We start from the raw sequence: 112,487 nt of genomic DNA on the forward strand, positions 1-112,487 counted from the left end.
GCTATTTCAGAAACAGATCCAGAACACAGACCTGGAGCAGTTCAGGTCTTTGTGGTTTAGCTCACTGGTTTAGCAGACACTCATATGTGTTATGGCTGGAATGCAATGTCCCGGGTTCAAGCAGTCCTGTTTGTCCTTGCTTTGTGTCCTCCCCTGTTTACTCTTTACTGCTAGACTGTCAACAAAGGCAGAAAGCCCAAAATTAGATTAAAAGCAGTTTTTACTTCAGAATATATTTTCTTTCAGCAAGGAGGTTGGGGTTTTTTGTAGTGTCTACATGTCATGCTGTCTGTAAATATAAAAGCTGGAAAAGTTTTGAATGCTTTCTGATAAAACTTTGTAGGGGTGTAGAGTGAAGTCATGCTAATAATCCATTAAAATGTACATCCACCAAGTTCTTGAAGGTCAGTTTTATTGAAAATGGTTGAACATGGACCAAAAGGCTCATAGGTTAGAGACTATTATTCTTACAGGTGTGGTGTGTATTGTCAACATATAGAAATGACCGTATAAAATTGAAAACATCATGCTATGTTTGACCTCTGACCTCTCCATCAAGCTCTGTAGATTGATCTAAAGGTTAAAGCAGTGGTTCCCAAACTTTTTTCGCTGGACCCCCCTTTGTTTTACAGAAAAAAATGTCCCCCCCCCCCCTCGCGCGCACACACGCACGCACGCACTAACACATCCTCCAACCACACACACCCATATTTTGCTCAATTGCGGTTTATTTCACACCTCAAACATTTAGTAAACAATTAAGCAAATACAAGTAATCTGCAATAAATTACAGGTAGTAAGAAAATAAACTATTAACTCTTTTACGCTACGTCCGCACCTACACGGGTATTTTTGAAAACGCAGCTGTTTTGTCCACGTAAACGGCGTTTGGAATCACCGAAAACGGAGATTTTTTAAAACTCATTTTTTGCGTTTACGTGTGGACGAGGAATACAGAGTTCGTCATGCAATGTCAAAGGTATGCGCCTTTTTTCACGTCAGCTGTGCGCCACGTTATTGTTTACATGAAAGGAATTGCAGAATGGCAGATAGTCAGATTAACAGTATTTTGTCTCTATCTTCAGGTTTTACACGCTTACATATAAACACGTATAAACACATGTGATTATTTTACATGTAATTGTTTTTTCCTGTGTAATAATATTCAACATTGCTATCAATACATTTTTCCAAAAAAATGCCTCTCTGTGCAAAATGGGTTCAAAAACATAAACAGCTGTAGGATACTGTTTGTCCGGGATTTAGACAGGGGGAACAAATCGTGGCAGGATCAGCCTGATGTTATTTGTATCCCGCTGTAACTTGACTGTATGAAGAGCTAACATCTCCAAAATGTCAGGAGTAGTTAGTCATTACAACAAGTGTTTGTGAACTAAAAATCAATTATGTGGGATGCTGTTTGTCCGTGATGTGGAGAGCCCAGCGGTGCTCCCCACGAAGGGAAAACCAATTTTGCAGTGGAGACCTACCTTGGTACTTGTGCAGGTGAAACCAAAGGGCAGATATGCTTCACCATATTTTCTAGTCTTTGGCTTAGAATGAAGTTGGTTTGGAAACATATTCAGCTATGCTTCACCTCCTGCTTTGCGTTTGTGTGGGCGCCCCATGCTAGCAGCTTCTAAGCTTTGTTTTGTTTTGTTTTTTTCCCTTTTCATGCCCGCCCCCCCTGCAATGGCTCTGCGCCCCCCCCTAGGGGGCGGGCCCCACACTTTGGGAAGGTCTGGGTTAAAGTGATAATAATGGTATATATGTCCAGATTTTTGCTGCAATTATTTGTATTGACAACACATAGGCATATATAAAGATTGATAAATGGAAATTCTAAATATCGTGTTAGTTTGGACCCTTTCTTCATTAAGGTCAAAGTTTCATTATGTCAGACTTTCATAAAACACATTTTATCTTTAAAACTATGCTAAAAAGTCTGCTGCCTTTGTTTGCATTGGGACCATTTAGGAAATGATACACTGTTATATGGGAATTCTAAATATGACTGTAGTTTGCATCTAAATATCCTATCAATTTTCCCCTCTGATCTCACTTTTACATTTCACATTTGTTGTTATTTAAAGTTGGCCCCAGTTGTACTCTACATTTAAAGAATGTTTTACAAAGAGGAAGAAAATGAGCTGCCTGTTGAGTTAGAAACATACTGCAGTATTTCATATCCAGTTACTTGTAAATCAATTCATATTATGCATTACATATTCATACATATGTTTATATACAAATTACACCACTATTCCCTTAAAAGTGAATACTCTCCAGCAAGTGAGCTGCCTTGGCAGAGGTTTGTAGTTTGCAGTTTTGAGGTTTGTGCTTTTTGTTAATATTAAAATAAAAATTGTTCAAAAACCCTTGGCTGCCGTTCTTGAATCAGTTACGTTTGTGTCAAGTGATACTATAGCAGACAGATGTGTACAATCAGTGATACAATTACACTCAGCAGAATCACCATGTTTGCAAAAATAATTCAGTGTATTTGTATGAATGTATCCCATAGTTGTTATTGTTTCAAGGTGGAGTTCAAACATGTTGACTGGCTTGCCCTCTTGCTTCCTTTAGTTTCCTTTTTCAGTTCTCTTTGAACAGCTTCCATTAATTACATTATTGCTCCAGGAGTCCTGTTCTTTTCATCTGATGCAATCTTTAATTTTAAATGTGATCTAGACTTTGATGTTTGATGTATGTTATATCATACTGGTTTCTTTTTCGAACCGCAGTATTGTCACTAAAATTAATTACCCTGTGATCCCTTCTGCAGTAATGTCAGTATTATTATATAGCTGAAAAACATGCCCATTCATCATTTGCTTATGCTTATCCTGCCACACACTGATAGTCTCTGAGACAGGTTTGCTTCTTTTAATGCCAGACCCGTAGGTGGGAATTAGCTGGATGGATTTAAAATGGAAGGTCTGGTCTTCCTCTCCTTGCTATTCTTTCTAGACATGCATGTTTGAGAAGCCTTTTACTGGAACCGGTGGGTCTCTGTAATTTCAACATAAATTCATGAAGAAAAAAAAATATATTTATGTTACGACCCGGCTCAAAAGCCGCAACATAAAAAAGGAGATGAATATATATACATACTCCTCTTTGCCTCCTTCTTGAATATTTCAGCCAGCTGTCTCCAAATTTTGCAAAAACAGCTCTAAAACATCCAGCAGTGCCAGTTCTCGTGCACTATTTTGCATGGAGCCTATATTTTGCAGATTCTAGACATAATTAGCATCAACAGCAAGTATTTTTATTGCAATAGAGAGGTACAGCAAACCAACCAAAAATGCAAACTTAGGGAATAGTATTTCAGGATTAGTAGTATTTTGTGCCCAAGCAGCAAGATCTCCACACTACAGGAAGATGGTTCACAATTCCTCTTAACCTGGTGGTGGTACAGTATAGACATAGACACCTTTTGACATTGAGACTGAAAATAAAATCTTCTTTGGGCACAAATACTTGTTAGAAGTTGGGAAAGTATGCAATTATAACACATACTTGAGATTATCTGTGTGCCAAGTCCCACCCCCGATGCATCTGCTTCTAATGTTATCAGGCCACTAAATGGCTGAACAGAAGCAGTAATGGATCGTGTGTTTCCAGATTAAAACATTAACAAAACACCACGCTTGCAGGCTGGATGAGCACTGGAGGCTTAATGTATTCGACTCTGTGTTTAAATTTTTTGTGACACACAATCTTGACTTGTAGGGTTTGATCGTGTTTTTGTTTCTTTCATTTTCTAAAGTTCTTTAGCCATTAAAAGAACTTAATCCGAGAAATAAAACCAATATGTGGCATACATTTTTGCATTTCAGAACACCAAAACAGAATAATAAACAGACAGAAACAAGTTGTTTTCTATCAATAAACAGCTGTTTCCATACGGTGTTGTCTTTGTTTTATTTGTATTTGCAGGAAACTGAAGACAAATGAATTTGCTGGAGGCATCAAGGACTTTTTAAAATAAAAGAGCAAGCAAACTACATCATTGGTGACAAACCTACAGTCATTACAACAGTGCTTATTTGCAGAGACTGCAAACCCCGATCTAAATTATATAATCATAAATGAAGAAACAAAAACTCCATAATAATTATTATGATCACCACAAAGTACTGGACATACACATTTTCTTTATAGCACGCTGTGGCAAAGATTAGATAAGACATATGTGATATTTCTGCTTTAAAAATAAATAAATAAGAATATGAGGAGATCGGAGACAGTGAATGGTTAATGACTCTGTGCAGGCAGGCAATTTAGGAATGCTAGCTTGCATATTTGGAACCCTTCATCTATAATTTAAGAGAACAGTGTCTTAATAAAAGGCCAGCATTGATTAAAAGTCTTAATCAGTGAAATTTAATAAAAAAAATGTCTCATTTCTCATCATAAAGCTACAGGTAAAAATTATACCTGCATATTATTACTAGAACGGAAGAGCATCCAGTTAGAAAAACGTCAGGTCTTCACTTGTAGTTAAAACCAAACGTAATCTGAAGTTTCATCATCATGGTTTATTCATTTTGACAGAGAGATTCATTTGGGTTCAGTTCAGTTTAACAGTTAAAACTGAAGTGCTCCTTATAATGTATCATTCTTTGTTTCACAATGCCTTTCCCCTCTAGAGATGTCTGTACCTGTACAAAATTACTGTAGTTTGAGGCCTATAGTGGATTTTGCTCTGCTGATTATGAAACCATTTAAACACAACTCACATAAACACTCTGCTGCTTCAGTCAACTTACTCCATCATTTTAAATGAGACAGCCAAACAAAACAAACCAAATTTCATAATAGGATTTTATAAACCTTTAGTCATTATATTTATATCCAAAGAAATTTTAATCTTCACAAAGAGATTATTTCTCCATTTTTTTCTTTTGTTTTCCACTTGACTTTTCCATAAACATCTTTACATACATTTAACAATGTACATTAAAAATTGCATATTTGCTATTCTGTGTTACATTGTTAAAATCAATCTGAAGTGCAATAAATACCAATTTAAATCAAAATTACAATCAATATCTATAGTTTCTTATGCAAAATGATAGGGTATAGGGAGTTATGGCTACAGTGTGTGTGCAAGTCTGAGAGATGACTCTATAAGACATGGTGTAAACTGACAAGTAGTAGGCTTCTTGGTTTGTTTAGATCAGGTATGAGGTTTGGTCTGTACTAAGTAAAAAGCTACACAATACAATGTTCTCAACTAGCTTCAGAAAATCTGAAGGCATGGTGGTTCAAAGGTAAAGATTGCTTCCATTAAGCTATTGCTCGCATTAAGGGTAACTTATGACTCTGTAATTGGAACTAAACCAGTACCAGGGACCAAACTCTGGTTCCTGTGAATTTGGCCATTTATTGAAAAAAAGAAGAAAAAACCCTGTCTCTTGTGAGTTAATACATTCAATGGATAAGCAATGCTAAAATACTAAGTACTCCCTTAATGATTAATGGAAACAATACAGAAAACACAGCCTTTGATTTAACTTCATGTAGATTCATGTAGTCAGAGGTTGGGAACTGTTTTCTAACCTTCTATTAAGACAGTGTTCAGTCAGAGTGGCTGAGTGACGTGTGACAAAACTGCTTTTCATTTGTCAGTCTGGCTTTTCACTGCTGTTCAATACTTGAATGTGTGCCTGCTGGCAAAAGAATCATGCAGGATGTTTACTGTACAAACTAGAATCCCTTTCACCATCAATATACATCAAATTAATATATTATTGACACCAACATTATCAAGTTAGACTATTAGTGAGCTTTAATAATACACCACAGGTTCATCAAATGTCATTGAGTAGCACAACCAGATGGCTTGTCAGCATCATCTTTTGCCATTCAAACATTTGACGCAATCCTGTGAGAACAAAGCACAGACCTCTAGTGAGGCGATGCTGAAACTTCCCAAAGACCCCAGAAATCAGTGTCCAGTGATCTTTCAGCACAATTTGAATACACACACCCATTCATACATACACACATTGTCTATAGGAGATAACACTTTGGCCACTCACAAGCAAGTATGTTGTGGTTCAGGTCTGTATTTTCTAGTTGACTCAAATAATTTTGAAGACACACGTGCATTGTGGAAAAGAAGTAGAAAATGAGACACTTTGCGTTGGCCACAGTGGAAGAAATCCCCTCAGATCTCAAGCCATTCTTACACCTACACGAAAAATGCCAGAATCAAGGTTTGACCTTTTTCAGAACTGGAATGTGTGTCGCTTAAATTTACAGACTTACTATCAGAAGTGATGGTGACTTTTTCCAGTTAAAATGAGAGGCTACTGTGTCACAGCACACATTAAATACAATTATGTAGAATCTAAAGGCATCTCCTTTTCTCACTTCTGACAGTTATCTTCTTAGGACACAACAAGATAGGAGAGGGTTCGCTCTCAGTACACAGACACACATAAAGATAAGACAACAAAAAGCAGTTACTCCTTGCCCTGATGCTTCGACTGGCAGCAGACACAGTGACAGTTAAAAGAATAGATGGAGAGCAAACAGTGAGACAGACACAACAGCAATTAAAAGGAGAAAAGAACAAAAATATGGCCACCGTTTAACGCTGTGTGTAGAGACAATGTACTGCAACTTGAACTAGGCTTGAAATTAGCATGTGTTTTACATTGTCCAGTTGGTGTTGCTCAAAACCACCAGAAATACCAGTTTTTCCTAATGGTGGTATGTGACGGGGGATCCCATGGAGGAGGGGCAGTCCATAGTGGCGGAAACTGCCACAGAGCAGAAGATTATATGTGATAAATTTGATAAAATGAGGGGGGAACAAAAGAGTCATATGCAGAGTGAAATCCAGGAGAAGAGGTGGGGTTATTACACAGTTTACGGGGCAGATGATGTGTGTAATATAGGGCTGCCACTGCATCTCGCATAGCCGAGGGATCAGGGAAGGATCGCGATTCATTTGGCTTTGATTTCTGTGTAGTTGCTGCCGTCATCCCTCCTCCCTGAGGCCCCCTCCCTGGACCTTGCCCCGATAAACTCCAGGGAAGCATAATTCAGCTCTTGCCTCTCCAGTCCTGCCATAGTGCCCACAGATTGATAATCCCCGTCTTCTCCCTGCAGACAGAAACACTGTTTAGCGGCAAAAATCAGCGGCAAGGTGCCAGTGACACCTCAGATTGCAGAAGAGCGCGACAGACACTAAAGAAAAGATGTTAGTGATTACTGGTCGACATACTGAGAGGGAGTCTGAGATGTTTCCTGTTAGACTGGCAGTTTGTGTTAGCAATGAGGCAGCCATGCAGAAGGCAGTATTGGAAACAAACGGCAGTGTACAGAACACAGAAGCTGATATGCGAGGAGATGCATCTGTCACTGAGGCTTGTGTTTTTTGGTTTTTTGTTTTAATGGGGATTTGTAGGGGAACCTTACCGTAGTCTCCTCTAGAATGGAGTTAAACTTTGAGCCCAACAGCTCTGTCTTAAGCTGTGCAAGAGTTAGGGGAGAGAAAAACACACAGAAAAATGCAGAGAAGCGATGAAAGCAAGAGAAAAACAGTGTTTGGAAAGGTCATGGTTGGAGCTACTAGACTGCTAGTGGGACAGATTCTTTCTGGTACCTCATTTCAGAGGTTAACACGGGGTCTTATTATGACTGTACGACTTTTTCATTACACAAAACGTTAACCCCAAACAATCTGAGAATGGTAATCCAACCCATCCTCAATCATAATCATAATCATTGACATCAACATGTCTCACCACTTTCTTCCTCAGATTTTGTTTGTCCTTCTTGACTGCGCTGTAGTACAAAGCTGGGTTCTCCAGGACCACGTCCTGCCTAGGGTTGCCATTCTCTCTGGGGGACGGAGTCACATAATCAGACTCGGTCTCGACTGCCACTAACGCAGGGCGACACGCCAAGCCTGGGCATCCATTTTAAAACAACAAGCTCTGTAAGGTTATGCTGGAGGCCAACCGTGGCTGTGAGTGACGTGGTTATTTTATGGGTTTAGTCGCTGAGATCACACCCACTTCAGGGCCAGAGAAAGCTTGCAAATTTGGAGGTCCAAATATGCCTTGAGGCTAAAATAAAGCACTTTGGTTAAGAGGGCTACTCGAGTTGTATTTAGCATAGCGGGTCAAGGATACAGAAGCAGTGTCAGAGCAGGGAATCGTGCCTGCAAAATATAAGGTTAGTCCAGCTTGCTAACCAACTCCACAAGGCAGCCAGTGTAGATCTCCAAGGATTTCAACAAGGACTTGTCACTGCAAATGAACTGAAATTGCTCAGGAGAAATAATTCTCACGTCCACATCAGTCCCACATTCACTCGTATACAGTGTGCAACGATGTGTTTTAGAATGGATGACTAGGCTTAAGTGTTTCCTTGGATTTCAGAAAATGCTTAGTAAGGAAGTTGACTACTCTTGCCTTGCAACGGTTTCTCCATTAGTTTGTCATTTATACTCACTTCTTGTTGTTGTGACCAACATATCTAACTGCTGCAATGATGAAGGCTATGACTGCCACTCCTCCAATGGTGCCGACTATAACTGCCATCATGTACTTTTCTGAAAACAGAGGTGGTAAAAACAAAAATGAAGGGGAGTGAATTACTGTAAACTTCATTGAGTAACACATGGAGAAACTGCCCACCGAGCTAACAAGCCATATACACTCACTGGCAGCTCTTTTAGGTACACCTGTTCAACTGCTCATTACACAGATGTCTAAACAGCCAATCACATGACAGCTATTCAGTGAATTTAAGACCATGTAGACATGTTCGAGTCAGCTTGCTCAAGTTCAAACCAAGCATCAGAATGGGGAAGAAAGGTGATTTTGTATTTCAGTGACTCAGAGTATTTCAGAAAGTCCTGACCTATGGGGATTTTCCCACATAACCATGTTTAAGGTTTACAGAGAAAGGTCAGAAAAGAAAAGAAATTATCCAGTGAGTAGCAATTCTCTGAAAATTCTCTGTTGTTCATGCTAGATGTCAGAGTGTGATAGTCAGGCTGCTTTGTGCTGATAGGAAGCCAACAGTAACTAAAAAAACACTCATTACAACCAAGGTAGAAGAGCACCTTTGAACATACTATCTTGAAGACGATAGACTACAGCAGCACAAGAACACACAATCAGCTATAAACACGACTGAGGCTACAATACACAAAGAAATTGGAAAAAATGTCTGGTCTGATGAGTCTCAATTTCTGCTAAGGAATTTGGATGTTATGATCAGAATCTGCCCTGTGTCAGCAGTTCAGGCTGTGGCGGTGGTGCGATGGTGTGGGGGATATATTCTTGGCACACTCTGAGTTCCTGAACATTGTTTAAATGCCACAGCCTACCTGAGTATTGTTGCTGACCATGTTCATTCCTATGTGAGAACAGTGTACTCATCTTCTGATGGCTGCTTCTAGCAGGATAATGTCACAAAGCTCAAATCATCTAAAACAGGTTTCATGAGAGATGCTATCGTGTCAGTATGGAGCAAAACGTAGGAATATTTCCAGCAACTCCTGGGAATTAATGCTGGTCTGAAGACAAAAGGTGGTCCAACCTTGTATTATTTATACCTAATAAAGTAAGCAGTGGATGTCGTAAGTATTTATAGCATAGTCTAGAGCAGACCTTCCCAAAGTGTGGGGCCGCAGAGCCATTGCGGGGGGGGGAATGAAAAGGGGGAAAAAAAAACAAAATGCTTGGACACTGCTAGCACAGGGTGCCCACAGAAACGCAAAGCAGGAGATGAAGCATCGCTGAATATGTTTCCAAACCAACTTCATTCTAAGCCAAAGACTAGAAAATATGGTGAAGCATATCTGCCCTTTGGTTTCACCTGCACAAGTGCCAAGGTAGGTCTCCCCTGCAGAATTGGTTTTCCCTGCATCGAGAGCAGCACTGGGCTGTTCAAATCACGGACAAACAGTGTCCTACAGTTGTTTATGTTTTTAAACCCATTTTGCACAGAGAGGCATTTTTTGAAAAATGTATTGATAGCAATGTTGAATATTATTACACATGAAAAACTACATGTAAAATAATTACACCGTGACGCCTCTGCCTTTCTAAATGGAGGGACAGTAACTGCGTGTAAAACCTGCAGATAGTCAGATTAACAGTATTTTGTCTCTATCTGTCTTTCTGCAATTCATCTCATGCAAACAATAACATGGCGCACAGCGTGACGTGAAAAAATGCACATCCCTTTGACATTGCATGACCAACTCTGTATTCCTCGTCCACATAAACGCAAAAAAGGAGTTTTAAAATATCTCAGTTTTCGGTGATTTGAAATGCCGTTTACGTGGACAAAACAGCTGCGTTTTCAAAAATACCCGTGTAGGTGTGGACATAGCGTAAAAGAGTTAGTAGTTTATTTTATTTCTACCTGTAATTTATTGCAGATTACTTGTATTTGCTTAATTGTTTACTAAATGTTTGAGGTGTGAAATAAACCGCAATGGAGCAAAATATGGGTGTGTGTGGTTGGAGGATGTGTTTGTGCGTGTGCGTGCGCGCGTGCACGTGTGAGAAGGGGGGGGGGGGGGGGGCGCGAACATTTTTCTTGTAAAACAAGGGGGGCCCAGCAAAAAAAGTTTGGGAAGCACTGGTCTAGAGGATTTAGGTATAAAAGAAAATATAAAAAAAAGAAAAGAGACTTAATTTTTTAAACTGCTGACCATTGTGGAATTTTTAACTGCTAATCAAATAGGAGAAAACTGTGCTTTTTTTGTTCGGATCCATTTTCTGTAGCAAATCAATAAACATTTAATTTATGGAAATGGGTCAATGTAAGTGGAATTGATTGAAAATTGACTATGGTGTTTAAGTTTATTGTAATTAGTAGAAAAGCACAAAAATTTCCATTGCCTTAAGCTTCATGACACATAACAGGAAATAGTCATAACCAGGCATTGCTTACGCGTAAAGTACAGATAAATGTCAGAAAATAACATCTGACATGTATTAAAATCTTTATTATAGTGTCATATCAATTTAAATAGGATGTGATAATAGTGACACAATCCCACAATACTTAGTGTCAAAACTAAATACTAAGTAAAGTTGTCTACTCACTCTCTTGCTGCAGCTCCAGAAGTATGCTCTCTCTTCCATATGCATTGGAGATGCTGCAGTGGACGTTGACAGCAGGGCTGCCGTTGTCGACCCGTTCACCTTTCTCCCGTAGCTTGATCATTCCTGTGGACGTGTGCCCGTCTGTGTGCGTGTAGAAGTTGTACCGGCCGTCTGTTTCGTTGATGGTGATGTTCAGGTCAGGCAGGTAGAACTCGATAGTGGGTTCAGGGTTCCCTGTGGCCATGCAGACACACTGGACACCTTCCCTCACCACTGTGCACTTTGACTCCTCCAGAAGCACAGGGGCATCTAATGAGGGAGGGCAAGAGATGATTACATCAGATAGCTGTTGACTAGTAACAAATTATACTCCTTTGGTCAAGATTTCCTTTAACCTCCTTAGACCCGAACTCTTCCACGGCATGCATTTTTAATTTCTCTTTGATATCTGGTCACATTGGGGCCCAATGAATGTAAAAACAAAGAATTACTAGATTTTTTTTTTACCTTATTTTTGTTTTTAAGAAAAATAAGAGCCACATATGAGGATATTCGTTTAAAATTTTGATAGAACAGTAGCAGTATAGTGTCCTCGTAAGTGGATATCAGGCCCTTGTAGAGCAAAATTGAGTATTTTGGTCTAAATAACCCAAAATGTGATATCCACATATGTGGACGCCAGGTCCTAGGAGGTTAAAGTACGTTTTTACTCAAAGGAAATAAGAAGTTTTGTGGAATTCTACAAAGTGCAATTCACCATACAGATAGCACATTACCATACATTGGAGGATTACACAAACGTATCTCTTGCTGCCATCATGCTTTATTCTTTGACCTAGTTTTAGACTCCCTTTAAAAATATAATACAGAAAAGTGACGCACTCACACTCGACAGTGATGTTGAGGGAGCTGCTGGCTCTCCCATGCTCATTCTCTGCCAGGCAGCGGTACTGTCCATCTCCCTGTGGTGTGATTTCCACAATCGTCAGCACTGACAGCTCATCCGCAGTGATGGTGCCCACCAGTTGCCCATCCTTCAGCCAGGTGAGGGTGGGTGCTGGGCTTCCCTGTGTGCTGCAGTGCAGGGCCAGAGTGGTACCCTCTACTACTGTAATGGAGTCATTTACCATAGGCTCATGGGGAGGATCTGCAACAAAGAAGAGAAAATGAATTTGTTATGTTTACTATTCATATAAGAAAACCTCTATCTTATAATTCTTACATAAGATCCTTCTTCATTTCAAAGGCACAGAATTGAATAAAACCCACAATATCGTTTTTTTTTTTTTTCTTTTGGACACACAGTGACCTAAATAAATAAACAGTGACTTTGATATATCTAAAAATATGCAATACAGATTCTGAGTTTTTGTAAGTACATTCATTTACTGCAGTATTGCAGTGCAAGTTGAACTGGCTGAAACATTGTGATATCAAAATTTTTGCCTTGTCTCACCCAATGTTTGTACCAAAACAAAAAGAACATTTAAGCTCTATGGACCAGATACATTGATTTCCCAGGACATTTTATTGTGGTTTTAATGGTGGTTATTAAATGAAATCTTATTAGTAAAGTGGCAATGGTTTGGAAATCATTGAGCATCTATAACTTCTTGTTGTGAGTCCCTATTTAGATCAACTGTATTATGAATCCACACGGGGGTTGACATTCAAAAGATTTTCACTTATGCTTACAAATGCTGGGGTTGGGAGTCATTTGCTATCTCAAAAACTTACACTTTACAGCCAGGTAGAGTGAGGTGTTCATGATGCCATAGCCATTGTCCCCAACACAGGTGTAAATTCCCTCATTTGCAGGTGTCACATCATCTAGCATGAGCGAAACATTGGATGCTGTGTCCCACAGCAGCTCTTGGTCTCCAAACATCCAGGCGATCCTGGCAGGAGGGTTACTGTCTACCTCACAGTGCAGTGTCACAGAGCTGCCTTCCATCACCTCTGAAGAGGCATTCACCCACACAGAGCGTGGAGCATCTGCCATGAAAAATATAACAGGGAATTTATTTTCCAAGAACTCGAATGATGTCTGCAATTCACAGAATAACTGTCTCCTAAAAAATGATTTAATCTTTTCAATAAAAGAAATCGACAAATCGACAAATTTACACCCTCAAATAAAGGTTGAAAGGTAGCTCTTTAACTTGAGGGGACTTCAAAGCAAATTATATCTAAATAAAAGTGAAACATGCAGATTGATGTTTTGTACTAAATACTGTACAAGCACCAGATATTGTTTTCAACCATGCTAGTGACAATTTTAGTCAGCAGTTAGCTGAAATGGTTCAGCAACTTTTAGATCGGTTTTCGCGAAACGAAAGTGAAGTGAACAATAGTTTATAATAAGAGTTCACACTTTGGTAATTTGAACTGGAATATTTTGTACTGTTTCATAATAGTGGGATTACTGCTACTTCAGATTTGTCAGTGTTAAGAAGGTTTATTCATCTATCACGATAGGAACAGAACAGAAATTGCAAAGATGCTGTCTTGATCTGAGGTCATTCCATACATGAGATTTAGATGGAAAAAAAGTCGTAGGCTTTGTTTTCTTGTCATCCTCAGTGACTACTTAAATACTGTCATAGCACCTTTGAAATCAGCTGTACTATGTCTCCGTGTTAACTAACAATTCATTTTAGGCTCTTCGGTTATTTTTTTCTAAACCATACAGATATATCTTAATGCATGTTCAATCATCCAGGTAAGGGAATCCCAGAAAACTGAATCCAGAATCAACTTTCTGACATAAAGATATGCTTGAGTTTTGTGATCTCTGAGAAAAAGATCCACTTCAACTCACTTCACTGCAAACTGTCAGGCTCAACATCCCGTTTGAAGCCATACTAACATAGTGGAATGCTTTTCAGTCTTTCAGTTTGATGTTTTTATTTTTTTACTTACACTTGATGTCTAGAGAAATGAGCCTCTCATATGCTAGTGTTGTGTTGGGGTAATAGACCCTGCAACCTAGAAGCTGCCCATTGTGCATGGGCCTGGGTGTGAAGGTGAGGGTGTTGGAGAGGACTGCTGTGTTGCTTTCTTCCACGAGGTCAGTGCTGAATTCTGGGTCGGGCAGGTAGTCCGTGTACATCCACTGGATTTCTGGAGTCATGTCTGGGCAGTTATCAGGAGCATAGCATGTAAGCTCCAAGCTCTCGTCACTAACAATCTCCTCTGGTACATCGATGTTGGGCTGATCTGGAGACAGAAATATAAAGGGAAAATATGATTGTTATGGCTTTTTTTAATAGCTATAAATTTTCAGCTATAAAACGACTTCCGATCGTCCTGTCATCAGTCACTTACCCAGAACCTTGAGCTCAGTGAAATCGGGGTATGTATAGATGTTGGCTCCACCGAGATCTGCGCGAAAGTAGTATCTCCCCGAGTGCTCGGTGCCAATGTTGTTGATGAGCAGAGTGCAATTCCTCTGGTGCAGATCTCCCAGCAGCTTGGTTCGGCCCTTGTAGCTCTCATGCACAACGTCTGTACGTGATTTAAAGACTACAGGAGGGAAGAGTTGTGGGTAGGGCTGCCCAAAATACCAGATACCATGAATGCCACGGCTCGGCCTTATTCCAGACGGATACATAAAGGTGCAGGGGATGACCACACAGGAGTTTGTCATGGCTGAGATATCCCGAGGTAACCAAACATTCCACTGGCAACTGGCATCTGGGGGAAGAGACAGAGGCTCAGTGGACTCTTCAACATACAGGATACACATAGGAATACTACCTGTCTATCATCATAAAAATATAGAAGTAAAGGAATTTATTACCACTGATGAACAACAGCAGTGGTAGGAGCAGCTCTAAACACCACATGGTCTCTGCTCAATACTGGACCATAGACCTCTGAAACAGACACCATGCTGTCAGTCATCAACAGAAAAACATACACATACACACAAATATCACGTTTCCACCACTGATGCTGCTGCATGACTCACACGCCGCACAGGCCTCTAAAAAACAAATTCAAGATGCTCTCAATGTTTCACAGTTTCTTGGTTTTATAGTATATCATAGCAATCCTCTATCAAAAACCCCAATGTGGAACTTTTCAGTAAAACAAAGAAAAACAAAGATCAGAGTATCAGTTGTATCAAAGTCCCACAGGTTTTACTTTTTTGTCCGGCACAAAACATGACATGACATTTCTGCAATATTTAGTGTGCAACATGAACCACACGTTACAGTATACGGACTGAAAAGTGTCATTAACATCCAAAAAGATAATACACTCCTTCTTGCTATACTGTGAATACTATAGAAAAATATAATAATATCAACGTCCTTTCTGTCATGTCCTACATTTAAAAGAGGTAGAGCTAACACTAACTTGAGCTATGTCTATGAATATGTATATTAAGTGCAGTTAGTGCTGCTTGCAAAGGCTCAGTCACAGGTTGAAAACTGCTCATATGGAGAGTTTAGGCTTTTTATCAGATTGGGTTGTGGTGTGAACATTCTTAGAAAGAAAAAGCACCTCGTATACAAGAAGTAAAAATAGGTCTTACTGATTTGAACTACTGTGGTTTTACCTTGAAATACGGATGGTTAAAACGAATGGAACGTCTGAGAACAAATCTTCAGCAGTTCCACTAGAGGGTGTTCACTCACACCCAGACAGCTTGACAGCCTCCTTCTCTGTGGAAAGAAAGAAAGAGAGAAAGAAAGAAAATACCAGTGACATCAGCATTGCCAGGCGATTACAGCACTCGCAGCCCCCTCGCGTGCACAGACCAATAGTAAGTCACACAAACACAGCATCAGTCAGCACCTGTTTGCTCCCCCTCAGTAGAGTCACTCTCATTATGGTTGCCATACGTAAGCCGATTCAGTGAATGGCTCTCACTGTTTCCTGAGCCTTGACACAAAGCCAAACTCCAGTCACCACACATCATGTCATTAGTGGATTACTGGTACTTTCTGTGCTGTACTACAAATCAATCCGAGTAGACAATATTCACTTATCAAAGCGTATGAAAACAAGTGAGATAATGAAAAAGTGAGAAACGAAAGCACATTACCACAGAAGAATCAAGCTGTTTGTGTTGTTTATTTCCTTTGCTCACTATATAGTCTGGAATATCAACCCTCAGGTTGAAATAAATCAGTCCATATAAATTTTCATCACATCTATTATGAGCTCTAATGAATAATATTAAAGTACCACTGAACAGCTACCCTGAGCAAGGTACCGTCCCTACACACTGCTCCCACTGCTTCACTGAGTGAATGGGTCAAATGCAGAGAGAGTAATTTCCCCATGGGGATCAATAAAGTATACATCATTATTATTATTATTATTATTATTATTATTATTATATTTCTATATAAATTCAATCTGTCATTTTATTTTATTGGCAATACCTGCACTGTAAATGCAAAAATAGCTGAGGTTTGATATCCTAATAAAATCATGGCCATTTCAAGAGTACTGGGGTCAGAATTCAAATATACATCCCATTACTGTGGTGCTCAGAAGGCAAAAAAAAAGCTTTATCCTTAAATTCACCACCAAACACCAATCAAACTAAAAAAAAAAGGAAACAGACTGCAAGAAAAAGCTCATATTACTAAATCTTACCCTTTCTAATTCAACTGAAATAGTCATGTTGACATGTAATAACACATGTTAATAAAGGCTTGTTGGACTATTTCTCTGTTATTTTTGGATATGTTTGCCTTTATTTTCCAGTACGCTGTTGAGATGCACAGTAGAGTGGGAAGGAAGATGCCATGCAGTAAAAGTGGCATGTGCTCTGACCCCCATATTGAGGCTTTTACATTAAATTATGCACCATAATGTCTACATATTGCTCCTCTCTGAGATGATAAATAACCAGTTTCTCATAAGCCTGGAGTTTTCATATGCTTGCAATGTACTCTGAAATTATCATAATTCACTCATTTACAATCCAAAGTGCAATATAATGCCATTATATTTGTATTATTTACTTTGAGTTCACAGTTGTTTTCTTATTCCTAAAGAAATCTATTTGTCTAAATGTGGCATACAAATGAGATGTACACCAGTATGATGACTGTTAGTTTGGACGTAGAATAAATGCCTGTAGAAGGAGAAGCAGCGGATTTCAGCCTCACGATGCAGCAGCCGGTGTGTGCAGATGGCGGGTCTGAGAGTGGATTGTGTTTTAGAGCTTCGTGATTAACACATCCCAACATCCCCCAGAGAATCCTTGACCAATATTAGCCTTGTTGTTAGAGAGAAGGGAAAATTCAGTTGATTTTACACTGAAAGAAGCACTGGATGTGCCACTTATCATGCAGTCCAATAACTAGTCAGTCACAAATTCCTAGGAGCATGAGGATGTAATTTTATTTTTACACTTTATATTTAAATTTGCCTGTGATCTTTAAACCTACCGTATCTGGTTATTTTTGGGAACCTGGAAGCAGTGGACCCAGGTTGGGAACACAGTATTATCATGAAGTTGTTACCAAATATTTAATCATTTTCATTTCTGGTAAACTAGCATAATCATTTGAATTTGATTTTCTGGCCACCTGGTAAATGTAATCCCAATGGTGTCTCTTGTTTAGCTATGTTTTTGATTCTAGTCCTGAGGGAAATTACTCTTCAGTTTCTAAACACTCTGCTGTCCACTATGCTAACCAACTTGATGCAAATTGTGTGTGGTGTAAAGCTGAGGGATTTTTAAACCTTTTTTTTAGCAAAAAAACAAAAACAAAAAAACAACAGCTGCCTGCTGCAACTGAAAACTGTGCTATTGAGAGTGATGAAAGTCAACCTAAACAGTCTCAGAACTGCACAAGCAAATTATAAACTCTAAGTGAGAGGACCTTTTTTTTTTATATATTTCAGCTACCAAAAAACCCAAATATCTATATTGTAGAAAGGGTCAGACTGAATTCTTGGCCAATAATGTCACACTGTTGGCTAGGACAATTCAAACTTTTCTCCAAAGTTGCGTCAACCTCAGACATCTGCACTGCAACAAAAAGCCAAGAGCTAAGTAAGTGTGTCCAGGGTGAGAGGCCATGCATCAGCAACATAGGAGAGAATAGAGCGCAGCAGCTGGGCAGGGCCACTGACACCACCACCAACCTTACCAACAAAGGCTTTATTGATGGGATAGACAAATGGCTGGCACAGAGCACAGCATACGTGTGCACACTTTTATATACACGACTCACGCAATGCACACAGAAAACACTTGCCTCATAACAGCCTCAGCACCAGGCTCCTGCTGCCTCCCAGCCTTGACTTTTTCTTCGTCTTTCTTTTGTTTTTGCTCTCCCCGAGTTGGTTTTCTTGCCCTGCTTCCCAGATGCCACTGTCTGTGGGAAAGGATAGAAAATGGAGATAAAAAGATATGTTGAAGCAGACAAGGGGAAGGGGAAGAGAGGAGTCTGTGTGAGCTCTGGTTTACATGTGTTGTGGGCAGATCTGAATATGTGTACTGCAGGCCCACTCAGCATTCCTTTATTTTCCACCACTTCCATGCACTGTCCTATGTGCCTTGATGCCCTGAACTTTGAGCCTACATTATGCTTCAACCTCTGAGACTTCTTGACATTTCTTGAACTTTGTTCACACAGACTTGTTGTTGTGACTGAGACACAAGGGCCAAAGCTGCATGGTGAAGGAAAGATGACTCATTATTGGTTTTACATTTAACATTTAAACTTTAGGGAGAACATGAAACATGAAACTTGATGTTAGTTTCGCTGTGATGTTAGGGTTCATTTCTGTTCACCATGACTGCATAATCAATGCAACCGTTTTCCAGATGTGTGTGGGAAAGCATAGAGTAATAGTCTAAAGCGCACAATTAGATTTGTGAAAACCATGTCTAAATTAATTTAAATTTCTGAAATTAAGAGTCCTCGGGGCATGATCAATGATCTTTCCAGCCTTATGCAAATCTGCAGTAATATTTTCCCTACTGAGGAATGTTAGTAGGCAGTAGTACAAGCATGGATCCACTCAGAGGTCTACTTAGCTGACGTATAAATATAACAAAGGCAAGTTGTCTCTCCAGTAAGGAAGTTTTTTTTCTCACCCTTATTGTTATATGTAGAGTGAGTCACTGTGTTCAAGAGCCATTAGGCCACAGGCCAAGTCATGGCATTGAAGGAGTTGTGGATAACCTCAAGGGAATCCCTCTAGAAACAGACTGGAGAGAGTCTGAAGAAGACAGTGTTGCATTGATGCTATGGAGCTATGTACAAATGAATGCACAGCATGCCATAACCCCTACACACACATGCAGCATAAGGCATGCCAGCACACTCCACAGTGTGGGGTGTGGAGCTATGCGACCTTCCTCTGCTTCCCTTGGTGCTGGTTGTAAGCTGAGCATGCTCCATTGTCCTGCTGGGACTCTAATCATTGCCTATACAGTGCATGCACATTAAAGACTCAAAGGGTAACTTATTAAAATGTATCACATTTCTTCTCTGGTCCTTTATCTCAAAAAAGAATCAGAGGGAACTTTACAGAGAAGCAATTAAAAATAGTTTAAATGTAAAAGATAACTCTCAGTAATCAAACATGTTTAGCATCATCTAATCTGTGTGATGCCTTGTGCAAAAGGTCCTTTTCTAATATCTGAGGCAATCAAACTTCAACGTAATCATTTATTCCCCATCACACTTCGGGGATACAGATGCTATCTAAACAATCAGTTCTGCTAAATCAGGCCACGACACCTTTGATGAGTCATTTTATATTACTGAAATTGCTCACACAAACCAAAAGGTTTACACGAACACCCTGCTTTGCCAAGAAGAACATTTTCATTGTGAATATCATCTGCACCACATCTATACGAGCATCACCAGAGCTCTTGGACAGAGAGAAAAAGAATGGGAACCTTGTATGCAGAACACTGCTCATTGTCCAAGTGAGAAACTGAAGGAATTTTTCCGGAACAGGCCCGCTCACAGCTTGTGCTTTGCTGCTTGCCTGTGACGCGCGTTGATCCACCACAAGCTAAGGCTCCCACTAAAATACTCAGAGGAGCAGATGGTCTTAAAACATGGCTGCTCCCCCTCCCACACATGGCGCGCTGAGCTGCGATGAGCCCAGCGCACCACACACACACACACACTCATGTGCACAAGATACAAACATAAACACTGAGATATGCCAACATCCAGTCACACATTCTGTCCAAGGTACTGCAGAGTGTTGGCATAAGTAAAAGACTGGACTTATGTATGGCTCATACATAAGGCTCATCATGTATGTACTTATTTTAGTGTTTAGGTACATTTTAGCTATGCTTTACTCTTATCTGAAGTCTTTTGCAGGAAACTTCTGCTGGCAGTATCATATACCCAAAAGTGAGAAACCACAGAAAGATGGCCTGTGTTTTTCCCGGTATTTGCATGAGTTTGTGGGTGTGTACCATCACTTTCATCTCAAACAACACACAGAGATAGATTACAATTATAAATGGAGGCTTTTACCAAGAGCAAAACACACCCACAGGATATTAAAGCAAGCTTTATTTGGCAGACCACCAACATACTAAGAGACCAGGAGCACCAATAGCTTATCTTTCTCTGCTGCATGGCAAAACCAACTACTGGCAATCCCCATCCCTGTGTGCAGATGGTAAGCCACAGGCCTTCTCTCTTTACAGCGTTCTCCCTTCCGCTCTGAACAAAAGGGGGCGACAAACAGTGCCATCACCTGTTCAGCCACACAGACAATGTATATGTGGATCCATCTTAATGCTTCCTAAAACCTTCCATTTGACTTGATGTCCTGAAACAGTGTGTATAAAATGCCAGGTGTGGATTTAGTAAAAATCTAAAAACAGGAGGTATTCCCATTGTTGAAATGTGAGGCTAGTTTAGATTAATCAGAATAATTTAATTGGAAGGACAAAATTTTCTTCACATACCCATTAAACCTAGAAGTGTCACAAAGTTTAAGGTGAAAAATTCAAATGTTTCTTGACAGCCGGTGTGATTTAGCATAAATTAATATCTCTTTGTGGCTTTGCAATCTTCTTTAAAAATCACTAATTGGTATATAATTAACCAACATTATGCTCTCCTCAACTCCTGAAGCAGCACTCTGAATTATATGAGAAACACATTTGGTTAAACATGATTGTTTCCACTTTTCTCTTAAAAAAACAAAACATCCTCTTTGAGATTCAAGGAATCACTCCAGCTCCTCGCAGTCTCATTACAGAAACCATATACATCCAAACTACTGTTAAATGACTTGTAAAAATGTTTTGCTTGGTGTGTAATCGAAGAATCTTCTACCTGGCATCACATGTCTGATTAGACACGGTAATATGTTGTGGCATTTGCAGGAACAGCTCAGTGCTAATGGCACAGGCAGTAAAATCTGTCCAGTAATAATTGGCTGGGCTTTTAGCATCCCCCGCTAATGTTCAAAACACACACACTCACTCATCCATGCACGCTTACACATCATCACAAACACGTTCAATCACGCAAGCGCTCAAGGAGGTGTACACATGCATAGACACACACTTACTCATTACCTAACTTGGTCTAACTTGTGATTCATACAGCACATCTCACTTTTTTCACACCCTCGGTCACTCATCACATCATTTATGAACGCTCACGCAAGCAAGCGCTCATTCACCGTGTCCGTAAGTGTTTGACCTTAAAAAGCAAAATTGTTAAAATCAGATTGATGGACTGATTAAATAAAATTCAATCCCCATGTGAAGAAATCTGTATCCTGTTGCTTTTTCTCTCAGGAAAAGATAAAAACCTCAAAAGAGGATAAAAATCACAAATAAAAACTGCTCCTCACCTGTGTAGGTGACCACAGTCGACCTCCAAACGTTCAATAGCTCCTGTATGAGCAGCTTCAGCAGCCACACTCACATGCAAAGCATCGCACCACCAAGACCTCTCGCCACCCTCTGTACCAAGCCCCAACAGTGGGGAATAAAGTGCTCTGCCCACCACCATCACAACCATCATCACCAACAACACCCCCCACCCCCCGCCCATCTCAAAATGAGTCCTTCAGTGTAGCAGCATTGTTCCCAAGCTTTGCCCCAAGGCTCAGCCATTCATAAATACACATGGGGCCACAAAGGGCCACTCTGTTCCACCTCACCCCGACAAATACGGGTGAGACTTTGAGCTCCAAGGCCTTTCTGTCCAACATGATGACTTGGTTTAGGTTGGATGGAACTGAGCATATTTGATCATTTTGGATTGATGGAGAGGCGATCCACTTCTTTCTGGATGTCAGTGTAGCACAAGGCAGGAAATGAGACTGGGAGGGAGGCTGAATAAGAGGGGTATGAGTGAAAAGAGAAAGGAATCCTATGAGGCTCATTCAAAGCCTGTCATTGATGGAGACTAAAAACCTCAAATAACGCTAGCAGTCAGAGGCTAGAAAAAATAAAGAATGCTTTACCCCATGAATAAATAACTATACACTTAGAATCGTGTATGTTCCTTTTTAACAGAGCCAAAGCTTCAAACACTAATATCAATGGATGTACAAGAAATCCCTACGAGGTAAAAGCTATGAATTCAGGCTCTGTTTTAGACAGTGTTTTTTCCTACCATTGCATTTGTATGATGTCAGCAAGCACCGATACCCTAATATGGTCTTCACACACAGCTGGCTATAAGTACAGAAGCCCCACCCACTCAATGTTCAAACCTTTTGCTTGAGTGGCTGGTTGGCGGCCAGTCAGAAAAAAATGAGCTAGAAATGAGCTAAGGGCTGTGACCTACGGGGCTGTGCTTAGGGGGGTATAAGAAACACAAGGATTATTTTGAACTAAGTCCAAAAATGAATATATGGAGTCAAAGATAAGGACAATTTAGATGTTAAAGGGTCTGCTACTGTTTTGTTAAGCAATAGCTTAACAAAAGAGTGGGGATAGCTCAGTGGTGGCCCCATGATCAGAAGGTCAGGGGTTCGAATCCACTGAACGGCTACCCTGAAGTACCCCTGAGCAAGGTACTGTCCCTACACACTGCTCCCTGGGCGCTAGATTGGTGGCTCCTGACTGCTTCACTGAGTGAATGGGTTCAATTTCCCCATGGGGATCAATAAAATATACATTATTATTAATAAAAAAAGAGACTTAACAAATTGGAAACTGGGAATTACAATGCTCCTGATATGGCATGAAATTAGCACTAGGGCCAATTAAACAGTAATTATGACATCATAACTTGTCTACGTTGTTTAAAGTATGGTTGATTTTCCCTAGAATTATTGGGCTTGGATTTTTTCCCCTACATCTTACCATAGAGCTGACGCTGATGATTTGTGTGTGAGAACCATCTCCTCTGCCTTGGTGAGTAAGGACACAGCAGACTCCTCCTCTATATCCTTTAGAAGGGCCACACAGTGATCTGAGGTCACTGTGCAGTGGTTTTTGAACACATTCATTTTCCTTTCTACCTGTGCAGTCTGTGTAATAGTTCTGCTTTGCAACTTTTCAGCCACCCTCACACATAACAAGCAACAGCAATATAAAGACAGTCTGGGTAACTAAATTGTGACATTAGCATTTTATTGCTGCTTAAGTTTTGTCCAAAGTCAGTTCACCACATTTCTGTTAATGTCTTTAAGTTGCTTCAAGTTAGAAAGCACACCTGCATGGTGATGCTAGCTGACCTATAAAACTGCCAACTGCTCCTTCCCTGCTGTTACTATTAAAGAAAATGCATTATTAAGCCTATGTGGAATTACGAGTGTTTAGACAGTTGCATGGTGCTGTAACCGTGTCATGAAGCCCCAAGACTTGCAAACAAACCTCCTCCCTCCCCCTAACACAGTAGCCATTGTCTCCCAAAGCCTTCTGGGACAGAACAAGCTCAGCTCGAGCCTGACACCGCACAACACTGGGAAGTCGATGTGCACAGATAATTGTCTTTTAATCACAACAATCCCCTTTTCTCTGCCCTCGCTCATTTGTCTCTGTCTCTTGTTCGACTGTTCTCTCTTGGTTGTAATTCTTGTGCCTTTCAGCGAGTTTGACTGGCCACAAGCTGGGCTAAAAATGGACAAAAACTGATGGTTTCAAATTTAAAGTGTCAAAAGCTGCGTTCTAATCTTAATATCATTTTATTCATTCCTTAACAGTTTTTTTCAAAAATGATGAAAAAAATAAAAATGATGAAATTTAGGTTTTCTGGACAAGTATTATCTCGAGGCATTGAAAATAATGATTGTCCCCATCTCAGGAACAAAAGCTTGTTGTCGAGGTGTGAGCACTTCAAATGAGGTCAGACATCCACACATGGTGCATGCAGCACTTGGCCATGTGTGGAGGCAGAAATTGAACTTTCCTGAAACCTTTTTATGAAATGATTCTGATTACTTTTTGCATGAACAAATGCAAACCAAGAGTGGCTTTGCAGAAAGGCTGTCTGAAAGTATGAAAGCTCATCTCCATTTGAAAGATTACCGTCTCTTGTCTCAAGGACATCTGCCATTTCACCTTCCATTCAGCTGTGACTGCTCAGCTATGAGCACTTTTACATTTCAGACATGGCGAGACTACGTGTCATGGGAACTAGTTTATTTCAAGCAAACTCTGACTTTTGTAATCCTGGAGCCTGTTTCACAAAAGCCACCCAACAAATGGTGAAGAATTCTTTTTTCCTTTAACAAGTTAACTTGTAAATGGTTGATGATGGTTATAATCTCCCTCCAACAACTGGTTTGTTCTCTTTGATTTCCCATCTTGTTTAATGAACTAATAAAAAAGCCCTGTACACCCATGTTTAAACCACACGGGCAATTATGATTGGTTTGGTTAATTGGACTTCTTATCTGGGCTTTGTAAGTGTGCACAGATGCACTTCACTCACTCTACTGTTACATTTCTTGAATCTGGACATATCAAACATTTATTATTCTTATTAGAATCGAAAGGCTCTGCCACCTTCAGCTTGAGCCATAGAAACTAAACACCTGCATGTTAAAGGTTTTAAAATGTTATTCTTAGCTAGAGATTTCATAGAGAAGCAGCTCAAGATTGGACTGGTTTGTTTAGTTTGGGATTAAAAGTAGGTGTGCAACCAAAAATTGAGTCACTTTTTGTGGACAGTGTTACTGCCAAAACTTCTAATCCACACATGCTCTAACTCTTTAGCAATGTTAAGAGTAAAAAACACCAGAATCTACATAATGCAAACACACAAAGACATACTTTTACAGCATTCTAGTGTAACTATTGAGGGTGTCATGGTAAGAGAGCGATATAGAGGGGGGGTGTGGGCTGGGATTGTACTGGACAGAGACTAGTAACCGAATAAGCCTCTGAGAATGGACCCATTGTGTCTCTCTTTGCTTCACTGGACAGAAGCAGATAGCTACCATTTGCAAATAGATGAAGAGTTGGTGAAACACGATGATTTCACGTTTCTGTTATTACACTTAGAAGATGTTCACCTAAGTTGTTTTATATCTGGTATTAATGCATTTAACTTTAAAACCGGCATTGCTTAAACAAAGTGTACCAGCTGCTCAGGTATTTAAGCACTGAGTTTCCTCTCATTTGTATAAACAGAAAGAATTTTAATCTCAAAGTTAATGTCCCAAGAGAAAAAAGTCTTGCTCAGAAGGATGGTGAAAATCACAAATTTAACTTGTCATTTATTTCCCAGTAGAAGTAAATGGTTTGGTATTAATGCCAATTTTGCCAATATCAGTGAGAATGAAAATGAGCAATTCTTAAAGGGATGTTGACCCTATTTAGGAGGTTGGATACAGAGCTGCAACATATCGCATTTTGTGTTGCAAGGGATTTTTATTCCCAAAGGTCCACCTAATCTCAAATTTGTCCTAAGTTCCCATTTTGTGCTCCAACTGTCATGGAGGGGCTTTGGATTTGTAATGTGCTTGATGTTCGGTTTGTGTCTATGCAGGCCCTCGTTAGGTAATCCGTCTATTTAAAATTTTAACTTTTTCAAACTGAACATATTATTGACAGCTACTTTGATTTAAAAAAGAGAAATAGTAACCTGTGACCTGTCACTGTTTGTTTGAAGTTTGTTTTTGGGTCTGTGTTCTGTTGAAATCGCCTAAACGGGATTTGTCTATCGACTTGACGCTACAGATAGTTAAAACTGTGTTTAAAATGACTGAAAGGCAAAAGGACAGCATGGCTCCAACGTGAAAAAAAAAACATTGAATATTAAATGATAATTAGCTGATAATTTGTTAAGAACATATGGAAGCTCAGCGGTTTATTTTTTTCTTTTAGTCAAAATGTTTGAAATACACAATGCAAGGATATCAAACAGAACATATCACCAATTTTCCCTGTGTATCATGCTTAGATGTAAATAGATAACCTGCTAAAATGTGACAGGGTCACCTTTAATTATAATGCAATACTTATAACATGCAATAAAATACACAGCACTGCTGTAATGTACACGTATCCTTTCAGAGTTGCCACAGTAGTTCACTGTCTGGTATTCTGTTGCAAAGCCAAGTCTTTTAAGTGAGAATTTCAAATCCATATAAGACAAAAAGAGTAATCACATAGTTGAAAAACCTAATCTGACTGCTCACAATTGTAGATCAGAGAACAGCAGAGCTCTTACCTTATCAGCTGATCAGACGCCACTGAGGAGACTCGTCTCTCTCCAACATTTGCTTTCTCCACTGCTCTCTCTCCTCCCTCCTCTCTTTCGCTCTCTCTGTCAGCAGATTGGATCTTTGGCACAGAAAAACTGTGATTGGGAGGCCAGCTGAGGATTATTTTATTTAATATAAGATTGTTTCTGTTTTTTCAGTTTTAATTTTTTACAATTTGGCTGCCATTTCTATCGTTATGACAACACTGTAGCCAGTGAAATAGATTTCTTAACCCTCTACTGCATGACTTTTTAATTTTGGAGGAAAAAATATTTTTCTCTATTTTGGGGGAGCTTTAGGGTCCCTAATAATATATCAATCATATTATTATGATTGATGCCCCCCCCCCCAAACAGATATTGGTTTGTTGCTTCAAGGCAACACTGTGCGACAAGGGTAGTAAAATGCCAAGTTATTCTATAATAAGTTGTATTAGTACAACAAGGATGAACAAATAAATACACAACAAATAAACAATGTAAACATTTCACAGAACAATAAAACACCAAAATATCCAACATTTGACCCTAACCCCATGCACGCGCGCGCACGCACACACACACACACACACACACACACACACACACACACACACACACACAAACACAAACATTGTGTTTCCATCACTTTTGGGGACATTACATTAACTTACATTCATTTCCTGGAAACTTATCCTGACTCTACCCATCACAAGTCCCTGCCTGAACCTTACCCTAACCCTGACTCAAGCCTTCACCCTAAAATTGAATGATTTACCTTGCAATTTGTCCTCATAAAGTAGGCGAGACCTCACAATGTGATCGTGTAAACAAATTTGTGTCCCTACAACAATAAGTAATACACAACCACACACCCACACAGCAAAATTGGTATGGCCTGGATCAGGCCCACACAATGTGCTTACACATGGCCCACATACCGCAAAGAATGACGGCCCTTTGGTGGCCCAGACCTGGTTTGCAAGAGGTGGCCCACACATGGGCCAGCACAAGGCCAGTTTCAGACACACTAGTGGTCCTGTCCTGGCCCATGTGTGGATTACCTCTGGCAAACCAGGTCTGGGCCACCAAAGGGCCGGCATTCTTTGCGGTATGTGGGCCATCTGTAGGTGGTGTGCAGCCACGGGCCAGTTGTAGACACACTGCTGGCCCTGTGCTGGCCCAGAACAGTTTCATCCTAATGTGTACCTTAATCAAGCCATGTAATAACAACATGTGCCAGAACATGCAAAACAGTGCAAAAGTAACATGCCGAAACTCTGTTCAGACAGTGAATGGACTGATTTTTATATAGCGCTTTTCTACTCACCCAGATTACTCAAAGTGCTCTATACAACATGCCATATTCACCCACTTCCGCTTAACTGAGTGCTTCCTAACTACATTCATACACGTTCACACTCTTGACATGCAGACTGGAGGAGCCAGGGATCGAACCACTAACCTTCCGATCAGTTTGTAACCTGCTCTACCACCTGAGATATGCATAAACAGTGGCGTCATTGCCAGACCTGGCACACATCTGGTTGACATACACTCTGCCAAAACACCAGTCAGTCAGAAGTGCCAGCTTGATGCCATATCTGGGCTAGACCTGTTTTCTATAGGCCTGGGCCACATAAACCAAGCCACAATCAAGCCAGATATGGCATGTCATCGCATAGACAGTGCCATCTATGCCAGGCCTGTCCCATATCTGGATGACATACGTCTTATCATGCCAGAAGTCAGCCAGCAGTGCCAACTTGATACCAGATCCTGGCCAGACCTGCTTGCTATGTGGGCACTAACACACACACAGACACAGTTACTTTACCAACTGACCCCTGAGCTCCTAAGTGTCCCGCAAACCTCATTCAGGGATCCACTCCTCTACTTCAATGTCACTCCCTGAAAGCTCACTGTTCTTACTTTCTGAGGACAGGAAGTGCACATTCCCTTGGTTTCCTTCCCTAAAAGGTATTACATAATTATGAGTAGATTGTAAAGTACAAAAACATTGACTATGATCATATAAATGCACACAAACACATCTCTACACACATATGCAAATGCATTATATTGCCTGAAAAAAATGGGCTAACTGCGCAGTGTTGCCTTGAGGCAACGAATGAAAATTAACAGTTTTACTCTATAAATAAATTTTAAAAAGTAGAACAAACAATCAAATATGCTTCTTAACATATTCATGCACTTATTTCACTATAAACATGTAAAATAGTGATCTTTATCTTGCCTCCTAATGGAGATGTCTCTCGTGTAGTGCAGCTTGCAGAAAGGGGTCCTCCCCCCAAAAAATGAAAGTCACACCACCTTCAACTCATCATTTTATTGGAAAGAGATGTGTCTGGTAGCATTATTTGAAAGAAGAAAAAAAAACAGTGTTTTTTTTTTTTTGAAGGGCCAGTGTAAGGCATGAAAATGTGGTTAGTTGCCTCAGGGCAACGCTATGCTGTAGAGGGTTAAGATATGGTAATATAGCAAAATCGCCAACATTACGATCACCAGAGCATAAAACAGGATAGGTCAACCTATCAGACAGGTCGCGAACAGGCCAACCACTGAGTCAAGTTGACTAAGCCACTGTAATAGGAGTGTCCTTGACATCCAAAGCGTCAGTGATAATCCCTCACAGCACAAGAAAGCATAGTCGAAACAGTAAGTGAACAAAAAGTTGCTCTACAAACTGTGTTGTCCTATCAACAGTGGGACCCCTGCTTCCCTTCCAGTTATGATGCTGCAAAAGACTGTGGCAAGTAAAGTAAAATGTAGTTATTACCACAGGAACAACAAAAAACAAAAACTTACAAAGCAACTTAAATGACTTAAATGATTGTAACTGTACTGCAACTGTATTCACATATATTCACAAACCAGCCAGCCTTATTTTATTTAGAGGAGTTGTGTCAGATGTGTAGCACGGATGATTGCTACTGTCTTTAGCTTTGATCATCTATCAGGACTCATAAAGACCAGATATTTACTGAATGATGTGTCCGAAGTGTCTAGTGTAACAAATATTACTAAACTGGTAGTGAAGTGGTATAAATGGAAATTAAAATTCAGAGTTTTCTCCACCGGAGCATTTTGTACATATAACAAACAATGCACATTAGCATCATTTGTTACTGCCATGTCAAGTGTGCCTGATGTGGGTGTAATATGAATATTCTGCTTATTGGATTTAGACAAAAATGCCAGCCAACTGCCTCTGGAAGACCTCTGGAGATACAGAACATAGGCAGAGCATGAAAAACATTTAAAACAGGCTACAAAACACTCACTTTTTCATAGATATGAGAAAGAATATCAAGATAATTTAAAACATGTAAAGTTACACATGTTAAAATGCACTAAGACCTAAAAAGAAAGCGGAAAAGTCAAAGTAAGTTGTGCACTTTCTGCATAGGAATTACATTTTGACCAATAAATTAGCCCACATGTTGTTTCTTGTGGGTTGTAATATATATACACGTTTTGTTTTCCTGGTTAGCAAATGTATGTTTTGTTCTTTTCTTACCTCCATTGTACCCATCTTTGTCACAGTACTTAAATAAACAAGCTATAACACATTTATATTGCGTGCTTTTACTAATATGCAGCGGCTCCATCTGATGAACTTGAACTGCTTCTCTTGAGATTACTGTGCATGTAACTGGTTTTCTCAAAGCTGGATCTCAGTATTGAAAAGAAACCATGAGTAGCATCACAACTGTAATATGGTTTGCAGTTTAAGTAGTTCTGTTTTGTGTATCCCAATTAAAGCAATGGTGGCAGATGTTTGAATATGGTTAAAAGTCTGCAGATAATTAAAAGTCTGAAAAGTGAGGATGTTTATTATATTGAATGAAAAACTTTACAATTTTACATATACATATGTATATATCTGTAAATTACTTCGTATTGCTCAATTAGCTGCTTGAGGCAAGCAGTCTCCATTGCGTCAGAAGAGTTTACTGATCTTACCTTAAAACTGTAATTCATGATTTTCTCTGGATTTAAGATTCCCTCACAGAGTTAAAAACAACAACAAAAAAACACCTTCACATTAGAATGTGCACTTCATCTTTCAGCTGTGTGGGGGTCCCCACAGCAGATTATCCATCTTATTCTATCCCTACCACCTGCTTTCTTAACTATCTCTCAAAAACACTCCACCTGAGCTGTCCCTCTGATATACTCATTTCTCACCCTGCCTATTGAGGTCACGTCCACTGAAAATCTTTGCATCCTTAACTCTGACACTGCCCTCAACCCCCTCAATCTTACCTGCACTCACTTCTTCACCTCTATTCACTGTGCGTTGGCTTTACTAACTGGCATCTTCACCATTCCCCCTGCCTCCCTCTCAGTCACATGTTAGGTATTCTCACTGTTTTAAAATACTTTTAAATTACCAAATCTGTAGAAAATGCAGCAGCTGAGTCACTGATAATGCAGTCACAGAGAGCTAATAATTGGGGGGAAAAAAGACAAGCAAAAAGCAAAAGCACCACAAACCCTACACAGAGGCTTTGGATCTTGTCTAACTTTAGCACCAAGTTGGAAGGCCTGGCAAAACTTGCATCAAAACACCACTTCTCATTCAGAGTGACAAATTGTTTACTTGTCAGAATTACATTTTCTCATTAAGTGATAAGAGACCAAATATGGCAACAAAGATTTCAACATGACTTCTTGCCGCAAGCACGTAACCACTCTGACATCTGACACTGTGATCAAAGGAGGATCATTTGCACAAACCTTGGCCACTGTAAACACCCTTAAGGAACCTCAGTGTGTTGCTGAACAGCTAGGAGGACGTAGTGTGAGGAGGATACATCACCCATGAAGTAGGGACAAACACAAAGTGGCAGAAATCCAGAAACCTGTAGAACAGGGAGATTATTTTATAGAATCTATTCAGGTGATCTGACATAAAAGTTGGTTCGGTCTTCTTACCTTTTACTCGTAGTGAAATCTTTTTTTAGGTGAAGGAGGCAAAGACTGCAGACCCCCAGCTTGCGTCACTTTAAGATCGGACAACTGAAACTTGACACTTTTCTTATGTTAAACCTATGGTATGCCCCTACAAGTCAGACATTCTAACTTATATTTAGCAACCGTCAGAGGAGCCACTGGCAACTGAAATAATACCATATCTGAAAGATGACGCAACACCTCTGAAATAAATCCTATCTTTATTAAGTCTACATTTCAATTATGTTGAGACAGCCAAGGAGGCAATGACTAAAGTCTGGATTATTATTCAACACTGTGATTTGTGATGTTTGAATAGGTCCCTCACACACACACTGGTATGATCTTAAATCATGTTTCTATATCTTTTTTTCTTTAAAAAAAAAAAAAAAGAAAATGATGGTTTTGTTTACACTGTACCTTTGCTTCTGTTTGTAGCAATATATCATAACAAATACAATGACAAAGAAGATAGTTTTTAACATTTCTTCTTTTAAAAGAGGGAGAAACCAAAATACTTATCCAGTACTAAATTCCCAATGGTACAAATAAATAATAATCTCGATTTGATCATCTCTTACTGAACAACAAGCAAGGTTGATCAAAGTCTTAACATTTCTAAATCTAATAGGAATTAATAATTGTTGGACAGAGAAAATGCTGCACTAAAACAGCATCACTGCTTCAGCATACTAACAAGATGGTGGCATCTAGTGGTGAAACACTTTTAGCTCAAACAATGTGGCCTGGCAAAAAGATCTTTATTTTAAAATTAGATTTCAACACATCAAAATGAATATTTGCAGTTTTAAGATGTTTTTCCAGATGCCTATGTACAACATACTGAAGGTTAAAATTGCAATTTAGTGTTAGAAAGTCTCTGGAGTATTTTGTTCAACGAGGAATCTAAAACGAGTGAACACAATAATACGACAAATAACAAAAAAGCTAGACAAATTCCTTTAAATGCACACAGATTCATATAAAAAAGTCACTTTACTTTTCACAAATGCAAAAACAACAGACATCCATAAAACTGCATTAATACCTGCATCAGCTAAATGAAACTATATAAAACTTCTGAATATGTTTAATTGTTGAGATGAGATATTTTTAACTATCTAAAAATAAAATTATGTACACTGTAAGGCACTTGTGGCAGCCAAAATATTGTGTACATGAAAAGGCAAACCTCTTCCATGTTAGAAAAGCATACAATCACATTTACTAATTATGACATTTTTAAATCAACATAACAAATTAGCAGTGCAATAAATATTTACAGTCGCTCTCTTGTTTTTTTAAAGATCAATGCTGCATCCTTGTTGTACTTTGTTCTCTTTAGGTTTTTATTTCACACAACCAGGCTCTCCCGACTCACAGCTCCATTCTGCAAAACAAGAAAACTCATTAACTCACCCAATAAACTAAAACAGACTCTCTTGATCAAAAACAAGCAATGTGTCATTGGCCCTGAAGATGTATTAATAGAGTAATTTCAGTATTGACTTTTGCCTTTTCATAAGAAGTAAGAACATAGATTATCATCAAACCAATACACTTACAGCAATCTCAACTTCTGTGACTCACCTTGCGGAGGTTGCTTTTCTTTTCATCTTCACTGTAAGGCGGTGGTGGTGGAGGCGGGTAGTCATTGTGCCGGCCAGGGTTTCCAGAGGGTGGGTTCACAGGTAGTGGAGGTGGCCCACGTGCCCCCCTCCCCCGATCTGAGCGGTCGCTCTCGCTGTCCAATCGCTCCTGGCTCCGCGCCCTCTGCTGCTCACCCATCCTCTTCCTCTCCATGGCTTCTCGTAGAAAACTGTCATCGTAATCCTCGCGCCCGCCCCTTGCACCACCACCATACCGGCGATCCCTCTCCAGATCCATTAGATCGTCACGACTGTGGCTGCGCCGTCCTGGGAGATCCCCGTAGGCTCCACCCTCTCCTCTCCGGCGATCGGGGGAGTAGTCACGACGTCTGCGGTCATCATAGTCACGATCATAGCCATTCCGTGCGCTGCTGCTCCACCCATCATCAGAGCTAAAGAAACACAAAACAGCACATTGAATTTGCTGAACTGTTTTCAGCTACTGTCGTGTTCCAAGTCTCACTTTAAAGTTCAGGTGATGTTTACAACCAAACATTGCATCTGTAATTGGTAACAGGTTAACTACTCATGATACTGAGACTCCACATGGCATGGAGGTTATGGTTCCCAAATGTCCGTAGGTCTTATCAACATTACATATAAATATCTTCTTTGCTCAAAAAAAAAAAAAAAAACTAAAGGAAAACTTTAGATCTGTATACAGAACTGGGTATACATACTAGACTGGATAATGTGCTAGGAGTGAAACAATACCAACCACATCGCTTGATGGAAATGACGATTATCAACCTACAGAGGGTTGAATTCAAACACACCCCAAAAAAGTTTTGTTTGTCCATTTTGTTGAAATTTCATTGTAGCAACACAAAATGGTACTCAGTAGTTTGTATGGTCCCCATGTGCTTGCATGTATGCCTGAGAATTTCAGGGCATGCTTCTAATGAGACTGATGGTGTCCTGGGGGATCTCGTCCCAGATCTGGACCAGGCCATCACTGAGCTCCTGGACAGTCTGGCGTGCAAAATGGTGGCGTCAAATGGATTGAAACATAATGTCACTGAGATGTTGAGGACGATGATCTTTGATTTTAGTCAGGCAAGTGTGGAGCCAGGCAATGGTATCAATTACTTAATTGTCCAGGAACTGTCTACATACGTTCGCCACATGAGGCCAGTATTTTTATACAGCAGGAGGAACCCTGACCAACTGCAAAAGTGTAGGGTCTGCCAGTGGGTCCAAGGATTTCATCCCGATACCTAATGGGAGTTGCCTTGCCTGTAGAGCTTGTGCATTCCTCCATGAATATGCCTCCCCTGACCATCATTGAGCCACCACCATCATGCCAAATCATGTTACAGACACCATAATGTCCTCCATGCCTTCTCCAGACCCCTTCACATCTCTCATATATGAAAAGAATTTAGGTGTTTATTTAAATATCAGCTTCCATATGAAATATATACATTACATCTCAAAGAACAAAGGAGCATGAAGGTACAAGGGTGCAGACCACAGAGCTGTCGGAATGCTACTACACAATCCCAGCAGAAGAGGTTACATGAAGAAGATGTGGGAATTATGGAATCTTCTATACCCGACATCTAGACTAACTGTGAAACAACTAGTAGTTCAGTGCAACATCTGGACGAGGCAACTGATATCACAACTAGAGATCAATGAGGTACAACACAAATGCTATGGACAGGGGTGGGGGGGAAGGACATCAAGTTTGAGATTGGGTACCAAGGCCCAACAACAATTAGTGCGCTGAAGGTGTTGAGTGCTGAGAACACGACAAAGAAATAAATTTTGAGCTTATGACTAACAGTGATGTCTGAAATCTCTGTGAAACTTTACTAAATGACTTGCTGCACACATCTTCGAACATCAAGCCGATGACGAAAGGTAAATGGTGTAATATGCTAATATGGATCCTTTCTTTAGTGAGCTTGCGTGGAAAGTACATGCATCACCGAAGATGTAAACCACAAAAAAAAAAAAAAAAAAACTAGGGCAAATTTGTCAGCTGCACTTTGTCATCGGGCTAAATTAGTTTACAATTCCCTTCACTCTGATGAAACACATTTGGAAATTACCTTGAGCCAAGGCTTAACTAGGCAGACATAGTTGATTGTTTGAACAAAAATGACACAAGACCTGCTAGAATTTCTGTGCCAAGATATCTAATTTATTCTTATATATTTAAGTTTGATAAAGTGATAACATTGTGATACTGAAAGGTTGCTGTTGAACTGACACTATGTGTGGGTGACTGAACATTTCAGTTAAACAATTTGCACATGTCTCTCCATGTATGTACATGGTTCATCTTTATACTAAGACAATTACTGTGAAACTTCAATGATGCTGCACATGGTACAGATTATGCTGAAAAAAACTCTGCTAAATGATGTGATGATGGCAACAAGGAGGTTACTCGAGAAACTAACACTCACCCTCTTCCTCCTCTGGAGTCTGGGCGGCGTTGTGGTGGGTAGTCGTCTCTGGGGTATCGCCGTCCAATATCGTCAAGATTGTCCATCGAGCGGGAACGTACGCGGTTCTCCATGTAACCTCCTCTTTGCTGCGGGTAATCATCACGGCGGCGGCCTTGCTGGGAAACGCTGCTGATGGTGCTCATAGCTTCATCATGGTCATACACTGTGGGGAGATGCGGCGGCTGGGAACGACCTCCGCGGTTTCGAGGCTCAGATCCACTACTGTCGTGCAAGGAACTGACTTCAGTCATGTTGTCCACTGAGACAGGAAAATTGAAAAAGAAATGCAGGTCAGAGGAAATAAAATTGAGTTTAGTAGAAGGATCAGAAAAGTAACAACATGAAAGCTCTGCAGCTATCAATGGGCCACAATCAGTAACAATTGTTGTAATTTATGTACTGTAATTGTCGGGCTATAAGCCGCTACTTTTTGCACAAGCTTTGAACCCTGCGGCTTTTAGTCAGGTGCGGCTTTTCTATGGATTGTCCATGATTTTTGTGATATTGTAAGAGGATTTGTTTTGTTTGTTCCGCTGTTGTACGGCACTACGTTGTAGTGTCCGTCCGCCAGGCAACGTAGTGCCGTACGAAGTAGCGCGAAAAACAAACTTCAAAGTAGCGCTACGCGTTCAGTGGGAGGCGTGGATGATGAGCGGCGATAAACTTGCGAAAAGCAAGTTATGCCCAACACCACCAGTGGATTCTGACAGCGTGGAAAAGTGTGAAAACATCCACGATCACCAACGGATTTCGAAGGGCTGGACTGCTGCATGATGGAGAGGAGGACACCGCCACGACCCTTCTGAGGGTGTTCAACTCTGACACTGACAACGAGGATTTGTTTGGTTTTGAAAGTGACAACGAAGGAGAGAAGCGGGGAGTGGATGACGAAGCCATCCTGAGCCTGTTCGTTTCCGACACTGGAGAAGAGGACTTTGGTGGTTTTAGTGCGCAGGAAGAAGAGAAAGATGGTGGTGAATGACTGACTTTTCTTCTTGTTAAAGCCGTGTCACTGCACCTGAGCCTAAAAGGTAGGCCGAATCTATTTTTCTGGTGTGCTGTAGGTTATTGTTATGTACTACATTTGTTACTCGTTTATGCAGCACAGTACATGTTTCGTACTTGTAATTACTGGTACTTGTACATATACCTAAAAAGTTATGCAAATATGTAACCATAACTTGTTTTTCAAAATATTAATAAAAGTGATGTGTCTCCAAACAGCCATCTCTTTCCTGACAATTCGCTTTGTGCATATTCTCTTACATATGATAAGTCAACATTGAAACACCTGCGGCTTTTAGTCAGGTGCGGCTAATGTATGTACAAAACAGGATTTTCCCCTGATTTTAGCTTGTGCGGCTAATATTCGGGTGCGCTTTGTAATCCGGAAAATACGGTAATTTTATTTTGTATTACTAAATGCAGTCAGTTTTCACGTTCATGACTGCAGAATGTTAAAATTTGTTCCTGTGACATATTGTTTTCTGGGTAACATTTAACAGCTACAAACCACAAGTGCGGAAAGTGGTAATGACAAATGAAACGTGAAACACATGACATCACATACTGGTTTTTCCCCATCACAACCACAATTCCAGAGTAAGACAAGCAGTCTCTCTCTGTCTGAGAGATATATATATATCTCTCTCTCTCTCTCTCTCTCTCTCTCTCTCTCTCATATATATATATATATATATATATATATATATATATATATATATACACATACATCTATCTCAGGAAGAGAGAAAATGGTCTTCTTAAATTATATGACCATTATATATTATCAGTCCACAAAAACTATTAGATAGGCAGCTATGTCAGTTTAGAGCAGAACTATTAGTATTTTAATTAATTAAAAAAACAAAGAATATTTACCATTTGGCTTAATTGTGTCAGACTCATGTCAGACAGAAAATCTTGGAGTTAATTTAGCATTTACATTTATCTGACTTTCAGTTGAATCTTGTTATCGATTACTGGCTTCAACAATCATAATCTACTGTATTATTTAACCAAATTGTGAGGACAAAAACCGAAGTTAAGATTTTTATCTGCAGTTATTTTTATGATTCATGTATTAATATATATTATCCCTGTTTAATAAAGATTACTGCACTTAAACCAAAATTCAACCAATCAATGTATATAGGACTTCCAGCTACAGAATCTAATATAGTCTGCCACACAGGAATAATAGGAAGCAATCAGTTACAGCGCTGATAGTTGCCAGGCCTGGATGGATCCATATTGGCAAGCTCCCTCTCCATATAGTAAATGGCACGCGTTGCGTTCCCGTCAGGGTCCACCTGGATTCGAAAACCACTGCGAGCTGAAGTGAGGAAAATAAGTTCAAATATAGTGAATGATTTCAGCTTCTTTCAATATTTGCATACTCTTATCAAAACCATCAAAAAATGCTTTCATATTTGTGACAAGTTGAAATCCCTTTATTGCACAGGCTTGTCATACATTGTTTTTTTTTTCTTTCATGTGCGCTGCTTTGTTTATGAGAAGCTGTAAATTATTGAGATTTGATTAAGAGTATAATCAACAAAGATGTTTTGTTTACAAAACTTTTTTACCAAAAGTGATATTTTTTTTCTGGGTGAAGAAACACCAGAGTCAGCATGATGCTATTAGAGGAACTAAGAGAACTATAAAATCTTTAGAATTTTGTCAGTATTGCAACATTAGAGTAAATATAAGCTTTGACAGCACAATTCTGCTCTCAGCGCATGGAAAACAAAATTATTTGCATTAGATACAATTCACTGCTAATCTTTATTTTACATATAACTTTATGTATAAAGACAGTCATGCAACAGTGAGACCTGAACGAAGTAGATGAAGCATACTGGCCTAGCAACATGCTAAGCTAATATGCATCAAAAGGTGTTCTACAGATTTAAAGTGGTGTTAAGATATTTGAGCTCTTCCAAAAGTACATGCATAAAATCCTAAAATATAATAAAATGTTTAATAAATGTATATAACAAAATCAAATTATCAATTTTACATTTAAAAGAGAACTTCAAACACAAATATCCACGTATATAAAAAAAATGTGAACAGACTAAGCAGCTGTGTCACACAAATACAGTTTTTTTTTTAAATGCACACATACATTGTGGGTGGAATCCGACTAGTTATGTGAACATAACCACATCAAAGTAAGATGAGAGTAAGAATGCAAAGAATCAGTTTTAGGTGAGGTGAGGTTTTAAATGTATCTTCTCACTTTAAATTTGGTTTATATTCATAATTTACCACGTCAAGTGAGGGAATTCCTCAAATCTGAGAGATAATACTGATAAGAAAGAAATACCCCACCCACATAAACAAAAAAAAACATTCACACCGCAGTGTACTGTACACCTGTTTGGGTGTGGGTGGGTTAATTCCTCCCCCCAACACACACACACTCTACTCACTGTTGTCCCCTCGGTCTTGCTCACGTAGCAAAGGTACCTGGGAGCCGTGTCCCACTACATAGAGAACAAAAACAAAGCAAATTTGAACAAGCACTCCACAAAGCTAATCTCTGCACAAAGTAAAAACCTCTGCGTTGTTATTATGAAACTCATATTCAACAGTTAACTGAATTTTCCTACTCATGGCTGCAGAAGTACAACACATTATGAAAACTGCAACAGAAAGTAATCATTGTGAACTTTCAGGTTTGTAATTTGTATCACCTACCTGAGCTAGCACCATCATATTCATGACCGTAACCACTCTGAGGCAGCTGGGCTCCAACCCCATTAGGTACAGGAAGTAGAGGCATACCAGGCTGCATGTATGGTGGCTGACCATACATACTCTGAGCATAGAGGGTGGAAGCATATTGATTCCCCATACCTTTCTTTACTGCTTTTCCTGCCTCATACACTGCAAGACAATGGAACAGAGTTGGTTTTAAGCATGTTGGTGAAAGATGACATCAACTGCTGGAGACTGTAAAATTATTAGCAGTTTAAAATTTGTGATTTTTCGGTTGAGAGTTAAAACAGAACAGATAACAGTTTACTGTCTTTCCATTAAATAAATAGAGGTATTCTGTTAACCCTTTTAGGAAATACCCCAACTTCCCATTGAGTCAGTGTACTTTAAAAACCATGCCCACTGGAGGGGAAAACAGTCTGGCTGACAAACATGCAAATGAGGGCTGAAACAGTAATGCATTACCTTAAACTTGTTTTAAAAAAAAAAATCTAAAAGAAAATGACTTTTCCAGTTGAGTATTTCAGTACCTGAAGTCCAGTTAGCTTTTAAAATATGTTAACAAGATGATGCTGTTGGCTGAGCATTACACGCACTCTACTAAAAGAGAAGTCAAAATGTTTCCTCTGTTTGATTTATTAGTATAGGCTCCCACCACAAAATAAGCTCACAGTCATTTTCTTTTCTCTCTTTTTTAATTTTTTTTTCTTTTGCTAACAGGCAAAATTGACTAGGAGGCACCCCCAAAACCTTTCCCCTCCAGTTTGTTCAGGGTTGTCTCGATAGGAAACCAAACTAAAGTTAACCGTTTCCTGGCTTTAGGATCATATTTACATTTTAAACATAGTTATGGAAATTTAATTAATAAAGCCTCTGGGGGTCAGGCTTCCTGCAATAAATTTAAAGCTGAATGCTCATCCACTTCCCACCATCTAACTGTGTGTAATGTGTGTGAAACAGACATAGTGAAAACAAGTGACATAAAATCACTGTTACTAAAACAATGTGACCAATACATCAATGAAAAAAATTCAACCCCCCCCCCCCCCCCCCCCTCAAAAAAAAAAGACCCACACACAAATTTGTGCAAGCTGGCGTACAAGAACTCTCCCTATAGTGAATGGTACGCTGTACTATTAAAATTATGATCTCAAAATGCACTGATACTCAATGGAACAGACGCATTTGAGTCTAAAATGGGATTAAACAGTAATAATAAATGTGGTTAAAGTTAGTTATGCACAATTTTATTGGCTTTTCCGTTTGATACTTACATGCTCGTGGACAGCAGCAGCGATCCGGGCAGCAGGGGCAACTGACATAACAGCAGCAGGTGTGTGGACAACACTGGCACCAGCAAATCCCAATCAAGAGGACCAGCAGAAAGAAGCCAAGGACCACCAAAACAACCAGGAGCCAGTCTGCAAAAGACCAACAATTAAATGCATTTATTTAAAGATTTAAGATTTGACATTTCTTCTTCAATTGCTGACATAGTCCAGGAGAAAAAAAAAACACATGAAATTCATGTGAACCTGAACTACAGCTACAGTGGTCCACATTTCCTTTATTTGTGTATTACATCAACAACAGAAAACACTTATACTGTATATGTAAATGCATCTTAACAATAACAGTCATAACAGACGTGACAGTTCCACAAGATAAGACTTACATGCCATTTTTGTCATTTACATAAACAACACATGTTGGCAACCATGGTGACTTTTAAAAGGTTTAAACCGATAAAGCCGGTTCACAAGTCTATGCATGCAGCTAATAAAAAAAACAACAGAGAAGAAAGACACTGTATATTGAAATGAATCAACTAAAATGCAAACTGTTAGCAGTGTGAAAAACATAGGGCTGTGTACACAGAAAAGGGAATGAGGGCTGAATGTACTTTGGTAACAGGCTGCCTGTACCCACACTGAAAGTTAGATATGCAAACATGTGAATTGAGTCACACTAAAGAAAGAAACAAAGGCAGATAACAGCATAATGGGATATTAAGGATGCCAGTAAACAGCAAGTAAAGCAGAGCAGTGCATAAACCTATATTTCTACCCACAACATGATGTCTGACCCTTAAATATAGCAGCCTGTTTTCAAATTGAGTCACAGTTTCTATCTATATGTAAAGGCACTTCTGGAGTGTGACCTTAAAAGGAATTTATCATGTGTCAGATAATTTTTTCTAGCAAAATGAGTCAAGAGTGGTTATGTTTTTAAAAAAAGCACACAAGCCAATTGTACTCCTGCAAGAAATTACTCATTACTCCAACCTCATTGTTACGCTCCTGTTCTTTAAGGTTAAACCTGATAGTTCATACGCCTCTACTGTGGGACTGAAACGTGACTGAGCTATATCAAGAGGCTTGTACTACCTTCCATTACCAGTAAGTCAATGCCAGGCAGGAGGTCAGTAGAATTTGACTTTCTCTCTGTGAAAGAAAGACAAAGCCACAATTATTTTTATGTGGTCTGCTTTTGTTACCTGCAACCTGTGACTCTAAAAACCCTTTAAGAACTCAACCTGTGATAAATACCCTCCTATACTTTCAGCCACTTGAAAAATCTGTCACGTCAATGGTTTTGTGCATTTGTTCTCAAATATTCTAATGTGTAAGCACAAGATTGTGGGTGGGGGGAAAGAAATTGAAAGCAAAACGAAGAAGTGTCTGCATAGAGTACACCTGTACCTGAATGCAGTGGCTATAAATGGAATTAACTTACCCAGTACAAGGAGCTCTGTGTAGTCTTCACTATTTCCTGTAACATCTTGAGAAGAGATGACAGAACAGAAGTAGACACCACTGTCTCCCCATGCAGTCTGTGCGATATTCAGGTCTGCATCTATGGGTAACAATTAATATTAGTACATTTTTTTGTCATTGTTTTTCGATAGTTGTTATTCAAAAACTGTGGGTCTACCAGATGACCCTCAAATACATGAACTACTACCAAATTCACTACCAAACACTACCAAATTCAAGCTGACCCTCAAGAGGTATGTGGTTTAATTGACTCAGTCAAATCAATTAAAACATTAGAATTTTTTTTTTTACTTTTTTTAAACCACTGAATATTTTTTAAGACTCCATTGCTCATTTTGAAGGCCCCAGCAAGTCAGGTATCCAGCTATGACTAAGCACTCAACTGGTCGTGGCACAGGGCACGTGCAGGGCAGCTGGGTTGGTTCTGCTCGTGGGTTCTTTCTTTTAAAAGGAAGTTTTTCACTTGTTATCAGGTAGTTGCCCAAAGAGGATTGTCTGTTTCTTAGGGTTTTCTTCTGAATAGTGTGGGGTCTTTATCTTGGAGTTAACAGTACCTTGAGTTGCCTTGTGATTTATTGCAATATAAATAAACCTGAACTGAAATGAATTCATATCCATCACCTTACTGTGATTTTTTTCTAGAATTATATCTACTCAGTGCCCATCATACTTCAGCACACTCTAACGTACAGCAAATAAACAGTACAGCTACAGACTATTGTTATTAGCAATTCATTACCCTGAGATTTATCAAAAAAAAGAGCAGCAACCTAGCAGCACTGTTCAACTTATGAGAAAATGAGTGAGCCCATCAAAAATACCCATGTTTCAAATCAGTTTGAAAACAAACAAACAAACAAACAAACAAACAAACAATTGGACTGAAATATGCCATCCCTTTTGTATTGAAAATAAGAGTGAAATAGATCTTTGACAAAGACACCGATTCTGTTCATAATTTTTATGGACAGTATTTCTAGGCAAAGCCAAGTGGTGCAAGGCTTTCAGTTGGGTGGTCTCAGGATCTCATCTCTGCTTTTTGCGGATGATGTGGGTTTGTTGGCCTCCAGCTCGCCTTGGAATGGTTCACAGCATCAGCATCTCCAAATCTGAGGCCATGGTCCTCAGCCAGAAAATTGGTGGAGTACCCACTCCGGGTCAGGGACGAGTTCCTGCCCCAAGTGGATGAGTTTAAGTATCTCGGGGTCTTGTTCACAAGTGACGAAAGAAGGGAGTGGGAGCTCGACAAACAGATTGGTGCGGCAGCTGCAGTGATGCGGACACTGTACCAGTCTGTTGTGGTGAAGCGAGAGCTGAGTGTAAAAGTGAAGCTCTCAATTTACCGGTCGATCTATGTCCCTACCCTCACCTATGGTCACGAGCTGTGGGTAGTGACCGAAAGAACAAAATCGCGGCAGAAATGGGCTTCCTCCAAAGGGTGACTGGCCTCTCCCTTAGAGATAGAGTGAGATGTTCAGCCATCCGGGAGAGGCTCAGGGTAGAGACGCTCCTCCTCCATTGAAAGGAGCCAGTTGAGGTGGTTCGGGCATCTGACAAGGATGCCTCCTGGGTGAGGTGTTCCAGGCATGTCCCACCGGGAGGAGACCCTGGGGCAGACCCAGGACACGCTGGAAAGATTATATCTCTCTGCTGGCCTCGGATTGCCTGGGTGTTCCCCTGGAAAAAAAATGGAGGAGGTGGCTGGGGAGAGGGAGGTCTGGGCTTCTCTGCTTGGGCTGCTGCCCCCGCGACCCGGCCCCGGATAAGCGGAAGAAAATGGATGGAGGGATGGATAGACAGATAGATCTTTGAATAGTAAGACTTAAGACTACAGAACAGTAAGATTCTTTACATTAGTATTCTTTCTTTTCTCATACAAATTCAGTACATCTGAACAGAACATATAATAGAAAAAAGTGATATATAGCTCTCATGTAATGTGAAACTAGGGCTGTTCGATATAACGATATATATCGGATGACGATATAAAAACATCTATGTTTCATTTTACGCTATATTTTGCAACACCACGAAACAAATGAAACGTTTATGTTTCATCGTTTTGATGGTCACTGTAGTGGCTATATTGATTTCTTATAGTTCTCTCTTTCTCTTATATTTAATTTAAACACACTACGGATGGACAAGCGCCTGTTTTTATGCTTTGTCATTAGCAACAACGATGGTAAAACCATTGCGTGTCCGCTTGTTTATTTTCCACATACACCTTTCACAATAAAGCTCAAGATCCTGTTGAGACTTTTCAAAATAAACTGAATCACGTGAAAGAGTATGCAGAGTATTTACGGATGAGAAGGAAAAAAGAGCCGCCAGATGCTAAAAAATAAACCTTAGACTCAAACGTTAGAACAGGCTTTTCCCTGCAGCACGCCGTGTAATAAATACTCAAAGAAAACGGCGGCCGTTACAACTTATGTCTAAAAATATATCGTTTCATGCATCGGTTCAAACACTCGACTCCAGGTACATGACACCCAGCTGGAAACACTTCACGAGTCGAGCTGCCCGCGATTCACAGAATTTACAGAAAATGTTAATTTTTTTGTGCTTTATATCGTTATCGGGACGATAGATGTCTTATATTGGGATATGAGATTTTGGTCATATCGCACAGCCCTATGTGAAACTACTGCAGAGACAGGCAATTTATTTTCTCAGGTGGCTAAATGAGAACCTGGCACTGTTGTGAAGGGTCCCCACCATTAAACTGAACTCAATTCTGCTCAATATTAATTCAATCTTTTTAAATGTTATTGGTATGGCCTTCCACAACAGACCCAATTTCTCTTGTGGCCCCTTAGGAAAATTAAATGTACACCCTCGCAGTGTTTACGCATTTTCCAGATTAATTACAACAGAAGAAGGAATTACTGACAGACATCTTGATTCATGCTCAAGCATCCGGGTAAGGAAATCCCAAAATGTTGAGCTGTTTATCTGCATGTAGCGTTTTAAGTGGAAGAAATATTTCATCACTCATCCAAGTTTTCAAAATGCTATGTCCAGATGAACAGCATCAACATTTTGGTACTGCTTACAGACTAACATGTCGTGCCAAGGCTGTTACATATCTTAATAGGATTTCAGTGTATTAATTAACCAACTTACTGCCGATTATGCTGATCTTGCGCTCCTGGTACTCAGGGCCAAGGGTAACTGCAGTGCCTTGCTTGGAGGCCACTATTCGCACTGTCCTCTGGTTGTCTGCACACTCAATGGTGGGGTTATAGTTGGGGTTGTTTTGAGACAGAATGTTGTCTGCACTGCTGGGATTGAGTGCAGCCTGAACCGGGTCCCGACAGTAAGACTTATACTTCCACGTTACAATAGGGAGCTGAGTGGCCGTTGTCTGATACTGACAGGTAAGGGTGACAGGCTGGAAGAGAATGACGACATACCTCTTGGTAGGACATTGAACTGATACACCCATAGTGGATTCTAGAAAGAAAACAAAAATATAAGTTAACAATGAAGATTGACACAAATTATGTATTATTGCTGTGATTATCATGATCATGTTTCTGACATTTAAAAAAAGGCATCCTACATCCTCTAGTATTCCCCAAAGGCATGGCAGGAGCCAAACACCATTTCTTCACTTCTAGTATCACCGAGAGTACATGTAATGAGTCACCTCATCTGTAATGAGTCTGGCTGCATGAGCTCCAACCACTACAGCTTTAGATTATGATGGCACAGAACTACAATTAAAGGAAGTTTTGAACTCTATGTCATGTCTTTACAGTTAGTCAAAAAAAAACAAATACTTTTTTATCCAAGTATGTGATACTTGAAGATGTTGACTAGTTAGTGATAGTGACATTATAATTCAACACACAATCTGCAGGTTTACTATATACAGCCCTAAGTAAGGCCCGTATGCAGCCCTCAACAAGCCTTAAATCTATAACTCACCACACATGAGTTATAGTGGAAGTTTTTGTTTATAAGTATGCAACATCATACAAAAACTACTCAGCTCCCTCCGCTTTCATCTGCATTTCTACTGCACTTAATTATGAGTTATATTATTTTATCCAAAGGCTATGCGTTGGATACCAATTCGGCTTCCTCTCAATCAAATTCAGTTCCCCAATATTTAAAGTTTACAAATAAAACCAACACCAACCCACAAGGCTTCAAAAAGGTGTATTTAGCAAAAAAAACAAAAAAAAAAACCAAAACTTTTCTACCCGTTTTTTCAACTAAAAGTTTGTTTTTTGTAAATATGTCGAATAATAACAATATCAGTAATAATAATAATAACAAAATAATTACTTTGAAAATAGGATTCATAAATTGTTTTATTCATATTAATCTATTTTTTATTTTATTTTTGTTTGTCTGCGAGTGCATTATATTAAAAACTACTGAGAAGAAAGAGCCATTTTAATTTTATGTCCCAACAGGTTGTCTCAAAATCCTTGTTGTCAATTTTTAAAAAACGTTTTTCCCCAAAACACAAACGTTAAAAGACCTCAAGCCATCAGTACAAGAAAAATACCCACAAAAAGTTATAATTTTGGAAAAGCTAGAGTATTTAGAAAGGCGGTTTGTATATCAAAGTTTTCCCGGCCCCCACCCTGTTTGACAAATACAGGCCAACTTACCTGTCGCCATTAGAGCGGCGAAGATTATCGTCCAGAACATGTTTAATCTTGCTTCCTCGCGGTCTCGGTAGACTTAAGTATTTTTAATTCGTAAAATATACAAACAAAAACGTATTCAGGTACATGTAATTTTCCTCAGACAGATAGTAACACCTCCATTTTGCGTCTTTGTGTGTTGTAGACTTGGGAGGACCCGAACGCCCCGCAGGTGTATGCCGAGAGACAGGTTGCGAAAAACGGGGACGTGTGTAAGTCGTTGTTTTACAGGTGGTTGCTGAATTTTTCGGTTGACGGCGCATTAATTTCGCTACAGAAACCTAGTCGTGAGAAATGGCCAAGTTTTTATTTTTTAAAAAAGGCGTTTTCTTTACGTCTTTGCCCATTTTGCGTTCGCTAAAGTGACATTTTAACCAGGAAGTACGCTACGTGTTTTACCCACCGTCTAGATGGTACAGTCTAGAAACTGATAAACGACATGAAAGCGCTGTTTGTTAATTTTAAATCCAAGTTGTGGGAGAGAGAGAGCGTGACCTATTTCGTGGGGGCGGGCGCTTTTTATGTGATTTAGAACATTAAAATTAGCTTAATAGTATGAAAAGAAAAACAAACAAACAAAAGTCTAGTTTCTACACTACCATTGTACAGAACTTTAACTTTACTGCTTGGGAATAGACCTATAAATGTCAGAAGTGACTGCTTACAAGTGACTTCATTTTGAAGGCTCAGCTCTTATCTTGACTTCATTGTTCCCTGTTTTTCAACACTTTGCTTTCACAGTCCAGGTTTTGCTTGTGGATCAGAGAGCTTCTATACATATAATAAGACTAAAGTCTTATCAGACCGTGGGAATCTTGAAATTTGATTTACCAGGTTTAACTGAAAGAGACCATAAATTGAAGATGTTTGTCTTTATGGCGTTCTGACAAAAAAATAACATTTCATATAACTGTCCATTAAAAGTTTTTTAAGCAAAAATATAGGTATGGGAACAAAATACACTACATCTGCCACAGTGAAATGGCAGCACTGATCCTGCAAGCCCTAGCAGCTGAGGGATTTCCCATGATGTACACTCTTCTGATTATTAACTGAGCACATTATATTCTGTTCCAGTGTCTGTTATGAAAAAGAACATGAACCATATGCAGCTTGATATGCAGATGTGTTTATAATTAAGGCCAGATATGTAGATGCGTTTCAAACATAATTATTTGCTGTCAAGTAAAGCTGAAGTCTGATAAGCCAAATAAGCATGAAGGTGATTTACAGAAAAATAACCAGTTATTATGGAAATTGTTTTTCTAAAAAAAAGTTGACTTCTTTGGGCTTAAGCATATGCAATAAAACACATCCTATTTAGCCATTTTGCTGTTAAAAAGTTAAAAACATTTTAAGACAGAAAGTAAGTATCTATGAGTAAAAAAAATGATGTTTCAGCACGATGTTTCATGCTGAGGGATAAATGTTGAAGATCCAAAGTCCTGTTTGAAAAAAGAGAGAAGTGTGTTAAGTGAAAATGCATTTAGCCAAAAAAAAAAAAGAACCACAAAACAGTCTGCTTGTAGCCCCTTTCCATTTTTTCAATATTTGAACTAAAAATATTCTCCAATTCAAGATTTACTGGGACTGAGAATTTGTGTTGTTTTTTTTTTCAAATATATCACAAAGCTTTTCTTACAGCACTAAAGGGAAAGAATAAAATCATCTATTTTAAGATAGGGGAACTGTATTAAAATGTATAATGGATTAAATGGTGTGAAATATTTTTGGGGGGTTGGTCTATAGCTTTAGTCATTCATGAACTTATTCAAGGGACCTGATATAAGGAAGTTGTGTTTCTAAGATGAAAGTTTTGTTAAAATAAAATCACACTTACTCAGAAGATCACAGTGATCCAATCGCAATCAGGAAGAGAACTATGAAATAAAAGAAGAAAAAAAAACCTACAGACTGCTGTTGTTCAGTCAAGGTCAGCAAAACCCGGCTCTTGGCAATTTAACTTCATTGTTAAGTGACTATTGTATATGTCATAGGTTAGTATCATAATTTATACAAACCAGCCATTAAAATCAATCCAGTAGGTCCACGGCCAGGATCTGAAAAGACAAATTAAGATTGAATCAGGAATTTAAGTGTCTTATCTTCTTTTCTTTTTTTTTAAAAATGTACCTTCATCTTTAATGTATTAATACATTTACATCAATACAGAAATTTACTATTACACATATGTACAGTACTCAAGTAATTTATTGGATCATCACCCAGTGTAAGGTTTATGCTGCAGCTGCAGTAACTTAACAGTATTGATTATTATTAAATAAATTACATAAATATATTTAATGCTAAAATATAATTATTGTTGTTATCCATTATGTCAAAGAAGTATAACAGGAATGACTATTTGGCCATCGGGTCCCCAGCTGTTCGTGTCCGCATTAGAGTGTAAAGTAGCTTTTTTTACCCAGTGCATGGCACTGTGCGACAAATATGTCGTCACATCTGCTGGCATGCACCTCTTGATTTTTGTAACCTGACATGAGCTACTATCGTGTTTGCTTTTAACACCACTTTAATGATATACACCATACTCCCCAAAGTATCCACTCACCGATCCAAATCATTGAATTCAGGTGTTCCAATCACTTCTGTGGGCACCAGTGTAAAAAAGCCACCTAGTCATGTAGACTGAATGACAGGATCCCACCTGTGCAACAAGTCCAGCCATGAAATTTCCTTGCTACTAAATATTACACAGTCATCTAGTGGTGGTATTATAACAAAGTGGAAGTGAAGGCAGATGAGTGAAAACTTTTGGTGATATAGTCTATTAGTACAGAAGTTTAGAGATTCACAAATTATACAGAGGGAGAGCTTACGACAGTTTGAAAACGTGAGACTCTGTGGGTTGAAAAATACTTAAAAAAGAAAACACCCTGCAATGTCTTTGCCTCCAGAAAGGCTGATCTATTCAAACTGTTGTAGCATCTAATTCTGTATAATCTTGGAATTAAGTTTCTGTATTGATATATAATTGAAATTGAAAAATGACACAATAATAGATTCACGTTATCTGCCAAGTTGCAGCAAGGTTAGAAAACTGAGAGGTGAAGGACCAGCAGAAAGGACACCAAAGCGTGACTCGGGTCAGCAGATATAACTTCACTTTGAGAGTGTGTCACTGTATGTGAGGGTATATCGAGCCCTTTATACCCAGAGCGCAGGATTGCTACAAACTGTTTCACCATATAAACATGAAACATATCATCATATAACTAAGCCTCTGTCATAATTAAGATACTCTTAGTTTGCCAAGTGTATAAAAGCGCGCATTGGTGTATTTTTTTTTCTTCCCCAGCTGTAATATATTGTTACATTCATAATCTCACCCACTAAAGCAGTTTAATTATTAGCTGTATTTTGACAAACATTTAACTTCGGCTTTTATTACAGATTCAACAAATAGAGGTTGCTCGTTTGTGCTCAATGTGTGCACATTTCCGGGGGAAACTCCGTTCGGACCATTTCTGCTGTTTATTCAAAATACCAGTTTTGCAAGAAATAAGTGGGGCTCGGCTATAACATGGGTTAACCGCGACTGCGCTCACAAGCTTTCCAGTTCGTCAGTGACGCGTTCCTTTCTGATCATCTGCCCTCTGTTTCTGAATAAAAAGTCACTCCTAGAAGCATCTAACACAACTACAAACTACTCCAAACTTTGGAAATCACGGCAGCGTAAATATTTCCCCCTTGAAAGGGAAAGTCCTATAAGTGCGTGCTTTTTGGACTACTCAAACGCCCCCTTTCAAAACAAAACTTCGCTGTTCCTTTACTTCCGGTTATGACTTCTTCTACGAATCGTGTTGATGTGGAGGTTTTGTCCAGCGACATCTATCATTCTATTAAAGAAATACTGCAACGACCGCACTCGCTGTGCCAAAAAGGGATTTCTGATATTTGCCCAAATGATTGCCGGTATTTAAATAGTTGTATGCATGTATGTATGGCTTATGTAGCGACTAACAAAGGGTGGCAGGACGGATTACAAGTTTTACAGCCTCACTATTATTTATGTGCACTGCTGCCCTCTTACATTCACTGTCTGGATCGGTAGCGCTGCTGCTCTCCAACTTGATGGGACGTGGGGCCCGGGCTCTCAGGGAGGAACAGCTGGGATGTCAGACGGTGGGTTTATGTGGTTGGCTCAAAGTTCGAGGATCCAAGCGGTGGGATAATGGCAACCTAATAAAAATCTGTTAATCGGGCTGACAGGCTTGTAAACGCGCGCACCGGGTGGCCACTTCCTGAAATGCGAGTGAGTGCGCGCCTTTTCTTTTTGAAGTTTGCGATTATGGGATTGGGGCGATCTCGGGGTACGTAACGTGGGCGTAATTCTTCTCTCGCCCTCTCTCTCACTTTTAAATATATTTGTATAACAAAAATATTAATCATCACAGAAAGGCGGATCGCCAAAAAACGGCGTTACATTTTTCAGTAGCAAAACTGACCTTTAAGTACCCGCTGCAAAACTGCGCAGTTATGAATTTGTCGGATGTTGTTGACTCGCAAATCTACGATTTGAGACCAGGAGGAGACAAACCCAGTCTCAGTGAACTACGAGTGCGGCACGGAAAAATCGGAGGGTTGCGTCACCAAGAATGTTAAATCTGCAGTTCAATAATCAAATATGAGGATCCATCGGCTTTGGCAGACCCACTGGGAATAAATACATTATGTGAAATGATATTAATACGCAATATAATGTGCTAAATCATACAAAATTATAAGGCTTTACCACTAGGAATGAGCCCACATCCGCTAATACTGATTTAACATGCCGTTATCTACTTTAACTCCTACTCTAACATCCCAGCCTGTAGTGGATACCGCCACTAGTTTCAGTTCCATCACAATATTGTGATGTTCTCAGTAGTCCTTGTTGTGCTATCCAGCTCCAGCTCATAAAGGGTTATCTGAAACTTTTTTTTTCTCTATGTGAAAATAAAGTACATACTGTAATGGGAAGTCCCTCTGCTGGGCATCGGGTCAGAAGTCTTATACTGCATGCCTAAAGAGGAAGAAATACATTTAAGTAGCATAATTCTGTATGAATAACTAATTACATTTAAATAATTCATATATTTTGATTAGAAATAGAACGACTCGTTACTGTGAATTCATGATGGCACAGATGGCACATATATGCCTTTTAACCAGTTTGATACACAGCACAGTGGAAATTCAATAGCAATAAAATCTACAGCCTCCAAAATAATATTTCGCATGTACAGAGTGTATCCAGACTGCTTTAGACTGTACCGATTTAAACCGGTGCATTTAATGTAAGTCTGTGCCATATCATATTGACCATAATTCCCTTCCCCCCAATATCGTCCTCCCACAAAGAGACAAGTCCGGGCATGTCTGAGAGATGAGTTAGAGCTGGGCGACTTCGATGATGAGTTACACAGAAAAGGGACAATAGACAGCAGAGCACAGTTCCCAGCAAAGTATGCAAGAAAACAGGAGGAGGAACTTGCAGCTGGTGATGTGCGACCCAACTAAACAAAGAGCCTGGAGTATTCACCAGTTGCGGTCCTTCTGATAATAGAGGCAAATGGTGGATTTAAACGACCAATTAAAATGTTCTATCTAAGATACAACACCCCAGGTAGAAAATATTTTTGAGCTTTATTATGTGCCTATATTGGTTCAGGCTCCTGCAGAGTCACATGGTTATTTAGTTTATTCTAAATTTAGTGTTATTTTATACTTAAAAATTCCAGGGAAACAACACCCAGACTCCTCATTGGAAAAGAAGGTTCGAACATTCATTTTCTTACATTTATAAATGCTGCTGTCTTCAAGCTAGATGCATAATATATATTTTTCTATATCGTCAGAAATGCTGTTATCATAGTTATTTCTTGAAATATTGTGGTATCCTTTTGAGGCTTTTTCGCCCAACCCTTATTTAATACTGCTTGCTGAGTTTAAACCAGCGGAATATGCAGCACCCTAACGACAGTAACAACAGTGAATGGCGCTATTGTGTTGATCGTCGTTTCCCATTCTGATTTTTTTTTTAACCTTATCTACACAGTTGTCTTAACAGTTCACAGTGATTTTATAATGTTTTTATAATGTATTAGATGTATGTTATTTAAATATTTTTAAACATGCACATTCTATTTAAATTTTATTTTGAAACTTGACGTCCAGGTATATTTTAACCAGCATTTCAGCAAAGCCAGCGCAGAATGGCACCTTAATGGCCTACATACATGTTTTATGGATGTCTTGAATGAGTGATCCCTTTGCTTCTGGTTGGATTTCATTAGTGTCGTTTGAGCAGGTAATGAAGACAAAATTGGACTGGCATATTGTGCAGGTTTTAGGAGTCTTAGGCACAGGCGGTGGTATTTGAGAGCATTCTGGGAAAGCTTTCCCTCCATAGTCTCTCTGGTACAGGATATGGTCATATTCGTCATATATTGTGTTGAGGTTGGAGCACTTGTCCTGATCCTTGCAGACCACACAGTTTATTCCATCTGCATTTAGAGAAACGGAAAATATAAATATAAACATGATTTCAGGTGTAAATGCATGCAAGTTAAAATTACATGCTGATGGAACCTAGAATAATTCTTAGTATTGCATTTTATAACATTGTTGTAAGTCACCCCGCAATACACACCCTAAAAAGTAAGGCATACCTACAATGTAAAATGGAAAAATATTTGTTTTTCTGGTAATTACCATACAATTACAGTGTACCTAAAAATAAATTATAGTGTAATTAAATTACTTTCAGGGTAACTCGAAAATATAATGTATATTCACTTTCCGGTACAATAAAATTGCAAATAAAGTGGCTCATTTAAAGTCAGATTTAATTACAGGGTAATTACGTCCTCAGTTGGGGTGTTGTATTACAAAGTGTTACCAATTTTTGAATAAAAACTTACTACAGCTTAGCTTACTCACGTTTTTAACACTGTAGATGTGCTGCAGACTAAGTATATAAATAAACTGTCTGATCAAAAATATAAAAATATAAGTAATAGTTAAAAAAAACTGCACATGTATATAAACTAGATATAAATAAACCTTTAAATACATATGAAGTACAACATACCATTAGATCCATCACAGGCAGGAAAGTTTATGATTAGAACTGCTACCACACAGAGATTGTAAACTGGAAAGAAAAAGTATGGGGCAGACTTACTCATGGAAAAAGTCACTATGAATTACTCCACGTGGAAATTTAAATAAAATTATACTCTTATTTAGGTACAGCAGTTAGACTGATTGCATCATATAAGACTTTCCAGTATTTTGTCTAATCATGCATGTAATTGTAACATTAAAGAAACATGCCTCAGCAGAACTGCAATAAAATGCAACAACAACTTTAACTATGTCCTCAGTGTTAAACATGCTAGATTTTTTGGCATTTAATATATCGATCTTTATGATTTAAAATGTAATATTTGCAATAAATGTATGCATGGCAGTTTTTAACAGATGCATATTGGAAATTTAATTACCTTTCCATTTTTTCCCAACAGCTCTTTTCTTGTAGCGGTTTTGGGCCGTCACTTCTTCCACTGGTGCGGCGCTTCCTGGGTTTTCTTTGGCGTCTGTGTTGGCATCCATGATGTTACCCTTATTTCCTACATCTTCCATGAGTGCCTCTGTAATGGCTGATGTTCCGGGTAAAGGCTTGAATACTTCCTCTCCCTTGCTATTATCTTCACGATCTGTGTATGTCTGGCAATTGAAGTTATTTTGCGGCCCACTTTGCATCCCAGCCAAACTGGACTTGATTAAGAATCCCTCTGTCATAGGTCTTGACTCAGGCGGGAATGGGTGTGGCTTGCTTTTTGTCATCATGGGGAACTGCTTCATGTGAGGAATGGGCCTCACACAACTCCCTGTGTCAGTTACAGGCAGGGCACTTTCTTCATACTTGTAACAGAACTTGTGCACCATGTCAGAAGAAAGACCTGCATCACTGTAATATAGAGGGGAAAAAATATTGCTTTTTTCTCCCATTTTTACAATAAGTGTAAAAAACATATTTTATTAAAGAACTGTAAAAACCATGACAAAAGCATACCCGCTCTCCTGAGTGTGTAGATTATCACTATCTTTAAGTGAAAACATAACACAGTTAGTCTACTGAAAATCGTTTTCATTTGCAAAACAGCTCATTTTACAGTCCTTAGATGTTTAACTACCAAAATACAAGCATATTTTTGTTTTTCCTTTTTAAGGAAATTCTTTTAATGAGTCAGCATAATGTGCAGCACTTAGGTAATATGGTAAAATAGGAACACTGCACATTGTTTTCCTGGATTGCCATTGCAGTACATTAGCAGCACGTGTTGTTCTTACTTTGTAATTTCTTACAAAATAACTTCAGCTGCAAAAAGTTAACAAAACAAATTTCGGTGCCGTAAAAATGAATAAAAGCGGTGATCTGAGTCAAAGTACCAGATGCAGCTTGTAAATTTCAGTCTCAGCCTGGAATGAAATGCTACTACAGCCATTTTGCTGGTCTAGAATGAATGAAGAGCCTCAAAAATGAGCACACTAAGAGGAAAAACAACTGCCTTGCCGCCATTTTAAAAATATTGAATAATGCCGTGTCAATAAACAAACTAACCTCGTGGTTGAAAGTGGGGCAAATAATCCGACGGATAGACCATTTTCTCACGATGAGCAATAGTTCCACAGATAACCCCGTACTGGTTTTGTCCTCAAAGTGAGAGCAGGAGGAAATGAAAGAGCTTATGACAGCTAGTGTACGTCATAATAAATATATTTTTTTGCCACTAGATGGTGGTATTCTACCATAAAGACTGAGGTTGATTGCATAGTGAACCTTTACTGAACCATGTTATAATAATAATGATATTATTTACCGCTTTGAAAAACGTAGTTAAAAAGTGCTTTACAGAACACAAAAGAAAAGATAACTGTAAAGAAATATATAGATTATAGTTTTAATAAGTCTGTAATTCTCTGAAGTCCATTTAAATGGATAGGACATAGTGACCAGAAAGGTGTAAATGTCCAATACCAATTTAAATATCTATCTATTCAAATTTAATTCTGTTTTTAAATTTAAATATGGCATTAGGCACCTAATGAATTAAACTGGGATATTAACACCTCAAACTTTCTCTTTTAACAAAAACAATTAGTGTAAGTAACAGCAATGGCACAGCATGTCCCAAAGCCACAACGTGCTACTGCTGTTATTCACTCACAATGTTACAACTAATTAAACAAAACCTTAAAGGACGTCTGGTCTTCACTTTTTTAATGCAACCAAGCGGCCATCCTTAGAATTCTTCACACAGCAGCCGTCAGCATGTGGACTATGGGCTCATTGCTAGAGAACTGCTGTATATGAGTAAATAGTCCGTCTCCTTGTTTCGCAATGGCTTTTAGTTTAGTTTAGTTTAGTTTTTTTTTCTTCTTTTTTTTTGGGGGGGGGGGGGGGGGGGGGGGGGGTTGCCAGATTTTTCTGCCAGTCAGTTTGTATTTAGATGATGGCTTAAAGAAATCCTAAGCAACAGCATTTGATTCAGTCATATACCTGCTTCTAATTGTGAAGCCTGAGCAAGCAGACATTTGGTTTAGTTTAGCATTCTATATCTCACACGTTTTAATGGATTTCCTCATTGTTAGCTATTTTATTGTATTCTGTAAAGCCCTTTGTACTTAATTCTCAAAATTATTTTCTTCTTCTTCTTCTCTTTTTCTTCCCACCCCGCCCTGATCTAATTTTAGTCATTGCTTTCAGTTTTGGTTAGTTTTAATTTTTCTTCTTGTTTCTGTGAAGGAATTCCTGCTAGGTATCGTAAACCAAAAGCAAAAGTGGTGGGAGATAAATTGAAAATATCTATATTAGTGTTGGTACATAACAACAGTGCCAAGACACAATGTGCTACTGCTGGTATAGACTTACATTAAAATAGATGAGTAAATAACAGCATGAGAGACCAGTTTATAATTTGATAATGCAACCAAAAACGATGCTATTTTTTTTTCTTTTTTCTTCCTCAAAGGTTGTCCCAGGATTTCAGCACAGCAGTATGTTGTCTTTGTGCTGCATTGTTACAGAACGTATGTAATGGTGAGTATTTCATTTAAAGTTATACTGTTTTAAGCTTCTTTCTTATTCATAAGGAGTCGCTACAGGAGCTCAGTCTGCATGTACAAGATGTCCTTCCTGATGCAGCCGTCTCCCTTTTCCCCTGGTATGAAGCAGGGGATTTTTTAAATGTTAGGTACTTGTGTTAATCATTACACTATGGAGCCACTAGTTTAAAGCTGTACAATTTACCCAAACAAAACCAATGAACCAAAAAGTTTCATTTCTTTTTTGTCGCTTTCCTTTTTTGCTCACTTTTTCCTCTGTATCACAGATTACAAATTCAACCAAAAGGTAAAGTGCAAAAAGTGTTCCCTTGAGATTTATTTGAGATCACTTTGAAACAGAACAAAGGAAATACTGACAAGAAATGCTGTAAACCTTCTAGTGTGGTACCTAAAACTACAGCCAATGCTACAACCAGGATTTTAAACGTATAGAGGTGAAATAGAAATCCATATACACTTAAATAATTATTCAGTGAAAATGTTGCACTGCTGCAGTGGCTAACACTATTGCCTAACAGCAAGACATTCCTGGTTTGAATTTGCAAGCCAACTGAGGCCTTTGGGTGTGGTTTGCTGTGGCTCTCTCGGGGTACTGTAGCTTCCTCCTACAGTTCAAAGAAATTCATAACAGATTAGCTGGTAATGCTAAAATGCCAATTGTTGTGAGTGTGACTAGTTGCCTGTCTCTGTGTTAGCCCAATGATAGATTGAGGGTAATGCATATGGATCTGTCCTGGACGTGTGTCTCTTCTCTTCCAATTACCCTGAATTGGACAAGTGGTTAACCCCAGTAAGTTTCAAATTATATAACAATCTTTTATTCAGTTAATATTGTTTTTCTCCTTCACAAAGGCAATGAATTAAAGTCTGCTGGGGAAAGTCCAACTAGTTCTTACACATTTTTTGTTAGCCTGAAAACAATTAAGTATGAATCGCCTGTAGTATAGAAATCGTGCTTTATAAACAACAAAGGGTTTTTCTTTTTAATCAAATTGTTTTGGTTTTTTTTGTGATACACCTTGCTAAAACCCAAAGTTTCAGCAACCCACCACATATTTATGATTTTTAGTAGTGGCAGCAAGGAAATCCTCAATGCATTATATACAGTCATTCCAGTATAATCAGTGTGTTTTACTTTTATAATGACAGCACACACTACAGTAGAGAGCTTGTACATAATTTGCTTGTACACAATTTTCTATCGGTGTGATGTATGAATATATACTAGAGGGATTTCTGCTACCACATATTTATGATTTGACTCAATAAGAGTTGTATACCCGGTGGGTCACCACATTAGTTAGAAAACCACAACATTTTCATAGTTTTACATTTGAAAGAAATAAGTTAAATAAGTCTCAAGTTGATTCCATGAATGTGAAATGAAGAAAAATAAGAAGTGAACTGCAGATAGAAAGTAAAATGCTCGAGTAACCATGTTTTGAATCTCCTACAACATTTTTACAAAACTCTCTAAGCTGCAACTTATTGAAATATGACATCAAGAGAACAGTAGGATGAAGTTTGAAGCCAGAAATGTTGAAATCTTTACAATAGACTGCTTCTACATACAGTCATATATACAGTATATACATGTCCATATGTATACATGTATACATGCATATGGTAACCATAGCATTCAATTATAGAATCATTTTTACAAAGAAATATTTCAAATGAATGAGAAATTGGTTGTAATAGAATTGAAAATATGGAGAACAAATTAAATGGCTTTATTATTACTGTTACACAGGCCAACTAGATACAAGATCAAGAACAGAGCCTTTAAAATTCAGAGTAAGCGTGAACACAACACGAGTTTTCTTATGTTGTTATGTTTTTTCTGGAATTTGTATTTAGAGCTTGTTTCTGTGCTGCCATGATTAGTGTCTCTGTGCTGTTTTTCAGTCCAGCTTTGTCCAGCCACTGGTAGGATTTCTGGATGTCAGCCATTTCCTCTATCCGCCAGTGGTACTTACCGTGCAGGGGCCTGTCCTTCCATGATGGCTCCTCCAGTTGCTACTCTACTTTACTGGGTTTCTGTTGCCTGAGGTATTCACTGAGTACGTGGATGAGAAAACTCTTCATTGTCTCATCCTGGACAGTGGTTCTGACACTCACCAGTACCAGGCATCATTCCTTACACTTAGCGTACTCAGTCTCAGGGTGCTGGACTGCGGTGATACCTTCCGTGCTTAGTCAGGAGCGTCTTTGTCTTGATGTCACTGGCTTCCATCTCCTTCTTTAGGCAGCTTATTATCCCAGCAGGGTACCTGATCACTGGCAGGCCGTAGCTGTTGATAGCCCAGATCTTGTTCCTAATATTCAGCTGACTCCTTAGGACTTGCCTGACCCTCTGCAGGTACTTGGGGGCTGCAGCTTTCTTAGTGGCCTCTTCATGGTTCCTATTCACCTGGGTTCAGGCCTATGCAGAACAGCAGCGGGGAAAGCTCATCTCCTTGGTAGATCCCGCACTTGATGGTGTCTTGTGCTATAGGCTTGAAGTTGGCCTCCAGTGTTGTTTGCCACATCCCCATCAAATTCTTGATGAAGGCTCTCAGGGTCCTGTTGATCTTGTATTGTTCTAGGCATTCCACGACTCAAATGTGGGGCGTTGAGTTATAGGCCTTCTCAATCTGGGCAGTGCACAGGTTGGTCAGTCTGGTCTTGCAGTCTTGGGTGACTGTTCTGTCTACCAGGAACTGGTGTTTTGCTCCTCTGGTATTCCTGCCAACTCCTTTCTGTGCCCCAGTCGTGTATTGAGTCATGTGCCTATTCATCTTAGCGCTGTGATGCCTGATAGGGGCTTCCATGTGGTACTGGGGCAGGTTATAGGCTGGTAGTTGGATGGAACCAGTCCCTTCTGGGGGTTCTTGGGGATCAGGACTGAGCAGTTAGCCATTCTGGGTGTGTTTCATCCATTAGCAGCCTGCTCATTTGTGCTACCAGATGCTCATGGAGTGCAGTCAGTTTCCTCAGCCAGTAAACGTTAATTATGTCGAGGCCTTGTGGTGTCCAACTTGTCCATAATGGAGAACCTTTTTTGCCACTGTGATGGTTGCTGGACCCTGTTCAGGGAGGTCTGTCTGATCTGCTCTTAGATTCACTAGCCACTGTTATGTGTTGCAGCCTTCTCCCATATGCTCTTCCAGTATTGCGCCATCTCCAGACACAAAAGTTTGGACACACCTTCTTATTTAATGTTTTTCTTAATTTTTACTACTTTCTACTAGAGATGGCATGATAACGATACCACTTTTTTATGTCCGATACCGATACCAATATCATACATTTGGATGTCTGCCGATACCGATATGAATCAGATATAGTGTATTTTATAATCAATAAAACTGTCTTTTTTAATATCTTGCTGCATTTTGTAAAAATTCTGTCATGGCAAATGGGATGAGGAGGAGAAAATAAATGAGGCAGGCACTTGCTGAGATGTGAAGGTGGTTTATTGTAAAATAAAGCACAAGGTGAAAAATGGCAAAATGGAACTAAAGGTAATCTAAGCTGGGAAAAACTAAACTACTAAACAGCAAACATGAACACGAACATGAAGGAGGGTGAGCAGAGGCATATGAAGGTGGATGGCAGGGAAAACACACGGAGAATACACAGTTAATTCACAGATAGACCAGCGATTATTACACAAGTAGAAACAACTTAAATACACACAGAAGAACACAAGGAGATTACACACAGGTGGGGAACACAGAAGGAAGTAATTGACAAGACGAGACAGGGGAAGCAAAACTGAATACACTCACATGACACACGGACCTTCACAATAAAACAGGAAACAAGAAACAAAAACAAGGACGCTGACTTGACGCTGAACTAAACCGTTAAACAGAATAAACTGAAACATAGAAAATAATATTCAAAACAGGATAACAAAAGAATCAGAACATAAATCATAATACAGAAGAATACCAAAACATAAGAAACTAAAATGCTGGGTCAAAATGAACCACAGCCCTGACAAGTTCATACTCAAGTTTTAAAAAACAAAACACTACTGCTATTCTGGTATACCTGTATGCTAAAAAAATACACTGCACACAAAATATTTCATAGTTCAGCAATACTGATCAATCTAATAAACCTTTTTACCCAAAGGAAAAAATAAGTTAAATACAGCTTACTAGGGTATATATTAGACTTAACCCTCTGGCGTCCAGGGTATAATTGGCCGTTTTTGACTTTTGATTTTACCTCTATGTTTCACCTTTAAAAACTGTTTATGTTGCCTTATTTGGTATCATTATTTTCAGCACAACCTCTAATATCTGAAATGTGAGTTATTTTTTCATTTTGACATACTATATTTACACAATTAAAATATAAATTTAGACAAAAAAATTAAAATCCAAGTAGAAAACAAGTTATATTTTTTACAGTAAAAACCACAAACATGTTTAACGAAGCATTTTCATAACTTACAATGCAAATAGAAATTGTACATTTCTAAAAAATTATGCACACGTTTTACAAACAACAAAGTTATATGGAACTATTTACCTAAAAATGCAGCCAAGGCCTCAGGCGTTTTTTATATAACCATTTAAATCTATTTACAGAACAATCAGGTGTTCTGCATCAAATAAGAAGGCACAAAAATTACTTGTGCCACTCCAAAAAAAATGTTTCTGTCCACTATAAGACAGAGGAGAACACCACTGGCCTAAACCCTGCAGGTCTGTCAACAGGAGCTGTATCAGTCCAGTTTTACATGTGGAGACAGCATTTACATTGGAATTTGCCTTTAGTGGCTTTTTTTGGAGCAAATGTGACATCCATCAGTGTAACTGACACACAAAACAAAACAATGACTACACCACACACTAACTATAGCCTCGCTAAATGTCACTAATGTCTCACAAAAACTCGCTTTCACTCTTTCTTTCTTTCTTTCTTTCTTTCGCTCGCCCGCTTTCTCTCGTGGCATCACTCCTAAAACATCCCCCTGTTCCTAAACAACCAAATGCCACATGTTACCATACCATTTTTTGATTGGTTGACATGGCACACTTTTACACCAATAGGGAAGGGGTGTTTTTTCTTTTTCTTTTTCTCTCCACTTGCGAGTGTTTGCTAGCACTGTCCTTAGAAAATGCCATTTTTACCGTTTCTTTCCGCTGTAAACACCACTGTTTTGACTGTTTTTATCATAACTCTGGTTTTACGTGGCCGATCGACCCCAGAAAGTTAATAGTTACTATATACAATAATGGACTTCTATACATTTTACATGAGATGAAAACTTTGGTTGTAAGATTCAGATAATTATTTATTGAAGCTAGACATTTTAAATGAGAATAAGAAAAAAAAAAGTATGTCTTTGATGCCCCCCCTTTTCCCTGTTACTGCCCTACCTGAAAACTTTGCTAGACCCGCCCGTGTACAGTTACCAGTTGTCAGTTGCGTAGAAAAGGATCCTGGTGTAGAAAGTAGTATTAAATAAATTCTAACAACAGCTTATCAAGCTTAAACGTGCTGCTGTCGTTTTGCTGCTTGTTTCCTCTTTGTGGTGCAAAGTGGGCGATAAACAAACAAGAGAGACGGACTTGTGACAGAAAAGCCGATCATTGATCATTTTCATGACTGAAGTAGCAGCAGGAGAGAGAGAGAGGCAGTCGCTCCATATATCGGTTGTTAAGCTTAACATGGAAATGCTTTACAAACATTCAGAGATGAACTTACACACTTGCTTTACTTCTCAGGGATAGCTATCTCGGAGATGAAATGCCGGTTTGGAAGCACGTAGCGAGGCTCCAAGTGCTCAACCAGACCGCTGACAGGTCTCGCACGCCACAGCCGCTCTATCACGTGACGCATACTGCTCCGACGTGCTGAGGTTATGAGCTGAGTTACGCCATGTCACAAGTTTTGTGAGGTGCTTTCCTGATATTTAATTAATCGGATTACATGTTTTATTTCTCTCCGATATCCGATCCAGCAATTTAGGTCATTATCGGACCGATACCGATACGTAATATCTGATCGGTCCATCCCTACTTTCTACATTGTAGATGCATACTAAAGATATCAAATACATGAAGCAAGTGGGGGTTGGAGCCCATCCCAGCTACCATAAGGTAAGAGGCAGGGTACACCCTGGACAGGTTAGGGTACAGAGACAGACAACCATTTGAAGTCACACTGAACCAGCATGGCTACCAGGACAATGACCCCAAACACACCTCCAGCCTGTGGAAGGGCTATTTGACCAAGAAGGATAGTGATGGAATGCTGTGCCAGATGGCCTGGCCTCCACATTCACCTGATCTAAACCAAATTGAAATGGTTTGGAGTGACATGCACAGCAGAGTGAAGGCAAAGGCACCTACAAGTGCTCAGCATCTCTGGGAACTGCTTCAAGACTGTTGGAAAACCATTTTCTGTTTTATTAGATACCTCATGAAGCTTATTGAGAGAATGCCAAGAGTGTGCAAAGCAGTAATCAAAGCAAAGGGTGGCTATTTTGAAGAATAAAACATGTTTTGAGTAATTTCACACTTTTTTGTTTACTAGATAATTCCATATGTGTTCATTCATAGTTTAGTTAAAAACCTAATAATAGTTCAAAACCTGCTAACACTAGCGTGCTTTTGTGCTCACATTGGCTCAGCTTGTATTCAGCAGTTTCAGTGTAAACAGTGTAAACTAAGGCTGATGGTAATTTAAGTATTTTGGTAGGTAATTGTACCAGTTAATAATTTGCATAAGGACGTATCTGCATATTTCATCATCCCTTCTTTTTCATTTTAGCATTTTTTACATGTACACATGTATATGTATACATATAACCACTAGCACTGCTGTTATATCTATTATGGATGTTGCTGCTATTTTGTTTTCCACACGGTCATCCAAATGTTAAAACCCTGGTCTCTGGCTCTGTCTTCTCTCCCACTGTGACAGCACGTGTCCTGTTTATCAAACATTATCTCATACCTGCATTTGTATTTATGCTGTGCTTCTTTCTTCACTTGTAATTAGTGTGCTACAGGATAGGACTGGCTTTGCTTGGGGCCATGAATCAGATTCAGGAAGGTGTGGAACAGGTTTAAAGAGAGCTAACTATGTCAACTCGTGTTTAGACCTGACACAGCTGCGTTCCCTCAACAGCATAAAGGTAGGAAGAGAATCTTTTGTGGTTTAGAGATTCAAGAACAAAAAGGATCAAAGATTATATATATTTTACCTTTGAGTGGTTTTAAATTTAAGTACAATTAAGTAATTGAAAAGTGTGTTTCCTGAGGAGCTTCTCATGTATGTTTGTAAAACCTTGAGTTTGTCTTAAGTGAAAATGATTTGCTATACTGTGATCAACTTTAGTCCTTCAGATACTGTGACTGCAAATGTTCTTGATAATAAGGACTATTTTGAAAGTTAAAACTGCCTTCTTCAATCTCTTCTCTTGTGAATTGACCAGTCTGTCAACATTTCCTTCCTGTTTTGACTACACAGCGCTCTGTCTCTTTGAAAACTTGTTGTATAATCCTGACATCAAGTCACTCTGCTGTCAGAATATTTGAAATGATAAGCGTGGTTGTAGATCAGGGTCCTGGTGTCTTTATTTATACAACAGCTTCAGTTACAGCTGAGTTACTGAGAACAGCCTGCCTGAACTTTACTATTCAGGTGCTCACTGCCCAAACTGTATTTCTAATTAAAGAAATTAATTATTATTTGAGGAAAACAAAATGGTAGTTCAGTGAGATTATCAGTCTGTGGAACATTCCATTTCCAGTGAGGAATCTACGGTATTACTCAAGAGTGGTAACGCCCTTCCAGGGAATATTTTTTTTAACTGATGTTTATGTTGCTCTGACAGTCTGCTGACACCAATGAATATTAGGTTGAAAGGTGAGTGAGAGCAGTTTTTCAGTCTCAGTTTGTCTGTGATTAAGTTCGAAATCTCAGTGAGATCTGAAAAAGGTAAACACATTTTATTTACTGTAAGTTAAAATGGCAATACCCTAAACATAAATATAGTCAGTGCTGTTTAAATGACCTGAGTTTATTTGCTTTTTACTTTTACTTTTATTTATCAAGCTGGATGGAGAAAAGGATGAATATTTTCTACCTAACTATATATCTCCAGATAGTTACTGCTATGTTAGCTACTAATATTTTATATTTAATCTTGATCATTAAGGATACTCACAATGTGGTTTAAGAAGCATAATGTTAAACCCTGAATTCGGGAAGATAAATCCAAGTGAAACGAAAGTAACTTTAAACAGTCATATTTTATATTTTATAGTCATATTTTATACCCCTTAAAATAACCTTGCTGTCCTGAATTGCTTTGCTGAATTGTTGTTTTATCAATGTCTAAAGTGGAAAGTACCAAAAGTCACAGCAGCTAGTACCAGAAACAGAACAGAGTGATTTCAAGATCATCAAAAGCGCTGAAAGTACAGGGTATTACTCACAATCGTTCTCCACCAAACATAAATATTTACTGGCTTGTATTACAATTACTCACGCTTATATCATAACTAAACATTGTAGTTGTCACCAAACCTGAATATACTACAGAAACTCTACTTCTATTATGTCCTTGTTATCAATTCTATCATTCTTTGTTTTGTGAGTAAAATGACCCTCCCCTCACTCTAAGGCTCTCACAGCGTCTCCTAGATGGCGTACTCCACCAGCACCCTTGCAGAGGGCTGTTTTGGGAAAGTGTACAAGGAGAAGTACAATGATACCTGGGCTGCTATTAAGAAAGTTCCTCAACATCTCATCAACTGGAAGGATCTGGAGAGAGAGAGTGAAGTGTACAAGTAAGGATATTAAGCATGGTTAATATTTTTAAAGACAAAAACAGCAATATGACATTATTACAAAACATAGTTGTATAAAATATATGGCAGACGGTGTAATTGCTGACAGACATTTAATACTTTTTTGCTTGCTTTTAACTAAATGTAACTGTTTATGCTCATATGCTTTTTATTGCTAAATAGAGAAAACTATCATTCTGCATGTTTTTTATAGGCAAAAAGCATGTTCTTTATGCATTAACAGTCACATCACTGATAATTGATTTAAAGCTGGTTACATGGGTCCCCAGTAAGTATTTATTTCATACCTTCTATTTACTACATATTAGCATTGTCATTTCTGGGCTACACCCAAACAGCATCATGGTGTAAACCATAATATTAAAAAATGTGAATTGCACAAACACCTACAGGCCAAGACTTATCGGCCTTCTACTCTCAGAACTGCCTTAAACTCTCTCCACAAAGTGCTTGAAACATTGCTCAGAGATTTTTGTTGATATTGGCATCATAGAAGAATTTATTCTTCTTCCTGCTCCTTTTCATGCATGGAAACAGTGTTACTTTAATTGAAAGGAAGGTTGTGTATGGGAATGCATTACTGCTGTACCATGTGTGAAACAAAAAAAATAAAATAAAATAAATAAAAATAGCTTCACACATGTGCTGCAGATCTGTACTTCCATGATCAAAATCTCCTTTTGCACCACAACCTTGAGGTGCTTTGAGAAAAAAAACTGAGTTCTGGTCACTCTTTAGATCATCATAAAGGTATCTATCTATCTATCTATCTATCTATCTATCTATCTATCTATCTATCTATCTATCTATCTATCTATCTATCTATCTATCTATCTATCTATCTATCTATCTATCTATCTATCTACATTGTTATGTCTTCACTCAGGCAGTATTATGAGGTTTCTTCTTGTTAAAAGGGAGTTTTCCCTTCCCACTCTTGCCAGGTACTTATTCAAAGCAAGCTCATTATTTGAATTTCTGTTGCCTACCTGCCAGCTTGAACCAGTCTAACTATTTTCCTTAGGCCTCTGATATCAACAAGGCATTTAGAGAAGGGGTAGATCAGCAGTTTCTGAAACACTGCCATCAACCAACCACACCATTTTCAAATGTACTTTAATCAACTTTCTTCTCTATTCTGATGCTCTGTTTTATCTTCATCAGGTGGTCTTGACTATGTGTTAATTAACTGCCACAATGAGACAACATCCAAATCAGGAGTGGTTTTACAGGCGGAGGACACTGACATCTTTTTCCTCTTTAGCTTTTCTGACCAATTTTTCTTTCACAAGTTTTGCATTTAGCTAGGGTCAGTGCCGCTACTGGTAGCATGAGGCGATACCTCGACCCTACAGAGGTTGTACAGATTGGCACATCAATACCTAGAAGAGCTGGACACGGCCATAGAAAGTCCTTAACCCATCGCCAGGACCGGCATCTGCTCTTTCTTGTGCTAGGAGAAACAGGATGAGCACTGCCAGAGTCCTACAAAATGATCTCCAGCAGGCCACTGATGTGAATGTCTCTGATTAATCAATCTGATCAATACAACCAGAAACAGACTTCATGAGAGTCATCTAGTGACCTCTGAATCAAAACCTGAATGTTTGCACAGAATTCCCTCACCTGATGCTAGATGATCCAGGTGGTTTTGAATGTTTTAGAAAAAGTCAGTTTATTTTGTTTTGATTTTGTCAAAATCTTCTTTTCTCCATGACTTGTTACCACTGATCTGCAGCAAGTCAAAACATCCCAACATAGTGAGGCTTCTGGGCAAAATAACTCTTAAAGATGGAAAATGGATCATTCCACTAGAGTTTGTCTTCGGAGAGGACTTGGAGACCACCATCTTCAAGGCGTCAAAGTCTAAAATATCGGTGAGGTTACTAGAAAAAAGACAAAAGAAATGAAAGTTGAAATTAAGAAAATTGTTTGCATGGTTTGCAGGTCACCACTGCCCTTTGACTCACTCCTTTGCTTTGCTGTGTGTTTTGTGTAGGGTATAAACCAAATTTTTAAAGAACAATTGCTGTTGTAATATTACCTATTATCTTCTGTTGTGTAACATTTTATGTATTTTAGCATGCAATTGCCTAATTTATTTCACACTTTAATAAGTAGTTTAAAGATTTCCAACTCAGGTAAGCATGAAAGTCAATGTGACCCTGGTCGTCCTAAAATTTGTCTCATATTTATTTTTACCACACAGTTGACTCCAGCTAATAAAGGCACAATCATTGTCGGCATGTGTGAAGGGCTGCTTCATCTACACTCCAGAGACATTGTCCATCAAGACCTCAAGCCTGAAAACATTATGGTGAGTGGAAATTTAGATTTTTTTATGACAATGTTTCTTTTTAACATGCAGATTTGAGCATATGGTGACTCTGAATGAGTCTTATCCCTCTGGTAGGTAAAGAAGTTTTTGTCATTTGTCTGTTTTTTCTTTTTTATTTGCAATGTCAAAGTCAACTTACGCAAGCTTTGGTTGTCTCAGAGATTAAGTAATGTAGGGCAAAGCACATGCGTCTGTCACAGTGAAACTACGTATGGCTCGTTACGCATATACTTGTCTCAAAACTTTAAAGACATACGTGTGGCTGGTATCGTAAAACTGATCATGGCAAATAAACACCATCCCATATTCTTTGTCGCTTTTCAAAATCACAAGATTACAAAATGCTTTAACAACAAAACAAGCATCTGAAAAGACAGTCAGCTAAAGATCAACAGAACCAGATAAAAATAATTTAAAAAATCAATAAATAGAAAAGCTGGTAATTCTGTGCAGACTCTTCAGAGAAACTATCTCTGAGCAGAAGCTGGTTGTACATTATCCACCTTATAAAGCTGTATGGGGTGAATTTTTTTAGTCAATATTTAATGTTTGCTGAACAATGTTTGTTCTTTAGGTGGAGCATAACACGAACAGAGCGGTAATTATTGATCTGGGACTGGCCAAGTTCTTCAGACGTGGTCTAAATTCTGCAGTGGACATGGGGAACGAGGCTTATTCGGCTCCTGAGGTGCTGCAGAGGGGTAGCCAGAGAGATCAGCGTTCAGACGTCTGGGCCATGGGAAAAATCATAGCTGAGCTCTGTGCCCGGATTCGTCTGTACACACCCAGCGTCTGTCCTGACAAAATCAAGGATGTTTTAAAGGACCAACCATACTGCCCTGCTGTGTGTAGGATGGTGGAGCAGAACCCATCTCTGAGGGCCTCTATGGGCGGGATCATTAGTGATATTCGAAGAGCTGCAGGAATGGGCATTGTCACCAACACACCCATTCAAAAAGATCATCTTAAACCACCTACACCTCACATTAATGCCAGAAACCAGTCTCCATCACCTCCGAACAGAGATGCACATCTGCCAATCAGGGACCCGTCACCAATCAATCGAGCTGCATCTCCGCTAATCAGGGACTTATCACCGATAAACCGAGGTGTTTCTCCACTTAACAGGGATCCACCACCGTTAAACAAATTTGACATACATCAGTCACCTATGAATAAGCCTACAGGGCGGATATTTGAACATTCTCCTAGACCAGAGATAAAACCTTTGCCTCGGACTGGAGTGCACCTTCCTCCTTCCCCACAGAGGCCAGAGGACAAGAACAAAAATCACGATCTGGCACCGAAAGGTGGATCGGAACTCGCACAGGACCTCGTGAAAATGAAGTTGTTACAAGAAGCTGCCAAGGATCTTCCCTGCAACCTGCCAACGACAGGGAGGGTGGTGGTGCGGCGCTTTGTGGAGAAAAACGGGGAAATGGGTTCATGGGAGCAGACCGAGGTGGTGACTCGTGATGGAAAGATAGTCAAGTTTGATGATGTCAAGTTTAACAGCAAATGAGAGTATCTGGGAGAGTTACAAAATAGTTGTATGTTCACTCAGCTTAAAGAGTAGACTGAGTTTAGGTGCAGTAGACATTGCATGGAATGTAACAGGATATATTTTTTTTAAGGAATTGATTAGTTTTGAGTTATTTCCAAATTAAAACTTTCCATTAGCATATGCTTAGTTCCAAATGTATTTATAAAAATATCAATTTCAATTGCAAACTTAGATGTTGTGGATTTTGGTATGCATTATGCTCACTGTGAGCTCTGTGAGTGAGACTTGTAATGAGATTATCTCCAATTGAAAAACTGATAGTTATATATATTTTCCATTGGCTAAAATGTGCAGTGGTGATTACATATGAAATGTGTTTTGATAGTTTTGGTTAAATAAATGACTGTGAGAAATTAAGGGCAGGGAATGTGGGTGTGGTATACAGAATGGGTCTGTGGTGTATTGTCTGCTTAATATGTCTGCTGTTTTTTTAACTAGTGATCTAATCTTTACGCTGTACTGTGCATCAGAGTCTCCTGTGTCTGATAATCGTTTTTTTTTTGTGTGTGTGTTTTTAAATGACTGTAAAGTAAGACAAATAAATCCAGCAATCTTTATCTTTGAGTTGCTGGAACCAACAAGTGATTTGTTGCTGGGTTGATTTGATGCTATTGTGTTGCAGAAGTTCTTGCTACACTGCTCTTTACACTTCAAAGTGAACAAAGGTGATGTGTTAGTCCACACCCCGTTTACAAGAACAAGAAGAACCTGTCTCATTGTTTTTTGTAATTACTCTTGCAGTAATAAAGTACATCTTCCAATCTCATGTAGTTGTACACATCAGCATTAAAGTTGCTTTTATTGTTTATATGTGCTCTTAGCAGTCTGTGTGGATTTTTTTTTCACGGCTTGAAGGGGAAAGCTCTGAGTTGAGACTGATTTACTGTCACTGGTGGGACCATTTCACATTTGGCTTCCTCCTTGAAACCATGGCACTGTTTAGATGACCACCTGTAAAGGATCAGTGATTTGAGGTTTCCACATAAATATAAACTTAGGTCAACAACTGCCATTTGGTTTCAGTTGTTTCTACATCTGTTAACACTGCAGTCCATCTTAGCCACATGGATCAAGGAAGTGGGTTGTGTGGTTTCCTTGTAGAGCTGAGCAACTGCCAACTTTTATTTATGTAGAATGTCATGTGAATTAGCAATGCTTCGTGAAGAATTACACAAGTTGTATTAAGTCCTGGTTCTGTAAGTCGTGTGTTTTTAAATATGGCATTAAATGCATATTTGTATTGTTGCCTCTTAGCTCCATTTGAGATAATGATGTGGTGCAAGATGTGGGTGAGTTAAACAAAGTTAGGTTTGGTATTATTATCACATTTATTATAATTTTAATATTTTCCGTTATCTCACTTCAAATTAAATTTTTTTCACAAGCACACCACAGACTGGATTAGTATGGACATGCACTCTGTATCGGTGACTGCTTTGGCAGCCACATGAGGTTATAGTATGCCCTCTTTTGGATATTTGGATAAGTGCATTTGTCTGTTTTAGTAGTAACCGATGACAGGGAGAGACAGTTAATGATTTTTGACTATAAGGTGATTGTGTCTTACTATTTTCAATTAAAATAATCATTGCATGTCTTAAAGTACATAATACTGCCTATAAAATATTTTCAGGTAGAAATGTGATGCAAAGACAATCCACTCTAGAGACACGTTTGTTCAAATGTGGAAGGCTTTGTTTGTATATATATATATATATGGACAGCTTTTCCAGTCTCATTATTATTTCATGTAAGTTGTGTTCAGTGATGGATTAATTTTAGGTACACGTTACCTTGTACCTAAAATGTTCGCTTGTAATTTGAAGGTTGACGGTTCGAGCCCCGGCTTGGACAGTCTCGGTCGTTGTGTCCTTGGGCAAGACACTTCACCTGCTGGTGGTGGTCAGAGAGCCCGGTGGTGCCAGTATCTGGCAGCCTCGCCTCTTCAGAATATTCTTCTAAAATTATTTTGGGTTACCAGAAACAGGCTTTTGGTAGTTTATGGCACTTAGTATTTAAATTTGACCATTTACATTACGCACTGTCAACACAATATTGTCTGTATTTTGTCCATGAAGATAGATCACAAATCCCCTCACAGTGCTTTTTTTTTAACACAACAGTGAGTCAAATGGCCTCTGCAGAAACCAGATCTCAATCAAATAGAGCATCTTTGAGATGTGATAGAATGGGACACGCAACAAATTTCCACTGTTATATGCTATCATGTCAATATAGATCAAAATCTCTACAAAAGGTTTCCAGCACATTGTTTAATCTATGGCATGAAAAATTAAGGCGGTTCTGAAGGTAAAAAGGGATCCAATACAGGTACTAGCAAGTTGTACCTAATAAAGTGGCCCATTCAATTTAGTTCAGTTTTATTTATTTAATGCCAAATCACAACAATAGTCAACTTAAAGCCCCAACAATCAGTCGACCCTCTATGAGCACGCAGTTGGAGACAGCGGGAAGGAAAAACTCTTTGTTTTGTTATGTTTTGTGTCTTTTCAGCCAAGAGAGCTGAAGTAAAACAGCAGCAACAGCTAAACTAGGTGTAGCTAAGAAAGCTAATCATTCTTGTCTGAAGCTCTTTCAAGCTAGGACACTTTCCCCACAAAGAATAAAATGGTGCAATGCTAGAAATGGTTTAGAAATACAGGAGAAACTTGTTAGTGGTAAATTAAGCCATAATAGAATAGAAGAGAATAGCCTTTTAATGTAGCTGGACTGAGGTGAAATATTAGCCTCTGCCTATTATCACATGGTTATTTCAATTATGTCACGCCTTTAGATGCTTGAGTTATACAAGTTCCATAAATGTGATGTTGCAATTTAAAATAATTGATACATTTACATTGATTTGATTCATCAGCCTGAAGTTGTTTACATGTTTAAATGTCTACAGTCCTAAACATCAGCATTCAAGAAAGGTGTGATGCATGCTCATTTACACTTCACAGTCTCTTTCCTTTGTAAAACCCCAGGATCAACTGCTGTACCGCCACTATATTGAAGTCGTGTTCAGGTGATTTTATCCCGTCTTTTATCGTGTTTCTCAAGACTTCCATCCCCCGGCTGGATTTTTTCACGCTGCATGACAAGCAGTGAGCTCTTTAATAAAACAGCAGATTCATTTCTTTTAAAGCAAAAGCTTGCTTGTCCATCGTGTTGCATCATCTTCAAAAGCAGCGCTCAACAAGGCCGCTCCACTCACTCAGTCAGCTGTGTAACCATTGCCGGGTCGGCTGTGTGATAGGGCTGATGGGTAATGAGGGGGAGAATCATAGGTCTTGGTGTGACAGATAAATACCTTTATGCTTGGGTTCATGCATTTTGAAAATTTTCCCCTGGGTAATTCACACACACATCCACATCCAAACTTCCCACATGGACATAGTAACAAAGCCAATTACCTAACTTTACATGCACACATTGATAAAAATAGCCTGTAGCACGCAGACACACATATATACAAATCCAGTACCCAAGACAGAGTTTCCTTGTTTTCAGGTTTTAATAGTTCTTACAAAGAAAGAAGCATAAAAATTTTATTACAATTTTTCATTTGGATGGCATGGTAGCAAGTTCCCATTCTTCCACAGCTCAACACAGTTCACAGTGAACACACTCCTCTGGTGCCACTGACATCAGATGACAAGAAAGTGCAGAGAAAATGGAGAGAAAAGATGGTTTATCAGCTGAAGTTGCTCCAAGTTGCTAAATTCATAAAAATAACATATAACCACACTTGCTTGCAGGTATATCAAGAACTGGATTTGCATGCTGAATTATATTTCATCTGAAGAAAGTTTTGGTCAATATTATCATTTGACATTAAGAAGCATTATTTAAATGAGTACAACAAAGGAAGTACTCATTGATACACTGAACATATGCATCCAGTTTGTTGTGTTATACAACACCTGAAAAAGAGCTGTTTCAGATGACACTGGACAAGCAAACGTCATGTAGCTAGCATACAAAATATATTATTACATCATTTTGATTTGGCAGTTTTACATCATTTGAAATTATTATTATTCTTTTTTTCTTTGTTACTTTGACCTTTGCTTCTATAGAGACAAAATCTACTTAAATCTTGCCCCTAGAGGGAAACAATCGAATGCTCTACACTGACTTTGTGCTGTTAATGCCTTCTTGTTATCTCTCAGTGCTAGCTAAACGCTGCAGTGTGGTGAAATGCAAAATTATTATAGCTTACTAAACTGAACTACAAAATAAACTAGATTTTTAGTTTAGTGTCAGTAAACCATAATTACTTTAATTTACTAAAATAAAAATAAAAACTAGAGTCTTGGAATAATATAATTAACTTATAATGATGCCTGCCTGTCTCCAGTAGTACTGTGTGAAGTGCCTCAGGTAGAGGATGTGAAGACAGGCACTGTTGGTATTGATACTGTTACAAATGAGTATCTAAATTGCTGCATAAATTAGCATCTGAGTATCGATCTTTTTATTTCTTTTTTTGTTTTGGGTTCTTTTTTGTACAACCCTACTCCAATCTGCACCCACACATTATCTACATGAACATGATGTTGCTCTGTTTCATAGCTCTTTAAGACCTACACAGTTGCTCTAAATGCAAAACTAGATGGGAGCTGTGGAATACAGAAAATACTGAGAAGGAGCAAGACCCAGTACCATCTTCATTTAACCAACAGAAGACAACAGCAACAACAGATTTTTTAAGCAAGCAAAAAGAAACACAAGAGTCAATTCGCAGGGTTGCATGAGCCATCAGCTGATAACATGGGTCATGGTGTGAGTAGATGTTGAATCGCCTTGGAAGGAATTTCAAAACTGTCCACGTACAGTATAGTCCTGAATTTGCCATTTTAAGATCTGTTCCAAAGCAATTCACTCATACTTGACCTATGTGACCTTAATGATTCACAGGATGACAGGCTGGGTCAGTGACTCTCTGCACTACCTCCAAGGTGACAGTCCCAAAAGGCATTAAATAACTGTGATTTCCCACTAGTAGTCTTTCAGATGATAGGTGAAACTGTCATTAAAGACCCTAAAGAAAAAAAAAGAAGGCCAGCAGCGTTTAACATAAACACTGAAGAATGCTCAGTTACAACTAACCACAAGCTAACATTCAATTGAACCTTTTATGATGAATGTATCAAGCATTCTGCAGTGTGTGGCCAAATCTCAGCTAAGATTTGGTACCTCAAAGACAAACCAGCTTCAGCAGTACAGCTGGTATACGAGGTGACTAAGGTTAGGGTCAGTCAGTTGTGTGTCAGCCTGTAATATCAAGTCTCACAGAGTGGTGATGGATCAAGGAGTGTGATTGGTGCAAAACCAAGCTTTCATCTACTGCAGAGAGCTATAAGCAGCTGATGAAGACCGTCTGTCCATCCACCCATCCATCTTCTGCCTATCCCACTTAGGGTGAATGGTGGGTTACACCTTGGACAGGCTGCCAATCTATCATAGGGCCATCACAGAGAGAGACTACAAAGAGACAGACCTACAACTAAATTAATATTTAATATCATTTTAATTATTTTTTGTGAGGAAGAGAACTTGGAGAGAACCCACGGAGACACAAGGAGATCATGCAAACTCCAGACAGAAATGCTCGGTTGACGAAATGTGGATGGTCTTACCTGCACATGACTGTGCAGCTGCAATGTCCAGGGCTATTTTAAGAAATGACCATATTGTAGAACTCAAGCCAGGCTCATGTTTGCCTTTAAACTTATGAGAGAGTCAAATAAAATAATTGAAAGAATAGGTAAAAAATACAAGCTATGCACAGCTTGCACACACACACACACACACACACACACACACACACACACACACAAACAGATATATGCATACACGCAGGATGAGGTTCACAGCTGATTTGACATGTTTGTTTGATTTGGCTGCGTCTGCTTGAAAGTGTCACATCGGCGTCCATCTAACATGCACTCGCATCCAAGCACAGTTAAGCGATCATGCGTGTAGTTCACTTACCTGATGTGACAAACATGTGTAAGTTAGGGATGCATGAGTCGTGTGTGTGTGTGTGTCACTGTGAGCCGCTCGCCAGCCGTCTGTCTCTTCTCATCGCACAGATATGGCGTTTCTGCTCATAGATTCTTTTCTCTCTGTTTCTAACATCTGCCTTAAGGTGACACTTGTGTGGATGAGCTGAGTGGGTGTGCTTGTGTGTAACTACTCTTCATGTTTTGTGTGGAAGTGTGTCTATGTAGGTTTTTTCATAACTGAATGTTTGTAAGGGTGCACTGTTAGTCAGCAGTGTTGATCAAGTTGGTCAGTAATTAATTACTGATTACTTCCCCCAAAAAGTAATCCCGTTACTTTACTGATTACTTATTTTCAATAGTAATTAGTTACTTAGTTACTTTTTAAAAACATGATTTAAACCTGAATAGGTAATAAAGCAATAAATCTTTCAGCCCAATTCTACTTTTTCTGCATAATCCATCATACAAAATGTAATCAAATGGAAAAGTCTCTTTTTAAAACTTGTTTTGTTAGTTTTAATCTTTTAACTTTATGCATCAAGCAAAAATTTAATTATATGCAACATTCTCTGACTGGAAGAAATTTGTTTAACATTTCAACCTATTTTCTGCACATTCCAGCACATAAAATAAAATATTTTTTGTGTTTACACTCACTCTTTCAAATAAATGCAAGTGAAACACAGCAGAAAATAAATAAAATCAAAGATTCAGCGGTCCTGTTACTCTATTTTCACCTGTATAGCAGGAGTGGGGCAGGCGGAGGTTTACCCTGGTGCAGGTGTGTCGCAGTGGTCAGTGGAAGAATCCATGAGTTTCTCTGTGAATTTCCCATTCCGTGGTAGCGCACTCGGTGCTTGCTCAGAAGTTTAGGGGGGTTTTTTTCGCTGTAAAAAGAAGTTTTCTTCCCACGCAGTGAGCAGCGGACGCTAATGTTTTTGTCACTTTTTACAGAATCAAACTCAAAGTAAGGTCAGTACTTTGAGTTTGCTCTCCCGCACTTGATATATGATCCATTGTTGATCTGCACACAGCTGTTGCCACGAACGTCGCACTCGCTTACGTCATTGTCATGAGACACTCGCAAAAATATCACGGCTTTAGTAACGCAGTAACGCAGCGTGCTTACGGGAAAGTAACAGTAATCTAATTACCTTTTTTGCAATAGTAATCCCTTACTTTACTTGTTACTTGAAAAACGTAATCGGATTACAGTAACGCGTTACTGCCCATCTCTGTTAGTCAGCCCATGTTTTACTAGAATTGACTTATGATTTTAACACTAACCAGGTCATAGGGAATCCTAAATTTTCAGTTGCTTTTTGGACACAACTTAAAAACAACATTATATGATAGTAAAATATCACATTTAGATTCGTTCTACTAGATTATCTGACAGAAATAACAAGTTCAATCGGTATGAGTCTAATGGCATCATGAGACATATTCATTACCATAGACTCATCATAACAACCTCTGCTATCAGATAAAAGAGAATGGCATGAAAGTCTTCACTCAGAAACAGCATAAACAAGATTTAATATTCATGTAAACAAATAAAATGACAGCCTTCCTTAATCACTTTTGCATATTTCTGGAAACATTTCTGAAGTTCTCACCGCTGTCAATGCGCTTCTCAAAACAGCTTATGCGTAGAAAAAGACTAAAGTTAATCTGCAAACGCGTGCAATATTTCCCAACACATTAAATTTCTGTGTCCAAATTAAGTTTTAGTGTAAATGAGCAGTAATTGCTATCCAAATCAGATGTTCTTTGACATGGTGTAACACTAAGGTGGTCAAAATGTTTAGATATTCTAAATGACTAAATGAAAATGGACAGTGAATACTATTAGAGTACTTTTGGGCCTAAAAACCGAATATCCTTCAGATGGTGATTTTAAAAGCACCAGTTTTTATAGTTTTCTGTGTAAAACAAAAAGAGGAACATGTATGAGAAAAAAAAATCTGCAATGCTCAGACACAAAGGAAAGAACATATTTTGACAATTCAGATGACTGTTTTGCATGGAGTAGCTTACCTAATCACATAATTACAATATGTTCTGGTTAGTAGAACTATCAAACTCAAAATACACCATATGTTTGGATTGCAAAGACATTAACAAATAATAATTACATTCAGTGTTAAAGCATCTTGTCTGCATGAAAAAAAGAGATGTTATATACCACGAACATATCTTTCTCTCAGGGTGAAAGCAATTCACTGGAGACTGACTAAAATAAAATAAAATATAAAATAAAACAACATTTTTATTTTGTTATTTATCAGTTTATTCCCATATTCCCGCTTTTACTGCGAACATGTCCCCTTTTTCAAGTACAAGTCGAGCCATCTATCTCCACTTCTCACTTTTTGTCTCTAGGGGGAGCTGTAGTACCTACTGTCAGTCTGCATCCTCCTATGGTTCCTCCTTCTGCATCCTAGGATAACAATAAAACTAAATCACGGTGAAACAAAAGCAGTACACAGACCCACACACACATTATCACTGAAGCTGATGTCAACACACTGTGTAAAAATCCAACTGTTTGTAACCTGAATGAAGCCATAAGTTGCTAAAAAATGCTAACACAAACATTTGCACACTAGTCTTTGTGAGGACTCTCACTGAGGTAATGCATTACCTAAATTAAACAAATTATTGTTAAATTTTAACCCCCAACTCTAACCCAAAACCTGCTTTTAAGCTGAGCACTAAAACTAAGTATCAACCTTCAAACGGCCCTTTGAAGGTGTGAAAACTTGCCAAATGTCGAAATGTCTTCACTCCCAAGGTCTAAACTCAGATTGGTACACACACACACACACACACACACACACACACACGGTTGACACCAGCAGTCTGTTTGTGATTATAGCAGCTGAAGGTCAGTATGGCTCCTGTTACCAAGGTGACAGGAGATGACTGACGGGTGTGAGCTCAGACTGATCAGAGGTCAGTTGTGTGATTGATTCTCCTGGTCACATTTGGCACACACACACACTCCTACTGACTTAAATTTGTGTTATCTGCATATGACATTGAAAATAATGTTAGGAAAGAGCTGGACAAGGATCAGATCATGTGGTCTGTTTCGTGTCAGCTTCAGACATTCAAACAGTTAATGACGATTGAAAAAATCACATAAGCAAAACCAAATTACACAACATTGAACTGCTGCAGACGAGCTGAGAACACCTGGGCAGGAGGTTTAACACTTCACTAGCTTAAATTTAAAACACCTGGATGATTCTTTTTTAAAAATGCCGATAAAGACTGCACATCTGTTTAGAGGGAGCGCTGAGCCTTTGAATCTTTAAGGCAACAAATTGGAGCTTTAAATCATAGACAGAAGAGAGAGAGAGAAGAGAGTAGAAGGAAGGAGAGGAAGCTCATCTCTCTGACTTAGGTATTTTTCTAAAAGAGTCTCTGTGGTGTGTCCAGCCATGCATATCAGAGTGTGTGTGTTTGGTCTTTCTGGTTCTCAGTCGACAGCTCCTGTGATCATTAAATTCAGTTCACTTCACTTCGTTCAGACATGAATTCTCTTTACCCATTTATTCTGTTCAGGGTCACAGGAAGTGGAAGCCTATCCTACAATGGGTGGTATTGCAGGTTTCCAGCTTATCAAAAGGCTACATTCACATCTCTCCTGCAGGCTCTTAAAGATGTCCTTTTATTGAGGAGACTGGGAGTCGAGTGCTGATATTTACTTCTGTGCAACTTAACCAGCTGCACCTGAATTTATTTATTTATTTTGGTTATGTGTTTGGTTATGCTGGTGGAGATTTATTAGTGTCATTTTTTGTTTGTTTGTTGCAAAGTGCTGCTAAGAAATTCTAATTTTTTCTTCTTTTTTTTCTACCAAAGAGTCTGTTGGGTAAACTATAAGAGTAATCTGCTTCAGTACTTCACACTGTCTTTGCTTTGGCCAAAAATGCCTTGTTGATACCAAAGGTCAAGGAAGCCAAAAGTACCTCAAATAAGTTCTTGCTACAATCACTATAATTGGAAAATCATCTCTGAATGCAGAATACATGAAACCTTGATGTAGATCAGCTACAATGGCTACAGTTCACAGGGGCTCACCATAATCAGAAAATAGATGTTTGGAAAAATGTCTCCTGGTCTGATGAGTTTCGTAGGGTCAGGTATTTGGAATAAACTACATGAAAGCTTGAATTCATGCTGCCTTGTATCAACAGTTCCGGATGCCTCTGATTGGGTGTGGGGGATATTTTCTTGGCATACTTTGTCTCCTTTATTATCCTCTGAGCATTGTTAACATGCCACAGTCTCTCTTCACTCTTCATGATGACAGTGTACCATATTCTGATGACTGCATCCTGCACAAAGCTCAGATAATCTCAAACTTGTTTCTTGAACATAAAAATGAGTTCACTGTACTCAAATGGTCTCCACGGTCACCAGATCTCAATTCATTAGAGAACCTTTGAGAAACACAAGAGTCGTATCATGGATGTTCAGCTGACAAATCTGCAGAAACTATGCAATACTATCATGTCTCAGAGGAATGTTTCCAAGTTTATGACACAAAGACAGTTCTGAAGGCAAAAGGGGGTCCAGCTCAGTTCTAGCAATGTACATCTCACTGGTGATGGCAATTCTATATATGTTACCATAATTTAACATAATTTTCAATATAAATAAAGGCCAGTCATGAAAGTGTCCCTTGGGGAAATTTGCATACAGCATCTGCATTTCATAAGGATTAAGTGCATGTAGGACAGGGCCCAAATATTTGCTGTACTGCTGCCATTGGCTAACCTTTAATAAGACAAGGTTCAGGAACACAGAAAATGGCCTCCTCTGGTCCTTCTCTGCTCTCAGTCACATTTAGGTGGAAGAAAAATGAACAAATTTGACCTTGTTCCGTGGCTTGCAGAAGATCTCACAATTGTAGAGCCACTGGCATACTGAAGAACAGACTTGATACATGATTACTATAACACCAGTTGGCATGCAAACGAATTATAGTGGTAAAAGCACGCAGCCCTGAGGGAATCGTGTGGAAGATGAGAGCTTAGTGGACACGGTTATATTAACCTAGACCCTCTGGGATCTGTTGGTTAAGAAGTCATTGAAACCAACAGACTGTGCTAAAATCCATATTAAAATGAGATAAGAGTCTGTGTGCTGGGACACGCGGCTGAATACAATTAAAATATGAAGAAAAGTGGATTAAAACTGACACTATGGTACTATGAAACAGAAATTAGTTTGTCAGTTAAATCTGAGAGCTTACTGAAGATTTCAGAGAAACGAGGTTTGTTATTTAAGTTAAATGAAGTAAAGTAAGATTAAATAACTGAAACTTTCTATTTCTTTTCTTTTCACTGGCAGCAAGTATGAAGTGGGTCCTTGTTATTTTCGTAAAAGCTCTTTGTATTATATAACTTCAGAAAAGACACAGGGACCCAATTTCCCCATGGGGATCATTAAAGTTTTATCAAATCCTGAGTCATTGTAGCAGCAGTAAAGGAGAGGATAGAGATAAAAATACAATAAATGGAAAACAATTAAGATTTTAGCAGCATGCAATGCCATTTTTACTCAAAAGTTGAAGTTTCAAAATTTTAATGGAAAAAACTATTTTAAGCACCTCTTGATCCAGAAATAAAAGTTTGTTTCTTGGACAATGTTACAGATAAGTGACAGTTGGAGCTCCTTGGGTATTTGGATGATTGAGATGATACTTTTTGGATTTCCTTTATCATTTCCAGAGGGGACAGTAATTATTAAGCAAAGGAGACCAAACTGTGAGTGGTTTTGACCTGAGGTATTACAAAGTAAGTGAAGATCATCCTCGGTGGACTTGCAGATATCTAAACAAAATTCATAATTAATTTTTAGTCTTACAGGTAAGAGCAGTACGGTTGCCTCACAGCACGAAGTTCCTGGGTTTAGATCCACCATCAACTGTTTTAGCCTGCATCGGGCCTTTCTGTGTGGGGTTTGCATGTTCTCCCCTTGTCTGCATTGGTTCTTTCCAGGTACTCCTCTGGGTACTCTGGCCTTCTCCCACCATCCAAAGACATGCATGGGGTTGGGTTAATTGGAGATTCTAAATTAGTTGTAGGTGTGAAAGAGAGTGTGAATGTCTCTGTGTTGGAGTAACAACCTGTCCATGGTGTACCCTGCCTTTCACCCTCTGCAAGCTGGAACAGCCCCCACTGTCCCACCAACCCTGATTTGGATAATCAGAAGAAAAATTGAAAATGGATTCATGGATAGTTTTACAGATATTTGAGTCTGTACACATTAAGTGGCAAAATGCCATTGGTATATTAGAATATTAAAAGGTATAAGCCAGTATAGATTCAAAAGAATTGTAACCAAAGCTCTTTCCTTTTGGCGCATTTTCTTTGGCTGGGGCCGATATCATTAAACCCTTAAAACAAATGCAGAATTGTCCCAAGGAGGTTGTATGTTTTTGAAAATTAGATCAAATACTGTTTTTGATTAGCAAGAACATCACCACACAAAGGTTATCCACAGAGTGTGCAGCATTAGAAGCAATTTTTCGTCTTGTTTTTGCCAAAAATGTGTTTATTGATTTTTCAGATGTTTTAAAGAGAAGTACACATAAGAATAACACGTATAATAGGCATGCATACACACACACACACACACACACACACACACACACACACACACACACACACACACACATTCGCGTATGGCTATGCTGTATTTTGCTTGTCCATTTTTGGTGAACTTTGTCCAATTATCTTTCAGTGGGGAAAATCCCTAATATACATAGTTTGGGATATTGATTCAACTTAAAACTTGTAATATGTAAAAATATAAAGAAAATTATTTCCAAAAACTTTGAATTTCTGAACATTCCCATAAGCAATCCATCAGTGTGCCTTTGGCCTTACATTTAACACATATGTCTGGGATATTAAAATCAAAATTCTTTAGCAATGTTTGAGTGACATATGTTCTCATTAGCCATTTATAGTTGGGCATTGGGCAGATTGTGTTTGGACTTTCAATCAGGCTCGCTGTCATTCCTCTACGGATATTCTACATTTTAAATCTTGACACCATGCAAGTCTTTTGTTTTCTGAGGATGTTGGAGAGCCATCTCTGACGTTAATATAAAAGCGGGATATTAAGCCCTTCTTCAAGTACTGGTTTATTAGTTTATTGAGTAATTCAGCCTTTAAAGTATTTAGTTATCCCAGTATTGGGATAACAAAAATTGGAAGTTGCTGTGTCATGTCATGTGTCATGGCATGAGTAATGTTGCTAGATTTTTCAATCATTTTTTAAAAAAAGGAGTATGTTTAATTACATAAGTGGTCACTGTTAAAAATTTAAATCAGCTAAAATGCTAAATAAATAACACATTTGTTCCACATCTGCAGTAACTGCTACAGCTTTTGGTTACCACTGGGTGTAATGGTTACACTGCATCTCAAAAGTCTTGAATTCGCAGTCGAGTCTTCAGTTTTAAGGTCTATTCTGTCCTCACTGTACTGTCAAGTGCTGCTAAACCACACAAGCATCAGCCTTGAAGGTTATAAGCAATATCTTGTCTGATTCTGGGTGCACCAATATTTGTTTTGAGGAGAAATCTAAGAGTTTAACGCAGTCCTCATACCTACAGTTCATTTGCCCTGGTCTGAATCAGTAGATGTGCTGTAGCTTTTTCCTATGGTTTCACAAGACCACGTCCTCCAAAGAGTCTCAGAGGAGTTATTTTGGTCCACACCTGAGTACGATTATCATGTTCACATCTGCACAAACGAACTGCACCAAGGGGGGAAATGAACCAGTGTTCATTTGGAATGGACTAAATAGCAAAGGTGTAAAAACACCTTTAAATTGATTCACTCCAGAATGCCTGACATTTTCTAGCGCAGAAGGACCATAATTCAGACGTACATGGAAGCCAGATTTATTTCACTGCTGAATAAACCCAGTCTGCTGACACGTGTGTAAGTATGTGAGTGTACGTATGTGTGTGTGTGTGTATGCTGTGAGGAAGGTGGTTGAGGACGAAGATGCTGTAAATCCACATTAGCTGCTGCTGCTTTAGCTTCACAGCCTGTTTCCCTTTTCCTGAGATTAGACAATGCAGGAGATGTGTGTGTATGTGTGTGTGTGTGTGTGGCATGATACCTGACTGTGAGTAAAAAAAAACAGTTTTAAGCTTCCTACATGTGTGTGTCTGTGTGCATATGTGATAATAATAATAATCCTTGTGTTTGTGTGCATGTGTGTGTACAGTATACATGTGTTGTGAATTTATGCATGTGTGTGTGCGCACCCGTGTGTGTTTGTGTGTGTGTGTGTGTGTATGTATTAGCAAGATATTTGCAGCCCTCTTACAGGCATTTTTTGAGGAGAAAAATCCCTGGTATCATATTACCCCTCTGTGTGTGAATATCCGCACATTTACATTTTCATACACAGTGTGTGATGAAGGCACTTTATCGTGTGTATGTTTGCAGTTGATAAACATATCCCACGTCTTCCTCAGTGGGAATCTGAGCTGGAAAATCCCAGTCCTCTGACACAGAAATCCAGTTTTTATAATGACGAGAGGCAGCAGACACACCGCCGACTAGAATAATCAGATCAAGACAAAGAGGAGGAGGACGGTGAATTGAAACACATTGGAGGTCTGATTGCACTAATATTAATAAAATACATTTTGCTCATTGATACTGAGTAGCAGTGGAGGAGTTTTTTGTATTATTAATGCTTGCTTTGTAGGTCTGATTTCAAGCATATCAGAATGACAGCAATTGTGCAACCATTACTTGAATTGTGGTTGGAAAAAGAAAAAACAATCCAGAAACATCATTTTTTTTCTGAACCCAGGTAGTTATTCGAAAGTGTCTGACAATCCCATGGTGGCATCCAGAAGTTATTACTTTGTAGAAAAGAAAATCTCTCAAATCCAGCCATTTTAATGTGAGTTTTTAGTGACTGGAATCATTGTTGTTGGACGTTTTGCGTTAAAGCTTCAGGGTTGGATTACATGGAGCCTAGGGAGCTCTGGCTTGATAGAAAGGAAGAATATAAGGCACGATGGCAATGCAATGAGCTTGACTTTGAACTAAACTTGAGTCCATAACTTTTCTGGTGCAGTAAACAGCCTCTCTATAAACTCAGGTTGCTCTATTGTTTCATAAACGTATCATTGCAGGATGCAGGTTTGACAGCATTTTTCTAAAGCTGAATTCCATTTAAAGGCATTTATGAAATTTTTCAATATTTCCAATGTGACAAAGCAACAATTAGTGCCAGCTAAATGAGAAGCTGTTAACATTACCTGCAAGTTATCAAAATTGGGCTGTGCTAATAAAAAATAACAACGGGAGGTAAAATAATAAGCATTTCATTTGGGTTTGATCTTAATGAATCTGAGTATTTTGCCAGCTGGAAGCCCATTTCATTGTAGTCTCCATGTTCCACAAAATTCACAGCATCCAAAGTCTTTTTTTTAAGAAGCCGTGGCAACTACAGTGAGTAGTAAAGGTGTAGTGGACATATTGAGATTTGTTTTTTATACAAAGGTTAAAGAACACGTTTGATGTTTAATTTAATTCAATTTTATTTATATAGCTAAAAACCCTTTATAGGTAAAACCCTGCAATATTACAGAGAAAACAGAAAACCCCAACTATCATATGGCCCCCTATGAGCAAGCACTTAGACTTGTATATGTTTGCATACATTTATATTAAACCACCAAGCAGCTTATTTAAGTTCAGCTCTATAATTGGTTGGTCAACTAACTTAAAACTGGCAGCTCTTTGGATGAAGAACTGAGACTTTCTACAAATTTCCACAAATCAGTTGATCAATTGATGGAGAAAATGATCTTTTATCGATCTTCTTTATCTTTTAGATTTGATTGAAGCACAGACTTTCAGCTTTAGTTCAAAGAGGTTTAACTGTTTAAAGTGTCCCTATAGGGAACTTGGATAATTGTAGGAAAATATCAATTTATAGGTTTCTGTCTAGGTCTAGTATTTAGTCTCCTTTTACCTCTGGTCAGCACGTATTATTAAAACAAATATTTGGCTGTTGCACTTTCCACTCCATTTAGTTTCTGTGTTTGTTTCCTGTTTAGTGCAGAGTAGGTAAAGTGCAGTTAAGGCCAGAATCTGCAGAGTGATAATCCTCAATGAGTTCAAAAATCAACACTTTTCACATAAGTAGTCGTGATCCTCTGTTAAACTAGAATAACTGATTTTAAACAAATTAATTGTCAAAAACTCTTTGTAAACATTTGCAACGCCTCCAATTTGATTCTAATTGAATGAGCCGCTGTTGCAGCATTGAAGCAGATGTTTGGTATGTTATTATGGCCCATATGGAGGATTGGTTGACAAACTCCTGTGGAGAGAGGCAGGGTGGAGGGTGGATGGTGGGGAGAGGCAGAGCTTGTAGAATAAAAAGCGCGGCAACGGTTTCTGACAGAGATCTGACAGCTGCTGCAGGTTCACATCAACCATCTGCAAAACCACAGTTCTGCCGAGTCTGCACACCTCCCGTCACATCAAGTCAGCTTTTTACCCACAGATCCCAAAAGTTCAGGACAGGTCTGTGTGTGTGTGTCTGTATGTGTGTGTATGGAAACTAGAGAGAGCTTGTGTATGCACATTTGCAAAGTGATGGTACATGAGCAGCAGTATGTGTGCGAGTGCACACCAGGGAGTTAAAGACAGATTGAGAGCTTGTGTGTGTGCTTGAGATTTTACTTTATTCAGTGTGTGTGTGTATGTGTGTGCATGCGAGAGATTGAGCAAGAAGTCAAGCATTTGTGTGCGTATGTGTAAGGTATTACATTGCTTTTGCGTGCGCCTGTGTGAGCTGTCGTCCAGGATTTACCCTCAGTGAGAGTTAATCTGAGTGTCGGCAGGATTCTCTAAAGGTTAGACAGAGACAGAGAGGAGTGTGTTGGAACCAGTGCAGCTGACCTCGTTTTCAAAACACACACCTCCTTCAATCTAATACTGAGTGTGATGGTGTGGTTGATGTTTAGGTAAGTCTGTATGCCAAAAAAAGAGAAATCAATGCATTTGTTGATGTTACTCTGTGAAATGTGAATTGGGCTTATTTTAGGATAACAAAAATAAAAAAATACGATAAAATTAGGTAAAATTACAAGATCTGGTTGAGTAAGTCATTTTTAAATTGTTATTTAGTATCATACTGTTATTATGGATATGTAATTAACTGTATGAATTCACAGAGATATCAAGGCAGTGAGATGGTGCAGGATAGCTTGAGCCTTTTTTTATGAGGGGTTTGCAAGTTCTCCTTGTGCTGTGTGGGTTCTCTCCAGGCGCCCAGGCTTACTTCCACAGTCCACAGACATGCATGTTGAACTAGATGATTCTGAGTTGGCTGTAGGTATAAATACAAAATACAGTACCCTGTCCCCCTGCCCATGGATACACTCTAGCCCATTTGTGGATGTAGAAAAGAATGCAGAGACAACCAGAAGCAGTGATTTTGGATTGCTGTGGTAAAGAGGTAAAGTGGGCCGTCCATCAGCTTGAAGGTTGCTGTATGACTGTGTGTGGCTTATAGTAAAAAAGCACTTTGAGTGCTCTGAATAGAGCAGTGTATAAGTACCAGTCCATCTACCATTCCCTACAAGAACAGGAAAAATTACCTAAAGCCTTCAGCATAGATCTAATGGCAGTTTAAGACTCTGGTTTGTTGTTCAAATAAGACTCCAAATAAGTGATTTCTTACCAGATCAAACATTACATTTGGAATAAGTCTGAAGTTAATGCCATCAGATTAAAGTCAAGGCTGCAGCAGCTCAGTGTGAGCTAAATAGAAAGTTAATGGTGCATCTGGTTTTCCTTATTAAGACCAGTAATTGAATCTCTTCATTTTTCTTTTTTCTTATGCACAACAATTAAAATTATTTTTGAAAAACATTAAGTCAAAGCCTTGTCATTCCCTGCTGGTGTGATGGTAGAGTACAGGTTATAAAACAGCCTTTGTGCTTGAAAAGTGTGGAGCCTTGTTTGCTAGTGAATCAGCTATTGGTACTGAGGCTAGGCAGCAGTTCACTAACACTACCTTCTTCACTAACACTACCTAGTTCACTAAAAGTGCAGAGGGGGGGTGGGGGGTGGGGTTATGGAGGCAGTGAAATTCTGTGATCACCTCTTAGCATTACAGGTGCTTTAATACAGACAAAATAAACTAAATGTATCAGAGGAGGGCAGCTTGGTTGACACTCTACATTTGCTAGTTAATTGGCTTAAAGTACTAATCCCGTGGGTTATGTTTATGAAACCTAATTTATGAATCCTCTCTAATAAGTAAAAAAAAAAACCACTGAATTAAGAAATGACGCGGCTTTAATGACTTAGTTTAACTTTAGCTTTTAGTTTAACAAATAGCCTGAAACCCTTTGTCAGCTTAACAATTACTGAGTGACGACCTTCAGGTGAGGATTCATCTGGAACCGGAAAAACAGCTCTGTTTGAACCTGAGCAGGTCGGCACCCTTCATGCGTCCGTTGCTTTGAAGGGAAGCCAAATGGCTCTGCTCCACAGCACTGATCTCATCCACTCTCCAAACTCTGAATATTAAAACACATAATGCATGCAGTTTCCCCACTCTTGCATTTTTTCCCCGTAATTCTTTGTCGTGCACCGGTGCTTAACATGCTGATTTAGATGTGGGGTGTCAGCCAACCTGCCCTCCGGCAGTTTTACCCTCTGCGACCCACTTTATGGAGGCTCCCGCTTCCCCTCTGTCAGACTGATGCCGAGCCGACCACGGAGCAGTCAGGTGGCTTCATGTGCTGAACTGCCAAGCTGAGCCCCCAAATTATTCTCCTCCAAAGTGCTTTTCTGCTCCATTAAAAGAGAAGCACAGAGTCTTAACTTGGAGAATGTCAACTTAAAATTAAAAAACCTGAACTATGAAGGCTATGGTGTTGCCTCGCTTAGTCAATAAATAGTTCATGAGTTATAACACAAGTGTTTACAAGAAGTGAGGAGGTTTTCACTGCTGAGCACAGCAGTCAGCAATCAATACCAATCAGCAGCAGTACAGCAGTTAGGCAAGTTCAGTAAGTTTAATGTACTTTCATAAGTAGTAGTTGTCACACTTTGTTACATGCCCAGCTTTCTAAAAGAAGTGCCTCGAGATTATTGTGTTTTCTTACTTAAAATTCCAGTTTTGTAACAATGATGATTATTTTTTGCCTTGCTTTATTAGCAATAAACAAGTAGCACTGTGAACAATAATGAAGTGTACCGAGATTTTAAAGGTACCAGGAAGATAGCACTCCAGTGTCATCGCTACATAGGCCAGAATATAATTTTACTGCTGATATGTTAGACTAGGCAGCCACATAAAAATATATTAAAAATCAAATGGGTATGCAGAAATGTATGATGACTGAATCTGAAGTGACGAAACGCGGTGCGACATCTGCGATGGATTCATCTGTACAAATGAAAGTGAGTGTGTATTTTTATGCGTGTGTGTTTTTCCGAGTGCGTGTGTGTGAAAGTCATGTTGGTATCCAGAGATTTCAGGGTTTTTTGGCTGAATTATAGAGGACGGGAGTTGATGGGACCCCTTGGTGTCAGCGTCACCCAGTCTGTCTTCTGCATTCAGCTCTGCTGCAGAGATGAAAGTCTGAGCTTTGATAAAACAGACTGGCTGAGTGTCAGAGCAAGCACACACACACACAGAGACATTTAAATACTATGCTTCTTAGGATATACCATTTTCATTTAACTCACACTTTCCCATTCTGTAAATTTGTCGTGTGCGTGTTTTTGTTATGATTCTAGTAAATGCTCATTATTGACTTGTCTGGCTTCAGGTGTTGTGCCTACATTTTCACTGTTTGCTTCTTACATTATAAATGTTTCCTACTCCAGATCCCTTTAGTAAAAGAGATCTCAAACTTCCCTCCACTATGTGAAACTCTGCCTTCATTTTAATTTAATATATTGTCTGAATGCATCTTGAATCATTGTGATGTTATTGTGCTGACAATATCTGTCCATAGAAGTAAACAGACATATAAATGCCTGCGGGTTAGCTCCCACTGCAGTAGGAGTTTCAAGGATAACATTTTGCCATGATGAACCATGTACAGACACACACGTACACACAGACACAAGTACACACACTCTAAGAGTGAAAACAATACAAAGATCACTGTCATGGCTGGTAATGAGACTACCTGATTAAGTAAAGTTCGTAATAAATTAAAGGAGGAGCAGCAAGGTAGCTGAAAAACAGGAGGTAATTTCAGCTGTCATCTTTTATGGGGAGAGAGTGAAAAATTATTCACATAAACACTCTGGACTGAATTAAAATCACTGACCAGGGCAGGTAATTTTAAAATCGCCCCACCGCTGTTAGAGAAATAAATCCTACTCTAATGGAGCTTAACATGTGAGAATAGACTGGGCTGTCTATTCTCACATGTTAAGCTCCATTGGAGTACAAGTTAAGCTGTGTATATTGTATCTCTTTGGGTATCTTACCCTAATTTTAAAGGTGGAGCATGAGATTAATTTTCAGACATTTTTGTTAAATAGTTTTGCTTGTGGTATTAAACAAACCAACAAAAAACAGTGCCTTTTTGCGATCCAAAACATGCCTTTCCCTTCACAACAAGCCTCTGTGCGTCTTCCTTCACTGCATCCATAAACTTTCTATGTGGCATTTCTCTTTTCCTCCTACCTGTGAGCTCCATTGTTTCCCTTTTCTGAACATGTCCAAACATCTCAGCTCAACCTGAGCTGTCACCCTGATGTCCTCATTTCTGTCCATCCTGGTCATTCCCAATGAAAATCTTAACATTTTCAACTCTGCCACCTCCAGCTCTGTAGCCTGTCTTTTTCTTGGTGCCATCCCCAAACCATACATCATAGCAGATCTCACTAGCTTGTTGTAAATCTTCCATTTGACTTACTCAAATTCTTCTGGCACTCATCTCCACCCATTCCACAGTGCCTTCACCCTGCCTCACCCCCTAATGCACTATTCCCATCCACTGATTTGCATGCTTGACCCCACATATTTAAACTCATCTACCTTCACTACCTCTAATTCTTGCATTTTCACCTTTCCACCTGCTTCCTTCTCACTCACACACACACGTTCTGTCTCGCTACTGGATTTCATTTCTCCACCTATCGATTCCTTCCTCTGTCCAGAGCATACCTCCACCTCTCCAGGGTTTCTTTCACCTCTTCTTTGCTCTCACTACTGTCCACAATGTCATCTACAAACATCAGATGCCACAGAGACTCCTGTCTGACCTGATCTATCCACCTCTTCATCACCATTGCAAACAAGAAGGGGCTCAGAGAAGTCCTCTTATGTAATCTCACTGTCATCTTAAACCCATTTGTAACTCCGCACTTCTCACCATGCCCACATGTTTTGCGCCACTCTCATATTATTCTCTGCCACTTCCTCATGCAAAACCACAGTTCTTCTCTTGGCACCCTATCATATCCTTTCTCTAGTTACACAAAGACACGGTGCAACTCTGTACTTCTCCATCAACACTCTCAAAGCAAACATCACATCTGTGGTGCTGTTTCTGCACATGAAGTCATACTGCTGCTCACTGATTGTGACCTCTCTCTCTTAAACTAGTCTCAGCAACTCTTTGCCAAAGCTCATAAGCTTTATTGATCTATAGTTGCTAGAGGTCTAACACTGTGATAAAAGACAGCTGTACAACAAAAAATCCAACAACAGCAGTGTGATGGACAAATGAAGTCCAAGAAAAAGGTAAAGACACACTGAAATTGCCATTGCAATCCAATTGTGTACTGGTAAAAGATATGTGTCCAATAGAAGTGAGTAATGAAGGCTTTGGGGAAATGGTCATCTTAACCGGTCATCCACAGTCATTGTTCCAAAGTGCCAAAACCTGCATGTATGCAAAGCGTCGAGGGATCTCACAATTAGGAGTTTTATTCACATCCATCATGCAGCTGCACTGAATGACTGAATGAATGAAGACTTTACTTTGCTTCTTGGAGACCCACTAAGATGCAATAAATACAAAAACCTTATTTGTCATCATTTATAAAGATTTATTTATAGTATACTACCACAGCATAAAATCGAAAGCAGTGCCCTATTGATTTAATTTTGTGTAAAATTTTGGTAGAATTTCATTTTATTTATATTTTTCTCAGCAATGCACTGAATTTAGACAATGAAGGAGGACCAATTTTATTTTGATGCAATTTGAACTTTTATTGGACCATTGCAAGACCTTGACTCTTTTCTTCAACCATTCTCTTACAGATTTGCAGCTGTGTTTGGGATCATTGTCATATTGTATGACTAAATTTGGGTCAAGTTTTAGCTGTCGGACAGATGGACTCAGATTTGACTCAGTACTTTGGTATTCAGAGGATGTTCATGTTGGCTCAGGTGCCCAAGTCCTGTGGTTGCGAAACAAGTCCAAATCATTATCCCTCCACCAAAGTGCTTGGCAGGTGGCATTGGAAGTTTGTGCTGATATGCTGTGGCTGGTTTTGTGTATGTGTTTGACACATTATGCCCAAACACTCTACTTTTGTCTTGTCTGTCCAAGGGACATTGTCCTAGAAGTCTTGGTTTATTCAACTTCTCCAAACAAGAAAACATTATTCAGTCATTATGTAATTGGACTGTCATGAACTTTAGCATTTAACATGCTACTTAAAACCTTTAAAGCCATGGGTTTTCTGAGTTTCTCTGAGCACTGCATGGCCTAACCTTAGAATGAATTTGCTGGGACATCCACTCATGGGAAGATTGTACCACTATGTTAATATACATCTCAGCGCTCCAGACTGACAATCTGCCAAAACTTGTGATTTTCTAGAGGTGGTCACATGTGCTGATGATCAATTACCCTCTTAATTCCTATGGAAACGCCAAGCGTTTACTTAGTTTTTCATTGAACGCCACACAGTATTTAGAAAACTTTCTTTTTCACGTGACTGTAGTTCTGACCTGTTGTGACCTTCAATGAAAAATGAGTGTAACCTATATGAAGATGAGGCAAACATGTTAAATTGCTGTCAGATTAATGGAAAGGGGTGCAAGTCTCAAAGGGTGTTTTGGATAATGTGTCAATGATAATGTATTTAAGTTTGTGTATGCTTTCAGAGCAGCCTGTGTGTGTTTGTGAGACCTGCAGGGTGTAACATAGATGAAATGTTTCAGGCAAATGTTTGAGGCAGCAAGCCTGAAACATTTGCAAGTGTATTTGTGTACTCTGTGCCAACAGTGATGTACGCGTGGGCGGTTTTTAGCCCCTGTGGCCCGGATAAACGCTTGCAGTCCAGTGCATCACCGTGACAACAGGTATTAGGGTATAATTTAAGCATGAAGCTTAATGGAGCTTGAGTAACTAGGCCCAGAGCTGGTGTCCTGCCTGTCTCTCCCATCATGTCAGCCAGGTCGGTGTACTACGTGGCTCCATCACCCACAAACACCCACAGCATCGTCTTAATGTGAAAGAAACGCCCCTGCTCTTCCACCTGGCTGCCTCAGAACAATAGGGCACATTTAACTCATGCACATTATGGAAATAACACCAGAGAGGGCAATTTTTAATGCGATTATGGTCGTATGATGGTGATGAAGCAGTAAAGTCGTTATAATCTCAGACAAGGACATCCGTGTGGGTTTATGCTTTCATATAAAAAAGACACCAGCTGAAAAAACAATCTGCAAAGTACTACTTTTTTTTTTAATTCTCTAAATGCATGCTTTTATTAAAAACACTGGAAAACCTTAAAGCTGTAAGCTAAAACTGATTTTTCAAACAGTGCAAAGAAAAAAAAAAGCATGAACAAAAACAGAGACAGCTTTTTTTTGCAGTTAAGGATTCATATAAACTTCACAGAACCACGATTTTTGGGTGTTTTTGAAGAAAAAAAGCCAGAAATAATCATTTTTGGTCAAAGGGTGGAAGACTAAATTATCAGCAGAGCTACCAGTCTTAGATAGCATGGTACAGTCATAGCTTGTATAGGCATTTTGTGCAGATACAGAGTTGTAAAAAACATTTCACAATATTTCAAAAAATCATCATAGACATTTTACTGTTAGACAAAGATAACCCGAGTAAATGCAAAATGTAGTTTTTAAATGATCCACCCATCAATTGTCTTATGCTTATCCAATTCAGGGTCGCGTGGGTGTTGGATCCTATCTCAGCTACTACTGTGCGAGAGGCAGGTCAGGTCGCCGATCTTCACAGGACTAACATGACCTATTTTTTATGGTACTTTTTTTTTAAAAAAATTATTGTCCATAAAAATCACTTTAGCACTGAAGTATTTCTACAAAAAATTAAGTTCTGCAAATACAGAGTGCCTTTGAAAAACATGTTAGTTTCATATAATATTCTCCTCAGCTTTCTTTTTCTATCTGGAGTGATTTTCTGCCAGAGAGCATTTAAAAAAAATCTGAATTCACCCATTTGAAAAGTGTCTCAGTTGTCCATCGTGTTGCATCATCTTCAAAGCTGAGTTTAACAAGGCCGTGTCTTGTTCAACATATTACGGCGTATTAACACATGCGGTGCATTCACTGGTATAAGCTGCGGAGACGGTGAAGGAAGATCAGATGGTGTGATTTTATATTTATAGGCGAATGAGTGTGAATTATTTCTTCTGTTTGATATGAGAGCTGTGGATGCTGAACAGGAAGTGAACTGTTAAAACATTTAGTTCTCGAGATTAAACACTTTACTTTCTGTCTGCTTGGTGCATCTATTTTCAGGATACAGAGGAGAGAAGTGGGAAGGAAGGGAAGAAGGGACGGAGGAATGAGACAATGAGACAAAAGGAAAGGTGCAGTAACAGGAAGCCTGATAAAAAGCAGCAAGGAATGAAAAAGCTTCAGAAGGAAAAGAGAAGATAAAGGAGGAGAAGAGAAAAAGAAAAGGATGAAGGAGAGATCAAAGACAGGCCAGATGGATTGCGGAGGTTAGATTACAAAAGAGGTGATGACTGGAAGAAGGAGGTGAAAGGGAAAAGCTGGGAGGGGAGAGGAAAAAAAGGCATGGAAATTGAAAGATGGGGAGAGGAGGGTGAGAGGGGAAGAGAAGGAAGAAGGAGGGAGGAGGTGAAGGATTAACAGCCTGTCAGTTGCTCAGCTCTCACATATGTTGGTGATTCACTTTCATACAAAGCACACACTGAAGGGCAGCAGGAAACAGACTGACAGGCTTAAACTCCGTGTGTGTGTGTTTATTTGTGGGTGTAGTGGGGGTGGAGGTTTGGGACAGACAATAGACGGAGTTTATGGCTTCACTATATGACCGTTGGAAAAAGTGACAGAGGGATTAAGAGGCTGATGGCTTTGCCCCCAAAACATTGAGACACACACTGTCTGTTGGTTTTTCACACATATGCCCATATATTCAGATGTCAGCTTGTTTTTCTTACTTTTTGATGATGATCTTGATAATTAATCAGCAAATATTTGCGTGTGTTTTTAAGTAATTTAAGCCATTCAGTAATTTTTCCTAATGACATGGCTAATTGTTACAAAATTCCCTCAAAAAACTGATTTCATAAATACAGTACATTCATTGTTTGTTTGTGGATATTTCTTCAGAATCAAAATCCTTCATTAATCCCTAAGGAAATGATGCAATTATGTTCTTATTATGTTATGTAATTATTGTTTGTTTTCAGGTTAAAACTCATGCTAATGCCACTAGCTAGCGACATGGTTAATGCTAACAGCATTCATACTGTAGCCCACAAACATTTCAAAATCCTAAGAATGCCCTTTTAAATCTAATGACACATTTCAGTGGAATCGTACACTCAAATAAAAATACTAAGCTGGTTAACAGGCTGGATGGTGTTGTCATTTAGTCATAGAGTTTAAATAATACCAGATGGCTGTCTGTTTTGATCGGCGTCAACTCTTTCTCCTGTCCTCTGTCGCTCTCCCTCCAATCTTCTTTGCTTCATCTGATAAAGTAGTCCTTTTTCTTTTGGATGGCTGCGTTTCTACAAAGGTTCATATATCTGCCATCCTGGCTAACCAAAGCTATCCACTGATATCTCCACTTCCAGATATGTTTGCACAAATCCTCATGTACTTCCTCTTTGCGAAAAAAGCAAATCTGAAGATTTAATTTAAATGCTAATGGTGTAATTTTTCTGTGGCTATCACAAACAACAAACACAATAGACTTCATAGTAGAAAGAAATGCTATGTTTTTGCTAATGCTATGCTCTTTAAAGTTTGTTTCTTTTGTGGCACATGGGTACTGAGAAGCACTGCTGCTGTTTCCACTATATAGACAAAAATCTCTTAAAGAGAACCTTGTTAATGGGTTATATATCCAACAGGATCATGTATATCTCAAGTAGCCTATAACTTGTGTCCTGCCACCGCTAGACCACCATTGTAAAAACTGTTACTTCTAGATATCTTCTGAACATGTCATTTGAAAATATAACTGAGAAAGTCATAGGTAGGTATGCAACACAGGGAATGTGTTGCATACCTACTCACTCCACAGGAACTCTACAGTAGTCCAATGCTAAATTCTGACAGCAATAAAATGGTGGGAAGCGACAAAACTGCTCTTTGCACAAGTCACATTAAAAGCTAGAGAGGACAGCTACACAGGCACACATATGTAAAGTCTCTTATAACATAAGCATACACCATTAATTTCACACTATAGATGTGTGACGCTATGAAAAAGTGAAGCCAACAGCTCTCTATTTAATCCCTTTATGTTATGTGATTGAAGTTCCTATTTTAACAGCCTTGGGTTGGGAACATCAAACACATTTATCGCTAAACTCACAACAACCAATTTCCACTAAACTCAAAAGCATAATTGTGTGATCACTCTTATTGTCCACAGGCACACGAGGTGCTTTTAAATTCAGCCCCCTAATACCCACCCACCTCTCTGTAATGGCAAAACTAAACACTCCAAACACAGCAGCCATAAAGCAGGAACATTAATCCTTCTCCGGTTTGTTGGGAGTTATTGACGGAAAAGCGCTCGCGTTTGATTGTTCAGGCTTTTAACGCGAATGTCTGAGGTTCTTTCGGACATAACGGGCTATCATTTTTATTACAGGGGATAATAAAAACCCTCCGCAGCTGCACTGTTCAGTGACAGAGTGGAAACATAATAAGCTACAAGAGAGTGGAAAGAGTGAAGCTGCAATTTCTGTATTTTTCTTTTTCATTCAGCCATTTAACCCATTGAGGATTTAATGATCCCCGAGTCCCAGAAAGGTGTTAAAACCTCCACTTTGTATCGCTAAAGTCTCTGCTGTAATAGCCACATTCCTTTTCCACACTGCATCACGTTTTTTGCAGATTTTTCTGTTTGACCACAGTAATTTGTGAAAGTGTTGTAAAGAAGACTTAAGGGCACACAAAGCCAACATTTGTAACTTAAGAGTGAAGGTAACTCTATCCAGATCTGTGTGTGAGTGTTAGTGTGGGAGCTATGTGCTTTTTTTTAAACCGGTCATACAAAAGTCGATGTTTAAGTGTAAGCTGAGGAAAGCCAAGACAAACAGCAGAGTGTCACAGATGGATTATCTCCTGGGTGGGCCCACATTTATTAGTTGTGGGGCGTTCATGCTGTCCTGCATTTAAAGCTTCACTAATCAATATCTTTTCACATTAACAGTGGATCAAATAACTCTGCAGTGATGGGCAAAAAATAAGGGATGGAATTTAGATACCAGCAAATCTTCAAATGTATTCCAATGTACAGTACTTTGAAACAATCAGCACAAATTCATCAGTGTGTTTTTATGCAAGAATGAGAATAAAAAAGCACAACTAAAATGTAACTAGTTGCTGGTAATAAAATGCGCTTATTTAATTGATCATCGGCAAGTGTGAGCACCTCTATTAAAGCAGAGGTTTGGAGGTTTGGGCACTTTGCTGGTTTTGATCATTCATTTGTGTCATCTCAGACTCTATAGGCCTCAGTTTCCAGGTTAAATGTTAAAGTTCATGACAGATCAATTAGAAAAGTGCTGAATATGTACGGCATGTTTGGAAGGGTTGTCATTAAGTTTCAACGTTTCTGTTACAATGTCTTTTGGCTAAACTAAACTAAAGTAGAGATGGGTGGACATAATGTACTGTACTACATTTGGCCCCAGCCAAACGCAGCATATCAGCACAAGTATCTCATACCAAATGTCAAGCAAAGTGTTGGATGGGTGAGGATTTTTGCTTGTTCTACAGCCATGGGACCTAGGCACCGTGCAGTCTTTGAGTCGACCATGAACTCCTCTGTGTACCAAAATATTCTAGTGTTAAATGTTAGGACATCTGTCTGACAGCTCAAGATTTGCCAAAATTTGTTATTGCAAGAGGGCAATGTTACAATGTCCCAGTCGAGAAAGCTGTGTATATATAAAGGCCTGCAAAACTCGAATAACTGCAGCAACTTCATAAAGAATGAGCCAAAATTCCTCTACGATGATGAGAGAGACTGATAAAAATGATTATTTCACGTTATTGCTGCTGTATGTGTCTCTGCTATACGTGGATCTATACTGAATCACGGCATTAGTTTAGTTCTTTTCCAAATAAATGACATTGTGTAATATGTCAGCTGTTATGCTTAGTCTGAGCTTGTATTTAAATAGTTTTAGAACCTTTGTAAGGACCAGATGACTTTTATGGTCCTGATACCAAATACCTTATAATTGAACGAGAGTGTGCTTGCTTTTTCACATGACTGTATATAAAAGGCAGGCTCATGTTGACACCATCATCTTAGCAACCCTGGATCTTGTCCAGCCTATGCAATTATAGGATGTATACCTCCTCTGTGGCTTAGCAAGCTAATACAATCTAGTCACCATAAAGTTTTTTTTTTCACAGCTTATATGGAGAGGAAGAATGATTGGAGTGAATGAGTACTGTATCAACATAGACTCAATAAATCTGAATCTGCTCTCTGAGTATCAGTTCTGAAGGCGATTAGGTGAGGAGGCAGAAAGACAGAAAGAAAAAGTTGGTTTTGCATCTGCTCGTGTGGAGTTTTAATAGTTTGACTTCCTTCTTAGAGGTCACAGACTTCTGCATCTGAGCTGATCAAGGGCAGATGGTGAAGAATTGATGGTCTGAGTAGTGACACTATACGTCGACAACAGAAATGTTTTATAGCTCAGCAGTCCTCAAGGATGAAAATATTTCATGCCAGGACTGTAGGACTACTGTGGCTAATGGCCGAGGTCTGCAGCTGTCCTTACATCAAGAAAAACAGGAATACACGTCAATACAGAGCATTTAACATCCATAAATACATTTGTTGATATCATATAAAGCGCCTTGAGGCGACTGTTGTTGTGATTTGGCACTATATAAATAAAATTGAATTGAATTGAATTGAATTATGGAGGTCCAGGTAGTGTCTAAAAATAAGATATCTAACATGGCCTGAGCTTATGAATGATAGCTTGTGAGCAGTATTTGTTCTATGAATTGGTAAACCCCTTTTTCATTTGGTCATTTAACTGCTTATTCTGTCCACAATGATGGTCACTATTTCCCCAACATTTAAGGTCCTGAAACACACAATAGAATTTTTTAACTGTATTGACCTGTTTAAAAATGTAACGTAAAGAATAGTTAATGGCTCATTTGGTGAAAAGTACAACAAACTAGTTCATTTGACTTGCAGCTTTGTTCGTTTCTGAATTCTTCACAATTTTGCTTGCTCCTTGTAATTCTTTTTCAAGAAACTCTGTGTAATTAGTTGATATATCAGAAACACTGAAAGCAGCTCTGGTGTATGAATATAAAGTAGGAGAAGACAGATGGAGCTAAACTAGTTTCCGTGGCTAAAGGTTAGAAAGAGAAACCTGGAGAAATTAGCTTTTCTCCTGACAGCAGTGACATGCCCCTTTCCCTCATTTCCTTACCAGTTCTGCTGCTTGCGCTCCATCACGTTGTCACGCTCGGCCCTCATCTCTTGGCCTCGGCCCCCTTGGCCCTCCACTGAACCGAGCGGCAGGCTCATTACAGTGGCAGGGCCTCAGAGGATGGAGAGTTGATGTTTAGCAGCTGAATCACCTCCCACCGCCTGCCGTTGGTTTCAGTCTGTCGAGGCGGAGAACATCATTCATCAAGAGCCGTCAGGCCGTCAGTCACAGCGGCCGCCGGGAGCAGGAGGCCACGGTCATTAAGCTTCCTGCGGGCTCTGCAGCTCCACATGGTGCTGAGCGCTGCTGAAAACTGGGTCTGAGGGTAAAAAGCTGATTATTGAGAGAAATCTGACAAATAGCAGAGCGGAACTGTACAAGCATAAATATACAGAGTTTACCATCAAAACACTCCACATTGTACTGATTCATTCTCACCGGGTGTTCTTTCTGAGGTAAGTATTCACTGCTTTTACCTAAATACAATGCCACACTGCAAAAAATAATTGCTTATCACTAAAAATACACATATCGAATAAAAGACCTGTATTTAAAGTTTCACTTGTATAACACAAGATAAAAAAAAACTTAAAAGCGGCCACTTCCTGTACAGATGTTGTTGTTACTCACGCGTAAGCATAGACAAGGTTATTTTTGCACATTTTAACAGCTCTGTTAAGGAGGATCTGTTATTTTCCTGATTACTGATGTTTTTGTAAAACACGAGAAATTTGTGTTACAGTTATAAGGACACCTTGACAACATTTGTTACAAACCAAAAAAATAAAGAAAAATAATAATTCCTTGCGTTTCAAATGCTGGAACCATCAAATACAGGATACAATTCACTTTAATAGAGCACAGTATGTTACATTATCAGAGGAAATGTATTTCTGGTTTTCCCCTGGATATAGTGCAAACTTTAAGCCTGCAGCTCTCCAAGCTTAAAGACGGTGCAGCAGTGTGGCCAAAATCATGCTTTTTCCTACCATGACGGACACATACTCTTCTGGCTAGAGTACCTTCTTCTGTGGTGTTTTGGCTTTCACAATGAATGAGAATAACCTGACGTGTGATTTTGTAAGAAATGTTTAAAAAAAGATTGTGCGAGAATATATCAGGAGCTGATTGATTGGCTGGTGTGAGACTTTTAAAAACAGCCATCAGTCTGATATTTCAGCCTGGCCTCATGTTGACAGCAGCGGGATGGCCTGCAGAGGAGAGAGAGATGACTCAGGGTAGGAACACTGACTGGAAAAGATCTTAATATAGAATCTACTGACTCTGTCACTTTTCTCCCATAAAAAGAAGAGAGGGCCTGCAGCTCTGTATTTCTGCACGCTTCACTGTTTATTGGAGGGGCACTTCCTGCTCTTCAGATGTTACAGATGCTCAGGGTTTAGGCTGATGTCGAAGTCACAGTGCTGACAGTGCACAGCAATCAGATACAGTGTGTAACAAACTATTGAATACTAACAAGTGTGGCACTGTGGAGTGTGACTTTGAAAAGTTGTTTTTGATTCCTTTACCAAATTTTCTTTCTTGTGTTTCTGGTAGAGAGACTGATGAGCTTCACGGTGCTTTCCAGCCAAAGGTAAAAATGGAAAAGGGGGAAATACATTCTCTAAGCTCATCTCACAATACCAGCTCTGCATCACAAAACTGCTGGTTTTACTGCTGGAACCACTGATGTCAGTGGGAGTGGGTGGGGCTGCAGTGGATAACTGACAAATTTTTTTCACATGCAGCCCACAGATGCCGTCCACCACAATTTTCTTGCCAATGAAATAATCCCAACTAACTAATGCTGTGTAATGTTGGGTAACATTTGGTACTCAAACCCACACGAATGTGGGCTGCTTCTGAAAATGCGCTAAGGCAGAACTGTCTCCACACTGTCACTGTGTCAGTGGAAACCAGGTATCTGACTTCTTGTTGTCTTAATCCAACTTTTGACATTTCTTTCTCTTTCTGGTCTCTTCCACTGCACATGGCCTGAAGGTGCCACAGATGACAGGATTTATGTAACCCTAAAAACGGTGGAAATTTGTTTCCTTCAGCTTTTACCATTAATAAAAAATTCTGAAAGAAAGATTAACAATGAACTAAGTGCATATCTGCTTTACCAGAGAAGAGAGGTGAGGATATCTTTTCACTTTTAAATCATGGAACCATCTCAATAACTATTAGAGAATTTTCCCATCTTGTAAGTGCATCCACAAGTGCAGCTGCTTATCCATAGAAATGCACTGTGGGTCCATTGTACCACAGTGATTATCAGGCATTGTTTGAATCCAGTCTTCTGACACTCTCAACATTGTTTCAAATGTAAGTTGTTGTAAAAACTTTTTAGTGACAGAGTAAATTATTTTTACATTTTTGCATTTCCATTTCACCCGTCTAAACAAATCACCAAAGTTATTTTTGAACGCAAAACTAACACCGAAATCTCACATCCTATACCCGTCTTTCTGTTGGTGTGCAGTGCAAACACCAGTTGATTGACAGCACTTTCAAAAACACCATTATTAACACAGGGTGGGAAGAAATAGCTTCAAAGAATCCTCTATTTGTGTGTGTGTGTGTGTGTGTGTGTGTGTGTGTGTGTGTGTGTGTGTGTGTGTGTGTGTGCTGGCTCTGCTCCAACACTGAAGAGTTAAATGGCCATCAACATCAAGTGTTTTACTCTGCCAGTTTTCTCTTTTTTTATTCATTCATCAGCCATAATTATTACTGTTGCTGGTCATAATTGTGTGTGTGTGTGTGTGTGTGTGTGTGTGTGTGTGTGTGTGTGTGTGTGTGCGTGTGTGTGTGTGTGTGTGTGTGTGTGTGTGTGTGCGCGCGCACATGTGCACATCTGTGTGTGTGTGTGTGTGTGTATGTGTGAAAGAAAGAGAGTAGAAATTACATAGTTTGTGACTGTCAGAAACTCGTCACTCACCTGCTGCAGTGAGATTCAGCCTTGTACTTACAGGGAAATACCACTCAATTGAAAATGTCACTTGGAGCCTGTAATTCATCTGCTACACACACACGGTCACACACACACACGTGTTCTTCACTTGTCCGTCAGGTTGATGGTTCTCAGATTGCTGCCTGACATTTTGGACAGATGGAGGGTGGAGGATAACTGTCACTCACCTTCTTCCTAGTCGTCTTCCTCTTCTTAATTTAAACCATGTGTGCTGACTGAGTGGATGAGGATAACGGTTCACTGGCGCCTGATCTGGCACTAACCTAACTTTACCACTGCTCTCATATCTCCAAGTGTGGCAGATTTTAAAAGTAATTTAACAAAAACCAAGATTTTTTAAACTTTATGCTTTTATGATTATAACCTAGACACACTATGATAACTAAAGTATAGCTAGTACTTCCTGTTGTTTTGAGCAATACTGTAAGTGCACTTAGTAACTTGTTACAATACCACTACATGTTATATAATGTTGGGTGGCTCTGGGCTCCCTAATTCCAGGTAAATGCTGAAGGACCCTGATCCTATCGTCAAGTCTCACATGCACTGCACTTATTTAACCCCTCTCCACCTGCCTACAATATTGCTATGCTCTGCAAGCCACTTGGCAACCAATGTCACATCTGTCGTTACTGATGCCTACTCTGTTCTGTACAAGGTGTTTTTCCAGTCTTCTATTGTTCAGTTTCCATGACCCAGGGACATTGTAGCCTCATTCTCATATTATCAGCTGTGACATCCAGTATGGTCTTTTACTGCTGCGGGAAGGCTGTTTCAAGGTTCAATTGTGCTTTCAGGGTATCTTTGAATAAATAAATTCCAGTAGGTCAGTAGTTCCTGAAATACTCAGACCAGCTCATCAGCACCAGCAACCATGCCACCTATAAAGTCACTGAAATCACCTTTCTTCCCCCTGCTGTTTGAACTTCAGCAGGTTGCCTTGACCATGTCTGGATGCTCAAATATATGGAGCTGTTGTCATGTGACTGGCAGATTCGATATTTATGTTAATGAACAGAAAAAAAGAAAACAAAGAAATCTGGATGGATATCTAGATATTTATGTAGGTCACAGGAAGCGATAGCTGTGGTATTCATATCACTGTACATGTGTTGAACCCCACTAACTCCAACAAAGCTGCTGGTGGTCTCCTCCGTCCATCTGTGTGATCAGCATTCTCTGCCATTTGGCTGAAATCAAGTGCACATTTGTTCATATCTGTGTGAATATCATAAGCTCTATTCCCAGAGAATATTACCTCTGAGACTCCTCTCTAAAAACTTCCTCGGTCCTATGATGAGCCTAGCACAAAACTTCATGAAAGAAACTTTACAAATAAACAATGACCTTTCATGAGATAATAGGGAAGAGTGTTGGTGCTACTGATGATCATGTCTGACTGTGTGGTTGGGAGATTTCAATACAGGGAATGAGGCAAAGCAAACTTATTAAATATAATCTTATGTCTGTTATCTGTTTTTTTCTGGTGATAAAAAAAGTCATAAAAGTCAAAACTGAATTCAATTTAATTCAAGTTTGCGATGCACTTCAGTTCAATTTTATTTATCTATCCATTTATTTATTTATTTATTTATTTTGTTAGTCAAACAGTTGCTTCAAGGCATGTTATATTGTGAGGTAAAGATCCTACAATAATACAAAGAAAACAGAGAAAATCCCAACAATCAGATGATCTCTTATAAGCAAACCAGTGGGACCGAACAGCAACAGAACAACACCATGTCCAGGGAAATGCTTGACTAGTCCACTGGTTAGAAGAACTGATCCGTCCTGTCTGACACCCGGGCTGACAGTTTGTCAGGCATCAGTCAGCACCAGTTGTGCACTTCATGAAGATCCTCTGTCGATTTAGGCTCCCTTTATCATACCGAAGGCATATCTCAGTGTATAAATAAATGCAAGGTACATAACCATAATGTTTTTTCCCTCCAAAGTGTGGAGCAAACAAAATGTTCTCACTGTCAGTATCACTGTCATATACTTGGTCTGTTCCCCTCAAGAACTGAAAGCTTGTAGGAGCTTGCATGAGGGCTACAAAGCATCTGGTAAAGCAATAAATGATTGTCAGCTATAGTTAACTGGTTGTTAATTTGCTATCATGTAAATTATTAGAACCTTCTTTTAACAATTCACATCTGTTTCGCAATACCACATCAGTTTGATTTAATGTGTCTATCAAACCAATATACCATATTAGGTTCTGAAGTTTGATTTTAGAGACCTTCACTTTTCTACCTTTGCCCTATTCAGTCTGGGGATTTAAACCATCACCTTTCCGACCCACTCCTCCTCCGCCTTCCTCTTACTCTGTACTTGACAGCTGTCTGAAGCCAAATCACCGCAGTCAAGGCCTACAGTGAAGCAGTGTGACGGAGAAGACTGTGTCGAATGTCCTGTCAAAACCACTCAGTCCACTCTTTCATCACAGCTCACTCGCTTTTTTCCTCTCTCCTCGGCAGGAGAGAACAAGGGAGAGTCTCAATAACGTGATTCTGAACTTTTTACAGGTTAAGAGGAAACTTGTTGAAATGAAATCTCTTATTAATTCTACGTCTTTATTTTAACTTTTTGGCCTTTTGTCTTTACCTTGTTGTGAAAATGATTTCAGATAATCCGATCACTTCTGTCTGAATAAACTTGTAGGCAATCATGTTTACATTGCATCTATCTATCAGCTAATGACACACTGCAAGCTCACTACTGTGCTATTAAGCCTCTTTATCTTGCATCCAATTATACATGCGATCAGATTTTTCTTTGCACCACTGCACATTTACATATCCATTCACTCACACTCCACTGACTAATAACTTTCGGCTTAATTAAACCCGTTTGCATGTGGTGAAATCCCATCATGCAGCATAATGAAATGAGCCCAGTGTGATCGCAGGTTGTCAAGGTGTGTGTAGTACAACGGGTATATTTAGCAAAGCTGCCACTGGGTAAAAACATATATCATCAGTGAGTGTAACTGAGCCAAGGCCTGTTATGGCATATTATGGCCCAATACTATACAGTTTCCCATAAAGTCTGAGATGGTAATTAACCAGAATAAAAGACACCTTGGTTTATTAAACCTTTTCCAACTTGCTTCCATAGATGACAATGTCATATTTGAGCCATAATCTGGGCAACTTTAACATCTGAAATACTGAAACTAAGTTAACGTGGGTAAAACATGGGCAGGTCCCTAACAATGGGAAGTTTTTGCAAATTTTGGAAAACCAAACCTTTTTAGAAAATCTGAGAAAACTTTTGTACTTTACTTGAGATATTTATATAACTTAAACTTAGAGAGGGCATTACATTTATATTTAGGGACTTAAAAAATTATAATAAATGCATACATGTGCGGGCACTTACAGAAAATGAGGCGGTGCTCTAAAATAAGGTAAATTGTACTGAAGAGGTGTCAGCACCTTTACATAAATTAACTTGAATTCAATTCAGTTATGTTTAGTATGTATGTAGTACCTATTCACAACAACAGTCACCTCAGGATGATTTATATTGCTATGTAAAGCAATATAAATCATCCTGCTTTTAACAGGAAGAATTCTTTTCTGTGTTGTTGATGCAATTAGCAGTAAATTGTCCCAAACAATAGTTAATCAGCAGTTTATTTAAATATTCTCCTCCCTGTATTTGGGCCTTGAGAAAGGAACTCCCAGAAATATTAATGCAACAGGGTCAGTCACAAAAAGCTATGAGTTCCCACCTCTTACACACATTCTTGTTACTCTAAAGTATAGTAAGGTAAAGTATTAACCCTAATGTATGTCTGTGAAGGTTCTCAGTCATCCAGGTCATCGTGAAGACGTTGACCTGACGTTTCACCATCGAGAGGTGAAACGTCTTCAAGCAACTTAAAGAAGTCCAGATCCTTTGACAGAAGTCCTTTGACTAACCCTAATGTACACCTACTCCTGTCACAGACTAAACATTGTTTGAAAAACTGGATTTAACAATCTGTGTATTAAGTGTAGCACTGAAGTAAGAGAGTATGATGTCACTGGGTTGATTGGGTGGTTGGTTGCTGCTTATTAGAGAGAAGAATTAGAGAAGGAACTAATTACTCAATGGAAAACAACAAACTAAAACCAAAGGAGATCAGTATATAGATGAAGAATGTGTGAATGAGAACATGTCCCTATTGTTTTTGCATAGGTCCACATGATGTGATCAGCACTATTTAAATTAACAGTTACCCCCAGTTAAATTAACAAGATAATAGGTTGCTACATTGGCATTATGTCACGACCATAACTAAGTTTCCTATTGTGGCATGATCAGAAATCCTAATACTCATTAATATCTCTCTGGGGGAAAAAAACAAAAACAAACCTACCTTACATTCGCCTCCTGCTCCTCGTGTGCTGTAGTTTTCCACAATTATAATATAAAGTAATCCACCCAGTAAGATAATAATATGAAATGGAAAGTAACATATAAAGACACCACACAAAAGCACAAATGGTGACAATGGTATTGGCAACTTATGTAGGTTATGTTGTAGTGTCGACAAAGATTCATCACGGACGTCTAAATCACAGTTCCAGTCCATGAGAAAGGAATGCAGCTGGAGTCCTGTCTTTGAGAAGACGGCATAAGTATTAATACAAACATGCTGTCAAAGGTGCTCTCCACATGTAGGAACAGGAAATCAGTGGATTTAACTCCTTCCCCCACCATTATGTGCTGTTTGCTCTTTTGTCACACAACCTACTGTATTTTACACAGCTTCTGACACTGCCCTCCTGCTGGTATACTGAAATTGCACCTCAAGAGTTTTAAACTGTGCACAAAACCCAGCTCCAGGATATTTACATTTTTCTTTTGAAAATACCGACCATTATTTTGTGTAGATATGCATAACAGGAACAGAGAGATGAGGATTAGCATAATAGGGGAAAGGCCACTTTGGATGCTTTTGTATTTGACATTTTTTTCCATTTTCACAGTTCAGGTGTAAATGATTGTGCCTCTCAGAAAGCAGCAGCAGGATGACATGATTTACATGTCTATTTAAAGTTAATCTGAACAGAGTGACACAGACTCTGCCATCTTCTGTGAAGTAACCTGAGTCAAAATATAAGTCACAAACAAGTGAATGGTAACTTCTACAAAACAAAGTCAGTAATATTACACTGTCTTTCATTAAAAGTACTATAAAAATACTTATAGGTGTCTGATCTCATGTTTATGCCTTATTAGTCAAATAGCAACTATGGATATGAATCGTAAAGTGACTTGTTTAGATTACATAATTTCATTCAACATTTCAAACATGGGACAGTTAGATTGGAGGTTAGATTGTTGGCAACAGTTAGGTGTACCTGCAGCTGATGGTCTCCACATGTACTTGGCACGGTGATCTCATTGCCACTTCCAAAATACCTTACTCACAGAAAATCATCTAGTAAGTGTGGGTAGGTTTAAGCAGGGAAAATCTTTAAGCAAATGATCCAGAGCAGCACAACGTGGTTCTCCATTGACACTACATTAACAGACCTGAGCCTGTCTACCGGCAGAGACCTTGTTCTGCCAGATGGAGGCAGTGTCCAAAGTATGAGGAACAAGCAGCCTGTATGCTACTCTTGACTGTGCTGTTGCTGGACCATCAGCCAGCCGTGGAGAAGAGCGCAGTTATAACATAAAATGACCTGAAATGAAACTGACTGTTAAAAGCAATAAAAGGTATCTGCTACAGCCACTGTCTGTGCTTTTCATGCTGTTCTGATCTTTGATGTTTTTTCATGCCTCTACTGTTGCTGGTGAAGAAGCATGTCACGCCCTTCCCCCTTGCAGCCCACTTGTTAACCAAATAACATTCAACCTTTGCACAGATTTGGGTTTTGGAGTGCTGCATAGAGTATGTTTGCATAGGTTGAAAACCCCTGTCTCTAGGCTTTCCATAGGCAAATGGACATAACCGCTGTACAATAAAACAAGCGCTACTGAGGGAGCTCCATCCACTAACCCAGAATCCGGCAACCGGCGGCTCCGGAGCCGCATGCGGCTCTTTAGTCCTTATAACCAGCTCTGCCTGGTTTGGGAAAATAAATTATTAGTATTTAGCTGAAGTGTACTTTATTTATGTTAGTTCTTTTTTAACTTGTAGTTCTAAATTGGAAGATTATTGTGATATTGAAATATAAAAATAAAATTATATTCTATTATTTTTTCATCGCTCAAAATAAGCGTCACACTTGCGGAAGCCGGTATACCCGCCGAAACGCCATGCATTTATCCAGACTTTCAACCTCAGGTAGGCCAATTATGGATCTTCGGATCCGCATTATGTCAGCAGCTGTTCTCCACCGTGAACTATGTTAAAAACAAACACCGCTCACGCCTCACAGATGACAGCTTACAGTCCTGCGTAAAGATGAAAGTGACTTCGTACAGCCCCGATTTGCAGACGCTGTGCGCAGAGATTCAGGAGCAGAAGTCCCATTGTAAACATACCACGGCAGACCCGACGATGTTTGCATGCATGAACACGCTTTTCAGCATTTCTTTATTGACCACTTTTCACACACGGTTGCTGTACGCATACAGCCGGCTGTAGCTTTTCAGCTCACAGCCCGACTCATACCAACACAACAGCACAGATAGCACAGACATTAAGGTGGCGAGGCGTGATTGCGGGTGCCGCTCAGGTGCGTCCGCCTCCCCTGCAGCGGCGCGGCAGACCACGCCCCGCCACACACATTAACCAGGTAAAATACATATTTAGGCAGAATTTTGCAAATATCTATTTTTCTGTTTTTAGCACCATAGAGCTTTTTTTTCCAATTATTTTTTTTAAAAGCCAGGCCAAGGCTCCAAAAGCCCAAAGGCAATATAAGGGTGGCGGCTCACAACAGTTTTTGTTTGCTACATGGATCATTTTAGTTCAGCTGGGTGTCTTTCCTTTTATTATATTTCTTTAAGAGTTCAAAATGTGTTAATTACATAAATAAAATGTAATTTTCTCTGTAGCACTTCATGGATTTCATAAGAAACACACCTTAGTTGTTCACACAAAGCATAAAAGTAAAAAAACAATATATACAGTGATATCTTCATTTTAGATGTCAAAAAGTATTTGCGGCTCCCAGTGTTTTCTTTTGCATGGAAACCGGGTCCAAATGGCTCTTTGGGTGTTAAAGGTTGCTGACCCCTGCACCAACCAAACTAGTGATGCAGTCAGTGATGCAACAATAGTTTTGCAGCCACTGAGAAAATAACTCATTAGTTATGTAGTCAAGTTTATTTTTTTTTCAAAATAAATTACAAAACTCTTAATTTTATATAAAATCTGCTAAAAATGTTCTGTTTCATGTCTTTTTTAAGCCTTATTTTAACAGTGGGAAGGGTGTCTGTGTCTTGAATCCAAACTGGGAGCTAAGATAAGATGGGGGCTGATTATTCATGACTTTGTATATGAAGAGAAGGATTTTAAATTCAAGAATTTAAATTCTAGAATTAGCAGGGGGCCAAGGAATAGAAGCTATGTTCTCTTTTTGTAGTTCTTATTAGACCGCTCTCTGCAGCATTTTAAATCAACTGAAGGCATTTCTGGGAGTTTTTATGCCAACCTGATAATAATGAATTACAGTAGCTCAAGTAATAGATGTAGTAATAAATGGATGGACTTTCAGCATCACTCTGAGATAGGATTTTTCTAATTTTGACAATATCATGCAGATGAAAGAATGTGTGCTGTTAAAGGACATATGCTAGTCAAAACTGACTCCAAGATTACTCGCAGGGTTACTGGAGGCCAAGATAATGCCTTCAAGAGTAAAAGTAAGTCAATGTAATTTGTAAAACGTGAATACATTTTTGGACAGTGGGATATTTTTTTTCTGAGAGATTTGAAGTTTAGACAGTAGGGATATTACTGAAAACTGAAGTGTGTGTACAAACTGAAGAACTTTGTAAAATATGTGCAAATGATATTTAAGATAATATAATAATCTTTAAATTTTTTGAGATTTAGGACATTTTGTTTTCGAGGAGATGTTTGAAGATCAAAACTTCAACTTGTTTGAAGGTTTTAAAATAAAGTTTGTAGTTTGTCCTTTGTCCATGATGGTTGAGATCATTAGCCGTCACATCTCTTCTGCTTTACTGCAACAGAAGTCTCTTCAAAAAGCAAGCCAGCACTGCTTGTCATTCTCTAAAGCTGGGCTGGTTTGGAAGACTGAAATATTTTAGGGGGATTTGGCACCAACCTCCTTCAATCCAATCAACTATGACTAATGTTAACACAGGTGTAAGAAGGATTTACCTGCTCAGCCACGTTCCATCCGTCATTTATAAACTCAACATGTTGCTGTGATATTTTATCCACCAACTGAAGACACAGCACGGGAACATCAACAGTGGAGCTGCATGCCTATTTCCAAGCTTTTAGCCTCTCTGTTTGAGCCACTCATACAATTTTTTTTTGTTGTTCTCTGTGAGCATTATACCTGATTTGTGCAGTGAGGTTTTGACTTTTTTTGTAACTCAAATTAGGTTCCTCTTTTTGGTTGTTTCCTGATAGAGGGCTTGAAGAAGCATGACCGATTGACTTGAATGTGCAGCCATCGTGTCGCCTTAGTGCATGCGAGTCTGCACAGGCAAATCAGCACGAATAAACTGAGACCTGAAGCAGTGGCTCACTGCTACATGAGCTTCAGAGAACTTAAGCTAAATTGCAAACACAAGAATGTCAAGCTGATCACAAATTCTGCTTGTGATTGCTTAAAAAAGGGAAAAAAAATGCTGCTTTGTTTCAGGCTGAAATACATGCAGACTGAACTGACCGTACGCTTCAGTCTGCACTCTGATATATGAGACCAGATGTCTTAATGTGCCCTTGTTTTCTGCAGGAAAATACTACACTACACTCAGATTTTTAAACTTCCACAGTGCTCAGTCTTCTCCTTCTGTTGTTACCACAGACAGGTTTCAACCACCATTCATTCATTCTTGAAGGTCCCGCGAAGATGCCATTTTCTAGACTTCAAGGACTAATAAGAAATAGTTTTCAGTGGAGATTTCAAGAGGAATTAAAATTCAAGAAAAAAAATGGGACTTTAACATATGAAAATGAAGTAAGTCACAATACACATTATTGTGGTTCTGTTCAAAGTTAGTTCTTTAGTAATGCCAATGGTATTTTCTTTGAGATTCTCGTACCAGAACAGAACCACAGACTTCTGGTTTCACTTCAATTTCCGTTGTCACAACGCAGGACAACTTCATACCACACCGAACTCTGTTCTTGAACACAGATGGGAGCATTTTTTGGTTTTTTTTGGGCTCACATATTAAATTGATTTCATTCATTCTGCATGTCATTTCACTTCACGTCATTTCACTTGCTTCCTCTCCCCCTCCAGTCTGTGATCAAAGGCTTGAGAAAGTTTTCATTTTGCTTTTATGAATGATAATAAAACGAACACAAGCACACAAGTTCTCATTTTTGCAAACTTCAGAGGGATTTCCTGCATGAGGCAAACACGCACGTGCCTGATTTAATCTCTAACAGAGGGGAAAATGTGTGTGAAGAACTAGATTGTTTGTCACTTGAAATCTTTGAAGCACTGATAAATTACACTGCTACGGGCCGCTGCCATTACTGCAGACAGGAAACAGCAAACGACATGCAGACTAAGGGTTTTCAAGCCAGTTATTGGTACAGTTTGATCTGA

At 39.0% G+C, this 112,487-nt stretch overlaps 4 protein-coding genes across 11 annotated transcripts; 1 reads left to right on the forward strand and 3 right to left on the reverse strand.

Annotated features, from left to right (window-relative positions):
- Positions 1-3,908: 3,908 nt before the first annotated feature.
- On the reverse strand, positions 3,909-26,792 carry mag (myelin associated glycoprotein). 5 transcript variants are annotated; one of them, XM_084943894.1, is made up of 13 exons: positions 26,702-26,792; positions 18,326-18,445; positions 15,661-15,766; positions 14,896-14,971; positions 14,421-14,789; positions 14,016-14,312; positions 12,831-13,088; positions 11,980-12,240; positions 11,094-11,402; positions 8,479-8,578; positions 7,767-7,863; positions 7,438-7,491; positions 3,909-7,122 (listed from the first exon to the last, which is right to left on the reverse strand). In XM_084943894.1, the coding sequence occupies exons 4-13, from the start codon at positions 14,939-14,941 to the stop codon at positions 6,964-6,966; spliced, it is 1,950 nt and encodes a 649-aa protein (XP_084800020.1). In that variant the 5' UTR covers positions 14,942-14,971; positions 15,661-15,766; positions 18,326-18,445; positions 26,702-26,792; the 3' UTR covers positions 3,909-6,963. The 5 variants fall into 5 exon arrangements, with proteins under 5 accessions (XP_084800020.1, XP_084800019.1, XP_084800021.1 ...); XM_084943893.1 differs by lacking the exon at positions 26,702-26,792 and adding an exon at positions 21,921-22,059; XM_084943895.1 differs by lacking the exons at positions 7,438-7,491; positions 26,702-26,792 and adding an exon at positions 21,921-22,059.
- Positions 26,793-32,435: 5,643 nt separating this feature from the next.
- Positions 32,436-51,138, reverse strand: lsr (lipolysis stimulated lipoprotein receptor). 3 transcript variants are annotated; one of them, XM_084943899.1, is made up of 14 exons: positions 51,026-51,138; positions 48,993-49,031; positions 48,812-48,851; positions 46,936-48,416; positions 45,434-45,763; positions 42,264-42,383; positions 41,915-41,971; positions 40,802-40,948; positions 39,507-39,695; positions 39,239-39,292; positions 38,020-38,136; positions 35,760-36,060; positions 33,284-33,734; positions 32,436-33,083 (listed from the first exon to the last, which is right to left on the reverse strand). In XM_084943899.1, the coding sequence occupies exons 4-14, from the start codon at positions 46,973-46,975 to the stop codon at positions 33,048-33,050; spliced, it is 1,842 nt and encodes a 613-aa protein (XP_084800025.1). In that variant the 5' UTR covers positions 46,976-48,416; positions 48,812-48,851; positions 48,993-49,031; positions 51,026-51,138; the 3' UTR covers positions 32,436-33,047. The 3 variants fall into 3 exon arrangements, with proteins under 3 accessions (XP_084800025.1, XP_084800026.1, XP_084800027.1); XM_084943900.1 differs by lacking the exon at positions 51,026-51,138 and adding an exon at positions 49,544-50,740; XM_084943901.1 differs by lacking the exon at positions 41,915-41,971.
- A 2,023-nt stretch (positions 51,139-53,161) lies between these two features.
- Positions 53,162-60,013, reverse strand: LOC146378136 (uncharacterized). Its single transcript, XM_084942648.1, has 6 exons — positions 59,932-60,013; positions 59,525-59,695; positions 55,058-55,088; positions 54,486-54,952; positions 54,071-54,133; positions 53,162-53,483 (listed from the first exon to the last, which is right to left on the reverse strand). Exons 1-6 carry the CDS (start codon positions 60,011-60,013, stop codon positions 53,209-53,211), a joined length of 1,089 nt encoding a protein of 362 aa, XP_084798774.1. The 3' UTR covers positions 53,162-53,208.
- On the forward strand, positions 54,571-70,646 carry LOC146378137 (uncharacterized). 2 transcript variants are annotated; one of them, XM_084943902.1, is made up of 7 exons: positions 54,571-54,653; positions 57,018-57,085; positions 64,120-64,255; positions 65,750-65,915; positions 67,675-67,813; positions 68,146-68,253; positions 68,849-70,646. In XM_084943902.1, exons 4-7 carry the CDS (start codon positions 65,770-65,772, stop codon positions 69,794-69,796), a joined length of 1,341 nt encoding a protein of 446 aa, XP_084800028.1. In that variant the 5' UTR covers positions 54,571-54,653; positions 57,018-57,085; positions 64,120-64,255; positions 65,750-65,769; the 3' UTR covers positions 69,797-70,646. The 2 variants fall into 2 exon arrangements, with proteins under 2 accessions (XP_084800028.1, XP_084800029.1); XM_084943903.1 differs by having other exon boundaries at positions 65,760-65,915.
- The last annotated feature ends 41,841 nt before the right edge of the window (positions 70,647-112,487 follow it).

The sequence above is a fragment of the Perissodus microlepis genome, chromosome 11, assembly GCF_051167445.1.
Source record: "Perissodus microlepis isolate ML-2025 ecotype Zambia chromosome 11, ASM5116744v1, whole genome shotgun sequence".
Classification (NCBI taxonomy): Eukaryota; Metazoa; Chordata; class Actinopteri; order Cichliformes; family Cichlidae; genus Perissodus; species Perissodus microlepis.

What these genes read in the sequence shown, in the direction of transcription:
- LOC146378136 (XM_084942648.1), bottom strand. Translation starts at nt 60,013, where the DNA reads ATGGCTAACTGCTCAGTCCTGATCCCCAAGAACCCCCAGAAGGGACTG. An exon ending in CTGCATAGGCCTGAACCCAG is followed by an intron (nt 55,089 to 59,524) that starts GTGAATAGGAAC and finishes TTTCACTTAAAG; the next exon opens with ATAGTGATAATCTACACACT. An exon ending in CTACACACTCAGGAGAGCGG is followed by an intron (nt 54,953 to 55,057) that starts GTATGCTTTTGT and finishes TCTATATTACAG; the next exon opens with TGATGCAGGTCTTTCTTCTG.
- mag (XM_084943894.1), bottom strand. Translation starts at nt 14,941, where the DNA reads ATGTGGTGTTTAGAGCTGCTCCTACCACTGCTGTTGTTCATCAGTG. An exon ending in CCTCAACATCACTGTCGAGT is followed by an intron (nt 11,403 to 11,979) that starts GTGAGTGCGTCA and finishes CTCCCTCATTAG; the next exon opens with ATGCCCCTGTGCTTCTGGAG. An exon ending in CCATTCTAGAGGAGACTACG is followed by an intron (nt 7,123 to 7,437) that starts GTAAGGTTCCCC and finishes TTCTGTCTGCAG; the next exon opens with GGAGAAGACGGGGATTATCA.
- LOC146378137 (XM_084943902.1), top strand. Translation starts at nt 65,770, where the DNA reads ATGGCGTACTCCACCAGCACCCTTGCAGAGGGCTGTTTTGGGAAAGTG. An exon ending in AGAGAGAGTGAAGTGTACAA is followed by an intron (nt 65,916 to 67,674) that starts GTAAGGATATTA and finishes ACTGATCTGCAG; the next exon opens with CAAGTCAAAACATCCCAACA. An exon ending in TCAAGCCTGAAAACATTATG is followed by an intron (nt 68,254 to 68,848) that starts GTGAGTGGAAAT and finishes TTTGTTCTTTAG; the next exon opens with GTGGAGCATAACACGAACAG.
- lsr (XM_084943899.1), bottom strand. Translation starts at nt 46,975, where the DNA reads ATGTTCTGGACGATAATCTTCGCCGCTCTAATGGCGACAG. An exon ending in CAAGATCAGCATAATCGGCA is followed by an intron (nt 42,384 to 45,433) that starts GTAAGTTGGTTA and finishes TGTTACCCATAG; the next exon opens with ATGCAGACCTGAATATCGCA. An exon ending in GACTCCAGAGGAGGAAGAGG is followed by an intron (nt 33,735 to 35,759) that starts GTGAGTGTTAGT and finishes GTGTTTCTTTAG; the next exon opens with CTCTGATGATGGGTGGAGCA.